At 38.9% G+C, this 142930-nt stretch overlaps 1 protein-coding gene across 1 annotated transcript; it reads left to right on the top strand.

The window, feature by feature from the left end:
- Positions 1-45050: 45050 nt before the first annotated feature.
- Positions 45051-116389, top strand: elfn1a (extracellular leucine-rich repeat and fibronectin type III domain containing 1a). The gene is made up of 3 exons (XM_020642525.2): positions 45051-45636; positions 91048-91149; positions 110470-116389. Exon 3 carries the CDS (start codon positions 110866-110868, stop codon positions 113212-113214), a length of 2349 nt encoding a protein of 782 aa, XP_020498181.1. The 5' UTR covers positions 45051-45636; positions 91048-91149; positions 110470-110865; the 3' UTR covers positions 113215-116389.
- Positions 116390-142930: the final 26541 nt, after the last annotated feature.

Below are 142930 nucleotides of genomic sequence, written 5' to 3'. Positions count from 1 at the left end.
TACGTTGAATCAGTCAATCATTTGACTTTTGAAGTGGTTATAAAATAGTTTAAATTTTAAACTGATGCCTAATTTTTCTCTTTTGGGGGTTGGCTTTATTTAGATGGGGCAGTGGATAGACCATGAAACCTGAGAGAGAGAGAGAGAGAGAGAGAGAGAGAGAGAGAGGGGAGTGATACTGTATGTGGGAAAGGAGCTGTAGGTTGGGCTCAAACCTGGGCCACCCGTTTCCAGGACCACAGCCTCCGTGGGACCTAACCACCCTCTTAATAGTTGCTTCAACTTAAGCGATGAGTGTTCATTTGTTTAAAAAAAAAGGAAAAAGAACGTTTTAGAAGCAACACTTTTTATTACTGCTCTCATTCTCTTCATGAAAAAAACAAATATCTCATTACAAAATAGAAAAATAGACAGTATTAAGTATTACAAACTATAAAACAAAAGCAGACAATTGTACAAGTATTTTGAACCGTGATGAAGCTTTAGAACTCTAAACTTACTCAGTACAGATTTTCATCGTAAGCAGTGACATTCAGAAAATTATTATTTTTTACTGCAAGATTTTTTTCTAGACATTCCTGCTCAATAAAAATAAAGCAATAAATTGAACTTTGAGTCATCTCCTCTGTCTTGGTTTATCAGACTTCTTTTAATATTTATAGAGGATAATTTAGTGAAGAGTTAATAAAGACTAACTGAAAGGACATTTGCCACTTCAACATTACTTTTCTATTTCTTCCTTTGTCTTCTTTATAATTGAGAAACTTAGTTATCATTTCCATTTGAATGGGCAGCCTCTGGGGTAGCTGTGACTAATACAGAAGCTAATTATGTTCTTTTAAAACCACAGATATACGTGTGACACTGGAGGTATCCAGAACGTCTGTGTCACCAAGTCGTCAGGCTTTAAGTCCCTTTTCTTCATGTCCTACCAGACTTGACAAGTTTTGATGACTTCTTTCATTTGTTTTATTGCATCTAAGGAGGAGTCCTTCAGTGCCAGTCCCAGTAAAACAGGCCTGTTACCGGCTGCTTGTGACACAAATGTTGCCAGGTTTTTGGCACAGACATGTGTCAGTGGCTGCAAATAGAAACACAAGTCAGATTATTACATTAAAAAAATCTGCAAGAAACATTCAACAAATCAACATAATCCACTTTTTATTCTTTTGGATAGAAATAAAATTAAGACCCTAGTAGTTAAAATCTAAAATTCAAAACTGTAGCAGGACCTTAGAAAGAAAGTTATTTAAGCAGCACTATGTAACATATCTACTGAATTAAATCATTAAAGGGACTTTCTATATCATCAGACGTTAAGGAAACATGCTTTGTTGAAGTGCTGGCTTTTCCGACAACAACACAGCAGCCAGTATCTATGTTTCGCACTTCTAAGTTTCGCTTCCAGTCCAGAATGGTCTGCGGTGTTTTCCCCGACCATTATATTAGGGGGCAGCAAAAATTAAAGATTAAAAACTTAAATTTTAAATATTTAAGTTCCAACTCATTTCAGGCCATTAGCAAAGTTTTCAGATAAGAATGTTCCACTTACAGTATTTAAGGTTATGTGGTACAGAGAAATAACTTCCCTTTTGCTGTTACAGAGCATTACTGATTTGCTCCACACAATAATGAAAATAGTTTTCATTATTGAGAAGTTCTGCCAGATTGAGCAGTATTTGATGGAGTAATTAATGACATGATTACATCTATATGAAAACCCTGATATGACTGTCGCAGGTGATTTGGCTGTCATTCAGTAAACTTGACGATAACAACCTGCTGTTGGCATAATACTTAATACTACTTCCTAATCACATTACATTAATGTAACCAATCATATTTTTATTCAGTCTGTTTGACCAAGTGAGTGATTGTTTTACTACTTCCCCACCCAAACATTAATCCACGAAAACTAAAAGTACTGTGGTTTAAAAAAGAGCCAAATAGTGAAAATTAAATAACTATAAAACTTGCCAACACTACAATAATACACAATAAAAACCCATTTTACGTTTGATTAATTTTGCATGGTATGCCGGTTCTAAATTACACATTCATTCAGAGCTGAAATAGGTTTGCCTTGTATTGACTTGACATTACTGAACTTTGTGCCGGCACAGATCTTTTTATTTTTATTTGCAACAGCAAATCAGAGCCGATCTCATCTGCCCTTTCACAGCGTGAAATTAGTTCCCCTGTGTCGTCGCCAGTCTGTCTGAAGTCCTGTGAGCAACTCCACACCACACTAATACAATATCTATCTGAGTAATTTCATCCAGTGTACCTCATCTTTGCCCAGCAGTACTTTGGTAGAGAACGATGGGGTGCTGATATCATTAGATCTGGAGTCAGGTGTGACCGATACCAATGTCCCAATTTTGCCATACTGAGTGACAACTATGAATATATAATTGCTGAACTCAGTGCAGACGACCTGTGTTGAAACTCCATTAACTTCTTTTTCTGTTCGTCTCGATCTGATAACAGGCTCAGGAGAAGACATTTTCTTATTCCTGGGGAAGAAAAAGAGACAGAAAATTACACTATTTAGTTCAAAGGCAAATCAGTATTGTTCATTCTGCTATTTTCATGATTTATCAATGATCTGATTATTAAGATAGTGATAAGGTGATATAATTCAGAAAGTAGTGAAAACACCTCAATATAATTTCTTAATTCTCAAAAGAAAATTTGTTCAGTTTTCATTATTCTGTTTACACAAAGTCTGTTATGTGAATGCACCCTTCACTATGTCACTTTGGGATTTTATTTACAATTCATCTTTCTCACTTTGCTATACATGCAGACATATTTCAAGTGTGTCCTACCATCGACAGACCGTTTTTCAGATAGATTACTTTATTAACTTTAACCAGAGAAGTGAAGTATCAGCTCGACACAGTGACCACAGCAACCTGCAGTAGCTACGAAGCTAACGCTACTGTTAGCTTCGGCTGTACTCTTCAATGTTGACATAACAATGCCATTTTTTTTTTACCAGCGTCTATTTAAAATGACAAAAAAGCCCTCACCCTGCTGCTTCGTCTGTGCAAAGTGTAAACCTTTTTGCCGCACTGAGACAATACTCTTGGAGCAACTTCAGAAGCGCTCTGTCATTTACCCTCCTACAACATTAAATGTGCTTTGTTTCCTTGAACGTCTATGCGTCATCGCTCTTTGCGTGATGACGTCGTAGTACTAACCCGAGTCTGACTTCCGGGTTATTTTGCATCTCAATCATGATCTCAATTCACAAAAAGAGAGGTTATGAAAATCATTCAGGATATTTAGTTTGAATTAGCTCATTCATGTTTTTGCAGTTTCCTTTCTTTCTATGTAAAGCACTTTGTGCTACATCATTGTATGAAAGTGGGATACAAATAAAATTTGATTGATTGATTGATACAGTACATGCAGTATATTTGTTACACATTACATGCATGCATTATTACATGTGTACTGCAGTTGTATAGAACTGTAGCAGTCAGTGTAAACAAAAGTGTTGAGAAAAAATAGAAAAAAACATTTTTCTAAGAAATCTTTTCCAGAGTTGACTGGTGTCACAAAAAATACCAAAACATTTTGACCAGTACAGCTCACACGATGACAAAACAACTTTTCATTTTGTTGGTATTGACCAACTTACTGACACAAAGACCAAACAAGAAAAAAATGTTTTGGGTGACATATGACCTTTGCATGCAACAGAGTGTTGATGTCCCTTTAAACAGTAGTGACAAACTTACAGTTTAGAGAATGTTAAGACTGTTTTTTTAAAAATGAGCTAAAAGAATTCAGAAGAACTGTAATAGTCTTTTTACCGTCTATGGTTCACAGCTATGGAGCAAGGGCTCATGGGATTGTTGATGTGCGGTTGGAGTGTGTTAATAGCAATGTAATCATTGTTTAGTTGTTGATTTTTGATAGTTGTGCATGTCTTCTGCCATTTTCACTGTGATGTGGGTTGTAAATCCAATTGAAGATCGTGAGAGTGGGAGCTGTTTCAGTAAGACACATCTGGGTTGTGTGTATGACAACAAACCTGTGCTTCTTTCATGGATACAGACAGACAGGCGGACAGACAGACACAGACAGAAATAATGGGTGGTAGAGTCCCTGTATTTACCTGGGTTAATTGTTTTTAAGAAATATAACATGTTCTAGAGGGTCAGTACTCAGAAGAGTTTGAGTTGAAAATTCATTCTAAACTATAATTAGTGGTTGAAGTGCACTTACTTTTTCAGAGCCTATACAATGGGCTTTATTTTACCCTTTTCTTTGTCACAAATGTACAGTACTTAAAAGATCTGTAGATCTGTATTTGAATAGCCAGTTTTTGCCTGAAGTTTGCCCACGACTAAAACACTTAGTTTCTGTCTTTGTATTTCTCATAATAATTATTCAAGGTTCCAGCATTGTTTATAATGAACGATTATACTTAATCTGCATAGTCGTTGCCCTAAAAATGACTGTGATGAAGTCAGGATGATTTGACTGAAAATTAATGAAAGTATTATCCAGGGTGAATTATTTTGAATTCAAAATGTAGTCAATCTTCTGCCCTGGTACATTTCAATCAATATGAAGTTACAGAAGCAGCTCTTCCAAAGCAAGAAACCTACAGGAGCAAGATGTTTTTAATTAACTGTAAATGGAGCTTAAACTTTAGGAGCGGATAAAGTCTTACTTGCATTTCATCTCGTGCTTTTTTCTCGCTTGAGGCAGTAAGTTTGAAGCAATGAATTAATTGTATTAATCCACAATTCATACCACCTTCTCAAAGAGAGATGTAAAAAAACATCATCATATAAATAACCTATCATGTTGATTGTTTAATTTTAACAACAGGTTTTTAACAATGTCCTGACATTGTGTGATAACCATGATAATAACCTGACATCTAAAAATGCATTCAAATACAATATGGAGGCTATAAGTAGGACTTTGTATATTGGGCAAATAATTGTCCAACAGCGTTCACACCTGCTTTACAGCTTCAGAGGAAGCAAGCAGTTAAGGAATTTTCACTGTCAGCAAAAATGCCTGCGTGACACTTTTTTTTTTTTTTCTTCAGGTGGATGTGAGGCTCTACTGAAGTCTGCGAGTGCTGCATCAGACAGATCCGAAAGGAGCCATCTCTGTGAACATGACACATTCACAATGTCAAATGGAGCCGGCGCAGCGTGATTGTTATGCACTCTGAGTAGGCAGCAGTATGTATGAAATTGGTTGGACCACTCCCTCTAAACTTTGGCTGACCCTCTGTGTCCTTGACTGATCATTTTGATCCAAACAAAGTTTTCATGCAAATAACACTACACAATGTTTAAGAGTTGCTTATAGCGCTGTCGAATGGAGTGTTGTACCATCACAAAGTCCGCGAGGAAATACGGGGAAGTCATCTTTACAACATTAAAAAAATACATTGCCACATGAATTGAATCAAACCGACTAAACAAAGCAGCCTTAAATTAACATATCATTATGCTTTCTTTCCCATCAAAGTCCATGCCTCCAACAGAGGTGTGTTTTTTTTTCCAGTGGAGAAGTGTATTTTTTTGTCACTTCATGATCCTCTCTTAATTTATCATCAAAAATATTTTCAAGGTGACACGTTTTTTTTTAATTTAATAGTAAGTCTGACAACATTCAATCTGAAGCAGCAGTGAACAAAACAGTTTGACTTAAGGTCACAGCGAGATAATGGAGATCTTTAATTAATAATTACATCAGCCTGCTGTGACATGCGGCATGTTATTTAGTCTTAGCAGAAGACATTTCTGATGACCCACTTGGCACCTTTATAAATCATAGCCACACCGAAACAGCTTCATAGAAGTGTTGATGTGTTCATGAAGATATAATCCAGATTTGTTTGGCTCAATGGCCTAGCGATGTAGGCTACAATGATTCCCTTGCAGTAATTTCTATTTCATTTGAGTTACTTTTATTGGCTGCTCATGACATGGAACTTTTTGAATGGCGAATTGTAAGAATTAGAATAGCATAACTTGGAATTGGTTGGTAGTCACTATATCAAATCATGCCAAACATTTGGGGGTGACTTTGGCTCAGTTGGTAGAGTCGTCGTCTCTCAACCAGAAGGTCGAGGGTTTGATCCCCAACTCAAGCAGCAACATGTCTGATGTGTCCTTGGGCAAGACAACTTAACCCCAAATTGCTCCAGCTGCTTTGTTGGCGGTGTATGAGTTACTTCTGATGGTCTCGCTACATTTCAACCTCTGCTATCATTGAGGTGTGACATGCAGTGTAAAAGCGCTTTGGGTGGACAAAAGAACCGAAAAAGCACTATACAAGCTCAAGTCCATTTACCATTTGTGTTCGCCTAGCACTCTACTGCTATGTATCACGGTTTGAGGACTTTTGTCTGCACCTACTGATACAGCTCCTCTGCAATTGAACATAAACTGAGAAGTTTTTGCACTTGTTCTCATTTGTTCTGGCAAAGCAATGAATTTGCTGTTCAGGATCTAACTATCTTCTTAAGAGCAGCTTTACAACACAGGTCGTGGGTTTTGTAAATAGAAAATACCAGTAAGACTTTGTAATTTATTCTTTTTTTTCACATTACTCATTCCATGGAATATTTCTTGGTGATCTATGAATGCCTTGCTTTGCATAATGCAATACTGTAGACACACACTAATAATTGCAGTGGCTGTTTAAAAGGTTTATAGGGTCCTTGAGGTGTTTCTGGGAAAAATTAGGAGAGGTTTGTTTATGTACATGTGATTCATCATGTGATGATAATGCAGGCTGAGGATATTTATATGACTGTCTTTTTATTTGTGTGGAAACTTTCTTTGTTCCAACCGTTTACCAAATCATCCACCCTGTTAACAATAGCTTTGCATCCACAGTAAAAAATGCTTTGGAGAGCTTTGATATTAGCATCTTGGGATTCTTTACTGAAAGATGAATTTTAGACATTGCGTGTGTGAATTAAAAAAAAAAAATAGTTCATGAACATGAACTTCGGGTGAAATGTCAAACTTCTGAACCAGGTATATGTTGAAGCGGTTTTGGAGGACACCCTGGAGAGAGGTTTGTTTTGTCGTATTTCTTTGGGCTATAAAAATGCTACACACTCCAACTGTATCCCAAAAGTTGAGCGTTGGTGTGATGCAGAGAAAAAAGAAAGTTTTAACTGTCACAGATTTCCAAAAGAGTTGCTGGTGCTTAAAGGTTCTCCATTTCACAAACACATCCCATCTCTGTCTGTATGACTAGTCAAGCATTTTCTCAGTCTCTGTCTGCAGACTCTGTGTCAAAGATGAAAATATCTTATTTGCTGGATGAAGCACTTCCAGCCCATCACCGTCCTGCTTTTTCATTTTCACATTCTGATTGCTGCATGTTTGTCTCATCAAGTCTCTTTGGTACTACAGCTGAATACATATCACAGAGGGTCATTTTTCTCTCTTTAAACTTTTGATCTGTTAGTCCATCTGTGATTGATATTTTCCCTCCACCCCGCCCTGTAACATCAGAGAAGCTTACAGCGGTTGAGAAGGTCATGAAGGCACCTTCATGCCTCAGTATATTTCACCTCACACTCACACACAAACACACACAATCATTACCCCTGTGGCCACTAGAGTGCTGTGCTGTATTACAGATACAGACTTTACCATGACATTTGAAAGTTGCAGACAAGCCGTGTGGGATTAACCACTGGGGCTAGTTTCTGGGAAGTGTTTCTTTTTTTTTTAATAGAAGCACAGACAAACCAAAGGGGGAAAAAAAACAACATGTTCAGGGCATTTGTTAGAAAGCCTTAACTGACTGTGATTTGTCTCTTCTGCCCTGCAGACCACCAGAGAGAAGTATGATTTTGTTTTTTAGTAATGATTTATGGAGTTAGATTAAATAAATGACAAGAGAACTTTCTGGTTTCAAAGTGAAGAGCAGATACATCTCTGCCCTTTAAAATCTCATGCTTCACCATTCTCCCTTTTACTTCTTTTCTATCCTCACAATAAGACATTAAAACAAGCAGCACAAGTCATGTCCACGCCCATAAAAAGCTGCTCTATTCTGCCATATTTCATTAAAGAGGTGATTATTCCTGTGTCACAAAAGCATCAGTTTGTCTGTTGGCTTGATTAAGTTGTGACTGACAGAAAGCTGATAAAAAAAATGTTCTGAAAAAATGTCGTCTTACACTCATTTCATTGCGTTTAAAAAATAGACACATTTATCAGTGCCTCAGGTTTGGTTTCATGTTTAGTTAAAGTATCACATGCTCGCTAAATCACATCAGAACAGAGGTTACACAAGACACTTGCTGTGTATTTCACAGAACTAGTGGAAAATGTTTTAAACTAAATAAAATGTGAGGTTGAGAATAATTAAGACGTTATCTTGAGGTGAACTCTCCTTTATTTATATCTCCATGTCTTTCAAGATAACGATCTGCTGCTCTACTTCGTTTATTATTGGTTCAGGGCGGTGGCCCTTCACTTATGAGTGTACAAATCAACAGCCAATTTGTTAAAGCTTCCCCAAAAGCTGTAGCAGACGCAGCCGATAACACTTGAAAGTTTATGAAGTTAATATTTTGGAAGAAACAAACGTAGCATGCTGAGGTAATCTTTTAATCCAACTATAATCCGATTAGGCTATCTGTCAAATAACATAACTTTCAACTGAAGGTCTCGCTTCCTTACTCACAAGCTACATCTGCACTCTGACATGTTGGAGGGTTTGTGACTTGTATTTAAGTACATGCATGACCCCTGATGCCCCCATGATCGGTATAAGATAGTGGAAAAGGTAAAGTATCAATTACAAGGACTGGGTAAAGAAACAAAGACTTTAAACCCAAATAAACTCAATTAATATCAAAAGAAAATTTGATTTGTTGAATTATGTGTTTACTATTTTTTGCATGTTCAGTTGGCCTGTGAAAAAGGCCTCTAAGATATATAACATGTCACAATAATACAAACCATATGAATTATTCCCAAATAGCAGGTAATTGTATATGAAAGCTACATATAAAATCATTTTTTAACCACTTATCAAACAAAATGAGTTTTATAGTAAAAGATACTTTAGTTAGTGGTTTTTGTTTGTTGCTAAATATTATTTAGTCAATGTAGTATACTATAGCTCAAGTGAATTTCAACCCAAATTTCCCTTTGCTTTTAACATTAACCTCGTAATAAACTTTTGCATGGTAGAATAAAAAAAGGTAAGCATCACAACTTCTGATGAAGTCAATGCGAGGTGCAAAGAACTGCAGTTCCTTGAGCGTCCACTTCAGGCTGTCACCAAAAGTCCTGGAAGTCATATACGCAGTCGTAGTATCCACAATGCCCTTTTTGACAGCAGAAATAAACATGTTCACAGCCTGGTACAACAAATGATTTTGGTCTGAATAGTTCAAGTCTTTAACAGCACACACTGTACGAGAAAAAAAACAAAAAAGTTTTGATTCTATGAAGGATAGGAGTTATGCATAATTAGGGGTATGACAATATGACTTTAAGACTTTCATTCTGCCTGTTTGCCTGTTACTGGGACGACCATACAGAGATTGCATTTTCAATGTGGAACCCCTGCAGTTGGGGCTTCAAAATTCCCCTACAGTAACCAATCAGTGATGTCACTGAGACTACGCCCATGTTTTATACCCTCTATGATTCAGAGTGATAACATAGGGAACACAAAAGGAACACTGCTGGGCTAAAATAAAAAGTTACAGATTTGCATGTTTCAGAACAATAATTCACACAAAACAATTACATGTTCAAATTTGTGTAAACTTTTTTCTTTCAAGATTTCATTTTCATTGCATTAAACATTCATTTATGGAACATTTATGCTCAAAGGAAGAGTAGAATATATCCATACAGCAGAGTGGAGGTGGGAGCTCTGTGCTCTATTAATATTTTCATCATGTTGAAAGTGAAACCTTGTCCTTTGGTTGCAAGTTGGAAGGTATTATATAACAGGTAACCCTTTAGCACCTTCAGATTTCTTTGTATTCAGGTCAGCGGTGGATGTATACTTTGCTTGTCCTTGTTTGTAGATTACACTTGCAGACATCCTTGCTTGTCTCCTCTGCAATGTTTTATATTAAGAGTAGAAGACATTCATGTTCACCTTTTGAGCAAGATAGATGAACAATTAGCTGCAAAGACGATTGCTCTCATCTCTGAGGTGCTTAAGATATGAAGCTTCCTTTGTTGTCACACATTAACAAACCGTATTTGGTGCTCAATCATGTATTTGTGCTCATTAATCATCACTAATGGCCTTTATTAGGCTTTCATTTTGTTTATCTATGCCCATGCATGTTTGCTGTTAGGAATATAATAGCTACAAGATGGAATTTATGTCATCAAAGAGAGATATTGATGGCTTTCACCCACACCGTCTTAAAGAGTTGAGCGTATGGGGTTGATGTCTTCATTAACAGTAATCAGTTTGAACAGCCAGCATGTGAATGAAACATAAGTTTGATCGCCTTTAGTGTTGTTTAAATTTTCCACCCCAATGTATTACCTGATTAATTCAAAGAACTTTGTTCATTTGTGCCACTGATTATCTGCCTGGTGTATGATGCAGCACCTCATTAGATCGAGACAGCCACGAGGCATTCCTAGCAGTCAAGCTGAAAAATTAAATATTCTAAACAATTAATGGAAACACTCAGCAGCATGATGTGCTGCAATAATTGAATTATTAAATATACACTGAAACATTATTCGAATCTTCAGTGAACTTCTTGAATGAGAATAGTGAAGGGAAAAAGTCCTGGTATTATTTTTAGGAAATAATAAAGTGAACTTTTCCCGCTCTGGAGGAACTACAGAAAGAGCTGAGGAGACACTATAAAAAGTACTTCTTAAGTATTTACACAGATGGTAATGTGAAGAGTCATTTTTCCCTGAAGCCTCAGGAACCAGACTCAAATGGCATCCATTAGTTTTCTACACTACTCTCTAAAGTCCTGTGGAGAATTCACCCCACACCTTTAAACTCCACGATCCTGAAACACTGGAGGCCTCCCGAAAGAAAAGGTATTTGCACACACCATGGTGGGCATCTTCCACCTTACCCGAGACTTTAAAAACAAACTGCTGCTGCCAACTCTTCAAAACTTGTTTCAGGGAAACAAGTAGAACAAACCTTTTATATAAAAGACAAAAGGTCAACGAATGAGTTTAAATAAGAATGAATAATAAGACACAGTGGTTCTAAAGTGTGTGTGCAGCACTAATATTATGTTATCTCAGTCATTAGTGATCAATTCATTAATATTCAGAATGGAATGACTGATGACTTGAACATGCGACAGGAAATTACACCCCCTATATTATTTTAGCCTTAGATAGTATCAAAGACCAGCTGAGGCTCCAATTTGAGGTAGGTGTTCATGAATATTTAGTTGGTCTGTCCACTAGTTTGTAAAGCTTGACACAAGTATGTGGCAGTCAGCTTCAGCTTAATTTAATGTGCTTGTTAAAAAAAAGCATTGCTCTGTCTCTGGCCCTGCATTACTTTTCTATTTGATGCCAAAACTCTTCAAAATGTAATGATTTCAGCCGGTGTTTTGTTCTGTACATCATGCCAGGAAATGTCTGAATATATAATTAAATCATGACTTTTCCAAATTATTTACCAGACAAGTAAGATATTTCAAAACATAATGTGCATAGCTGAAAGATATTCATTTCTGACACCTTTTATGTGTCCACGGTGGATATTATGTTGATTCTTTTATGATCGCTTGTTTGTTTTTAAGATTTATTTTGGGGCTTTTTATGCTTTTATTAGAGAGACAGGACCGCGGAAAGAGTTTGAAATCAAGAGGAAAGAGAGTGGGGAAAAATATGCAGCAAATGTAGCCACAGGTCAGATTCAAACCTGGGCTGCCCGCTTTGAGGAGTGTAGCCTCTGTACATGGGGCATGTGAACTATCCTCTAATCCACTAGATTTGCATCTTAATGGAGATCCAATTTGTGTAACGGATAACCCATAACATGAGAATAAATACAATAATGTACTGTAGTCAGTGTAAAGAGGAGCACACTTTGAAGAGAGAATAAATCTTGGTTTGTGTAAAACACCTCCCTTTAGACGGGGTAAGGAACATTTGAAAAACATTATTCAGTGTTTTACATTATATTTATATATTTACATTTTGTATGATTTCTTGATTAGTTAAGTGTTTTGTTAGATTATAATAGCCTGTAATTAGGTTTTATTTAGAGTGTGGACAAGCACAATTAAGCAAAAATAAGTGCTTTAAATTGATAGATGAAGAGTTTATGCTACTGATGCAAGCTATCAAGTTAAACTGTAGTAAACCGTGTATAAGATTTAAGACTTATTTATTTCCTAATTGTCCTACATTCTCTAAGCACAGACTCAAATATCAGAGGGCATATTTACTTGAAATTGTTTTTGAAAAATGTCAGCTTTAAGATTTAAAACAATATAATTAGCAGCAACATGCTTCATATTTGCTGAAACAAACACCAAAAGAGAGGAGAAATGTGGAGCTCTAAAAAACGGAGTTGCTCTCTTCTTTGTTCACTGACACTGGAAAGGGGTCATTTGCTGTGATTTATTCACTTAACACAATCTCAGAGACAAACAAACAAAACAAAATCCTAATTATGCAGGTTAATGGAGTACATAATAGTTTGTAAGATCTCACAAGCAGGCAGGGGGAAATGATGGGATCCCATAAAAAAAAACAAAAAAAAACATCCATGAAATGCTTCTTTTAATAAAACAACAGACATGCCTTCTATGATAATGGCAGATTGTAATTCATGCCTGGATCAGCCTCTGCACAGGTTTTAATTTTTCAGTAGTCTATCAGTATTTCTGTCTGAGGGGACGTTTGTCACAGAGACTTCTGTTGTCTGTTTCCTGTCTTGGATTTGTCAGCAGGCAGAAAAAAAAACCCTTTTAATCAGAGACGTGGCCTCAAAATGGAGCTGAAGCAGAAGGTTCATAAGATTTAGGTCGCTGCAGGTCCTCATGTAATATTCCTAAAGGTGGGGAAACATTGTGAACAGATTTCAGGCTGAGCAAGGGAAATTAAATCTCGAATCTACCAGCAGTCTCGAAGGCTTTCCTCATTCTAGCTCAGACTTTCTTTCATTTGGAGAGTTACATTTTCGTGTTTGTGGTGGGTGTTTCCGTGCGGCTGTGTGTCATTTTGCATGATTTATCACCAGTGTGATGACTGCTCACACGCAATGAGAACAGTTTCAGGAATTGATGTAAAAGGACAAATGAACAGAAATGGGCTTAGTCTTCAGTGTGTGACATTTAAGCTCATTTGAAATGAAGATACCAAGTTTAAAACACCAGCCAATATTTAGTCGTTTACATTTTGACCACCGTTGTAGATTTCAGTTTCGGAAAATGTCTCACACATCTGGCTGCTGTTCCGTTTGTTCTTTGATGAATGGATTGTTTTTCGAAATGGACATAATGGACACGATATTTTACCTCGACATGCATTGTCTTTGTAGGCGGACCACCCTTTAATTCATTCCTCACTGTGTGTTTGACGACTGGGTGGCATTTTGGAAAGACTGAGTGCTGGTTTGGTGGCAGGTCTGAGACTCTGTTTGGCATTATTCAGAACAACAGGAGGCACACAAATACGTCTCACACACCTGAGAAAAGGTCACAGAGAAAAATGGAGAACAGTGGCAAATTGCCTCTCCATCCCATTGCTGGTATTTGTAAGCACAATATGTTAGTCTGCCACACTGGAGGCTGTTGAAGCTATGTGGTCTGACTCAGGATCAGAACTTTAACTGTGTTTTATGAATCTGACTGATTCCGACCTAACCTGCATGCGGAAATATAGAGCAGTCATCCACTTTTAACATTAATTTGCAGGTTCTTCAAGGTTCTTTAATCATAATTGGGGGTTTATAGTGTTTGGAGGAAAATCCACGAATAAGGCAGAAAACACCTTAAAGCTGTTTGTGCTTCCAAGAAGAAGTAATTACATCTGGAGTTTATTGTTTCTGATTCAGAAGAATGAGTCCCTGATGAAAAATAAAACGAGATTTATAAGTGATTCACAGGATTTTGCAATCACAAAAATGATCTTAGCCCTTATTCTTGAGGTGTGTGAGGAGTGTGACTCACAGTCACTCATCTGGACAACAAATCGAGACAGCTATTGATGGCACTGTAATGCAAAAAGAGTACATTGAAGTATCATAAGATTTATATATATTTTTTGAACTCAAAAATACCATAAAGAACTTAAAAATATAGATAAGTTTTAAAAAGGAGGTATTTATATCCACATCACACAGGGCAGTGCAACATCGGCAGACTGAGGAAGAAAATAGGCCCGCACGCAATTGTTCAAATGCCCCAAAAAGTTTTACTTGGTCACAATGTTTCGACCAGAGGTCTTCTTCAGGTGAACATTTTTGAACAAAGGAGGGGGGGGCACACAGATATACACTGTATATACAGCACCAATAGGTTGATAGGCACTATGATGGCAGGTGTGGTCAAAAATGTAAAATGTCCCAAGATGAAACACATCTATAATGATCACCTTTCAAATATAACACCCAGGAGAAAAACACGGTAAACATACAAAGGCAAAATACACATTGATTGTCATAACCTTATTTATCATACTTATAGAAATGACACTGTATAAAAACATCAGTACATCTGTACAAATTAACCCAACGTGTTTTTTTTTTTCATTTGTTTGTTACTGGTTAGTATGAAATGACACATGAAACAAGAAAATAACAATTCAATCCCTCTGCTCTCCACTTTAAGATTTTTGACACTCACTATCACTTCAAGGTCAATGACTGCTCAATGATATTCTTAACATCTGAGATGTTTGAATGTTTCATGGGGAACTCTTCAGCAAACACGGTCACATATTACCTTCAATGGCCTTTTCCTTTCATTACTGTCTTGAGTTTTTAACAACCCACATTAAAGTTTTTTCTTCAGGATTCTGAGATTTTATGTTACTCAGCAAATCATATTTCCCACTAGCCATTTTCTTTCCACATTCTTCTTCAGCTCTCAACTAAATTAACGAGATGGCAGAAGTGGGAGTGCACTGCCTGTCATCATTCACAAAGGCACCAGAGCTCTGTGTGTGTGTGTGTGTGTGTGTGCATGTGTGTGTGTGTTCAGAGTGAGTGTATGGTTTGGAGATGTGCACAGTGTGTGGGCCGTTTTCTAAAGAGGTCACGGAGGTGTGTACCTCTGCAAGTCTCTGTGATGTTTGCTTTGCTTTACAATCCGTTTTGAACAAAGACTCCAAGCAAAGCCTCAAATGTTCAAGGCTGTGTTTCTGCGAGTGCCCCCGGGTGTCCAGGGCTAGTCAGGCACACACAGCAGAAATCTGACAGTGTGATGTGCTCACTGAAGAGGAACATTATGTTTGACTTGGACTCCTTATCTGGCCCTGGGTAGTATCCTTCACATATTCTCAATTAGTTTTCCACTGAAAAGCATTTTGTTATTAAGTTATTCATATCAAGACTGCCACAGTAGATACATACACTTAAAAATAAATTCTCCTTTAGGCAATAAGGATTTCCAGAAAGTTAAAACAATAGCCTTTAAACCATATATCCATCTATCCATCCATTATCTTTAGCACTTTTCCCGTTCGGGGTCCTGGGGGAGTCGATCCCAGCTGTCATTGGGCGAGAGGTGGAGTACACCCCGAACTGTTCACCAGTCAGTCAAAGGGCTGACATATATAGAGACAGACAACCAGCCCCACTCACATTCACAACTACAGGCAATTTAGAGTCAACAATTTACCTAACGAGCATGTCTTTGGACTGTGGGAGGAAGCCGGAGTACCTGGAGGAAACCCACGCATACACAGGGAGAACATGCAAACTCTACACAGAGAGTCCCTGTCCAACGGGGGATTCAAAACAGGAACCTCCTTGTTGTGAGGCAACAGCACTTACCACTTGGTTTTGCCTTATTTGTGCAACACCTTAAAAAAAGGTCAACAAGGGTAGCTGGTGACGCAGTGGTTGGTGCGCATGCCCCATGTGTGGAGGCTATGGTCCTCTGGAGAGCGGGTCCGGCCTTTGGCTCCGGCCTTTGGTTCCTTTCCCCGCATGTCGTTCCCGACTCTCTCTCTCCCTGATTTCCGACTTTATCCACTGTTCTGTCTCTTCATTAAAGGCACAAAAAGCCTCCCCCCCAAAAAAAAAGGTCAACAGAAATTTGGATTTAAAGTGCTTCAAGAAGTTTATATTCTGTTGTCATTATTATTTGTCACCAACTGTGAATTTCTGCCCTTTTGTTGAAAATTGCATAACAAGAACATCACATAATACGATGTGCCGATATCTCACGTCCAGTGTTTGAACAACCACCTGTTCCTGTTTGAATATTGAGAAGTTAGCCAGTGTAGTGAGCCAAAAACATAAAAGCACAACACCAAAGCTGACATTTTGACAGGTAGTTGCAGCATCTGTGCTGTGAAAAAAAAAAAGACAAAAAAGAATATTATAGTTGGCCTGACTAATTGAACAATCCTAATGAAGGAATTAAATATGCACTGTGAAAAAGTAAAACAGCTCAACCTTCAAACTTGGTGCAGGCTTGTATCCTGTTACTGACAAGCTTTTCTTGTTGGGACAATCTTTCCTGAGCTGAACAGACTTCAGTTCCTTAGCCTTACAACACACTGCCTATAGCTAGCTTACCAAAAACAGATACTGTACACATCATTTGTATCATAAAAGACAGAGTTAATACCAATATTTGCATAATTCACAGACGTTCTGATTGAAAAGAGGGTTTACATATCCCATCGCTCTGAAGCCAGTGTTCAGTGATACGTTATGCTACACATTGCTGGGCATACCAAATCAAATCTCAATAGAATGGAAAAAATCACTAAAGCGAAAATGCAAACAATTTCTGTAACTCATTTTTACAAGCCTTGATCCCTGAAAAGCTGCAGCAAATATTAACTTTGCCCCATGAGGGTTGAGCCCTGCATCTTTTCAGCAATCAATTACAGATTTCTAATGATGGAACTACTGTAATGAATAATCCCTGGCTACAACCACAGGAGTTTGCACAGCCGTGAGGGAAACCAACAGGCTAGCTTATTGCAAATATTATTATTTTATCCCATTTATTTATTTTGCAGCAAATAAGTATTGACAGTAGGGGAGGGAATTTATTAAAGAAGCCTTTTTGTTATGTTAGAATTTCTATTTACATCCCAACATTCTCACTATTTACAGCATATTCAATGTGCACAAAAAAAAGCCTATCTGTGGTTGTTACAGGTTTGTAATAAAGCCTACATGGCCAATCATTCCCACATGCACACGTGTACTTTACCGTGTTATCGGAACACCAAATATGTGTCCCTATAGTCTGTCTACAAACCCCAATTATAAGAAAAGTCCATCCTCTCTGTTTTTTGCCTGCACCACTTTCAGAAAATGTGTGCTTTAACAGGCAGTTTGTAGATTTTCCCTTTGTGATGTCACAACGGGTAGTAGCCCCTCCCCCAGATGGGTGACACATTCCCAGCTAGGCGTTTGCTCTGCCATATAAGTCTGCCTTCTCACCGTAAAATTTGGGCGGGGTGCAAGAAAACCTGAGCCACACAAACATTTTCAGAGGGGTGTGATCAAACACAACTCACTTGCATTTAAAGCTACAGAAACAGCCTGTTCTGATCAGGGCTGAAATAGAGAGGTTTATAGGCATGACCACATACAGGATCAGAGAGGATTTTGAGAAACTTCACAGACATGTTTTGGGGAGCTCTAAGACTTATTTAAACTGGTTGAGAAGGAGAAGAATATGTGACCTTTAAATCTACTCTAAAATTGGCATGTTCAAATCTTACAAAACTGTCTTGAGAAAAAAGTTTGGCTTAAATGCACGAAAAAGAATATCTTCCACATCCTGAGAGATTCCTGTCCATCTTGCAGGATGTGTGTTATTTCAGAGAGTGGTTTTTGATTGAGGCATGAAGGGAAAGGTTGGGATTCTTTTGTTGAATACTCTCAAAATAAAGCTTACTGCTTACTCCACTAACAACAGTGACTCTGGGACTTGTGCGTGGTTAAATGTTACAGCACCAATGTTACTGTATGCCCATGTCAAATAAACAAATAAACAAATGAAAAATGTTAATCTCTAGTGATCATCTTATCTTGATTATCCTAAAAACAGATTTCTTTAAAATGGATCTGTACAAAGGATTTGAGTCAATGGTTCTGGCATGTGACTGTCAGTTATGTAAAACATCAAACAAAATAACAAGAGAACAAAACTACCAGGAGCTACACCTTTTATACCCATCTTGTTACTCACATTAGGAGCTATTTGAACGTTGCAAAACTTCACAGAGTGTCTCCACATTAACGTTACAGGAGGGATTACTGGAGTGGATTAGAGGCACTGAGTCATGAGTGGGTAGCACAGGTAAACTGAAAGAGAAGTGTTGCTATGGTGTTGGACTTGAAAGTCCTCTTTATGTTTCAAGATATCAGACTTGCGTGGGCGAATTCTGTATTGTTGTCATCCATCCGACCTCAAAGTTCCAGTCACATTTCTCAGTTCGGGTTTTGATCTCGAGGGAAATCAGAGCAGTGTTTGCAATAACAAAGCTGTGAAAGTGAATCTAAATCAATGATTCTCTTCAACAGAAACTTAGCGACATCAACAGTTACTCTTGATCTGGTTTTATAAAAACCTTGATGACACGAATGGGGCTCTGAAGATCTTGCATTTATGTAGAAGAAGAAAGATACTTAAGGAACACGTTAAAGCAAAATTGACCACAAGTTACGATCCTTATAACACTCCAAAAATGAAAACCTCTATTTGAACCATTTCATATCTTTCATTGACATGTTAACATATCTAAGAAATGCTCTTTAATTGGCATGAAATAATTCACCTATTTGAAGATAGTGACCTCAAAAGGCAATGTACATTAAGATATGAGATCCTTGCTAGGTGTTTGGATATGTGTGTTGGGCTTAAATTTGAGTCTTTTATTTAAGTGCATATAACTATAAATTTCAACCAGTCTGAAAATATTGGCCCAGCCACATTATTTTTTTCAGAAAGAATGTGCAACGTGTTACACATAAATATAGCAGAAATCAATGAGTAAAAAGCACGAGGTCCGCTGGCTGTGTTGTTGTCGGAGCTGTGTTTACATCATGTTTACATGGACGGGATGGCTGACTCCCCCCATTGTGTATAAAAGCTGTGTAACTCAAGGACTAGAGAAAAAAAGAATAACGTACTCACTGCTAATTTGAATGTCATGTAAGCGTTTTTAGATCATTCCGTGTCAGTTTACATACAGTGTGAAGCTACAAGCTCACATCAGAGCGATCACATTAGCCTGCTAACATAACAATGCAGGCTACAGGCAATAGCAGCTCGAGTCAGGGACAAAATTGTCCACCACTTGCACTTAATGGTGCCTCCACTCCTTTGTGCATATGCAAGGGGAGATGTGTGTGTGTGTCAGATGTGTCACGACAGAGATTTAGGCTTTAGTATGGCGGAGGTGTGGCCAAACAGAAGTTTGTTTTGGTTTCCTGCTGGTGCTCAAGGGCGACATCTACTGGATCAAAAAGTCACACATTCTTCCTTTAAAGCAAATAAAGGGCATAAATGTTGCGTTTTAACATTATACAATTCAGATCTGAACTACAAACATATAAATGTTTGGGAGATCAAAACTTAGCACATAATTGATCCTTGGTAGGTTGTTTTTCTTAGATAATGGATTTCATACTATGCTACTTTCTGAATCATGCACTCATAACTAAAGTTAGCAATGAAATGTTAATAGCTTAGCTCTGACAAGCAAAAGCAATGGTTACAGAGGACAGACACACACGTATCCAAACAGCATGAATACACCTCACAAAAAAAGTTCAGCTTCCCTTGTTTTCTTCAGAAAGACAACCCAGTGGGTTGAATATCCAGGCTGTTATACAGCATGTGTACCAAAAGGTCCAGTCCAAACAACTTTCAAAGCAAAATGTGAAACACCTCAGTTCACAAATTATTTGCCCTCCTGCCTTGGAACTCGGTGTGCTGCAAAATCTTGTTTTTTTTAAGAGCCTGTACCTGAGACTGTTTCCAGCATATCTGCAGTCTGTCAACTCTTCTGGCTGGATTCAAAATTTGTGTATGCTGAGAAAGGACAAGATAAAAAACATGTAGGTGAGTAGTGAGTAAGAATAGATTTAAAATGTTTTTCTTTTGAAAATTGCAATGGAGTGCCTGCATTTTTTACAAATCTGCATCATCATGCTGTTTTTTCTGCAAACTTGAAACTCATTCAAATGTCACTTATCAAAACAAACCAGTTCTGTGAGCATGTATAAACATCTTGTTTAAATCATGCCTACATAAATACATCTATGTATGCTAACCCTGTGCAATAGTATGTGCATACACATGTCTGTAAACGCAAATTAGGCACAATAGGGCTATCTGTAATTACACCAGCTTTTGAAAGTTACATGTTCGAAGGCAAATGTGCAATTTACATCAGAACCTCATGTGCAATACTCCATCACTTTTGAACTTTAACTCTGAAGATCACTTTATCCTGCAGGTTGCTTTTGACCAACATTGCACAGCCACTTTTTATGCTTGTATAAATGTGGCTCTGTCAACTGAAAGACAGTTTATGTTGTTGTTTGGTCAATATTTGCTGTAATGGATGCTTGACATTGTGGTTATATGTTATTTTGTACATGTTTGTGTGTCACCAACTGGCCAAGGGACTACAGATGGAAATTAGCCTATACATTTATCCGGCATATGTTCATTAATGTGGACTGTCCCTATAAAAAAAAAAAAAAATAGTGGTCACAAGATAATAGTTTTCTTTTTCAGGCTCATCTCCCCTAATGAAACCAGAGTGAATCCTCTGTGCAACTTATTATTTTCAGATAAACTGAGACTCACTAAAAATAGATGAACGGCGCTCCTCTGTGGACTGTAATGTTCCACGAAATGACAGAGTTTATTCTGCATACATCTGAAGGGTTGAATCGGTCTTCACAGTTTACTACACCAGAACTATTGAGGAGTTGACCATTGTTCCCACAGGCTTACATCATCATTAGACATTAGTTGAAGGGATTCTGAAGATGGAATAAAATATAAAGAGTATATGGAGGACACTAATCTTAAGAGTGAAAATGTAGAATCTAAAGTGTAAGCTTTTACAAACATATGTAAGCACTTATATAAGTCTATAGGGTATAGAAGTGGGCTCTGTTGCAGGACTGTACTGTAGATTTCCTCTCACTTCATTCATATGCTGCTGCATACATAACTGTGGGGCCTTTAGAAGTCTGATAGGATCTTGGCATGGTACAAATTTAATGATTTTCACCTGTCTTCAAACTCTCCCACTATCCAGAGCCAGTAAGAATCATGTCAGTAAGAATCGTAGATTGATGAGTGAGCTGTTCCTCGGAATGTTTTCTCCCAAACTTTACAACATTATCAGACTTATCTCTGAATATAGCAGCCAAAAATGTTTTAGCTGGAGTATGTAAATGTTCAAACATCATGCATGTGTTGTTGCAGATATAATGTTAAGAGTTCACACACATTTCTCCAAACCAGCCTTGCACTCAAATGCGGCCCCTTTATGTTATTTTCAGTATAGAAGCATCCTAATAAACTCTTAAGCACTCAGAATGATTGGCTAGTGCATAACCTGAATCAGCGCCAAAGGGTTAAAGCCCAGTTTTAATGTAGTTCAGGCATTACTGGGCTTCCGTATTTGGCTGTATTCCAAAAAGACAATTTAAGAGAATTACTGAAGGCACATTAAGTTGTCAAGCTAGGCATTCCATCAATGAACCCCTAAGAATCATTGTGCTGTTTGGAGGGAAATGCCTCCCACACATGTGGGTTTTGTTAATTTGCCGCATGCATATCCTAAATTAACTGTCCTAATCTAAAGCAGGGCAGCTCAATTACTGTCACAGTAAATAGTCTTTTAAGGTAGACCACAGCGAGTGTTTGTGCTGTGTTTATGAACAGTGAACTGTTCTCCACGTGGGCAGATCAACTCCAATTGAATGAAGAGGCTGCTGTTATTATGTTAGCCCTGACTTCTGTACATTTATAAAGTGCACAGTCATTATTTTTTTGTTTTGAAGAGGTGCAGAGAATGTGTTAATTATTTCGGCTACAAGAACTGTAAATAAATATATTGGCATGTCAGTCTTCTCATAACCTGTAATATAACATTTGTAATATAACATTTGTGAGTAAAATTGAAAACCTGACAATAAAAGCAAGGGCCTTTTATGTTCACATTGTCTATTAGTGATTCTGTAATGTAAATAAATGTCTTCAATTGAATCTATGCATGCTGTCTATGATATATGTTCTTTTGAGGTTCTGTACATTTACTCTTATAAAATGTTTCTTTGAAGGAGTTAAAAACCCAGTCTAAGAAAATAGGACAATGTCGTTTTCACAAATATAATATTTTTCACCAAGAACACAGTTAGAGAAAGAGTTAATAGATTTTAATTTTTACCGTGATTGCTTCACACTTGCAGACTTAATTTACAAAGTCTCTGTCTTCGTTTGCAGCCCACAGTCTGCAGAACCAAAAATGTATATAAGTAACTTGTGCACTAAATATAAAAGGAGAGGTGATACATTGTTGTAAAAAAGCAGTCACACATACACATAAAATATTTTCAGTATATTCAGTTATCAAATTTGAACTCAATCTCAAAAACTAAATAGACTAAGAATAAGAGCCTTGATGATAATAAAACTAACAGCCAGATTAAAAAAAATAAAAAACCTTACTATTACCACCAAAAAAGTGTTAACTGATGTACGTGTCCACATAATCAACACAGTATAATAAAGTTGTTACTGTTAGGACTTAACATTTACCAAACCTGTATTAATCTTTTCATTTCATTTTTTTGTTCTGCACATGGCAATTGTCCCAGTCTTTCATAAAATAATGAAAACAATTCTGAATTTTCTCACATTCCATGTCCAGACAGGAGCAGACAGAAGAAAAAAAATCTCATTTGCCCACCCCTCACTTAAAAAACAAAAATAAAAAAAAACAAGTGGACAATAGATGGTCTGTCAAATTACAATCACCTAGCAACCAATACCACAGCAACATAAAAAAAAACTAATTCAGAGTCTTTGATTTCACTTCCCCATGAATAAAGAAAAATAAACTCCAAAAAAAACACACTAGATGCCAATTACAGAAAGTTGTACAAGGAGAATAATTCTCTCCTTTTACATTTATTAAACTGAAATACGCTGACAGCTCTTCAAATCCTTCTTTACAGAATTCCACAGTTTGATTCCAATAAAATTAAAACTGATGCTTAAAGTTACATTTCATATGTCCCTCAACTTCTGAACAAACAACTTCTGCAGGTTTTCTGGCCAACTCCTTTACTCATACATAACTATGAGTGTTTGAAATTCAACTTGGTCTTTGTTTCAATAATACTGACCTAAAAAACCAGCCTGTTTGTTTGCTCTCTGTAGTCTACTTTATTCATATTTTTGTTCTTCTCTTTTCTGTTATATAAATAATGGTTTTATGTTGGTAATGTACTTGCAGGAAGTCAGACAAAAAAATGTACAGAGTGCCCGGTCAATTTCAAAATAAAACACAATATACACCAAACGAACAAAAAAAGTAACTTCAGAAAGACAAAGCCACATGTTGTTTGCCTGTTGTTCTCCGTATTCCCGTGTGATCTTCTAGTTCTCCTGTGGTGTATGTACAGCTCCTCATGGCTGCACTCAAATTCTAGAAACGGACCCAGTGGAGCAGGACGCTTACGGCTTCTGACGGGGCGAAACCCTGGTGCTGATGGACTATGCGTAAGACCCGCCTCAGCTCTTTGTCTGGTGTAAGGTTTGTCTGAGAGTTAGGTAAAGACAGAATTTCCAATATGGCAACTGCCATCAACAGACTTAAATTTTCCCTTCAATAACCAACAGGTGACGTGACTGAGACTACGTCCATTTTTCTATAAAGTCTATATGGTAGCAAATAGTGACTAATAAAGGCACTAGGTTTTACAAAGAAGACGAACACATAAAAAAAATAGATATTTCTTTAAGTGTGGAAAAAACTTATATTATGAACACGTTGATATTCTGTGAGAGGAAGTTTTGGATTATTTCTTCATTAGCTCGCCTGAATCATCAAAGAATCCTCTTTTCTTGACATTGAACAACACTCTTAAAGCCTGGTTGAAAAGAAAGTTTTAGGTACGAGTCATTAATATGCACCAGGCAGTATGCCTGACCTATGTGCTGTTTTCAATATTATGTAACTGACAAACATGCTACCTTCAGATTTGACAGAACTCTGAATCATGCAGTCCTCACATTTTCTCTCTTTCCTCCAGGTCCATTGATACATGCAGACTTCATTTTTCATTCATTAAAAGCAATGAATGGCATGCTGTTCTTTCCTGCATTAGTATTGTCTTTGGGCGTCATTTAAAAAAAGTCAGACCTGCTCTGCTCGCTTTAATTCTGTTCCTGACTTGATGGACACTGAGAATAAATATTCAAGCTCTGTGGCACCATCTGTGCCTCCACATTAGAATCAGTATTATCATTTCACATAACAAAGCCTTTGTTCCACACTTGTACAGCTGTAATACTATTTTTTTTTTTTTTTCAGATTTAACAACAATGACATTTTAAAAGAGCGCTGTTATTCAAACACTACAAATCAAAAAGAGGATGATTAACAAAATGCAGGAAGGTACAGCAGAGAGTCTGTTTTCCATTAACTAGTTTAGTATTTGAAAAAGAGGACCCTAAAGGGGGATAATACACACATTAGCCTTGAATTTCAACAAAAGAAACAAAACATTGTCCAAAGCCAAACTAAGATACAAGGTTTTCATTCTATTTCAAATTGAATGAAAACAAATCTTTTGTACAATGTTCTTGTACATGTTCATTATTGAATATTGCTAAGAGGTTCAGTGTGGTTACAAAAGCAGACAGCTCCTGAATGTAATCATAAGGAGGAAAACAGCACGAGTGTTTTTTAATTAAAACCTCTTTCTTAGAAATACCTGAGGCAGCCTTTAAACTCGAAGCAGCATGCTGGTGACAATGGGGATATATTGTTTTCAGGTCAGAATTAAATGCTCTGAAAGGTTCCTATCGTGATCAAAGACTCTTTTTTCCCCCCGCCTTAGATGTAAGGAAATATGTTTGATGTCTGTTTGTCTGAGGGGAGGAACTTGTTGGAGCTTTTATGTTAGCTGCTGTCTAACTGCTTTCTTCAGGGCCTGCTTCACTTACTAAACAGAATTCCCCGTTCTTGCAACCTGTGAGAGTTTTATTGGAGCATTTAAATTTAACCGACTGCAACAGGCCTGAAAATGGTCTTGTGACGGAAAACACATGCAGTGAGAGAGACATCATCATCTACATTTAACAGTGAGTAAAACAAAATTAAAAAATGGGTTTGTCAAATTCTGCTTTTACTGTTATTAAATATTTAGTTTAGCAAAACCCTCCATTTAAAATTACGTTAAATATTTAGTTTGCTGAACTTTTTGTGTGGAATTTGATTAATTATTAATTCAGCAAAACTAAACATTTAACATGTTGTGAAATATTTAATTCAGGATCAACTTCTATCATGTCAGAAAAGCAAAATCACAGCATTCTCTCCTCTGCAGTGTGATTTCATCTTTGTTACAACAGAAACACAGTGATTTGGGAGCAACCTAAGGGAACTTACCTTTAAAACCAAGTAGTGCTGCAATGTAGCAGGGTTCCAGGTCCCTCTGTAGACTCGACTCGCCAGAAAGAATCTGCGAAATCAAGTCACAAAGGCGATGTGAAGATTTGCCCTCATCTAGAAAAAAATGTAGACTCAGACTTGACAAGGACAAGTCCCAAAAAACAACATTATAGCTGTTTTTCCACCAACAACAAAAAGGCTCATATATGAAGCTTGGACAGGAAAACAGAATAATGCAGGTCCCTTCTCTCCATACAAAAAAAAAACAACTAAAAAGTAAGTGAAAATATTGTCCAGCAGTTCCTGGAGCAGGATTCAATTACTCCCAGTCTGAAACCTTAAAAAGTCCTGTGACAGACTCAAAAGAAAAACGTTTCAAAGAGGAAGACATTGTGGGAGGAATGATGTGCAGGGTTGGACGAGGTCATTGAATCAGAGTAGAAGATGACCTGGAACACCTTGTGCCGTATGCCATGTTGGTGTGGGAGCCAATGTCAGAGCTGCTGTGTGTGAACGTGTGTTATTGAGTCAGAGCAAACGATGCATCTGAATCTCAGCGATATGGTTTGGCTGTCAGAAAGAGTGCAGTATAATCCATCACTATTCAAATGTGGATGCATAAGGGACAATTTTGGCAGTTCTCGGGACTTATCAGAGGGATGTCCGTTTTTTAACGGTCATTAAGTGTTAAGTGTTTTTCTTAAAATGTCAGACTTTTTCTCAACAGAGAATTTTGTAAGGCAGTGCCAGATCCAGTATTCAGTACAATAAGAATAGAGGGATAAAGAATCTGTAACTGTGAGAAAAAACACATAGCATAATACCAGATGCAGAAGGATTAACTTGAAATTCCCCCAAAAATGTATTATATATAAATCCTACAGGGCGGCATGAGGTTGCATTTTTGTCATTCAGTCATAGAAAGATTTATACTGCTCAGATTCAAGTTCATTGATTTCCCAAAGAGGTTAAGGAATGACAAAAGGAATCTATTGCATGTTTGTTTATGCAATTTATTCATCACCAAACGTCTTCAAAGGGTGAATGTTAATTTACAAAGTTTATCACATTGGTGAATCCAATTGACAACAACTTTTTTTTTCCAGAAGACAAAATTATCATTTTAAATGCCATCCTATTCTGTCGCTCCCCACCTTAATGAACTCCCCAAAAGAGCGAAAAACATCCTCTGAATTCTAAGCCATGCAGCAATATAAAGATACATGTTTTTTGAAAGGTCACAAGGTCCCGTTGTTCCCTTAGCCTTTGAGACTGTCGCTGACTGCCATGTTACATGTTACTAAAACCAATTTGAGGGTTTCGTACGAGTTCACTACAGAAGCAGAGACATGCATTTGAAGGCATCGAACTTCAGGTGTCACTCTTACTATTCAATGAAACATTCTGAGCTCATTTGAATTGAATGAAAATGCCATATGTGCAACAAAATGATCATGATTTATGTGAAAACACAGACTTGAGCCTTTGAAGAGGCCAACCCCTCCCATATTCCTTTACTCCATCTCCAATGTTGATCTGCCAGCTTTCATACACTTCACTATCTTTTTTTTATGAATACATGTTTTGTTTCTCCAAACTTATGCCAAAGTAATATCGTTCTGTTGTAGGGAGTGGACAAAGAAGCCTGTCTATCGAGAGCCAATTTTCTTTCAGAGCTGAAGCGCAAAAAGAAAATGTGAAATGTGCCAGCAGCACATTTCACTAATAATGTAAATTCAGGGCCTAATTGGCTGCACACCAGCTGTTCCTCATCAAAATAATGAGTCTGTTTTTCGTCTATGTGAATATTATCTATCTTCTATACACACTGAAAGCTCTGCTTCAATTTCTCGTTGTGTCTTTCTGATGGGGACGTGTGTCAGCCACCACTACAGCCTGATGTTTCCTGATAGAGATCCAGTCTCAACCTGCCTGATGTTGCCAGCAGGCAGAAAAAAAGCGGGAAGTTTTTACCACCAACAGGCAGCTCATTGACTGCTCAGAACTGACAGATTAGTTTCCTGTCTTTGTTGGTCGGGACGAAATAGACCCCTCCGTAAGCCTCCCATCTCGTCTTCTTCCTCCTTAATGGCTCACTCCACAGTTTGATTGTATGCAGATGAGGAACCTGATGAAGTCAGTTTTTGCCTGACTTGCATAACCACAGGGTCTCAGATCTGCCACTTGAGTGCGTCTCATTAATGATTACTGAGGAATCCAACTCTTACATATGCACTGAGCAATTTAAAAGGTTAATAGGTATTTTATTTTGTCAGTCTAAAGGAAGGCATGGCGCTAGTGGTCATATTGCAATACTTGCTGGGTATTAAATAAAAGAACCTTCTGGCATTGTTCTTTTGAGACTGAATGATAGCCACTCGGTAGCATTAATGAATTGCTGATGGCAGATTTAATGAGACCACTTCAACTCGTACTGTATTTGAGAATAAAGACATCGTGGTTCTAATTAAGTCATCTTTAATTTTAATGAGTAAAGAGCTGTGATTTTAGCTCAATGATAATTTGATTATGATAACATGCTCAAAACAACAAGGCCAACTTGTTGATTTCAAGTAGACAGAATTCCCCCATCGTACACCATCTGTTTTGAACATGTTAAAATGATAACAGTTTCCATAAGCACTTGACACAAATACAGCTGAGGGCGTTGTTATATTTGAAGAGCATCAATAAACTAAACTACTGGATTAGTTAAAGTTTTGAATGATGACTGTAGCCTCATTTTTCCAAAATCGATTTCCATCAACAGGTCAAATCAGAAATATGCAAAAAAGTAATTCAACTGATTTTATTTTTCATATAAAGATCATAAACCCATTGCTTTATTGGCTGTGTGTTGCCATGAAGAAGACATTGTAAATGGAGCAGATTCACATTAAAAACCTTCCAAACATTTTAGAGAGAACTCGTTGGTCAGCAGACGAGTGGGGAACTTGAACGCAATTTAGGTTTGTTCTCGTGAGATCAAATCCAGCTTCAATAATAATCCAAGTCTTCAAATAGTCAAACACTTTCAAACCAGTTTTGAGTATATTTTCAACAGTGGCCAAATGTTTTCTTTTAAAAAAAAAAAAAGAAAATTCATCAGAAAAATGCACTGGGAATAGAAACCTTACAAAGTTATGAAATCATGTCCTGAGGTCAATGGGTGAACCAAATTTCATAAAAATATCTCCAACAGTTCTTGAGATGTTACACTCAGGAGCAAAAAATGTCAGTGTCATGGTGGAGAAAGAGAAAGGTGAGAGAGATCACCAAGATCAGTAAAACTCATCCTCTATGGACAATAAATGACTGTGCAAGATGTCATATTGGTGTTGAGATACTTGACATGGGTTCAAAGTCATGAAATTTCAGACCAACTTTACCCTCCAGAGAGCAATGCCTTAGATAGTCTTAGAGTTCTTTATTAAGCACATGGCATCAACTCTGGCAAAGTCTTGAAATATCTAGATTCAGAATCTGATTGATACACACATGAGGATTAACACACTCACACATATGAATCATAGCATTATGTAAAACACTTTGACATTTTCCGTGTAGTGTAACTAGCATGTACACCGCTTGCTATCAGCCCCAGTGAGTTTTCATGCGAGATAAGATGACGACTTTCAAGACTATTATGGGCACTGCATAATTGTCTTCCATAGCATGAGAAATACTGAGATTGCATGCTATGTCTGTAATGATGTAGGCTGAGAAACGTGATGCGGAGGTAGCCGCAGCCTGTAGTGTTATTAAGTGTCTTAGTATATGTTCCATTTTTCCCTTTTTGCATCCATTTGGTTCTAAATAGAGTCGTTTGCACATATTGTGCATGTTACCACAACATTAGTTGGCATCAACATTTAATTTGTCTGAAGGCAAATCATTTCCTCTTATTGATGCTACAGTAGTTAATAAATAGGCTAACATGCTCCTGAATAACACATATATTGTTACTGCATAAATTGCGGTTTCTCCATCTACTTCTAATTATGATCTGTTTCATATTGTTATTGATTAGGGCAAAAAAAGCATATTGTAGAAAATGTTGTGGCTACACTCACTTAGTTCACTTATAAAACTATTCTCCAAAAAGGCTGATAATCCATCAGGATAAGAAGATTCAACTTTTAATGTGAAATATTTCTTTGCAAGCTGGTTGTCTGTCTCTATATGTTAGCTCTGTGATTGACAGGCGACCAGTCCAGGGTGAACCTCACCTCTCACCCAATGACAGCTTGGCTCGGCTCCAGCCCCAAACTGTAAAAAAGCATGATAGATAATGAATGGATTTATATTTCTTTCCAGGTATTTAATAATTCATTCTTTGAGGTTGTCGTCTGTTGTTGGGTTGAATTATTGTTCCTTCATTATCTTATGTGATTTGCACTGAAATATGCAAAAGTTCTTTGACATCCATGTTCATGCAAGTTTTAATAATATACTACATGCCCGAGATGTACAGTTGTTATATATGACATTTACAATTCATGACATGGATGGTCATTCAACATTAACATTGCAGTTTTCGCCCGCTATCAAGGTGTATTTCATTTACATAGTGAGAACTTCACTGTTGTATGTAGGCTGTGTAGAGCTGCATGATTTCTCCTAGCTTGGTTCTTCATATTATAGAGGGCCAGGCTGTGGGACTCATAAATCACTATATTGAATATTGAAGTGAAGCTGACCCTTGGCACACCTCGTCCTCATAACACATCTATCCCTCCAGTTTTAGACAAGAAGTGAAAGTTTATTGAACTGAATGCTACCTTACTCATTTATCAATTTTACATTGAATATGTTTTTTTTCCTCACATGGGACAAACAGAAAAAAGGCAGCCTCTGAAAACATACATCAGGGTTCTTTAATAAAAGTGCTTCTGTTTATATATATATACTTTATTAATCATTGAGGGAAATTTTGGTTTATACTCTGTTACTGAGAGACATGCTTTCACACACATAGGTCCGAATCACACACATGCACACACAGGACCTGTGGACCTGTGGACATGCATTAGTGGAGAGATGTCAGAGCAGGGCTGCTACACACTATGCAGGGAGCACACCAGAGCGATTGGGGGTTCGGTGCATTGCTCAAGGGCACCCCTGCAGTGCTTGCGAAGTGCCCTGGCACGTCTCCAGCCACCAGACCACCTTCCATATTATGGTCTGAATCCGGACTTGAGCTGGCGACCCTCCGGTTCGCAACCAAAGTCCCTACAGACTGGGCTACTGCCTCCCCGATTTTATGACGTATTTATTAATCCTGATGCAGTTTATTTTAATATTGCAGCTCTATGGGATGATTTTACAAGCCAAAGTGAAGTCAAAACTTAATTTTTTTCTCTTTTTTTGTGTGAAAGTAAATCACAGCATGCCTCAGTAGTTCGACACAGAGAGACGCGATAAATATTAATGAAAGCTGCAAACACATTTGCCAGCAGACTTTGCCAACAATCTGTTTTGAATAATTATCTTGGCACTTTTTGTATGGTCAGCTAACTAAATAGTTGTGTTTACCTCATATCAGTCCTCACTCACAGATAATGTCAGTGGTATTGACAGTCAGGCTTGGTTTGCATGACAGTAGCGTGTTGCCTCTGTGTGCTGCAGTGTGGACCAGTCAACAGCTGCAGGAGTAGTTTTAATGTTAATGCACTAAAGGGGAGATTTTTCTGGTATTTTGTTTAAACTGTTGTTATAGAAGTATTCTATTTCTGGGAAAGATAACATAGTAAAATGGACATGCCAAGCACATGCCTGTTTGTTAAGAAATATTTGAAGTTTAAATAAAATCCAAAGCACATTCACTTGAGTGAAGCAACCAGCTGTCCTCTGAAGACTTCCTCTGAAACTCCTATTACCACTGTAACAAATTTGATGTGTGAAAAACTACAAAGTGGGGAAAAACTTGAAAGGCGACAGAGAAATTGTATGATCGAAAATAAAACCATTGAGACCTCTGAAAAGAGCAAACATATTTGCATAATAATAATGCATGCTCATGCTTGTTGTGTAGCTGCATACATGCTCTTTAACTACGGCAAAGGCTTTGAAATGGTTTGTCTCTGGCCTTTGAGTCTCTTGCTGTATAGCTGATGACTCTGCACTGAGTGGAATGACAGGAAAATAATGAAAAACCATCTCTCTCACATCAGAGTTCTCTGAAAATTCATTTCGACACATCTGTTCCCCTCGAGTGTCAGCCAGTGATGCAGCTGGAAAATATGTGAGAGCGACAATCATTAAATGGGAAGATCTCAAATGGCTAACATTACCCATCAGCCACCATTTTTTTTAGAAATGAAATGGTCTTATTTGCACACTTAGTTGGGCTTCTCTGCTCAGGGGACAACCTAAATGATATCCTAGCAGTGGAACTAATTATTAAAAAATGCACCTAAATCTTTAGCTGAATAAAAACCACTCATGTAATTTATCGATCATAAATCGATCATAAATCATATCATAGAGTGTAAAAAAAAAACACTCTATGCTTGCACAAATGCCTGTCATTTGCAGGCCTGTAATTCATTTAGTTGGCTAGCAAGCCCTTGACCTGATCACATTGTGAGCTTTGGGTGAGTGGCAGGCAAATGTCTTTATCGTCCAGTGGTCAGAGTCATATGAGTAGACATTGTTCCACTTTGACCTACTCGAAGCAACAGAGACACCTTAATCATTTTAATGGTTTCATGGTACAGAGCGTGAGACATGGGAGAAAGGACGAATGTAATTGTATCTGTCATGCTTCTATGATATCAGTCTGTGTGGTGGGCTCAAACGGTCATGTCGTGATGGAATGGCCACTGAGGTTTTTAACACACCTACCAAACAATACTAAAGTCTGTGAAGGAAAAAGTCACTTTGGCATTCACAAAGTCATCCCAGGTTTTTATGTCTCCACTGATAATTGAAGCTGAAAAGCAATTTCATGTGGAGGCTTTGAGATAATATCTCACTTGAATCATATTTGGGCCAAAGACGATGTTGGGGGGGAAGAAAAAAAAATCTAAAACATCTAAGATTGAGTTTTATAGGAGCTGAGAATGTCAGAAGCTCGATACAGACCATAAGAAGACAAACCAGGTCTGTACTTTGATTAGAATAAAAATTGATTGTTTGACATTTTTGGATTTACCCTAATTTGCTTCCTTTGATTGATGAGGAAATTGAAAAGACTCATATCTCAGAGCTACCATCAGAGGTTTGTTAGCTAAACTTGGCACAAAAGATGGAAATGGGGCCAGAGAAGTCCCGTTGGTATTGCCATTTGTCCCAAGCAAAAATGTCCCAAAAATGATATTTCTGTAAAGGGTTGATTTTTCATCTTAAAGCATCTTTTTGAATGGTACAACAAGTGTAAGTTATGCATAGCCGCTCATCCCTCAGAGTTATAGGTTCCACTAGTCTGTTTGGTGTCACATCAGCTCCTTAACTTGACATCCTAACCACTTTTTCAGTCTTATGAATAAATATCTCAGACGGCTACCACCACAAAGGGACTAACACTGTTGCAAACTAGCTATTTAGCAGACTAACTAATTAGCCATTGGAATGGGCAGTTTAACTTGGCATATTCAAACCTTTCTCCTCTCAAGCGCCACCCTCTTGTCCAGATATTGTCTGGCTCAAAAAGAACAACATGGCGGCAGTTATATAGCCCAACTCAAAGCTTTCACATGGCAGCCCCGAAAACCAACTTCAGACCAACTTCATCCAGTTCTTAAACAAAGTCTACGATAGTCAACCGCGTTGGCTATCATTCAGGAAACTTTTATCGACAAAGATGTCAAGATGAAAAAACAGAAGTCTGTTGCACACTGAAAATAACTTCACTATATTTCATTGTGCGCGAACAACGCATTTCACCTGTAGCTTCTTCAGGTTCGCCTAGCACTGAAGCATTGCACTGAAGCAACCATTACAGCTTTAAAGTAGACAAACAAACAAATGAGAGTTGTATCAATCTCCTCATCCAACTCTTGCCAAAAAAAGACATTTGAAATCTCACCAACTTTCGTTTCAAATATCAGGATCCAAGTAGAAATGTAAAGTAACATACACGAAGAACAAAACAATGCTTTATTGTGATTTTCTGCAGGAGCCAGTGGGCTTTTCACATGAATACCTCCATATGCTGCATGCAGTATGAGATCTGAAGGCCGGAAACAAGACAGGAGCTGCTCTCAGCGGTCCCGTATACATGCTGCTTCTATCTCTGGGCACTTTGGTTTGCATGTGTGAGACCAGACTCATTCTGTATTAAAACCCTTCCTCTGTTTCACACTAATTCCCTCATGTATTCATGCTACCCGCTATGCCCAAACAGCAGCTGCCACATGAGTGGTTGTGTCTTAATTATTGTGAAATAACTAAAGACAAAAAGGGTGTGGGTAAAATATGTAACCATTTCAGCGTGATGTAACAAGCAAATAGCTTTTGTCAACAGCAGATTTTTCATTGGATCATTGTTGCAATGCCAGCTGCTGCCATAATACGTGCTGATTGGCTTGTTAGACACCTTTGAAAAAACATCTTTGGGAAGTATTTATTACTCTTCCTGGCAATCTTAATAAAACCGCAGAGATACAGCAATCTTTAAAATGTACGATAATTATTAAAAACACTTCTTTGCAATTCCACAGTAGCTCCTTTTTATTTCCTCCCGAAGAGACTTCCTGATCTTTTTTTTCTTCTTTGAACTCTAATTCAAGGGTCCCCCTGATTGTAAGCATTTTTCTCTCAGCTCTGTCAAAGGGAATATGTGATTTTACCAATTTGACAACCAATTTCTAGTATATATTAAGTTAAGTTGACCTTGATGACAGCATGTTTGTGATGTGCAAGAACTTTAAAATGTAATGTGTTGTGTCAGGCCAGAGTGTGTTTTATTTAGAAGTGTTGGAGAAACATAGGAGGTCCAGCTGTGTTTTCACACTGTTCACTTTTAGCTGCTTTTCTTATGTACAGATTGAATTTCAGTAACTGTGGCTGTCCGAGAGTACTTCATGATCAATAGTTAAACATGTGAGTTTATGGGGATTAATATTTCAACATACTGTCCACATGATGTTGACATAGTGAGGATACTGTACAAACAAACCATCTCCTGTGTGAACAGATGACTACAGTACAGAAGGTTAAGTCTTGTCACCCATATTGGAAATATTACAGGCCAGCCAATATGTATAGATTCATCAGGGTTCACGACCATGACCAAACACAGAGAGCAACACAGTCAGTTTAAATTCACAAGTATTTGACTCATATTTGGAAACATAATTGGACAGATTGGATTTAATTTTGCCAGCTCAGTATTTGTATTTATCATTGTTGTGACTAAGGCCATAGTGGCCAAATGGTTGGCAGTTTGTACAGTACAAGGCTTATGTATGACATCACTACTTCTACAACTGATAATAGGAGGAGAAAATAGCCTAGACTTTTGGTGCGGTAATATTTAACACCAACTATTATAATTTAGTCACACAATAGATCACTGATTTATAACACAGGCTTCCTTAATCCTGTACTGTAGTTTAATTAAGGAGCTTTGCAGGCCTTATGTTTTTTGATTTTATCAAATGAGTACCAAGAGATTTTTAAAGGGCTACACACAGAATCCTGAAAACTAATTTCTCCAAAAACCCTCTGGCATTAAGAGTTGGCAACCCAGGAGGAAGCCAGAGAAAATGGTTGTTTTCAATAATTTGGATGACTTGGCCGGTATGGGATTATTACACAGCAAAATGTTGCATGCAGATGAGGTTGGCTTGCTACAGTGTTTCTAAATACATGTTTACTTTTTAAACTTTCAATACAAAGCAGTTGTCCGTAAGTACGTTTGGTGTTGACCATTTATCAAATGATACCTGTGTGAATATGTCTATAGATATCTTTTTTTTTAAAGTAGTTTATCTAATGAACCCAATAATTGAAATGTATATATTATGAGTTCATACTGTTAATAAACGCTGGTATTAATGAGCAGTAATTAGCATGTCAAACTAATATGCTGATGAAGGATTTTAAGATGCATCCAAACCTTGGGGAAACTTTCTTCTTAGACAGAATGCGCACACAACTGTCAACTTAACAGCAATATGTGTGTATGTTTATATGTTCATGTGTGGCTGTGTGTGTTTGTGTGTGTCATGCTTTTATGCTTCATAGCTTCAATAACACCACCTGCAATAATAGCTGAACATGTGCTTGCTGGTTGCGAGTGCACTTCACTTGCTCTCTTCTCACCTTCACAGATGCAGCGGCGATCAAAAGAGTGAAGCACTTTTAGCCCGAGTTTTTCAAAACAATCCCTTTCTCTGCACCATCTGTCAGAAATCATAGACCGGCTTACGTCCTTTGACCCTTCGCTTTTTATTCGAGGAACTCTGCTGAGCACTAATGAAAAGTTTCACAGGAACTGAAGCAAGTTATTTCTCTAAACACTTTCCTTCTTTGATCATGTATTTCACAATCTGCTCGACTCTTTTCACCGTTATATGTGAGCTAGGGAATCATTTAGACAACACAGTGTAGGCGGATGTCCTTTTGTCGGTTTGCACAGCATCTGTGTGGGCTGCCTGCTGGGCTCAGCTCTCTTATGGATAGGGCACTGGAAGGCCCGGGCTCCCTTGCTGCAGACAGACAGATGCAGACTAGTGGGCGCCTCATTGCTAACTGCCTGCAGACAGAAACACAAGCAGAGGCTATTGTGTACCAAGATTCAGCTTGAAATGACCGTGAGAGTGATGTGAAAATACAGCACATGTGTGCCTGAGTCCACTTCCCTGGCCTCTGACCCGCCATCAGTCTGTTTACATCTTTAGTCATGACTCAGACATTTTGAATGAAAAAAACAACGTGTAGGATGAGAAATGTTTCAGTTGCATTACATTTCTAGTTCTGATGTTTAACAGTTGAGCTACACAGGTACTTGTAGGTTGATTATTGATTATTTTTAATTTTGGATAGAGCTGTTTTAGCTGTTTGCGCCATCTGTGGTCTTTATGCTAATCTTAACAAAATGCTTAAGTCTCTATAGCCAATGAGCTAACATACAGATGAATCCAAAGTGGTATTCAGAAACTTCAGCAAGGAAGTGAAATAAGCCAATCACAGAATGTGCAAAATTTCTTTTAATACACTTAAGCACCAGTCTCCAAGACCAAAACAGAAGTGTTCCCTGAGAGCACCAAAATGTAATGAAACATGTTTGAGCCTTGGAGTGACACATAAACAAGCTGAAGGAAGCGCAGTCCTGTAACTGTTAACACAGAGCTCAGGATAACAAACCAAGAGGGAGTTTGACTTCACTGTTGTTTATTAGAGAGTCATTACTCAATTGTATAGTTAGTTAGGATTTGATATATCTGCTATGCTAATGTTACATAGTATAGGTATTACCATTGTGTTCTATATAGGTGAAATTTAAATATGGAACTGAAATGTTATGCTTTTTTTATAAATGGAAACATGGTGTAATGAACAGAATGAAGATATGTTCAATAAGTGGAATGAATGGATGGATGGTGGATTGATGGATAAATGGATAGATGATAGATGGACGTATGGATGATAGAAGTTAACAGTGTACTAGTTGTAGCATTAATTAATATACTCTTTTTATGGCATAAACACAGGATGGCATTTATTGTTCACATATTTGTACTGCAAATATTATGAATGTGAAATGAATGTATTTCTAAACTCACAAAGTTAATGTGGACGTGACAGCAGTTTTCTTTTCTCTGTACATGGGCAGTATTTTCCTGGCAAGAATGGGGGTGACCTCGAGTATCATCTATTATTACCTGGGTTGTCTTTATATTTTCTACCATAATTATTACAGAAGACTACACAGAAGCTGAATGGGCAGCTCATTCTTCATATCTGAAAGGAGGCTTTTCCCTCTGCTACATCTCTAATGATATTATGTATGTATGTATGTGGTGTCTAGTTGAGATGTAACTCAAGACATTTCGCCTGATGAAAGACAGCATCAGTTCCCCATGATGAATAATTAACTGGTTTTTTTTTTTTTTTTTACCCCTTTGGGCAGGAAGCGTCTGCCAGTATAAGTGCAGACAGGTGAGATGATTACTGACTGAAAAAGCAATGGCACATAGTTGGAGGATGTCACACTTTCACAGGATGCAGCCAAGCCTGTTAATAAAAGGGTCTTGTAGGGGATTGCTCTGCATTCACAGTACTCTTGAATTTGAATAATTCAAAGACGGAGCTATTGTAAAGTTTATGCTACATCTTCCACTTCATTTCTAAGTTCTCCATTGTTGACTTCTTAATGTAGCAGATATTGTCATCATATTGATGGACAAGGACATGCAAAGCAAGCACTTTTCTTTGACTGCAATGCCAAATTGCTGTGATATTCAAATTAAATCAGTCTGTCACACAACCTCAAATCTGTGTCAAGTCATTGTACATGTTGACGATGAATAAATTGAGCAGACAAGGGTGAACAAGCCTCTGATTCATGCATGTAGTGCAGTTTTTCCTCAGCTATGTAAAATATAGACATGGTCGTTTTTTCCCTGGAGACTCTGAGCGAATGGATAGAGAAGTGAGCAAAAATGACCAAAGCATACACACATGCACTTAGCCTATTTCAATAATGCATGTCTCATCCCTGACAAAATAACCCCACAGTGTAAGCGTATCAACAGGAGCTGTATTTACACACACAGAGCTTCATGTCTTTGGCTGGGAGAAGAGATTCCAGCCCTCAACCTAAACCAGAGTGGCTCAGCTGGGAGAGCTAAAAGTACCAACATAAGGTATTTTCAGCTATTCTTCCATCTAAACCATAAATAAACCTTGTTCAATCCAGAGTCACAGGGTGCAGGCTGCATGTCACAGCTGTTTGGAATAGCTGTGTCTCTTTTGTAAGGCTTTTAGTGTAGGTGGTGTGTTTATTTCACCGGTCACGCTGAGGCAGCCACCATGGGGCCTCAGCCCTCCTCGCTGAGTGTTGGCTGAGTTTGCCCACGCTCGGCTCTCCAATGTGAGATAGCTGTCTCCCCCCTCGTACCCGAGCTGTCAAACATCTTCACAGGGAACATGCAGGAGGGGAAGGAGTGCAGAGAGTGGACATAATTTTCACTTAATTACAGTATGACCCTCCTATTTCAACCCGGTATTATTTTGGGGAAGCTATGAGGTAATTCTGACACCTCGACTTCTGGATGATAAGTGCAGATGCGGGCAGAGCAGAAAGAAATCCACTACACAAAGGCTACTACTTGGGCTTCATATACAGTTCAAATCACTGCAGAGTCACTTACAAAAAAATGAAATCACATATTGGTCTCATATCATGATTGATTATAAGCATGATTGTTGCTCACTATTTGGTGAGGACTGGGTCTTTCTTTTCCTTTGATAATCCCTTTTATGCCATTTTACTCTACCGCCCTCTGGCCCAAACAGCTCCTTTTTCATTATCATCTATTTTACAGCAATGTAGACTTTTGGTTCTTGGTGATTTTTAACATTCATATTGATGATGCCTCTGATAGGTTTGCTTCTGAATTTTTTGATAGAACTGAATGATTTTATCTCACTCAGCATGTTATGGGTCCTAAACACATCGGAGGGCGTCCTCTAAATCTTGATTTGATTTTTGGCTTAAATGTTGATTCTGTTGAATTACGCTTTTTTTTATTCATTTCTCTGCAGAAAGGTGTTCTGCTTCCTTTTATGACTACCCTGTTTTTAAAAATGGGGATGTTGATTTTTCAATTTTTCAAGTTCAGTCCTTTTATGAGCACTGGCTTTCAGTTTTGGTTGAAGTTGTTCTCATAAAATCCAGACTGGCACTTCTGAAAAAGTCCCCCTCTTTACAGCGAACATAGAGCGACTGGAAATCCACCCGTCTACATGTTTAACATCATCATCTCAAAGAGCTTCAAGCTGAGTTTAATACTATAGTTAAGAGGCCGGAGCTACTTATTTTTTAAATCTTGTTACACACAATCGACATAATCCCAGAATCCTATTTGAAACTGTAAATAACATTGTCTCTCTCGCATCACCTGCCCTCACAATTTCTTCAGATAATGAGTGCAACACATTTCTTTCCTTCTTAGTTGACAAGATTATTGACATTCAAGCAACAGTTACTCCGTTCTGTTGCTGCCCTGTACCCTTCTCTACTCAGCCAACAATCCTGGAAAGGTTTACTTTCATTTCTATAGAATAACTCACAAACCTGTTTAGCCTTTCAAAACGTTGTTTGACATTTTACTCACCCGTCTGTTAAAAAATGTTTTGATTCCATAGGGCCATGCATTTGTTCTATAATAAATAACTCACCAACATCTGGTTATGTCCCAGTACCACTTCTCAAAAAAGAAAATGTTGACCCATTCCAAAACTACAGGCCTATTTCAAAATCAAACTTCATTTCCAGAGCTTCAGAAAAGTGGTTGCCAACAACTCACAGCTGCCTCAGACACACACAACATCCTTCATTAAGTTTCATGCTGGTTTTTGGCACGCTTGGAGGTGTGTGTGCTTCTTAATCTTAATCTATTGTGTATATTGTTGATGTTTTATTTTGCCTGTGTTTCGTTTATCTTCTTTGTAAAGCACTTTGTTGCTTAATGTTCTTGACATGCTATTGGCTATATTATTATAATAATTGTTATTATAATCACATAGCTCTGAAGCCATGTGAAACAAACAAAAAGAAACAACCTGTGAGTCCCTCCTAGATGTTTTTCAAAAGTCAGAAACATAGCCGGAAATATGAGATCAAATATGAGCTCAAACAGTTTATCTGAGCTGACTTAATATTTAAATTAATGCAAATGGACTTCCCACAAAGGCTGATGGCTTGGGATGTGTGTCATAACCTAGTCCCACTCAGTGCTGTACCTAGTGTTTATGCAAATCTCTCTTCGCAGTTAGTTTGCTCATTGCTATTCTTTTGGTTTGATCAGGTTAAAATGTTACCTGCGTTCATATCTGCTTCCTCAAATCATTCTGAGTTTTCCTTTCAATCACTTCTTGATGTGGTTTTTCATTCTAGTGGGAACTATTTAAGAGCACATTTTCACTGATTGTTCTAATTATAACAATGGCAGAATCTAACTGCTTATTTTTTTTTTTTATCAAGTGCTGAACTAGAGTACAAATGTAAGGGATTTCAATGAAGTATTTCTATTAAATCACAATATTTCAATTGAGCATTATTATGTATTTATTGCAATTTTGACTCCATTAAATGTATTTGACGAAAAGCAACAAGGGATAACAATTTTTTTTTTTTTTTCTAAAACATTTAAGTCCTCTGAAGTAGGATGCATTGCAAATTAAATTAAAGTTCTCAACAGTATAAAGAACCATTTAAAAAAATGTTATCTAATAAAGAAGATGTTTCAATTTGAGTTTTGGTTGTTACTAATCTTTTCCCATGCAGAGGCAGTAGTGTATTTTGATACTTTATTTAACAGAGTGGTAATACAAAATTAAAGGCTCTGTTTACTTCCTCTACCCCTGCAAAACTTGTATCCCTATGTATTACTTTTTAGTGAATAATAGTTACTTAATAATAAGTGGAATACCTAGTAACCAGTTTTGTGACCTGATCAGTGATAGTTTAACATGATCAGCCTATAGTTCTGTATGTTGACATTTATATTTCCCTTTCTTTCATCATGTTCATGAGTTTTCACAGAAACCACAGAAAAAAATAAATAAAAGTACATTAATGCCATGACATGCAACTACCTCATACTGCTTTCCTTTTCAAGGTGCAGCACTCAATCTGTTTGCTGTGTTTGTGTGTAGCTATGAGGACAATGAAAATGTATGTTCCGTAACTACCGCTGTTAAGCATCAACATGCACATTGCAGAGCATCTTCCTATACATCCCACTGAACATTATCGTTGGTGAAACAGCTGTAGATGTTGCTCCCTCTGCCATGCCTGTGAGATGGATCCCCTGCACTCCACTGACAGCACACATTCCATTATATCAACCAGCAGTCTCCGTCTCCTCCTCTGAATTATTGCCGCCCATGTTTCTTGCCTCAGCACCAAATTGGCTTAGCCACTAAATGAAGGATTTGAATAATACATTCCACCTATCTCCCTCTTTCTGCTCTCTACCCAGACTGCCTGGACTTCATTTGGTGACATTATAATCCTTTCAGTTGTAGTTCATGATTTACATGAAGCATTACTACTGCTAGCATTACAAAAATAACTCTAATCTGCGTATTACTGAAAGCAGTATAGCAGTCATTTTTAACTTTTATAAGCCTATATTAGATGTAAATATAATAATATTTGAATTATACATTCAGAATTATAATACAACCAGAAAATACAGGAAATATATACACAAAATTAGAATGAAAATTCACCTTAAAATGGCTTCTTGTCAGTATTTGGTGTGACCTCCTTTGCACTTAAAACATCTTGAACACATTTGGCTGTCTTCAAGTTTTCTTAAGTAATATTCTGGTACATTGCAACAGGCTTCATCTGCCTGTATAACTGTCTATTTCCACATGATCCCATACTGCCTCTATTATATTGAGCTCTTTTTTAAGGCGAGTCGATGACTGTCAATGTTTTATCAGCTGGTTTTCTCTCCATACATATGCTTAGGATCGCTGTGATGCTGAATATAAAAACTATTTCCAATTAGGCACTTTCCAGGAAGAATGGCATACATTACTTTGCTATTAATTATTTATATTCTAAAGATTGCCCAAGATTCTTGCACGGTTCTTTTTGTCAACAGGTTTGGGCACTAGCAACAGAATACTAAGTTGAACTTGTTTATTTACGATAGATTGAATGTATGTTCAATATTAACATCCATTGAACATACATTCAACCTTTAATTAACTGTGGAACAAATCTCTTTCTAGGCTTTTAGAGCCATGTTCAGACTTTGCTTAGTCATTTTTAATAAAGGAATTAAAAAGATGAATAATAGAGACCACATTAACATTTGCCAGCAAAAGTAAAAAAAATAAATAAATAGCTGAAAGCATGTTGAGGTTTTTGTGAAGGTACAAATGCACTAATGTGCTGACCTGTTTCAAAGGACAATCACAGCAAACATAAATTGCAGCTTTAAAAACTAAACCTGAAAACATCAGTTTGACTCATAATGTAGCTGATCCATGCAAAGTGACAGAATAACAAGAGGGTTAAATACTTCAAAGTAAACAAGCCTGTTGCCCCATTGAGTCTAATGTGAAACCTGTTTGTTACTCCAGGAACCCTTTAAAACAGAAGGTACATGTCTAGATTCAGTGACACATTCAATTTGTCAATCAAGTAGGAGGTTGCATTAGACATCTGGATTTATTTAAACATACCCTCCAGTGTACATTTTACATTATTAATAGGCTGATCAGGAAAAAAAAGGTCCTAGCCATTGGGATTCAGAGCATGTACCTGGACGACATTAAATGTATTATACCCTAAGAGCGAATTCAGATAGGAAGGTTCATTATGAGAATCCATCAAGCCCAACCTCTCTGCTGCACTCTGATTGGTGCAGAGTCTTTATGTGTGTATGTGCGTGAATGGAAAATAGACAAACAAACATATCCTAAGAAATATAGATCATGTTTTTCTACAGTTAAACACGGGCAATGTCAGTGTTCATGTAGTTTTGTTTGCTCAATCAAAGCTTGAGAGCTCAGACTGTGACCTGTTCGGCTTTATTTTGCCAGCTGAGGCTCCTGATATCTTTAAACCTTCATTTTCTGAATTCGGGGTGGCGCACAGGCTACAGTGTCTGTATGAGGTCATGTATCATGCTCGGCCTGGGGTTTGTGAAGATATTAGGCAGCATTTAACAGTGTGTGTGTGTGTGTGTGTGTGTGTGTCATTCTCAGTGCTGCAGCTGCACCGCTGTGACTTCCTGTGCTGGGCTGTCCAGATCCACATTTCACAGCTCCAACGTGACTGCTGCAATGAGACAAGACATTGCAGCATCGGTGCCAAGTCCTCACACGGGCACTTGCTCCCTCTCTGAGAAGAGCATCTGCAGCCTGGCTGTCGCTTCCCGACTTGCTCGGGTCATCCCCTAGACTACGTCATTACAGAGGACATCAGGCTGCACTCTCCATAAATTAAATCTGGGAATGCGTTTACACAGGGACAGACAACGTGGGTTTAACCCTTGAGGCACAGACCTGATTCTATTTCAGCTATTAGCAGAGATATGTTCATTTTTCTTCCGCTGTCTTCGTTTTCTTTTTCAGCCACCTTTGCACTGAAAATTAGCTATAAGGTGTTAAATCCACCTTGCCATAACTTATATGTCGTGGTTAGTTTGTTTAAACCTAAAGGGGAGGTAATTGATCTCTTGGATATTAAAAATACAAACATACATGCATTTAAGAATGTTAGTATCCTCTCCTACTCCTTGTAAACACCTTCCTGTGTGGCACTGTGTGGATGGAATTCTGCATGAGTGGGAATTTGTATGCTGCTGCTTTTTGTATTCAATAATTTATCATTGATATGTATTGATTTACTTTCACTGAGACCACGGCTTGACCTCCTCGGTGAAGTATGGTCTACTTCAATAAATACCCTGCCTCCTCACTTTCTCTGCTCCCCCCCTCCATTTAACCCTGAAATTTACAGACCTCTGCCATCACTATGTGGCAGTTTATACTTGTCCAAAGGGAGCCCTTAATGGTCTCCATTTACATTGCTGCGCCTGTGAACTGCTTTGATACAAACAAGATGCACTCACAGAAATTCAGAAGATTCACACCATTAGCTCTACATGTGAATATGAGAAGAAGAAAAAAAAAATCTAGTATTCCTCGTATTATAGTGTTTTTTAGACTCCCAAAATCACCAAATAGCATTAGAGACACATTCAAGCCTCTTTGATTATTACGGAGCCCCCTGCTGGTAGGACCAATGGACTTTTGTCCAAAAAAGTATCTCCTTTCATTCAATACCAAATTAAACATACCCCCAACTAAGCTGTGAAATTGAGCAATTCAAAAGCATTCCCAGGGCAGATCAGAGGGGGGGAAGGGGATGGGTAGGTGGGGGGGGGGGGGGGGGGGGGGGTCCTCATAGGCTGCTCGAGCCTTAAAGCTCTTGTGACGTCGCTGCTACTTTTCACTCTGTGACTGTTTTAATCAACTGGAAACTACTCAAGGTTTTTTTTTTTTTTTTTTTTTCAGAACACCGGCTATCATGCGTTTGTTTGCGCCTCAGCCGGAGGTGTTGCCATAACCCTCACGGCATCCGTGATGATCCGCCACCATTTATAGCCTCGCAGTGACAAACAATCTTATTATGAGATTTAAACTTTGCCTCGGCTAGACTGGAGGATCAACATGCGCTCCTCTAGCATTTCTTCCCCGCAGTTCTCCAAGTGATACATTACCTGCCTACAGCTTCCTACTTTATACCCGCCTCCTCTGATAGTGGTTAAACGCCGGTTTAGCTCTCAGTGTAATAGAAAGCCCAAGCAGGGCTCTGGGTCTGTTCAGCATACATAAAGGCGAGCTCAGTGCTGAATTTAATCACTCAGCTCTTAATGGATCTTTGAGACTCTCCAACGTCGCAGGCTGCTGCCCGTGTGCGTCTTCAGAACGAAAGCAGAAAACTGGATTCTTTTTCATTTGTTTTTGATTTTTTTTTAAGTAGCTTAGCTGACAGTTATATGAAATGTGTCTGTGAAGACGTCTCGTGTTCGTGGTGACATACAGTAAAGCTGCCAGCTTTGTGTCGGGAAGAGGCTCGCGCTCCGAGATCATCTAGCAGGTAAGCTGTTACTGTGTTGAACACATTTTACAGAGTTTACGCACAACATACTGTACTCCATGTCTCCTGCATTCAGTGCTAGATTTAGAGTCGATATTGAGTGCTTAAGGAACTAAGTGGTTGTATTTAAATAGTATTGCAGGGCTCTTTTGTGCACCATAAGAACAGCAAGGCTTCTATTATTGAATATATATTAAAACCTTGCAGCTGAACTTGTGCACCATCACGTTGAAGTCGGTCATGCTCCTTTTCTGCCGTATCTTTGGATGCATGTGCTTGTTAGCGGGACATGAGGGACACTTTTGTAGCTTACACTGCGATCCGCGTACAGCACATAGACTGTTAACTTTCTTTTTTTTCCATTTTTTTTTTTAAGTTTGAACAGTCTGTGTATCCACCTACACAGTGTCGCATTTAATGAGACAGTGCATTTGATACAGTTCCAGTGGAAGTAGTGGTTACTTGGCAAACCTCCGGTAACAGCGCCCGCTTGAGTTGTCACTTCAGCACCAGGGACAGCTCCGCTTTACCAGCAAAGATTCAACGTCAATTCCGACTCTCAGATAAAAAGTGTCTATTCACATTTATGTGAGAACTCGTGCTTTGATATAACACCCCGTGTTGCAATAAATCTTGACAAATAGAATAGTTTTGATGGTTTAAAACACAAATAAAAAGTGCAGTGTGTGTGCTGTACGTATCCTGTTGTCATTATACAGTCTTGTGCTTAGTACAGGAGTCCTGTTTGCAGTCTCACCCAGATTATCTGAGGATTTTGCTGCGCCTGTGCCATCTGTCTAGGAAATACGTACTAGATACTGCACGCCTGAACGTGCTGATTTGTTTGATTGCAAAAGCCTTCAAATGGGTTTGATTTATTTCATTTACTTTGCAAAAGGCCTTGCTTCAAAAGATTAAACCTGATCCTCGGCCGCAGAAGGAGAAGGATGTGATGATGCTAATAATGGTGTGGGTATTTAAAGTCTAAAAATGCCAAAACAATAACAGGCTTTAAAAACAAAGCAACACATGTGGTAAGATGCAGCCAAAGGAATGACATGCCTATTGGAACAATCGTCTTGCGTTCCACACAGATGCACTGTGGATGAAGGCGTAGGGCTGCCGTATCATCTCTGTTCATTCTTAATACTGTGTTACTGTCTCAGTGACACTCAAAGCATGGAAAGCATTTAAGATAAAGCCCAAATAATCTATTTAATGCCTCTGCACTGCAGGAGTAGGACTAATTATGAGTGGCAACCCTTGATCCAGTCATACAGAACATCAGCCTCAGCTTAGCCTCGACCACCAGTCTTACTTCCTCCAACTTTAATGTCAAGTTACAACTGTTTCACAACATCTTAGTTTTGCTGCTGTTGCTAAAGCGCTCTCACTTTAGCCTTCACATCTTTTTTCCCCTCTTCCTGTCCCCGTCTCCCTTATCTTGATTATGCAGCTGGATGATTGAGTCAGCTATTTTGTATGCAAGTTGCCTTAGCCTGGTTCTTTGTGGAGGAGAGAGAAAGAGAGGAAGATCGTGCCAAGGATACTGAGAGAGAATTACAGCTTCTCATGACGTGGAGGGGCTGGAAAAGACGAGGCTGCCCCGTTCAATAAATTGCTGGATGAGAGACAGAGAGAGAGCCTGTAGGGGACAGCGGTTTTTAAAAAATGTGTTCAAGTTTAATAAATGGAAATGGCAAAGCACAATTGAGTCTTCCACAGCAGCTGACATGAACTAAAGCATTGAAACAGTCTCTTATCAATTTCATGTGATATAAAAATATTTATCTGATTTGAGAATGGTACTCAGACGATCAGTGTAAAAAAAAATGCTATTTAAGATGTTTTCAAAATGGAAGGTTAACAAACCCCTATCTCTGTTTTTAAAAATGTTTACCTTCTTCTCACTGATGTCATGTTGTTGGGAAGTCACAGCGTCTTGGCTGACTGCATGTGCAACCAACTGCTGTGGTTATACGGTTAACAATGTGTAAAGTGTAATCAAAGGGACGCGTCAGGGTGTGCTGCTGAGCTGTGAAACATATGGTACAACAGCACGCCAAGTTTCACTTCCACGGGTCTCCACACCCGTAAAATTCAAACAATAACTTCCTGTACAGTTGTCTGTTTGCCATTTTATGGGAGCTGTTGCACCACCTCAGTCTCAAGTGTACCGTGTGACACTCAACATATTTATAAAAAGAACACTGAGCTCATTGTGAAAAAATGTATAGACCGGTAAATAAGTTCCAGGGGGGCATATTAAAAAAGAGAGAAACATGTCATATATTCTACAGTAGCCATCATTGTTGTCAAGTCAAATCCAGTTAAGGATTTAAAATTTCCAATCATACTGAACAGTTTAAAATCAAAAGGTGGACTGTTCCACAGATGTGGAGCAGACACCTCAAATGCTCTGTCATGTCTGTTTTTTAGCCGGCATCTAGAAACATCCAAAGACCATCAGGTGTGTCGTCTACTGTGCTCTGAATGGAACATGCTCGGACAAGTATTGTGTTGCCAGCCCATTTAAATTTTAAAACAAGTAATAAAATCTTGAACTAGATCCTGAAAGTGACAGGAGGCCAGTGGAGAGAAACCGGCACAGGAGTGATATGATCACGTCGTCTTTTTTCTAAATGGGAAGAGACGACGCAGCCACATCCATAACCAAGTGATGAAGAGACGACTGATCAACAATTAAAGACAGAGAGTTACAATAGTCCAAGCAAATAGTGATAAACATGTGGACGGCTCTCTCAGATTAATTTGGAGGAAGCCAGGCCTTTACCTTTTCCAGAAGTCTCAACTGAGCCAATCTGTTTGTTCAGATTTAAAAGAGACGTCAACAGTGATTTTGACTGTAGGAGACTAACGTGCCAAGAAAACTATCAATGCAATATAGGAGTAATATCAGATTTTCTAAATTCTGATTTCCAATGGATAGATTCTGAGACGTAGTTATGTTTGATGAAGTTATAACACATACGATTGAATTCCTCAGATGAAAATCTTAATGATATGTGTTATTTGATTAAAATTGCACTGTTTATGTTCGGTCTCAAATCATACGAGTTGAAGGAAAGTGAGGACCACTTAGTTAGCACAGCATAGGCATTCGACATGTACAATACAGGAAATCATTTCAGGGAACCCAGACTTGCAGTATTTTTGCTCTTATTACAATGAACCTCTTGTTAAAACAAAATGCCGCAGCTTGGTTTCTTTATCTAAGCATTGAAAAGACTTACTGTAAGTGTTGTTAAAGACACGGCCACCACTTAGTGTCAGAGTTGTGCTTCAGGTACATGGTCAAGTGATGAAAATGTTATTGACAGTAACTTAATCTTCAATAATGAAAGGCGGTTGATTGAAGATGTTCAATACTTTATGAAGACTTTAATTAGCAGGTAGGAAATACAAACAAACCGGCTGTCCCTTAAATGCAGCTGTACTTGCAAAACTCTTACCTGAGTTGATATTTGTTGAATTCTTCAAATCATTTTCAAACCTCACCATGTATCATCAGCTCAGACTCGTTTACTTCACAACATGTCTTTTACAAGATATGCATTGATTGGGTGGGTTTCTTGAAAGTTTCAGCAGTGGCTCTTTGGATCCTCTCCCACTCTCGGGAAATGACATGACATTTATGATGAATTTTTCATATTCCCTGACAAGTGATTAGCTCACCGAGATATGAAGTGCATACTGTGTGTACTTGAGAAGAAAGCAGGACACAGTCAAGTTGGAACGAGCGACAGTGCCATTGACAGCTTGTGGGGATCAAGCCGGAGATGTAGGGATTCACTTGAGGGTGTGAATCAGTCATAATTAATTTAGGAGTGCACAAAAATTAATCCACCCAAGATTGCCAGAAACGTTTCTCTGTAGTTTCCCCCAGCCACCTGCTGGCCGCCTTATGACAGATGAAACCCCTTTAGTAAACAAGCCACACAAAATGGCAGAGTATGAACATTGCTCAGTCTCTTCCTTGCCATCTTCAATGTAATTAGATGCCGGGATGCAAAACAGCATGACCGTGTATCTGCAGGCACCTGCTCAGCTGCGTGAATATCCTGAACACCGGAGCCCATTAAAGCCGCACATACATAACGGCTCTGTCACAGTCCAGAATCAGGATTTATGTATGACATTATAAAAAAAATAAAAAAAAACATGCTTCTTGTGACATCAGATTATGCACAAGATGACAAAGCAGCATTTTGCTGTGTGGAGCCGTGTCATTAGAGACAAAGAGCAGAAGGCCTAAACAGAGCTGGTTTGTAGATACACTGCTCTCAAACACAGATTCACATATGGAGGTCTGAATGAGCGCTCCAAAGCCAGCATGCAACATATTTCCTCTGTGCATTGCGCTTTGTAAACAGTCACATCCTTTATACTCTGTGTAACAACACACACAAAACACTGGCTCAAAGAAAAACAACAACAACCTCTCGCCTTCCCACCCATGTTATTATATGAAACTCAACAATTTCATTTGTGGTATTAAAAGAATGTACTATTCTTTATAAGAGTTATCAGCAGTGTGGGTCTATGCCAAAGCTATACGCCAACAGATAAGGATTACATAGGGGTCATGATTCAATACCACGGCCAGTTCTTCATTTAATTCCTTGCCTTACATTCCACAGAAGAGAAGCATATATGTTATGGTCGATTACATTTGACTCATACTTAGATACTTAAATCAGTGGAGTCTTATTATGTTGACATTAATTCTTTAATACACAGCTATACTGTACTACAAAATGATCTGGTTCATAACAGAAGGATGGTTTTAGACATTGTCTCGTCTGCTTTATTTTCTACATAATATATTTGTTTTTCTAACTGTCTTATACTACTTACTTATGTATTTGGCTTCCAAAAGAAAACAGCATTTTGATTGCATTGTGCCCTGAAAATGAAGAAATAGGACAAGAGGATTTGCATTTGAGCACTCCGTTTAAATCAGACTAAAAAAGTTGAATTCTTCTCCTTGGTCCAAGTGTGATCTGGCGAAAGTGCTTAAAGGCTTCCTCTTCTCTTGAATGAATAGCTGGATACGACAATATCCTTCTTAACAAAGTTTCACCTACATAGGAGATCTGAGGCTGACTTTTTTTCCATTCCTTGGCATGGTGTACACCTGAGAATGAATTTCACTGATGTCCCCTTTTAATGAAACCAAACTCAAGAATAAAATGCCGTAGGATCTTCATGAATTAAATGTAGCAGACTCTTTGTGTGAATGGGCTGTGTCATGTGAATGAGCATTAATGACATTTAGCCGTCATATGTATTCACATCTCTTCTGTTTATTGAATGTAGCTATTTTCATATTTTAGGGTATAACACTGCTAAGTTACATCTCCGGGATCATGAAAACAACTCTATTCAAGAACTTTCTATCATTTTAATTACGTACAACTTCTTTAAGGAAGTCCTCTCTAGCTCTGAGAAGCCACACAAAGCGGCATACATGTTCTTGCAGAGGGTGCACACACACACACCCACACACCCACACACACCCACACACACACACACACACTCCCTCTCTTTCACTGAAAAGACAGGACACCAATCACATTAATTGGTTCCTCTGGGAAATAAAACACCCAAGGAGTAGGTTTGCAAAGTCTGCAGCACTCGAGTCCACCAATAAGAAATATATTTATAAATGCGAGCAGTCAGTCGATCAAATTAAAGACATTTTATACTGCAGACTTTTGATTTTGTGTTTCTCCACATGCGTCACATCTCTGCTTTAGATAATTATTAGATTTCCGCACGCTTTTAAAAAGTGTTAAACTCTTGCTGATTAGATCCCTGATTGGTAATGCAGCATGATTAGCAAGATTGCAGTTTAACTAAAAATTATACAATTTAAAACCAACAGCCTTTTTTAACGATGACAGATGCTCTGTTGTGAATAAAGCCCCTCCCACAAGCCGCTTTCAAAGCAAACGCTTCTCATCAGACGGTGACAATTTCTATGAGGTCAATATGTGCCAAAAGTGTTATTACGATAATCAATATCTTGTGCTTTTCCTGATGAATGCTAAGTAATGCCCCTCTGTGCTTGTTAAAAAACACAGCTCATATACTAATGGTGCATTCATGGAATTAACCTGTTCAATGACTTCAGCAACTATGAAGCTATAAATGTGCTCTCCTTTAAATCAACATTTTGGTACCCTCAGCAAATCTCCGGAAGCATGTCTCATAATATAAGCATTTTGCTTTTCGTCATTTAAATGTTAATTTGTAGTTTTTCCTTGAATAAACAACAATCATTTATTTTGAAATTGTTTTCCGCAGCCACTCAGAGTTTTTCATTTAACTCCTAATGTGAAGAAAACAAGTCTGGAGACTTTTAATTCACTTTGTAATCGTAGCTCATGTCTAAGTGTGATTCATTCCCACACAGTGTGAGCGTTTTCTGTTGTCAACAGTCACGCTGCTTTCAGGTACGTGTCCCGTCTGTGTCTTCGTCCCAAATCAGTCAACTAACAGCTTATGTTGAGTGTGATTATGTCAGAAAAAACTCCTGTTAATCACAGTTGCTTCAAGCCAACCGCTATAAACTAATGCATTGGTTTTATAATTATTGTACCTAAACATAGCTCTTAATTAATTCAGACGTAAAATGGCTGAGTGTTAAGACTCAAATTAAAATTATCACGCTTCTCACACATTGTAGACAGTCATAACTCAGAGACATTTACACAGGATATACTGGATTTCTGCTATATATATGTCAAATGTTGCACAATCTTCCTTTGATGGCTATTTTTGTAGTTCAAAAAGCCTACAGCCATAACCAGCTATAGAGACAATGAGCTCCTGAAACACACAAAAAATAAAATACCTGCACCATCTACACAGATATAGGACCTCCAAACTGGGGGAAAAAAGTTTTGAAAGACATTGTTGTCATTTTTTATTATTTGTGGTAGTTTTATTGCCTCTTTGTAGCTGTTGTTTGTTGTTGTAAAATGGTTGATCTATGTTTCTCATTGGTCGGTCTGGGTCTCTTTGCAGTTGTTTGATTGAGTTTGACGCTGACAAAAACCCTTATCTGGACACTTCTCATTCAACCTGAAAAGAACTGTGATTTAGGGGACAAGGCAAGTGTTTCATAATGCGATCTAGACTGGGATAAATAATAAAAAACAAGAACATGTCAGAATTGTCATTTCACCGTTCCAAAACAATCTCAAAGAACTTCGCCACCTTCAGTCACCTCACATTTGCAGGATAATCTCTCTGTTTTTTTAACCCCGGGGAATTGATTGTAAAGTTTGTGCACCCAGTTGAACCTGAGTGAACAAACATTCCTTAAAGTGTACAATCATGTGAAGTGAACGCCAAGAAGACAAGGGGCAATCAGGTGATCAGTCAATAAGGACTCATCCACACGTTGATCTTGTGTGAAGGTCATCCCTTCATCTCCCCTCACACCGCAGACAACTACACTGTGGTACAAACGTCTGATGGCTGATGGATTGTGCAAACCAATTGCTTCCTGTTGAGCCAACTATAGGAGCCATACAGGGGACAAACTGCATTCTCTGAGTGCTCTGAGACTGTTGATAGGCGACCCCTCCAAACACCCTGCTGCCCCATGGAGCAAGGTTATCATAGCTGATGTCAAACAGCGATCACTCTAATCAGAGAAATGCAGTGACCTCGGTGACAGAATTATTCTTAAAACTCCACTAAAATCGGTTAGTTGGTTATCATTGCCACTTTTCTGAGAAAGCAAGCTGAGATTGAAGCTTGTTTGTTTACGTCAAGATGGCGATGTGATGGAAAAAAGATAAACAAAGATTAATTCACTCATGGCAACACACAACAAAGATAAATGTATGAACGTAATGCATTCAACCCAAACGTCAACCTCAGTGAGGGAGTTCTAAAACCTTCAGTTCCTCAAATGTCCTCTTGAGGCTTGCACCAAAAACCAATGAATCTCCATTAGAGCCCATATTTATAAATGGCCATTTTTACAACATAAATACATTTGTTTACAGTCTGGTGCAAACCTCCCCACAACAAACATGTTTTTTTTTAGTTTTAATAGCTCATTTCTTATTGATGAAAACCATAAGGAGGATGTCATAAAATACATTTTGAAATAATGATTTTTCAGGCTAAACGTTAGGCATGCATTTGCATGATTGGGGGCGTGGTTGAGTTGATGAACAGGTGGCCGCGTTGTAGTTATTAGCCAGGAGGCTTAAGGCCTTCTTCAGCTCCACCACCTTCCTGTGTTTCTTGATTGACAGAAGGTTAGGTTGAGATGGCGCTACCAGTTGGGAGACAGCCATCCATGGCCTTCAAAACGCCTCTTCAGAAACCAATGTGATGCCATTAAGATGTTCATATTTAATACTGTCTGCAGTCCAAGTGTGGCTAAACACCTATTTAGCTTAAGGAGCTCAATATTTTCTGCAGCTTTGAATGATAATGGAATGTTTTCATTTAGTGATGAACATAAAAGGCTTTTAAATACATTTTCATTCATGAGAAGAAGATTTTTGTTTTTCATAAGGAAGTATATCAATGACAACACCGATTCCTACATCAACTGTCTTTTTCTTTGTGGTTCATCAGAGATGCTGAATGCTTGTCATGTTGACAACCACAGAATAATGTCATCCAAGTGATTGTAGGTGATTGTCTGCACATCCTGTGACTACCCCCTGACGCAGAGTGCAGATTATTTTGCAACACAAGGCTTAAATCTTTCAACCATTCCCAAATCTGTTCTACTATATCAGTTCTTGTCTGAATGAAAGCAGTCCAACGAAACTATAATTCCCCTATTCTTGTTTTGGGGACTTTAAATGGATCTGTTGTTACAGAAAATAGGAGCTTCTAGCAGGGACAAGTAGCTTACATCATACTGTACTAGGATCGACAAAGTCAAGCTTCATTCAGTGAGTTTGCTCCTTTAAAGACCAGCTGAGAAGGGCAGCGTGTAAATAATAGGGTGCCTGACTCATCAATAATTTCATCACTTTGTCTAGCCTTTGCAACCTGCGGGCGACCTTGTTTGTTGCTTTGCCGCGGTCAAAGGTCAATTTTGTGGGAAAAATAATTAAGTAAAACGTCTTTTGATATAGCTATTGACTTAAAGAGTGCGTATGCTGCCAGAATAACCCCTGATGCTTCTTTACGTATCAACTTAAAAGCCTGTAAGCGCTTCAGTCATGATGGCTACAGCTTTTAAGTTTTGGCACACAAACAGCTCTGCTTACCTCAGCACATGTGTCTTGTCATGATTAAAGAGTGCGATGTTTCAAAGCGTCCATTCAAGGACTAGCTGCCAGGCGTGAATAGAGTGTGATTTTTTTTTTTCATCACTAATGCTGGCTAAATCTACAGATTGTCAGTGAGCAAGATAGGACATTGTTACCATAGAAACTGCTTCCAAACTTGGAGCAAACATACTCGCATCTACTTATAAAAATGTGCCAGTGCTCACACCATTAGCAGGCCACAGTGTACCATAACACTCACACTGGAGAGCGTCGCTGAATACTTGACTTACTGCTCATTGACACTACCCGAAGCTTTAATAGGATGCAGATTATTCAAAGGGCCTGATTTCTACACAGTCATTGAAATAACGTCCTGAAAAGGCTGCGGGGTAGATGCTGTACACATTGACTAGCTTTAAGGGCCTTGAAACAGCTAATAAATTAATTAAGACTCGAAGTGTTTGTTTTTTTTTGTCTGTAAGAAAGATACAAACACAAGTAAGTGACTTAGTGGGTTTCTTTATTGTCCCGTTGTTGGGTGGGGGAGGGGGGTGGTCCTTTACAGAGAAGATTGATTGCAGAGTAACAATGCAAGGCAGGACACTGGACTTTCAGAGCAATAACTAAACCCAGCCACATCAACTGCATGAAAATCACTATATTTGGTGCACCCAGTGCAATGAAGTCAGTCTTTCAGTGTGCCAAGTTTTAGAGTGCTGATACCAAATACTACAGATCATGATTCAGATCGGATGCGGGACCTTTCTTGGCAGCTTTCTTGCTTTGCTTACAGCAGCGAATCGGAAACATATCAATATTTAGCTGGATAAGTGCCATGCTCAGAGCTGATGTCTTTGAACCACAGCCAGATGAAAAACATCTTGTGCGCAGAGCTTACAGTGGCATGATCACTTTTGCAGACATACTTTAAAATTTATGATTATCTCAGATGGCAGCTGGCAAGGAAAGTGGTCCATCGGCGGCTGCAGAGCATTAATCTGACGCTCCACCTGTTGTCTCCAAACCCTCCGCTGCTCATTAAACAGCACTGCCTTTCAGGCCGAATCAGCTCAGCCTGGTGATCACCCACTGTGAGACCAGAGCACAGAGGGAGACAGGTTCTGGGTGCCAGATTGTCAGGCCTGTGAGGTGTTATTCCTCAAATAAATACAGCCGTGTGCCAATTATGCGCTCCCACTTCTTCACTAGAACCACTCAGAATCTGTGTGAAGCTATGCACAATGAAGGAAAACGTACTGTATAGTGTCTTGTGATTTGACGAGTGTTTGCCAGATAACATGAACAGAAGTGGAAAAAAAGTGTGCGATCATTTTTTTTAATGGCTTCTTGTCAGTACAAAACAAGAAGTAGATTATGCTTCCACAGAGAGACTTAACATTCAAACTGGTGAGACAAACATAAAGTGTTCTGTATGTGAAGGCGGACTCTGTTCTACCCCCTGGGCCTACATAATGCCCATGCACCCATGCATTCTTATACTTAATGTGTGCTGTGCTTCAACTTCAAGGTGGCTGTGAGATAAAATGAAACATTTTATCCCCAGGTTGTTGCTAAGAAGTGGCTTTATGTCAGTCAATGTTTATAGAAGGAGGAACTGGCGAGTCATTCTCATTGATGCAGTAAAACCTTCTCCTGCGTGCTACAACACTGAATATTCAAAGGATTTACAACACATTGGCTTACTGCATATTCAAGAGAGTCTTTTTTTGTCATTGTGGATCATACACAAGCTCTCTGGTTTGAACATTGGGATATTCCTGTTTTAATATAGCACACTGTGATTGTCTGAGGAAACACCTATAAACATCCATTGATAACATGTTAGGGAATCAGTTATTTAAAAAGTCCTTGTTCACGCCATAGACTGTTTAAAACATGCGCGTAGTCTCAGTGATGTCACTCATTGGTTTTCTGAAGAGGCATTATGAAGCCCAACGATGGTGGCCACTATAAATGACATGCTGACTCCAACTAACTCATCTAGAAGCTGGCAAAGAGGTGGACTTTAGGCCGGCCAAATTAACAACCTGGTTGCCCATTCAGCTTGTCTAGCTCATCATATAGCCAGCCTATTCTAAAAAAATTGAGAAGAAACAATGGAGACAGTTTCAGGTTGTAAGAAGAAAAATCACAAAATCTTATAAACAACAACATAGCGCCTGCCTGTCAATCAAATCCACCATGCCTTTTGTCACATTTAATTATGAATTACTCTTTGCCTTAATAATTGAAAAACAGATGAGTTATAAAAACAAATCCACCCCTCGCCCCTCACCCCAATTTGAACCATAATGCAACACTTGTATTTCATAGGCATTTAGATATGGTCTGCAATGGGGATTTCTTGGTTTTAAGAACTCATGTGGACACATACAGTACTGCAGTTTCTTTTGCACTACCACACTGCCTTCATTTTGTGTCTGTTGCACTTCTTTAGTCTGACCTTTGACCTCTCCAGCATCACTACAATCATGTTCAAGACTGTGCTCTGTTGCAAAAGTGGGTGATTGTTAGTTATCCTCAGAAATAAATTCTCTTATTAAGAAGCTGTGTCAAGATTAGAGCCAGCCTCATTGTCCACTTTGTAAAGACCTTACAGTCACTTTGCTAAGTCTTCCCACACAAGGTCTGTTTCAACAGTTTTAGCCAGTAAAATTCAGTAACACAACATTTCAAATACTAACAAGGACATCTGGAACCAATCTGTTATTATCAGAAATCTTTTTCCTTGAAACAAAAAAAAAGATTTTTTTGCTCACCAAAGATGAGTTAATTCTGCTATTAAAAAACAAAGACAGTTTCATGCTTTAACCCTTCATTTAACAGTATACTGTGCTCCTGTGCATGAAAAGTCCAGTAAAACGTAACCTGTAATAAAGACAGAATCATTTTAAAGAATATAAAAGTAATAATAGTTGGCTGAAACAAAACTGTTTTTGTTTTTTTTTACAAATAAGAATCTTAACAAACAGCTTAACCTTCATTTTGATTAGGATGGTTTGCTGGTTGAGCTCTGGTGAGATCTCAGAAACAACATTTAAAAGGAAAAAAAATTTTTTTTTGGCATGTCATCGCTATGGAGAGCACCAAATACGTCAAGACATTACAATCACAAATACCACCATTTTCTGTTTCTACCATTCAGCTTTAGCTGGTTTGTGTGTTTGTATGTGAGTGTGATTTCCATGTCCCGTGTCCATGGTTGCATATGACTATGAGGTCTAAATGATGGGTTTTTCCCCTCTATAACGTGTGCTATAAATAGGCTACATGTACAAACTATGTCATCGGTTAGAAATCAATACAGGTCCTCACCTTTTTATTCTGCTTGTTGAATGTTAGACGTGGACAATGCTGATGAATATAGAGGTTGACAGACTGTTCAAAACAATTCAAATAGTATTTCACAGTTTGAGAAGTCTAGCATGTGAGTGAGAAACAGAAGAAATAGATCAGTTGTCTTTAGTGACTAAAGGCTAATAAGGAACGTATGATCACTTACAATTTACATGCGCAGTCTTTTGAGTGTTACAGTTGTTTGTTACAGGTGTTACAGCAAGAAAGAGAGGCTGCTCTCATGTGGTCAGAGTACTCTTTGGGTGATTTTTATTGAAGCATCATGGTGTCCGGATAGAAAATGAAAACTGTCTTTGAATCTATGCTAACTGGCACCGGCTGTAGAAGATATTTGTCAGGGATACAAACCCAACAAACTACAGTTAGCGCTGTTCTGATATCTATACCAGAATCACAAATGTCAGCAGCAGTGATTTGTTCACCTTGTCGCCTAAAACTGGCAAAATTGAACCAATAAGTAAAGCAGCTTCATTCATGGTAAAAAATCAGTGTTTCTCAAATGCTCTCTTGCGTGGACATAAGCAAGACAAACGTGCCAAACAAGCTTTCTCAAAACACAATTATTTATTCCAAGATTTATGTTTTTACATTAGGTCACGAGTAAAACTGTCAAAGTAGATCAGAAAAAAACATTGTCATCCACTCTCTGAGCCAGAAGATATAACAACTGAAAGCATTCAGAGGACTTCCATACAAGGTTTGTACACAGCAGTTACCTTTTAAGTCTTATCCTTTGGATCTGCACTCAGTATTAGCTATAGTATCAAACAGTATCAAAACATGTCTAGGTATAGTATTCTGTGACCCTCATCGTCCTTTCTTGGACCAGAAATAAGAAGAGTGCACATGAATGATACAGAAGAGAACACTGTTTTCTCTTTTTTTCTCAGCTTTTATCTCGAGCTTTTATCTTTTATATCTTTATCGAACTGAGAGACAAAGCACCTTATGACCTGGGGAGGGATGAACACCAGGGCAGGGGTCCTCTCTCTAAGGAACACTTCACTGTGGGGAAAGACGACAAGATGTTCTCAGAAAGAAGAACATTTTCTAAAAACAGACATGCAGCACAATGCAGCACAGTCATGTAGATCAGCACAGCTCCAGGGAAAATGAAGAGTGTTTAAGGCACATATTGTATAAGTTAGAGATGTACTGCAGTCTGCACATATCCCTGTGCCATTAGAATAGAAGAACACCACTCACGTCCTTTAACATCCTCAGAGTGCTCTGTGGAATAAGGCCTGAGCTGTGAATATGACTACAGTAGAGAATGTATGTTTTATTCGAGGACAGGGCCTCCCTCGAGGGCCCGGGTGCCTATTAGCCCTGCGGGTGAGCCTGCTCAGACTTCACTCCCATCTGCCGCAGGCTCAGTCCCTCTGTCAATTCCTCTGTGCTGTGCCTCCAGTCCCTCCTCCAGGGGAGTTTTCAAAGAAGTACATCTGTTATGATACGGTCAAGCCAGTTATAACATGATGAGAAACTTGTTCTGAGGGTTTTTTTTTTTAACTGTAAATGATCACAAGCTTATTGTTTAACTGGCAGTCTCTTGTAAATTGAACTAAACCACTACTTTGTTCATCTTTTTCACTCTAATAGGACTGTATATGGATCTCAATCAAAGTCAGACACAGGATACATTTGAGAAACTATTCTTATTCACGTGGGATCCAAAAAATAATTAATAATTATCTTTGATTTTATGAAAAATAAAATCATGACATAAAATGTTTCCTGGACAGCATGTGAGACAAGCTTTCAATATAGTATTTAATGCACAGATTAGATTTATTAATGTAGCATTAATCACAGCATAAAAGCGTGTGAAAACTTGATTAATTTCCCCCCCCCCCGATGGTCTCCTAAGATGTGCGCCTGATTAAAACGTTTAATCCACTTTGACCAGCGTGTAAATCCACATCAGAAGAAACAGATCCATCCTTGAGGAGCAGTGCACGGTTTGGTGAGCGTTGGGCTCGGCACGCTGTTATTAGAGGTTCAGGCTTGACTAACTGTATCCTTTTATGTCTGATCTGATTTGCACAGTTAAATGCATATGCCTAGTGCTTACGTGCCTGTGTCACTGTACTTTTAATTGAAAATGTTAGCTCTTTCACTTTTCATTATTCTTGCTGTTTAAGCTTGATCCGATCCGATTTTAAAGACGTACAGCGTCCGCTGTTTGTGGACCAGAAGATTTTGAGTTCTGCCTCAAACTATCCAACAGGAAAACAGACTGCCCGAGTCCAAACACTGCACTTAATCCTCCTATCTTGTATCCAACACTTTCCTCAGCTCTAATGCAAGACTACTTTGCTTTTTGCGCATATTAAAGTGGGCTAACTTATGGGACAGAATACATATAGTTCAAAGCATTCTTATCTTTTCCACATTAATTGCCAACCTGCATGAAAGCTGCTTGATGAAAATTAGAAGAAAAAAAAAGAGCGTCCTAATGCATGAATGTTTTATATGGACAGTGTTCAAAGAGACGACACTCTGCAGCTTCTATCATACACAGAGCACAGGATGTTTCTTTGGTTGAAAAAAAAAAAAAAGGAAGTATGGGCATAGTATGTCATTCACTGGTGGCCGAGATGTACATCAAAGCTTTTAGTTTTATAGTTTTTTATGAATTCATGAGTGAATAAAAGCTTAAAGATTAGAGCTGGGTTCTATAGTGCTGTTGGCTGCCGTTCCTGCTGCTGCTCGGACTGCAGCCAGGGTGAGGTTTCAAAAGTTTAAAGTGACCTCCACTAAAGGAGGGAAACGTTTGAACTTTGGTCCCTATTCTCTGTTACTGAGTAAGACATTAGTTTTCTGTGAAATAATCACCCAACAAAGTCTTAGCATCCCTAAGTGTGCAAACCTGCATAAGTTTTCAAAATGAATACATTAAGAGAGGAGGATGTGAATGCCTCATTAGGCTAGATTATGAAAATGGCACCATGAATATCTTCAACCATGAAATGTAACAAAATCTATCAAGGATAAACGTATTAAGTTTTAAATTCATGATACATTCATAAAGATCTATGAAATGTCTCAATTAATTAAAAGCAGAAAAATAGACGTTTTTTCTTGAATGCACACAAGCACAAAGTGCAACATTTATTATCAAACAGGCTACCACTAAAATATGTCCATCATGATGACTCTGTATTTGTTTGATTTGATGTTTCATTCTTTTTTTCCACAATCCCTGAAATATTAACTGTCAAAAGGCCGTCCAATTCTAATAAGTCATCTTTCAAAACAGAATGTCAGCCTCTCTCCTTCCATGTACTTTTCTATATAAAGCCTGATGTCTGCATCTGCTGTAACCTGAGCAGCCTGCAATGATTCATTTGCATTTTCATGCATCACAAACCATGCAAGCCCTGACCACATGGGGCTTCTTGGTCAGCCTATGCTGTAAGACGTGTTCGATGTAACCATGATGTCATCATCTGCATGAGGGGTTTGTCACTTTTGATTGTAAAATGTCGAACCTGCCCCTCCTACAAAAAAAAAAAAAAAAAAAAAAGACATGCATGTGAGAGGAGCATCCCTGGCCTCCAGTGTACCTGCTAATCACACTGGATCCAGTGATTACTCTGTGTCAGTTTGGAGCTTTGCATTTTGCAAATGCTGCATATAATGAGATCAACCACTTAGAGTCTGATACACAGCCAGCGGTGGATGCTGCTGTATTAAAGTCAGTGATGACAGGGTATATTAATGTCTTTGTTTTGCTGCAGAAACAGACAATACTGTTCACAACAAATTGACTTGTTCTATTTTTGCTCTCTCAGATCTGTAAAACTGTTAGCATAAAGAACGAAAAACATGTGAAAGGATTCCAGTTTTTCTGCAAGGGGATGATGATGGTTGTGCACAAACACATTATACTGAGCTGCATTTTTTTTTTTTCACAATTCTTGTAATATATGCTTTAAGTGAAATATTTTATGCATGGCTCCCATTCTCCGCTCAGCTGTTTTCTTACTATGAGTGTTTGGCCCACATTGGAAACAACGCACTCATGTTTGTTTCAAATGATTCAATGTGTGCATGTAGCTGTTTGTGTTTGCAGAGGAGGAGCAGAAGATGTATGCAGATTTACATCTCAGTTAACAAGTTCACATTCACAAGTTGTTGTTGTTTTTTTGTTGTTGTTTCATTTCCTTCATTCAGAGCGTTTTCTGAACTATGTTGGTTTTTGTGAGTGTCTCGTGTGAGAGAAAAAAAAAACAGGCTTTTGTGGAATTACATAACAAGTCCTTTCACAAAACTGGAGTAATGCCAATGGCAGCTTTGAGAGACCAGCTAGTCAGGGCTTCTCCTCTCTTTTTAATGTGCTCTGCATACACAGCCATAAGCCATCGTACTTCCCCTGGTAGCCTACATTCAATAGCCGATGAATGTTTGTCCTCTGGGTTTGGCCTCTTTATCCAGCAGACTCTGACTTCGCCCCAAACCACCAGCACTGGTTTTAAACGGACAGGTGGGAGGAACACATGCATGCTTTTATTGTTTTTATTGACTCAGACAGCTGAGAAGAAACAGACACTGAGGTTTGAGATTTAGTGCTGTGAGTTATTTTGTCACAATATCTATTGTTTTTGTAAGGTGATGCTTTAAAAAGCTGGGGATTTAAATACAAACAATATTATAATCAAATATTTTTTTCTTAATTTTACATCTATATGACAATTTCAATTTGCAATATCCCATTAAAGTAAAGACAGTAAAGGAAAACACAGTTGAATGTTGCACTTTTTTATGCAGTAAAACATTTAAGCATTTATTTTTTTACGTCAAAACTTTTGCAGAAATATTTCTTGACAAATCTTTCAGTGTCATGCATTTTCCCCAAACATTATTCTCCCCCCAAAAACAGACATCTAATTATTTAAAAAGATGATTGATGGCACTTGATGAACATGATCATATATGACAAAAATGTAGTTAATCTGCTGAAAATCATTTCAATAAAATACAAATGTACAAGCCAAAGAGCCATGGTTCTGCATAAAAAAACCATCTATTTTTTTTTCTATTTTAATAGACTGATAGTTAACAATCTAAACATTTAACATGTATAAATGAATTGCGCTTATATTCCCATCATTTTGACTGAATAGGAAAATCAGAGGAATAATAATGATGAATGGAAAAAATGTTTTCTTGTGACTTTCAGGATTTACATTCCCGTCTCGCCCGCCGTCGTTACGGCTCTGCTGAATTGGTTCTTAGCTCTTATAAAATACGTGTTTATGTGGACATGTATTGGAACTGCCAGCCACTTTGATTGCATAGAGTGTAGCAAACCAAGGCCACACAAATGCCCTGCCACTCCGGCAAGCTGTAAGCTCTCCCATGCACCGCTCTGAATTACCTGTCAGCATCGATTACACAGAGTCACCGTGGATAGGATCTTGGATTTTCTCTCTCTCAGAATTAAGATAAGCTCCTGCCTGCCCGTTTGAGATGCCCCTTGTTGACCCACCTGTTGAGTGCGATGCGAGATGTGTGTTCCGCTACCCTGGTCATATTATCCCCACAGCCACACACGCATGCACTTAGCTTGGCAGCGCTCACTGTCCTCGTCTGTTCATTTCTCCCCGTTGACTCGGCTCTCACCTTTGTTCTCACTCCTTGTTTTTCTCCTCTCTTCTCTAACCCCTCTTTCTAAGATATCTGTCTCTCCTCTCTCTCTTCACCGCGTTGACAGCAAATTCCAACGAGAATGTCCCATTTCCGCTGTTATCCAAGCAGAAACAAAACACTCTGCTCATTTGGGTTTGGGAAATTGCAACCGTACCAATTTAACTAAGCCATTCCTCAAATAGTGGGCTTGCACAGAGCGATCTACTTAAGAGTAACAATACAATGTCTACTTGTTTGTAGAAATATCATTTTACATGTATGTTTGTATCTACAGTAGATAGCTACTGTGATAAGTTCTCTCAGCTGACTAGCATATCAACATGTCCACAGATGAGAAGCAAGGTTGACGAATTCTATATCAAAATAACAACTACACACTGAACAGATTTAGTAATAACTCCAAAGAAAGTTTAAGTGCAGCCACCATGTTATAGCCTATCGATTTTTTTGCACTCTCCATCTGAAGCCTACAGATCATTTTGCTGTAATGTCTCTGTCCTGGTTGAGAAGACACAATGGTAAGGACTCATCTATCACAGGAGGCCACACCCGGAAGCCATCCCCGTTTTGTCCTCTTTTTTTTTTATCTCTGAATGGAATAATTGTATACAAAATGCTCAACATGCTGTATTAAAGAAGACTCAAAAATGGTCACTGAAATCACAAATATGTTTTTAAGATAATAAATCAATTGAGAGATAGGTTCATTTTCTTAACTGGTTTCATAATCAGACTTAGTTCTGCAACAAGTCACCGTGCTGGCTGTTAGGGAGAGTGCAGGTACTTCCTCATCAGCTAGAATTCAACTCCTTTTACTCAGCACTGTGAAGCACTGTAACAGAGCTTCACCATTACTCCAAACAGTAAAAAGAGATTAGCATTGATTAAAGCGTCATTAGCTTTACATCCACAACCACAGCACCGTCCTGGCCTGTCGGCGCCATAGTTTACACGGACGCTCCGTCACCTCTGTTAATACCTCAGCTGCTTTATGGCAGAAAACCTCCAACACACCAATTCTGCCTCCTACCTCTTACACAAAGGCCAAGGCAGAATGACAACATAACAGTCCTGTCTGTGCTGTGCAAAAAGAAGCTTTGAATACCAAGAGTCTATTCTGTCTGCAGTCTGTAATAAGTCTCTAACCTCTGTGTCAGCACCACAGCAAATCATGCTTAAGTCATTACTTCTGGAAAAATAGAACTCTGTGCTTCAGGCGTATAGACTGTCTACAATTAACATTCACAAGCTGGACAGAGTTTCTAATAGTCTGCCAGAGGTCAGAGTGCAGCTTTCAAACATTATTCCTCTTTTAGAAGACTTTGACCTGCTGACATTTTCATTATTAATACCATCCAGACATAAACAATGACCTCTTTGTCTTATCTATAATGCACATTATGTTACGCTAATATAGACTAGGTATTGATTAAAAGGTGGAGAAAGAGATTGTTACAGAAAATACTATTTTTAGGATTCTGATGCATTTTCTCTTTTCTTACTGTAAAGCTCTTTCATTATTACAGACAAACTATTTACGAGTCATCCTTGTCTCGTTCATTGTCAATGCAGGAGCTCTGGGCTGTGCATCAATATGACAGTTTTTGAGTATTGGTTATCTGGCTTTGAAAGGGAGTTTTTTCATCTTTATGGATTCTGATTGGACTTTTTAATGCCCAAAGAAAATAATGTGCGACTTTGCGGCGCTCTAAATCGTAAAAGGTTTCATCAGCAGAGAGAGGCCGGACCCTTAAAAGATCGCTTTCCATAATTTCTCAGCTTCCAGCCTAATGTTACGTTGATGAGAGTCTCATGGAGGGGAGTGTGGAATCTAATATAATTTCAGCTGAAGGCTGATTACACTCTAAATTGCGTGCAGACTTTTCAATGTGTTGGGTTAAGTAGATACGGGGGAATATATTGTTAGGTTTTCTTCTGAGGGATTTCAATTTTATAAACACTGATAAGAGTTTTCAATGCTGCGGAAATAAGATTTGACTTTGTGGTGTTGTTCACTACTCTTAAAACAACTTCCTCAAAATGAAGCTGTTTTATGTCAAATGAATGTGAACTTTACAAAATATATCAAATATTAGACAGTTAAAAAAGGACCAAAATGAGTCAAAGTTTTCTCGTCTTCCACTCAGAGCGCACTTACACTACGTGTCACATTAACCCTTTCACACCACATTCATACACTGATGGTAGACGATGCTACATAAAGTGCCATTAATACACATTCACATGCCGCTGGCTATGCAGTGGGGTTCAGTGTCCTCCCCAAGGACACATCGACATGTGACTGCAGGAGCTGGAGATCAAACCCTCAAACTTATAATTTAGAGATGACCAGCTCCTCCAAAGCCGCCCACTTGTGTATAGACAGGTTTTCTAACCGCTAATAGACAACAATCAAAGAAGAAGGCAGACACAACAAAACACGAGAAGAAGAGTAGCAAGATGACACGGTGGAGCTACAAAACCAGCCTGCTTCTTTAAATCAGATGTGTGGGTACCTTTCAGATTCACATAGTGATCTGTTGGAAACATAGTGTGCTGAACACGCTCTGAGTATTTGATGTCACCACCTCGATGTGCCAATCACTGGAGCTACAGGCACAAGAAAACAGTAGTTATAGGAGGAAAATCTTGGGTTTGAGCCACTCCACAGAGGGAGGTCGGTGCTCTAAGGACCGAAGACGTCAAAAATAATTCAAAGGACTCCTTCACACAGGCAGAATCCAAAGAAAGTACAGGAGCACACGAATCACTTACGGCAAAATGATTAAGGTGCAAAGGACTTACAATTCCAAAGCACTCCGTGTTCCTCAGAGTCAAAAACGAAGAACATTAAGAACGAACGACAAGAAAACAGGACTCCAATAACTTCTCCCTGCTGTTTTGAAAAAAAAAAGAAGCCTCTGGGTATGAAAGCAGCAAGGGTCAAAAACATCATACAGTTAGTAATACATTTTTAAGGCTATATGCGCATATATGGAATAGTAGAAGACCCTGGCTTCAAGTGTGTATTAAAAGTGCTCAAGCCCTGTTACAATGTCCAATCATGTGCGCACAAATACCAGTCCATCGTCTTCTACTGCACTGGCAAACATGAGTCGTGATTGAGTATTGAGTTCACAAAAAAACAGACGACCTCCCATGCCACTTTAAGCTACGTGACTGCACACTTCATCAATCATAAATATGATATATTGCTCCTAAAGGCAGGTATTTAAATGAGTAGATGCTATTTATTTTGCATCATTTTGTTTTTCCTATAAGGTTTTGATATAATGTTTGATACCCTACAGACTGTATCAAAAATCACAGGTAGACTTCTAAGCAAGATAAAACAAGCTGTAACTTTCACTACTATTAGTTCAAAATAAATTAGAGAAACCTAGAAATATGCATCCAGGAGTTTTGTTGCTTTTTACCTGTTGAACAGAACCAAAACGGTGACTCTAAATCTGAGGTGCGCGCCGAGCGGTGACCTCTCTGAACTGTTGCACCCCTATAGTGTCTGAATAATCCTGTTGGGTTAATTCTCAATTAAACATATAATCTATTGCAACTATAGTTGCAAATAGAGTCAAAGTTAGCTATGTCATAATTTGGGTACAACAAACAACAAATCAGTAATATATATTAAAACAATAATGAGAATAGTGCTGACCCAGTGATTGTTTAGAGGGTCCTGTTATTTGATATTGGTTCAAATCACATCTTAGTTCAGGTGAAGCCCATTTTTCCACTGTGACAGTGACTCAGCCCTCATCTTAAAGATAAAGATAAAGATAAACTTTATTGATCCCCCGTGGGGGAAATTTGTGCATTACAGCAGCTCCAGAAAACGGGACGGGAATATACTTATTAAAAATAAAAATAGAAGTTAAAATCAAATCACACATATTTACATCATTTAAATAAAAAAAAATATAAAAAAATACAATAATGTAAAATTACACAGTAACTAAGGGATTGTTCTTAAAAAAACACACACACAGTGTGTAGCATGATGTGGCGATGTTGTTAAAGAGTCCGATTGAACGACCTGCGGTAGCGCTGTGTCTTGCAGGGTGGGTGTCTGAGTCTGCTGCTGAAGGATCTTGCGTGCCTTATCAGCTTGTCCGCAACATGGCAGAGTAATTGTGTCCTCGTCAAGCCTTTTTGTTATTGTATTTACAGTTCCTAATCCCCCCCAGGTAATCCCATCGACTGCACAACAGCAACAACCTCCAGGGTTGAGCTTTCCTGGACAGCTGTCATCCGTTTCCATTGAACTGTCACACTGTTTGGGTAGATAGGAGTTTATTAGCCAGGTGTGATGTGGTCAACAACTTTTTATTGGCCTTCGAGAGGGAGAATAATTGTGCCCACATGGACGCATGTGAGGTGTGAGAATATAACAGCTCCGTAATTGGATTCATTTGGAGATGATCACTGTCCCCCATTAGTGCCATTTGTGGACGCTGATATGGACTCCATCTTTCATTGCCTTTCATTGCCTCCTCCTCTCCCCTCGGCGATGAACAATTATCTTCTGTAAATTGATTTCTGCCGCACACGGAGTTACACATCAAACACATGCGCCTAAAACCAGTTAGATCTGTCACCCTTTGTCTCTCACACATGCCAACACACTGCATGGGCTTTATCTCTGCTTTTGTGTGAGCATACATCCAGGCACAATGAGAATTCAAAACATGTGATACTTTTCATGTTTGCTTGCCTTTAATCCCTCTAATCCACTATTTGTCATGCTCAGAATACACCCGCTGTATTTGAACTTTCAGCAGGATCAAATGATTCTGGTGGAGGAAAGGACTCAGTTGTTATCAGATGAGCTGGTCGACAACACGGCTCTGAGGGCGACGCCATTTCCTTAGTGCCATCACTGATTTAATATTTCCAGGATCACTCTGAGGGCCTCTATATGAGCAGACCGGCAGACAGAAAACACAAAGATGATTTGATTTTACTGGTTCATATCACCTTAGTATCAAACAGTCAGCTCTACCCTCAGACAAGGTAGCGAAGAGTACTAGTTTTTATTTTTCACAGGACTTCAGCTTTAACTTTAGCTGTCAGTTTCTATTGTTGTTGTGGATAAGATAAGAATACCACGCAGACTTTGGTTATTTATCACTGAACTGCAAAATGGACATGGCCTCTTGATTTCATAGTGAGGATAACAACCTGTCCTAGCAGCACAAGACACAAGCAAGGGTCAGCAACAAAATCAGCATGTTTCTGTTGTTGAGCGTTTGAGTGTCCTCTCTTCCCAATGGCGTCTACGCGCAAAGCAGCGTGACACGGCGTGCGGTTTTCACCCAAACACCCGTTTCTGTTTTCCTCTCTGTCGCTTGCGTAAACGGACAAGAAACGAAGAAGGAGGAGGCTGTACACAACATCGACGCTCGCTTTTGTCACTCAGCAGAAGCTTGTTAGCTTGTTTTGCAAAGTGGAAATAGTAGTGTATTAGTAATATCCACATCTGTGATTGAATAGTTGAGCTTTAACTTGTGTCAACACCAGAGAAAAACGTTGTTTTCCGCTCACAGCGAGCTGTTTATTGACGAGTCTCTGAGTATTGTGATTTGAGTCGATAGCGACTCATTACAAAGCACCACAGACACGTTTCTCCACCTTCAGTACAAAAGAACTTGATATCATACTGATTACAAAGGGGAAACAGAAATTCACAGAGCAGAGAATAATATATGTAACAGATGCAATGTAGACAGTAATCATGCGATCATGTGATGTGACGCGATATCTAATGCTCTGAGCCTGGTACCTGAATTCTTTCTAATAGCCAGAATGGGGCAACTAGCATCACGATTCCAATTGAATGGAACCAGAAGGGTCAATGACCAACAATCTCCTTCTTAGTTTTTTAACCACCTCAGTTCAAATTTTCAAAAAGTGAATGAGTTAATGGTCAAATCCATAGTCCAAAGTCTTCTTCAATGCATCATGAAGATCATTTTGTGAATCATGCTCACATTTTAAGTAGAACTGATGAAACAGGGTTTGCTTCCTGTGTCTAGTTGCGCTGTATCATCTCTTTCCTGGTTGAGAGGTCACCATGGTTGCGAGTTTACACTGTGGACCAAATATGGTCTGACTCCTAAAAATAAAAAAGATGGAAAAATCCCAAACATAAGGCTTCAAAACAGTCCTAAATGGGGCAGCGGATAGCCTAGCTGTCTCCTCCCAACATTTCCTGTCTCCCTTTAGCTGTGCGGGCAGTCGTATTGTAAATTATACAATTGGTTTGTATACAACTCTTATGGTGGCTAAGGGAATTGGTCTTTTCTCCACCTTTCCAAACTGAACCGTATAAGAGAACAATTTAGGACCATACAGGAAAACTGTATTTTGGGCTCCAGAAGAGCAAGTGAATTTCTATAGTCTTAGAACAACCTAAAACTCTGCTGTAAATCTATTTGACTGAGTCTCACAGCCTTGTGCAGAGGATTAGAGAGAAAATCCACAACAAAGTCAGAGCTCAATCTGTGCATTGTGCCTTCATGATCTTGAACAGCTTTCTTTACGTTCAGAACTTTCACCCAAAGTTAAATAAAGAGCAAGGTATAAAAATAAAACACTACTGAAAGACTGGAGAGCTCCTTATGGCAGCTTGAGATGCTCTGTAGCTGCATAAGCTCACCAGGTGTTGTCTAAGATGCAGTTTAGACCTTGTTCTGCTCTCTGCTGCTGCCTTCAGGCCGCCCGGCTTGGCCCTACAACATAGACACTCTTACTCACTGTTTGTTTATCCTGACAGCCTCCACAGGTTCACCGCACAAAGAGGCGAGCACTGACCACTGCTTACTGAGAGAATACTTAATGGTCTGTTACTTAGATTCACCTTAGCCTCTAGTCAATCTCTTCAAACACTTGCATCCCCACGTTGTCTCTCCTGGCAGCCAGGTCATTGTTTTATAGGTGTTTCATACATTTAGAATTTGTGCTTAAAATGTTTAAAACACAATATTTGCAGCTGTTATAAGGTATCTTATGTAACATTTTAAAAGGTCTAAAAGCAGTTCTGCAACATTCTGTTCCTCTTAGAACAACATAGTTAAGTGTTTTCTAATCTGATGCTACAACTGAAAAGACAAACTACAATGCGTTGTGCTCTGGCATCACTAAGGTGAACACTATATGATGGTAAAAGCATCATCAACTCCAAAGCTTTAATCTCCCGAGTGTCCCACACTATTTGAGTCATCAAAGAATTTGTAGAAGTAGCCTGAGCGAGGCTGGCGTCAGAGATGTTCAGTAAGTGACAAAAAAGGTGACAGCGTTGTCCCCTTAGGGTGCTTGAGGTTCTCAGCAGCTCGATCAACCTGCTGCTCTGCAGGTGGACAAACTCTAATCTGTCCGTGAGGTGGCAAACACCCTAGAAACTTGGATATGGTGACGCAGTACTTCAAATGTGTTGAAGGTAATGGGCAAAAAAAGTACATGACTCTCATGAGCTTCCTCTTGCAAGAATAGAATACGAGTTTTATGTAACAGTAAACCTCGACCTTCATCTAATTAGTCTAACAACAAAGGACATGTGACAGTTGACATATATTGCTATCCAATTTGAACACAGGAAGTGATGTTAGGAAACTATCAACATAATGCTACAGATGGTCTCTATGTATTTTAACAGACATGCAGGTTTTTCTGTTTACTCTTCTCTGGTTATTTAAAGCTCTTGAAGAGTTTATAACTGGTTATGAAACAAACTGAAAATGATACTAATGCCTCTATATGACCTACAAAAGCCAACCAGAACATCAGAAATAACATAGATTACTTTCCTATTGTTAAATGTAATGGCATTTAACCATTGGCAATGGCTCAGTGTCAGATCAAATGTTTTACAGCAAGAATATCAGAAGTGCCATTATTTTCATTTTCCATAGATGCAGTGACACATACATTAGATAATACAACAGAATTAGACTTCTCTTCAGAAAACACAGGCAAGAAATACAACTTTGTCATCGTGTAAATTTCTTTTTGGGCCTCAGACCAGTGACTGTAAATAAGGATGACAAGTCTCCACCTCCTCCAATTGTAAAGAAATGAAGCCAAATTACCCCCCCATGACAGGCACTGACACATCGCATGGAGCAAGAGATAGTCCAGGATTGAGGTGGCCACCCCAAAATCCTGAACTATATTGGCTATTTGCCTTGTCAGAGGCAGGACTTATCTTTAAATCAACTATTTGGTCTGCAAGTGGTTTCCTTTGCAATTTAGTGCAGCACATTTCCTTTAGGACTTTAAATTTTGACTTTGGACATTTTTTTTTATTTTCCGACTCCTTTCAGAATTTAGACAAGTAGGTTTAAAATGTGGCATTCTGTTACGTTACTTTTTAAAGTTAAAAAATTATACACAAGAAAAAAGACTGGGAGGAATCCTTTATGACCTATACCGAGGCCAGTCAGTAGGGGGAACTATTAATTTATTGGCTTTTTGAGGAGATGTCATGTCGTCCATCTTTTTATACGGTCTATACTTCAACTAAGAACATTTTATTGGTAATGGTAAGTGCAAATTAAATGAGCCTTACATCCAGCAGCCAACTGAATCTGAGTGAACCTTATTGCTCTAATTTGTTGGAGTATAATTTAACAAGATCTCTTTCTCCTACATGTTAAGATTGACCTCTATGCAGACATAATGTACATGTCCTCTGATGCTTGTTCAGGACCACAACTACAGAGAGTTGATAGAAATGAGTGAAGTGGAGAGGAGAGTGTAGCAAACTGTCACCCAAAGGCGGCAGACAGATGAGCCGTGTACCTCCCTGAGCACTGATTCATGAGTCCTTCATACATTACAGTGATGGACGTGTGTCAGGTGATGAGAACAAGTCAAGCGACTTACACCAATCATTTGCTGCCTTACATCTTGGCAGCTTAACAGGCTCATGTAAAAGGAAAGATAGACAGTCGCTCAGCTCTCTTGGAGAAGACAGACCTCTTCCTACATATCAGCTGTTCCCCTCACTGAACTGACAGTCGAGAAAACTGTCGTCTGTGTCGGCATGGTGTGAAATTGTTCCATTTTTAAAACGCTTTTTCTTGTGAAATATTCCTCTGAGTCCATTTCCTGTTTGGTCCGGGGGATGTTTTTGTCTTCCATTGGTTTTGTAGTGAAAGCTCTTTTGTTTTTCAAACCAGCACAAAGAAACAAGTGTTCTGACAATCTGTGCCATCAGTCAGTAAAATCTCTCAATGCACCATCGCTTTCTGTTTTGTATATGGCTGTTTGCTATAAGGGAGGCGCAAAGAAACACAAGCTTTAAGAGCCATGTTACACAAGTGACATGATTGAGTATAGTGAGGTTTATAGATTGTCCTACTTTGCATTGAAATTTCCTGATTTTTTTCTGATTACTTTCAGTCCGAGCAATATTGCTATCTGTCATAGCCTCAGTGGCAAAGAAAGGACGGCTATGTTAGTACGGTGGAATCATTGGATGAATACCGCAAAACAAATATTGCTCAAGTCCGTCTTCTCCCCTTTTCAGTCAGTGTGTTTGCTACTGTTTGTAGTTACTTATGTCAAATGTGTGAATTTATTCACCATGTGGAGTAAATACAATTGTAACACTTCACAAAATGTAGCCATGCCTATAAAGTAACACCTGAATGTGCTGATTGCACTTCAGCTGACAAAAGCTGAAGAATTGGGCACAGTGTTTGTAAGTGTGATAAAGATGAGAAGTATTTCAAATTCAATCAAGGCTTGAGCCAAAAAGGCAACCAGACTGGACCAGCTCCTTTTGGATCAAGCCTCGGATTACTATGACCTGGGTGTCTGAGAACCTACACAGACATTTCAAATCTATGTGCTGACATTTTGTCTTCCTTCATCTTTTATTGTTTAAGCTTGCACTCAAGTTTGAACACAAACACCAATAGATGGAAATGTTCAATGCAATTGTTAGTGCTCATTTGTCAAGTTTCTGTCTTATTTACTGATTGCACTTGTGAGACATCTTGAATTGAAAGCCACTAAACTGTAGTTCATTAGTGAAGCAGACCTAGGGTAGAAGCTTGCACTCCCCTGCCTTTGACAGCACCTTGTTCTACAGCATCCATCAAGTACAACTCTAAAGACTAACCAGATTTATTTCACATCCCCATGGTGACTGACTACAGTCAGGAATCGTAACTCCACGAAAACAATCACACACAGAGCCCTTTGATGGGCTCTTTGCCACTTATCTTTGAATCTGTGCTCAGGCAGATTTGCATATGCACCACCATTCAAGATAATCTAAACAGTCCCATGGGTGCTGCCTCCCATGAGCTGCAACACCACTTCTCTTATAGGACTGCAATTACTGCGCCCTCCACACTGACACAGCAGCGTAATTAACCCTGAAGTTGGCCCAATGCAACTTTCATAGTTTAACCCTTTGTGTAACAGGTCAGCAGGGACCGCTGCTACCCGGCTATGCTGAGAGCAGAGCAAGGTCTGCATTAAATCTGACAAAAACAGCCACTCAGGAAGAATCCAACACATGCCCCCTTCGTTAGGAAATTGATGGGTTGACTGACGTAAGGCCCCACTGTGCCGAAAACACTCAAACACACACCCACACCCACACGTAACATCATAAAGGAAATCAGAGAACAGGCCAAGTCATTGGATTTGATCTCCATTTATACAAGATATTATCCACCCCTGCTTTTAGTTTTTCACATATTTTGGTGAGTCAAGTACCTTGCTTTTAAATGTCACCAATTGCACCCGGCAACACCTGCTGGAGATGTTGGACAGATGAGTCAATGATTGTCAAAATAATAATCCCACTTACATAACTACTTCCATGACCATGATGTGATGTTTATGAGTTACATTGTTGACTCATTTCACAAGACATACAGATATAATTTTAAAAATGTTAATTCTTTCCAAAAGAGCTACTGGAAAGAATCTTATGACTCTATCTTCTTGTGGCATGATGATTGATAACAGGTATACCATACCTTTAATAGGTCTTATCTGTGTTGTGATTAAAGAGAAAACATAGAGTGACAAACATTATGTGAAAACGAAATAATCGTATCTTGAATAGTTGCCTGTCCCCCTATGAAAAAAAAGGAAACTCACAAGATGCTCATTCAGAATTTGTTTGTATTTACATTGTAAACCAAACCCCTATCCTTGTAATCAATGCAATATTTGACTCAAGAGTATGATAACTTGTAGCGAGGTTTCTAAGACATTTAAAGACCACCCATTTTGTGATTACTCTCTCATGGAACATTGCTAAAAATGAGGTTGTACAGTATCGTACTACAAATTGAAGAGTGGATTCTTTACAGCCCCCAAAGCGAGGAGAGGAAGTCCATTACATCATGTTTTTATTGCTTCAGTGATCTTGCATGTGTCGTCATAAGACTCTCATCCAACCACTGATACACTAACAGCTCTGATTGCAAAATGGAGACCTGGGAAAAGGAACATTTTGCCAAACATCTCTCTTCAAAGTAGAACGGTGATGTAAGCACACAGGCTTTTAGGTGGCTGGTGTGCAGCCAGGTAGAATGACATATGGCAAGAAGGCATGAGCAATGTGCTGCAAATCACACTTAGGTGAGCACAATCTCTGCCTTGACTTTCAGGTTTCATAAATAATGCAGCGCGGGCAAGGGGAAACATTTGGATTTCCCAAGAGCAAAGACAAATACCTTTTAGATTTTAAAGTGCACTGGCTTCAAAAAAAGGAAAAAACATTTTTTTGGCGAGAGTAGACTGAAAATACCACTTGACGGTTCAACTTTGACCTGGAAAAAACACAATCTTTAAAACACTTATAAATCCAAGCCAAGCAGGTCAGAGCCACGTCCAGACAAAGCTGTGTTAGGCTCTGTCTCGTCTCTAACTCTCTAGTGTTCAATTGAGTACAATAAGAAGTCACACATACTTTAAACGGTCTTTAGTGATATTCTTACTACTGCATTATGAGAAGTATACAGAGTTTAAGGGGAAACGATAGAGTGAAAATCAGTGTGAGAAGTGTGCAGAAATAGTGTCTAATAGTGTAACCTATTTGTTACTGCAGGGGGCTTTGGAGTTCCATCGATGGTGGTCCCCATGATGGAAATGCTGTCTCACCCTAACTGTCAATCAACCTAATGACAGACTGAGGGCTGCAGCTGAGGCGGAGGTTTAAGCCTCTTGTCAAACTGTAACACCACACCCACCTGTCATTCAAATCAGCTATGCGCCTTATTGTGAAAAACTCTTATCCTTCATAACAACATCAAAACGGATGAGTTATCAAACCCCCCTCAGTGTGTGCCAATAGAGACAAGAGCTTTATTGAACCAGGCCATGTACATGTTAATTTCTGCTGTAAAAACAGGCTTTTTTTTAAATGGGTCTTGATGTGACTTCTGATGCTTCTGCAGAGAGCCTCTAGCAGACACTTGACATATTGTTGAATATTGCACCTCTGCATCAGCTTCATTTTTCAACAGCGGAGGTAAAAGCTTGGCCTCACTGTAGAAACGGTTACAAAGTGAGTATGAAATTGTGTCAGATTTTAAGTTTTTAAATGGTCATCTACCATAATGTAATGCCAGTCATGTATAATCATGCCAGCTTTGTTTGAAGTAAAATGTGGTTTTCTGTGTCTAAATATGGCCAGTAGAGAGACCCTTTTGTGAGGGTGAAGATGATTCCAATACCTTCCAGTCTTATTCTTCCTCCAGCGTGACTTCAGGGAAAGGAGAACAGACTTTCAAGGGCAGTGACATCAAAAGAACCCTAATAAGGCGTGAGTAGGTCACAGAATTAGAAAGCCCACTGGCATAAAATACACATTACTGTCCAGGAAATGAAAGCAGCACAAACAAGAAGCGATAAGAACATGAGGATCCTGAAAAATCCATCTTCATGTCACTTGTATATATTTCCTCACAGCATTCTACAGCAGATGTGTTGAGTTTCTATAGTATGGTACCATATAAAGTCAAAGTATAGCATGTGAAAAAGGTCAATGACTAAGAAGTGAAGTGGATAGGGAAGGGTTGGAGAGAGACAGAGAGAAGCTAGTGGGCTTTTGTGTGCACGCTGGTGGCTGGAGGAAGCTGTGAAAAAGATAAGGTTTACTAATGGGCTGCTCACAAGAATGTTCAATTTGTTATCATATTCTAATAATGCGACCGTGAGGTAATATAAAGCGTCAGTGCTATTCATGCAGGCTTGGAAAGGTTTACATTGTAGGAAGGTAAGTGATTATTCCAAAAGCATTAATCCTGTCAGAGGTGGCTCCAGAAGCAAGGAGCAGTAATGACGTTTGGCTTAAGAAAGGCCATTGGCAACGTTACGTCTTGCAGCTCTTTGCACTTTTGAAATGGTGAATGCGAACCAGGTAATTTCCAATGTTATAGGCAACACATTATTGCAGCATTTCTTAATAGACTATTCCACAGATTTTTGATTGTAACTGGTTTTGGTATAAATTCAAATTTTTCATACTCAACATATCCTTGTACCTTTTGTTGAAACCTGTAAACTCCATTACCCACAATGCAGCATATAAACTGCTGAAGATCAAGATGTGTTATGCAAGAGAAAATGTAAAGTTGGATACAGAGGTCCGGCGAATGTGTACAGCCTGGTTCAAAAAAACAAAATAGGTCGGATTAGCTAATAGCTCATGACACAACACATTTTATGACCTGTGCTGATTTCATGAAGGGTAAGAGTTATTCACAATACTGACTTGATTGACAGACGGGCACGCTGTAGCAGTTTGTCAAGAGGCCCCCTGCCATATCAGAAGGGTGATGTCACTCAGGGTTTGTCCATTCATATTTACAGTTGGTTGTAACATTATCTAATCATTTACTTTGCTCATGTGTCTTCTTTTTTTATGCTGTTTCTCTACATTAATCATTTTTAAACTTTATTTTCTTCTTATCATCTCTGGTAAACAAATCTTTCTTCTTTTTATCTTCAGCTGAAAAGCGAATGAGAAAGCAGTGGAGCTCCTGCAGTTTTTAGCACTGTGATATAAGACTCCAGGAGTCAACGCTTGTGCTTGGTCCTCTCTGTATTGAGATAGGTTAATCTATCATTGTTTATGACTTTATTATTCTATCTAGCTGACTGCACATTTGCAGGAGGCTTAAGCACCACCAGCAGGATAGTTTATCACTTTAAACCTTTACACCAGGTATTAGAAAGGGTCTTATCCTTATAAACAGAGCAAACAAGAGTTATAGTGAGGATTACAGCCAGTAATGTTGCACTAAATTACAAGTAGTGCTTTTGTCTCACTCACCTTTCCCTATATGTACTTTCAATGAAGTTATACAGTGTGGAATGACACCTAATCAGCATAAAAGAAACGGTAAAAGCTTTTAAGAAACAGTGGTAAAAATAACACAGCAAATAAAAGAAACCACCCAGCAGATAGTCAACAGGACAAGACATGTAAATCTATTTGGCAGCAAATGTCTTGTAGTTCACCAGAAAAGAAAAGTCAAGGAACGCAGCCAGCAAAAACAGATGCTAGAAAATGTACCAAAAATCCAGTTTCAAGCCAGGTGCTGGAATGTAGAATCAACGAGCAAGCATGACATGTGGACAAAAGATGACTGAGAAAAAATGTTTCCACTTGACAGTAGACCATTACGTGTAGTGAAAGAGAAGTGGAAATCATCTTAAGAGAGAGAACAAAATGTGAAAAATGAATAAGATGCTAATTCCATTTGAAAAATAAAAAAAAAACCAGACACTTCATGCAACTGACATAAGGGGTGTGTTTAAAGAGGGTGGCCTGTGGTGGCATGGGCAACTCCTGAAATATGATTGGCTACCCAAGGCACCACCCCAATTTCTTAATAAAGATTAGCTTCTTGACTGGTCAAGGATGGGAGTCAAGCGCTAACCAACTTAAGGGCTGTGTGCTCGAGGCTGAAAGTAGTTTTTTTGTGGTATTTTACTGTTGCCTTTTCCTTTTGTCGGTTTCTTTACACATTGAAATGTAGAGGTAAATCTTTTAGAAACCACAGAAAAAATAAGTATAGGATTAGTACAGCTGTATAACTGTTTTATCACGAGTTAAAAGTTATACACATGACTTTAACATTATGTTAGATATTGAAATTGGAAATGTAAATGTGGTAATGGGTAGTGGAGACAGAACTGGTGAATTGGAGTTCAATGATTTGATCAAACTTCTACCTCAGAATGTTAGGATTAGCTTTTATTTTTTCCTGAATATAAATGTTTTGTGTATTCCTGGACAACAAAAGTACTAACAGAAAGCAGTCTAGAAAGATGAAATAACTACTAATCGCTACTAAAGCCCCAAATGAAGCAGCAAAGCCGTTGATTAACTGCTGTGCACAGATGTTTCATGTGATTAAATGACAGAAAACTAAAAACTAAAACGGAAAATACAAGTCCATGATGTTTCACACTTTGACATCAGCCCAGCTATATGCAGTAGTTACCTCTTCCCTTGATGCACCTTGTGGGTTTTTGGCAAATCCCACTGCATTAAAGCATTCCAGAGTGCAGGCTGCTCAATGATTCTGCATGACAGGTGGTATTTTTATCACTGCCATGTGAACTTGTGCGATTATCACTCAGACAAGGAGTTGATATCACAGGAGTAGATCAGAATGCAGGTAAACAAAAAGCCTGACACCCTGGTGGATGTCATTGGGTTGATTTCCAAAATAGTTGCTTATTCAGAAGTTTGACACACGCAGGTCTCTTTAACAATGTCGCCTGCTACTGCAAGGCCACCTAAGATGCTGCGATAAATCTGCTCTAATAAATCCACCATCCAGGATTATGAGCAATCAGCTCTGACAGAACTTTGTACGGTGTCCAAGGTCAAGGTATGCCACAAAATATCACTCTCCCGTTTCCTGGTTCTCACAAACACTCAGGCTGTGTTAGACAGAGAACCCTGTGGAGGGAAAACAAGACCTGGAAGAAATGAGAAGGAGGAAAACAGGGAAATTTGGGTGTGCTGTCTTGCCTAACCATTAGAGATGAGACATTAGCCTTAATGTGTTTGATGCCCTCAGATAACCCAAGACAGGGAGGAGGAGATTAATTATAGATATCTTACATAATAATATTTTCAAAGGATAGTTATTGCTCTGACATTGCTCGTATTTTATGGTGGTGGGAAAACAAAGGCAATGTATTTATTGTATGTTGCCTTATTATACAGGTGAATCAGGTGTATATTGATTTTCTTAAAACAGATATTGAACTTTTGCATTTTAAGCAATGTGACATGTTGCTTGATTTTATTTCATCTTTCACACTTCAGTGCCTTGATGAATTAAACCAAAGAAAGTGAATACAAAACATGTGACAAGCTCTACATTACGGTTGCCCCGACACACATATGTGTACAACTTTGGATCTTGAGGCAGGAATTGTATGTTTTAGTCCCGCCCCCTTTGAATTCATTAATTTTAATCAATCATGAGCCCCCGGGTGAATTTGCTTCTGTTGTGTTCATGTTATTTACGATAGGTAATCCATCACAAGGATGAGCATGTAATCCTCCTTTTATTTCACATTAATTACCTGTGATTGTTGCATACCAATGACAGCCACACATTAGCAGAATAAACTCATACATGGGGATTGAGCAGACTTGTTCCAATTTAAAGTGTTCTCTTAGGGCTGTTCCTCAAGTCTAATCCAAGTTATTACCTTGCTAACTTATTTAAACATAATGTAACAAGGGGAATTATACAATACCATTGCAAAAAACACAAGAAATCAGAACAGTCACTGGATGTTTGAAAAAACTTTTTGAAAGTGTCAAAATGTGCTGGCCCAGAAAAAAGGGTGCTTGTGTAAACCTCTGTGTTGTTAAAGAAAGTAATGACTTATACTGAGTCCTAAAATATTAAATGAGGCCTTGTTTTTAAAGCAAAAACTCAACTGCAGATTTTTTATGAGCTCCTTAATATGCAGCTCAAAAGACAAAGCCGTTGAACGTACTGCGTTTATTCTTATATACTCATATACATTGCCATATGGGTAAAGGAATTAATAACTTATTTCCAGAATGACAAAACACAAAAAGCTTTAACCGAGAAACTACATTAACTAGTATCTGCTGAGCCGTATAAAAGCTGAATTGTAACGCAGCTTGAATTCTTTTGTACAAAAATAAATTAGAGCATCATCAGCATAACAAAGTAGCTGGGCGCTCTGTTTATTTTTGTTCCATATCATAAATTGAGGGTCTAGGCGTTGTAAATACTTTCTATTGTTAATTATTTGCATTTACATCGAGCCAATACTCAGTATTTGAATTACTGTAGCTCAACTAAAATGAATGTCGTTGTGGTTTTACCTTGGGCTTGGAAAGATTTAATTTCATGCTCACAGTTAACAAGTTAGGCTGAAGAGAAAAAAAAGCAATTAAATATTAATAGGCACTCTATGACTGTTCCAAAAAATAGTGTATGAACATAACGTGCTGTAATAAGCACTTACAAAACAGTCTAAGCAGTCAAATAAATTCAGCTTGAATAACTGACAGAATTACTCTGGCCAATGAGTTGGCTGACGCTCAGGTTTTAACAACTTTAAACCTTGGATGACTCAGATACTGTGATAATTTTATCAACAATATTAATATATATATATATATATATATATATATATATATATATATATATATATATAATATAATATTAGTTTCATTACTGTACACTTTGCAATGTATGCACTGTTTTTGCTAAATTAAATACCAGCATGATTTAACCTAACATTTCTATTAAAATACAACATACTCTGCAAATGAATTTTTAAAAACTACCATTCCCTGACCAATTCTGTAGATGTTCTCCATTGCACTGCAGAATACACAGTGCATAGACTTGAACTGACTGCTTGGCTTCACTGTAGCTTCATCAGACCCCAGAGTGCATTACCGGCTCCACTCAAACCCTTTAATGAATCAACTCTGGCAAGAGCCATCAATATGAGGACACTGAATAATGCCTTTAGTGCAGACACTATGCTTGTTACCCTATCCATTCTATAAGTGCTGATGGAGGGAGCAGGGGAAAAGAGCTGCAGTGCACAGGTTGCTCTCGTTATGGTGTCAACCTCAAGGCATTTATGTTTGATAGAATTAGCTTGATCAATGTCACATCTGTTGATTTATATACAGTATAAGTATGGAAAAAAAGTCTGCATAAAACACTCTGCAACACTCAAACTCAATCACACTGTAAATCAAACCATGAAATGTTAGACCAGTTATTTGAAGAGGTTTCTAATCAACAACCTGTACATGCGAGTGTCTAGAGTTACTTTCTACTCTTTGTATTATAGATGATGTCTGCTGTTCATTTTCCCTTTTTAATTATTCAATTCATTTGAGGGAGCCAATTACATTGATCACCTCTAGTTTTGCAGGAATTGGCAGTCATAACGTCCACTTGTGGTACTTTTTCTAAACTGAATTTGACTTTTCACATATTGGTATTAGAGTTCTTGAAATAGAAAGCAAAAGCAGACCTCTTTCAGGCGAGAGATTGCTGAGTCATTACAATTTATCCTCACAGACACTGACTTTGGCGTGTTAGCGACTGCAGAGGTAAGGCGGAGCGCTGAGCTTAGATTTATTGAGTGGGCCTACTGCGGAGGGAAGCCGGGAGAGTAAAGTGCTCTCACCTGGAAAGTGAGGCTCACTCCGAGAGTCAGGAGAGATTTTTTTTCAGAGGCTTTCGCTTCTTGCATAACTGTAAAAAGAGCTAATGAGGTCTGAATGACTCCAAAATTCAAAGTAGATTAATGAACAGTCACAGGAATGTATTTCTCAGAGCCAAATTGATTCTTAACATTTCTCAGTGTTGGACATCTGAATGGACAAGACAGAGTAAGCAGAAGGTTTGACCACTTCGCTGAATAATAAACGCACAGACTGCAGTGTTTAGTATATCTCTCCTGCACACTCAGTTGAAGGGCTGGGGCAAACCCCTGTAAACTGCTTGAACACACCCTCAGCGTGAGGGAACTCTGTGTGACGCGTCTTCCTTGGTTTTCTTTGCTTGTAGGTTTCCATGTTAACATATGTACAGTTCAGCCTCTGAGGCCCTGCATGCCCTCTCCGCTGTGCACCCCGAGCTTCGTGAGCTGAACAGGAGGAGATAACTTGTCATTTTTCATGTCAGATCATGTCCCAAATATACATCACCTACCAGTGAATTTAGTTTGCTCAGGAACTCCGTTTTACACCGCGAGAATTTCAATCTGAAGTGCTCCAGGCATTATAATAAACTTTAATGCAAGGATTTTGCAGCACTCAGTCATGATGACAACCTCTGCAAAATACTTTAGGGCCTTAAGGTGCTCACCGGGGATGCAGCAATTCCAGGCTTTTACATCTCACAGTCCTCTAAGTCTCCTCTGATCCTATCAATTAAACTGCAAGCTCCTCTTTATAGTAGGCTTATACCTTGTGTCCTTTACAAAGTGAAGCCTGCTTTAGAGCTAGACACTCAACTTTATAGTAGCTTTGTCAATCCCTGCAAAGTTACATTGTATTATGCATTTGATGCAAAGGATGCCAACTAAAAACAAATGCATTATGGGCAAACAGTGCACACTATAAAAAAATGTATTTTAGTTTTTTATAATTCAGGGTGAAATGTTGATTTTCTGATGATGCTGATGTCGATTACAAGACTCGGTATGAACCGCTGGATGTTCACGGACTTCCATTGCAAGCCTCTGAATCACAGTTTAAATTTAGGTCTAAAGATGGCACTGATGACAGGCAAGATTTTAAATGGATGCAAGAGCTGTTGGTAATATTTTGCTCAGATGTGCCTCTACTAAATCACCGCAGCTGCTCCGGAGACGTTCTGCAGATGGGTCCTGATAAGATCCCGATTTGAAACACAGAAAAAGCTGTTCGACAGGAGCATCACTGCAGAATCAGTGCCTCTTTGCATCGTATGTCTTGACCAGATTAATGTCTCATTTAGCTCATGGGAATAACAGAATTATTTTTGACATGAAGTAGCCGTTGAAATTTACACAGTACACTTTGGGTGTGAACTTATTCAACTTCAAACTCAAATAGAAATTATTTGGTTAGAAAGGGTCCACAAGTTTCATACAGAACACTAGTATTACTAAAAATAAATACAGGAGGTGCTTTACATGGGCTTGATGCATCCCAGTTCTGAAAGTGCACAATGTGGCATGAATCCTTTCTCTTCCTGAAAAGAGCCCATGTGCATTAGTCTGTTCTCCAGAGTGCACATGCTCCTAACTGGTCTATACCCAGAATATCCCAGAATACCACACCACACAAAGCCCTCTTTAACTGGTCCTGCCTTGAAGAAAATCTGCTACAACCATGTAGAGCCCCTGTTATACTTGTCATCCTTATCATTCTACCCCACTTATTCCAGATAATAACAAATTACTGCCTGTGTCACTCAAGAGATGTGACTGCGAGCGAGAATAAAAAGTCATTATGGTGCTTCACAAGATGTTCCTGATGAATAATCCTTGAGAGCAGAAACAGACCTGGGAGTACATTAATGTCTTTGTCACCCGCTTGTGTGTAAGGCCACTCTTGGGCACGGATTCTGTAACCATTCATCACTATTCACAGCTGGCCTGGAAGCGGAGAAGAAGAAACTTTTAAAGCAAAGATGAGACATTAAATGAATGATTCCCCAGACTAAACAAAACAGCCCCGGAGTTTGTGCTGTTTAATAGCTTCCCTGCTTCCATGCCCCTCGGTGTGTGTTCAGAGAGTGCGGAAAAAGACTCGAACAAAAGATTGTGAAAGCACCTCAGAAATGAAATGTTGAAAGGTTAAGTGCACAGCTTTCACATGTTCAAACAACGAAAGAGGTTCCACACTTGCGTGACACATGCTCACAAAATAATATATGTTAAAATACTTGAATACAATACATTCAAAAAGATGGTAAACACTCCATCTGGAAATGTATATATCTACTGATTCAATATCCTGTAACTGTAAATGAGTGGTCATGAAAGAATATTTATTGTTTCTTAGTTGTGTTGGCCCAGAGGTCAGGGTCTACTTGTTACTGCTGTGAACCTGAAAGGATGACGTTTTTATCTACACAAACTGCACTTCACTGTTATTGAATGTACAGCAGGACATATCTATTCAGTTCAAAATGAAGCTGTGATTTATGAAATATTAGCTGCTCTGTTTGATTGTGTAGAAACTGAATTAAAACCAACGGAGCGATTGAATAAGAGAAAGACTGTTTGTTTTTACAAGGACAAAGAGACAAAGACCTCTCTGTACTGTCAATGTACAGATTCAACTGAGGGACTGAAGGAAAGTCTATATGTGTGTAAGCCTTTTGCCAAAGGATATAAGTGCAGTGAAAATAGATGTGAAAAAGATATAACTGAGACAATATAGAACTATACTAACCCCTCCCCCTCCACCACTCCCAAAATGCTAGTGCCAGATTGCTCCAGAATTATATTAAACAAATACGATTTACACATCAGATCATCCAATATGGAAAAAATAAAATATGAAATGTACAGTTTAATGAAAAGTTACATTGCCTCATTAAGAATCAAGGCAAAAGCTAAGCAGAAAAAATAGTACTATCAATTACATTGACAGTAGTTAATATGTTATAAATGTAAATAAATGTAAATGTCATAATGGTGTATAGTAATAATGCAAAGTAATATTGCAGATTTAGTAGTATTGATCGATAGCGAAAGTTCAAGTGATATTGCTATGTGATGGATTTGAAAGTCAAATTATTCAAGTTTTCTAAGAAAAAAAGAGCTCAACTTATTAAGCTAAGTAGTTTAACAGCATATGGTTTTGCTGTATATTCATACAGCTCGTAATAATCAGGTGACCCAATGGCAGCTTCGTAAAAAAAAATGCCCATTAACTTTTGTGACATCTTGTCACATGGCTGAAACACTGTCACATGTCTTTGATGTGAATTCTTCTTTGACTATAGCCTCTGTACATGGGGCACGTGGTATAACCGCTAGGCTATTGAGTGCTCTGAATTCTTCATCTTTTGGGTAAATTTTAGATGAGGTAGCATGTACAGTAAGAATGTATGAGAATTTTAACCTTAACATACATGACTAAGAGTCAGTTTCTCGCATGCCATGCATTGAAATTTAGATGTGGATCACAGTAGGACGAAAATGCCTTGTGATGTTTGATCTTTCAGAGTTTATCTCGCCCAGAAACCTTCCACACACGATCACTTTGTACTGTCCAAACAAGCATCCATGTTCTATTTCTCCTGTCGAGTCGTTACAACATCATTATGTGTGCTCTAGAAAGCAAGCAGTGCCACTTTAATATTGAATGAGCGGAGGAATAGCAACACCAGTATCTTGCCTTCCGTAAAGCTATCAGCACACCCATTCTGTGTGGAATGTGCTTTTTGCTGTAGATAGCGTTTGCCATGGCTGACGGTAATGTAAGTATTACCACATGTCTATTTTTAGAAAGGCAATTTCAAAGTTTACTGTGCGCATATAAATGCACATGGGTAAGTGTTTAAATGGCAGAAGGCATGTGTGTTCCATTGTGTGTGTGTGTGTGTGTGTGTGTGTGTGTGTGTTGCCTACAGTAGCTACAGGCTTGTTGTTTGAGGGTTCAACAGGCAGCACATCTTCTTTTATTCTCCAGAGGGGGAAGCCGGCTGTTTTGCTCTCCACTTTCTTTACCTTCAGGCTTGACTGAGACTGAATCACTCAGATGTTAAATCAAGAACTTCACATCTTGAACATTAGAAAATATGTAAATCTAATAACTTCACCCCTCCGGGTTCGTTCATACATGGACAGTTGGAAGCTGGCTGCATATAAATCGTATCCCAATAAAGCCTCAGGTAGTGTTTTTTTTTTTTTCAGTACTGTTGGGTGGTTTTAAAAGACAAATGCAGATTTAAAGCAGCAGAGTTAAAATTGAACAACAACCCTCTTATCACACACTCTCTCTCACATGAGAGTGCACCCATTAAGAGCAGCGATACTTTTAGCCGGTCTGCTTCTCACTGTGTGCAGACTGTTGCTTGTGCCTGTGCAGCATGCCTCAAAGATTTGCTAAATTTTCATCCACACTCCTCCACTCCAGCTGCCACACTTTTTTTTTTTTGATTCTTTTTAAAGAGATGTCCTCTGTGATTGGCACCTCGGGATCAGTGAGGTACATATTCAATATAATATATTCAACACCTAAACTGTGCCATCCAGGAAAAACAACCAAGATTCTTTGAGTTATTATAAGTTACTCTGACAGAAGTGTGCCAGGCAAGGAGCAAATCATGTGTTCATTTAATTCGTAGTTTACAATGACATTCTGGCATTCTGCTACTAAAAGGAGACAACTATTAAAACATAATTAACTAGTGCTCATTGTTTGCTTTTGCAATCTGATTTATTAAAAATAAATCTGTTTCATTTGTATGATGTCGACATTGATCTACCATGAGCCAGCACCTATAGCAATAGCTGCAAAGGAAAACTTCCTTTGAAAGACAGAAACCTTGAGCAGAATCAGACTCATTGATAGAGAGTCAATCGTTTCAAAAATAATGAACAGAGACAAAAGTAGACTGCATGTTCAGAGTTTGACCTACATCGATGTCAAAAACACATAATTCAAACAGGTTACCACAATCAGAAGAACTTGTGATTGTTTTTTTTTTGTTTATTTAGAAAAAATGCGGTATATATAGTGTTTAATGGATCTGTATTATAAAATTGGACGGAACAGTATGTTGTCTGCATTTTAATACAGCATGGTGTCAGGGTCAACAAGTTTTGAAGGACTCTTTCTCTAAATTAGTTATGGTTGTTGGTAGCACCTGATGCCCACAGGGTTCACGCAGAAGTACAACACTTGAGATGAGTTTTGTTAGTGTAGAGGGAGAGAGCAGAAATCTTTATGTGAGAAATTTGCATATTGCTGCCGAGGCTGTTCAATTTAAATCAATTGAAAAATGTTGTATTGAACTTTTTATTCACCGGCGTCTGAAAAAATGTATGAGTGCATGGCCGCTTCCTTTTCAACAAGATCATTCAAATGTGCAAGTTTGTATGAGATGATCTATTACACATAACCAGGGCTTATAGGGGTAAAAAACAATCATACCAAGTGTGATACAGCAACAGAAAATCAATCAGGAGATGGTTCAAATAGTTATCATCAATTAATTGACCTAATTGTGGCTATAAAAAGTGATGTACAATATGTATACTGCTGTTAATAATCAATAAATCAAGTTAAGTAAGCACACATGCAGAGGCGCTGTTTGTAAACAGGCATGGCAGGCAACTGCTTGGGGCCCCAGACCAATAGGGGGCCCCTGAGGGCTCACAAATACAACCAAAGCAGTGGCCCAAAATGTGCAAATTTTGCAAGGACAGTAGGAAACCTCCCTAACGGGGCAACAATCTGACAACACTCACTCTCATTGCCCTGATAAGTGTGGCATGCATTATTGCTGTGAAAACCAAAGTTTGTCAATCAAAGTCAACAAAGAGGAATTATCCGTCTATAGGAGAGAAAAAAGAAAAAGGAGAAAATAAGGAAGTGGAGTGAGCGTCGGGACACTAGCAGACATGGCGGTTATGAACGCTGGTCGGAGGGGCCACTAATTGATTTCTTGCCGAGGACACCGGAATCACCACTGCACACATGTCGGGGTTCCCTTTGCTGCACTGACACTGCAAAAACAGAAAGTGTGTCATATTGAATGAAGAAATCAGTTACCGGTTGATTTTTCTCAAAACTTAAATTTAATATTAACTTTCCCTTTCTCCTGTCTTTATCTCTAACGTGGAGGCCTTCCCTCTGCAAACCACTTAAGCGCACTAATCTCTTCAATTAATGAATGGGCACAACAAGATAGACAGTTTGCCTGTTCATGCACAAAGATGAGGAGGGCACACATAATTTGACTCAGGGTCATGTATTTCTTGAATATTTTAACAGCTTGCTTTATTCAAATAGATTTAACACAACTTGTCTTGAATAGCAAATCTATAATCCCTTCCTAATGTGTTACAAATTTGATTTTTTTAGCGTCCACTTAAAGTAGTAATAGCTTAATTTAAAATACATTACCTCAAATATCCTTTACGCACTATAACTGGCGTAAAAAGTAAACAAATAGCCATTGATTTCATCTTGCGTCAAGCTGTTGACCACAGCGAGCTATTTTTACCCTCATATCCGTGCTCGCTCCTCTGCACATCAGATCGGTGCCAGCGCTCAACCTTTCAGTGCTCTGGGTCAGCATCCTGGAAGTTTGCCAGACACTCCAGCTCCTCGAGACCATATGGGGTCTATGTCTCCTCTCCGACCTCACTCCGCCCCTTCTGCACCTTTTGCTTCGAGGCTGCAACCTTAACCCATCCTCACCTAAATCACATCTCATGATTAAACAACACTAAAGCCGGAGCTGTTAGGACTGAAGAGACAATGCTTCATTTCTCCAAATAGAAAAGTCACTCATTTTCTGAAAATGTCTCCTTAGATTGTGGCAAAATAAGGTGTTTTGTAGTTCTTCTACTTTTTTGTAGACACTTATTTTCATAATGTTAGTTCAGATGTACATATGCCCAGAAGCCCCTTTGTGCCCTCTTTATGGTGCGTGCCAACATGAAAAACCTGTCTTTGTCTAATGCACGGCAGCACTCATTAAGAATAATTGCTTTCCTCCATATAATGAACCCTTTTTGACTTGAGTTCCCTTATGGATTGATGGTGAGTCCATGCTTCATTTGTGTTTCGAGGGAAGAAAATCTTGGGAAGCCGTTCTGTCAAAGCCCAGTGGGTGGGAAGAAAAAGTAGAAGAAGAAAAAAATGTCCTCTTGGTTGGAGCATGGCAGGGCCGGGGGCAGCTGCAGGACTGACCCTGCCAAGGACAGAGAGCTTCCCATGCCTGTTCAATGCCATAAAACGGGTCATTGAACAGCTAAATGGAGTCATTATGATGAGTAATTAAAAGAATACTGCTGAAGACTCCTAAAGTCCCCTTTTCTTTTGGTTCCGCTTTTTTTTTTTTGTGTCGTCATGGCCTTTTTGCTGAAAGGCAGCTGCCTGGGGCCACTTAAACTATCACCCCTTTCACTGGAATGCAAATAGCGGCCTTAGCAGCTAATTGAATCGCATTATCTATTGTCCTCTCATTTACGGGAAATCTAGCCATTTTGCAGATTTCCATTACTGATTGTTGGCGATTGAATTTTGCCCGAGCTTCATATCTGATACAGCATGTCATACACTCTGAATCACAAGGGATGAGAAAGGTGAATTGTTTCATTAGAGCAGGAGGAGTAATATGAATTTGGATTGTGCCGTTATCTAGAGCTATGCAGATATTAATATGTATGTAGGCAGGAAAAAAAAGGCTGTAGAATTTGTGTGTAAACAGAACCATAAAGCAAGCATGAGCAGTGCACAAAAGATGAGGAAATCATATTTCATTCATATATTATTGCGAATACAAAACATGTCCCTGCAATACAAGGCTTCTCTTCCCTTTATTCTAACTTACAATAAAAATGCATGATGTGCCCATGCGGCCTCCTTCCCTCCAGGGCGATGTGAGCAGCACATTTTTCCTCACTTTTACCGAGAGTCATTAAGATGATAGGGGGGTGGGGGGGGAAGGGCCTGATGTTTGATTAATTAGTAAAACTAACTTTGGAAAGAGCGGAAACTGAAACAGAGGATTTCATTAGCTCGTGCTCACTAGATAAGGTTAATGAGGTGGTTCAGAATCTTCAAATGAAAAAAGGAAGAAGAAAAAAGAATTCATACTCGCTGAATTCATTTAGGAGACTGCATTGCCAAAGAGGGTTATCCTCTGAACGAGCAGGTTTCATAACACTGATTTAACATGTTGACTTTATACGTGTATGTGTGAAAATGTTAAGTACTTGTTGTAGTGGTTGACATGCTAAATCCATTCTCTTGCACTCAGTTGTTCTCAAACAAAACTCTCAAACTGAAATATTAATAAGTATCTCTCCTGTTTCCCCCCCCCCCCCCCCCCTTCAGAGTAAACAAAAGAGGAATCGGTGAACATTTGCCCTGCAGAAGGACACCAGGGATGGTCCCTCGCTGCGAGGACTTCGGCCTAGATTACAGACATAAGCGCAGGTATTTGGTACACTTGCTTGTTGCAGCTCTGCATGAGCAAACGCCTCCTAAGAGGATCACACAGAATCCATCGCTAAGCTTCTAGTCAATACTCATGACAGGGACAGTGCCAAAGACATGTCGCTCAAAGGACATGTTGCACAGTTTGCATATCACTCTATGGACTGTTGTTGTGTTCAAGTGTCCGTCGCTCAACTTCTGCTCTTTCATCCAGAGAAGCATTTTTGCACTGATAAACTAAATGTTTACGAAAGGGCTTACAAGGCAATGTACACACTTACAATAGGCTCGGGTTTGTATTTTTTTCTGGCAACAAACACATACCTGTAGAGATGATTAATTTACTTTTTCTTCTAGTTCTATTTTTGTAACCATCTCAAACTACTTCATCACTTGTCATTTTACTCTGCTCTATTCTTTACTATTTTTTCTAATCTCTATTTGAAATTATTCTTTTTAAATGCAAAAAAAAAAAAGCTACACAAGAAAAGCAATCAGACAGGGTAACTTATTTTGAGCAATAAGATATGTTTATCCAGAGTGCATCAGTATTTTACGAATATGCAAACTGGGATTTCAAATAAACAGTTGTTCTTTACCAGATATGGTTGTATGGTTACTCGGCTGAGACCGTTTTTTATTTGTTTAAATTCTCCTTCTTCTCCTCCTCCTGATCCTTTGCTTAGTTCAGTTGTTCTTGTTTTGGACATTTTAAACATGTTCACCTGAAGGAGCATGCTTTTTAAAGGTGCACTATGTAGTTTTGGTAGAGAAAGTTGAAAGTTGGAGAAGTGTACAGCTTCTGTGGTATATGTCCATAACTCTATACACAAACTGTCCTCAGAGGAAAATTTGGACCCTGTAACCCTGTTTGAAGATAAAATGATACGCGATAAGTTATGGTGGGGGGCCCGCAACAGTGAAACCGTAACTCTTCGGGTAGCTTTTCTAGCTCCAGGGACCCAATTTTCCTCTGAGGACAGTTTGTGTATTGAGTTCAGAAACTATAGCATAGAATTGTTTCACTTCTCCAACTTTGAAATTTCACTACCAAATCTACATAGTGCACCTTTATCTATAGCATTAAGCTAAAGTGCCATGCTTTGCAAGTTATTTTGAAATAAAGTTATTTCCCTCTAATATGTGCACACTGATATGAAACATATGCATATGCATCAAACAACGAGCTCTGCATGTACGGTAATTATGCGCATATTAACAAAAGTGACATGATCTCAAGTTTTTAATCATCATTGACTCTTTTTCCTTGAAACACATTTTCATAAACTTGCACAGCCTCTCTGTTTAACTGACTCACTCGTTAATGGGCTAAAGTCATGTAAATCAGAGCAGATGGGGGAGTCCCCTTTGGCTTTATTAAGGCTCATGTCAGCAGCAGTACAGTTTGTTCCTACTGTACGTTCCTCTTGCTGTTGACTTAATTGTAGCCAAAGGTGGACACATTATTACACAAGAATAAAGAGAGGTGGCAAACAGCCTGAAAGCTGCAATTACAGCTGTTGGTATAATGGAGCATCACCATTATATATAGATTACATTTAAATTATCTTGATCACAAGAAGTAAATTATAATTTTTGAAAATCCAGTGCCACAGCCCCCCATGTTCTAGATGTATTTGAATAGAATTCTTAGTCAGTACAAAATGTCAATGCACTAAGTTGGTTAATAACAATTAGCATGTAAGATGTTATTAGCAAGTAAAAACATCACATTTCCACCTCATGTACGTCAATATCTAACAAAACAAGCTTGTAATTTTATTCCTTCTCTGCCATGCAATTTTATTTTCTCTTGTGTAAAAAAACTGTTCCTCAGTTGTAAATACTTGACTCCAAAATGGGATTGCATAAAAACGTCCTAATGCCTATTTAACAACAAAGAAGTTCACACCAAACAGAGAGAACTAATCTGAACATGAGAGGGCTCTGGAGAGACATGATAATAATGACCCTGCTCCAGAAACAAAGCAGATACAAATAATTTACATGTGTTTGAAAAGCATTTCTCACACTGTAGATAATATATTCTGGGAGTTATGTGTTATCATGTAGCCTAAATCATTGCAACAATACATTCAGTGTGCAAGATCTGCCCGACACCCTTAAACATGGAGAATAAGTCAGCTCTTTCAGTGTCATTAACCAAAGTATATTTTGATGTTTTTCTTTAAAGGTTTGTTTTCTTTGACTTTCATGTTCACTTCGGCAGCTGTTTGAGTCACATTTAATTAAGACTAGAAGTTTAAAGAAAAAAGCCTTTATGATATATGGGAGTGTATGTTCTCATAGACTCTGAACATTAAGTCCCCATTGGAAACATCAAACGTGGGGTTTTAGTGTTGGATCAATTTATTGACTTTGACTTCATTCTCGCTGCCTTTCAAGTGAAGCCAAAGGGGATTTTACTTAATTTGAACTGTCCATAAATATTTCTACACCAATTTTTAAAGATTTAATTTTAAAACATGATTGTAAATGCAGTGCATGAACAAGCTAAATAAACCTACTACTTATCCTAAAGTAGGTTTGAAAGGCCATGGGAATTGTTTTTCAGTGATGTTTTTAAAGAAGAAGATGTGCCTGCATACTTTCTCCAATGCTACAAAAAGCCTTTATTCATGTACACCTTTTCGACCAGAGGTCTTCCTCAGGTGATAATTTTTAAAACCTGGAGATATAGGGCTGCTGCTGCTGGAGAGGGTAAAGCGACAAGTTTGTGTGTCCAGGAGGGATCACAAAAGTCCCAGTTTAATTATTTCATTTAAAAAAAAAAAAAGAGTGTCCAGAGCTATTTTTTGATTTTCTTTTAGGGGACCCTAAAAAAATATTTCACAGTTTCTCTGTCGAGATATATGCTTTAATTTAACTGGTTTGTAAAGAAACAAGAAGAAGAAATGAAATAATGGTGGAAGAAGAATTTATTGTACATTTTGTTTTAAACACTACTCCTCGTCCTTAGAGGTATTATTGAGAGTCACAGCTCCGGCAACTTTACTTTTGTACATTTGTTTCCATTTTAATTCATCACTCAATTACGAGATTTGACTGTGAAATAAGTATAAAAGTTGGCATTGGATTCAGAGTAAGGTCACTAATCCCTTTGATTGCCATCCTCCATCCAGGTCACAACAGCTTAAGGCTTTAGCCCTATCAAGCTGTAGTGCCAGCTCCCACGCTAACCTGGATTCCTAATTGATGGCACTCAAGAAGAGTTATTTGAATGGATTACCTTAAAGAGCATCATGGATTAGCCTGTGAGAGACATGGATCCAGAGGAAGCCTTCATTTAGCCACATAAAGTGGTTATAAAACATCTGTATGGATGGCAATTATTGAGCTTGCAACTCATCAAAGGAATGTAACCCTTCCTCCTCGATCGCTCGATGTATCAACCTCACTCTGGTCTGTTATCTAACTTTGGCATGTTGGCTGCTGTAGTGTTTGTTGGCACCAAAACAGTGCATACTATTAACTGATCAATGCAGTCAAAAACACAACTGGTGGTATCTATGGCATCTATATTTGTGTCTTTTTTTCTGATAGGCAGAATAACGCCATTTCAAGGCAGCACGATCCATAATACAAGGCTAGATGTTGCACTTTATGATTAGCATTGCATTTGATCAATCACAAAATACCAAAATGACAAAACGCCTCCTCACTGGTTCTGTATGGTTCTATATTAGTTCATTTCACACATTGATCATCCAATTGTTGTGACAGAGCTGTCATGACTTCTAATATAGTTTTTTTTTTTAAATCACTTGTGACTCCTCTTGTGACAGTGACTCCTCACCCTAAATTTCATCAAAGCACCCCTGAAATAATAGTAACAGGGGCACATACCTCACTACAGCTGGTTTGATCCAAAAGTCACAATCGAACTAGCAGGTATCTACTGACAGACACAGCAAGTGAGTTTCAGAATTACTCGGCATGACGATATGGAGTTTTAGGCTTTGTGCCTAACACAAATGTCATCATGGTTGGTATAGGACCAAGATAATTTACTTCAGATATCGTGTAAGAGATGCAGTGTTACATGTAAATGTCATGCATTCAAAACTTTCAAGATAGTAAAGTATAATAGTATTGGCATTAAAATGTGGCTCAATAAGCTGGATTGCTCCTACAGAGTTCCGTTGTATTATGGTAATTTGCAATGACAATAAAGATCTATCTATCTATCAACGAGTAACATTTCCTATTATACTAAAAGGCTTTGAAATATTGCACATATTGCAATATTAAAATTAAAAATACATGTAGGAAAATATTTCTTGTTGAGTGAAATTAGTTGTTTAGCAGAAGGATTAAACTATATATGTCACAATTACTTTAGGAGCTGGGCACCCCTAAAAGTCTGATCCTAAAATCGCCCGTGACCCAACAAAAACATGTGAAATGTTGTTCTTATATTGTTCGGTTCTTATAATGTCTTCCCCCATCATAATCAAGTGTTGTATTTTGTAAATTAATGCTTGTACAGGCCAACACCCAGTCTTAGCAATGAATAAGGTTATCATAATGCATGAAAGTTACATAGCTTTCAGACAGTTGTCAGGCTTTTATTACAGACTCTCTAATTATTTTTTTCACATGAGCTGTGGCAACTTTCTCAGCACGACAGCAGACATGTCTTGATTCATGACACCTTCATTCTTCCCTCTTATTACATCTTTATTACACATCATTCAGGCATTCTGCCAGGGGACAAAAAAAAACAAAGCCTATTGTCTCTGTTAGAATTATACATTTTAAATGAAATCCATAAAAACAAACACTGATCATGTGCATGTTATTTTCAAACACTGACTCGGTGAAACTCCTGAGTGAGAAAAGAAGCGATAATTGAGGCTTTGGTTTAGGAGAAGGATTAAAAACTTGAGGCCACTCACCTTTAAAGTAGGATCTCCGCCCATCTGCTTTTATGTTCCCACTCGTCTGTCTCCCTTTTCGTTGTCCTCTGACTTGGGGTGACCCTGACTAAGGATTTAAATAGGTGAACTGGATTTGTTCATTGTCTACTGATCAGCAATGTATATGTTTTTTGGGCTCATTCCATATTCTCATTTGCAACATAAGCGATGAACCACATACTTAAATTTACAGACAGCCCTCCTGTGGCCATCAGTGAGTGTGGATTCAACCACCACAGCAGCATCAATCTACACATCTGTCAAACCATCGAAAAGGAAGCAATGATTTTTTCTGACCTATCATTTAAAAATGTTCTGTACTCTCCCAATTTAAGTAGAAAGGTCCTGATGCATCAGCAACGATCCTCATGATCCAAATCCAATGATCATTTAACACATTACATCCATAAATTCCACAGATTGCTTCAAATTTGCCACCGCTGTATTTTTGGTAATGATATGTTTTTATGATTTTCAACTGCTAAAGATCAAAATACTGGCCTTTCACTGACCTTCTGACGAACACCTGATGAAGCCAATTAGGACCTTCAATTTACTGTTCCCAGCCCATGATAGCCAATGAGAGCCTGAGTTGAAAGGTGGTGTCTGCTCCGGTGCTGTTCTGGCAAATTGTATGCAACTGTGTCGAAGAGTGACGTTTCTTGTAGCCAATACAATTCTGTGGATATGCTGCTTGGAGTGATTTCTTCATGCAAACAATAGAAGATTGATTAAAAATACAATGCTATTCAATTGTTTCAGAATAGCATTAAATGCATTAGCAAGTTAATATTTATAACAATATAGGCTATAGTCATAATTTATTGACAGAAAACAGACAAATCCCTGTCAAATTAGACATTATTAAATAGAAAATGATCTCACCATTTCAGGTTTGATTTATGTTTGATGATGTATTTATATATTTCCAACTTATCTCTTTAGAAAGATTGCACTAAAGCTGTAAATTGCATTTCAAATGGATTATAGATTATTATCAGTGTCTGACTGTCCAACTTGGGCGGTGATGTGTCATGATTGTGCCACAGTCCCGACAAAGAATCACTCACCAAGAATAAATTGATAACTTATTTGGAGGTGTAATAAATCACTTGTCTCCAACTTTGTGTGATGAAGATTTATGCAGAGCTGGCTTTTCGGTACACAGCTGCATTGAGTAACACATGCAAAGGTACTCTGAACATCAAATAAACTTAAATTGAGCCCAATCTGATTTTCATCAAATCAAATTCATCATTTATTGTAAATTATTTACAATTTTCTCCCATCATATTGGTGTATTAAAACAAGCAGCATACTATCTGCCAGAACACAATGCTTGCAAATGGTAGGATCCACCTCTTCCTTTCTGGAGGTCTCAAAGGGCATGCCCCAAGGTTCAGTTTTAGGACCTTCTTATTTTCTATTTGCATGATAATCCGTGTGAGATGTGTTTAACGCCATGTATTGTTTTAATTCCAATGACAGCATCATCAACTGCTGTTCGCCATCTGTCACACAGCTTTTGAGTTTTTTCAGTCAGAGTTCAATGTTGTCTAGTCTCGTCTGCAGAAACTAAAAATTGCCTTAAACACAGATAACGCATGTTCATATTGTTTTTTCTTTAATTTTAATGAGTCACCACTTAATGTCCCACAGATTGTAGTTTCCCAAGAAAATCAAATCGAGCTAGTCAAAATGTACAAGCACTTGCGTTTCCTTATTGATTGAGAATTCTTTCAAAGCACATATTGCCAATTTGGTCTCCAAACGTAAGGTGAAGTTAGACGGCTACTTTAGAAATAAATCCTGCTTTTCCCGTTGAGCTACAAAACTTCTTGTGTCATAAACCTTTTTGCCTTTGTTGGATTATGGAGATCTGCTGTACACAGGTGCTTCAGCTAAATGTTTACAGTCTTGGACACTGTGTATCACTGTGCTTTGAGATTTGTTACTGGTTGTAGGGGCCTTACTCATCACTGTGACTTGTATACTAAATCTGATTGGCCATTCTTTAAGGTACGCAGGTATATACACACAAGTCTTATTTATACCACTCTTCTTGGTATAGTTCCTTCTTATTTGTGTACATACCTCCAAAAAAAGCCACTATGATGTTTTGAAACTGTCTGTTCCTTGTCTCTGCACTGAGCTCAGGAAAAAGCGTTTAGTTTTGCTGTCCCCTCTGCATGAAACATTCTCCAGAATGACTCGACACTGGCAGATTTAATTTTGCTTGAAGCCTTTGGCTCCATCTTAAATGTCAAGAAAGCAAGACCATTGGACAGTGCCTGTGTTTTTAAATTGTTATCCTGTGAACCAATTTGCACATTTTAATTGTTGTTTACTCTTAACTCATTGTTTGTTAACCGTTTCTTAATCATGTAACATCTATCAATGACATGTGCTGCTGCCTTCTTGGCCAGGTCACACTTGTGAAAGCGATCTTGATCTTAATTGGTAAATTACCTGGTTAGATAACGGCTAAATAAAGAAAAATGTATTACAAGTTCACCTCACTTATATTCAAAACCAATGGACTGAAAGTGAGGCTATATGAGAATTGGGTTTTCAATTTCGATTAAGGGAGGCAGTATTACATCACGTTGATTAAAAATATATCTCAAATATATATTGAAAATATGTAAAGCTTACAGTAATGAATGACATTTTGTAATGTATATTTGATTCGTCTTAAATTTGATACAGTCACTTTAAAGTAAAACCTTGTTTTACTTGACTACTTGAATATCTCCCACAGTTACCTTGTGATGTTTTACTTTATTGTTAAATGATGACTCCTTTCTTGAGTAAAGCTATGAAACAGATGACATCTTTTGGCAAGACAAACATAGTTAACAAGAAGCAGTGAGGAGCCCTGTGAAAGACAGGAAGTTGTTTTTGAATGAAGGACTTGTAATATGCATGAAAGTAATAGAGCCTGGTGTTAACAAACACTGACACGGCTTCATTTCGCCTGCTTCAACTTTTGCACTTTGAAGCTATACTCAAGCAGAAGGTGACTCTGCTAGCCCAGTTGCACTTAACTATCTGTCCTCAGCGATAAAACAGTTACCTTTTTTTAAACCAAAGAAGCGAAAGGTCTTTTTTGCTCCGTCTGCCTTTGTGAAAGTGAATTCAAACAGACAACAACAATAAAAATGCAAATTCTGACTCAAAGTTATCAGAGCAATTCATGCCTGTTTATCTCCACAAATGTCCATTAGCATTTAAAGCATTTATTTGTTGCATCCTCTAGCCTATCTGGGATGATAGTCCTCCCAGTGGTGTACCTGTCATCTCCTGTTGAGATCTCCTTCAAGTCTACACTTTGCTTGCTGTGGTGCACCAAAAAAAACCCTTTCACTCAATTTGAGTGTCAAGAATGACGTCTGCCCCTTATGGAGCCTGAAATAATCTGCCCTGTCAGAGACAATAACTTTCCTTTCAAGAGAGAGAGAGACAGATTTATTTCGAACAACGGCATCACACAGGGTGGTTGTTTCCATTTGCCTCCCCCGTGTTTCCTTCCATCCCTGCATTCATCATAGACGAATCAAATTGCGACACCAGGAAAAATCTGGCTTTTCTCACTTCCTTGCTAGCACATTTTTGTTTTTTTCCTGTCATATGGTCCGACTGTAATGTTCCTTTCTGTGTTCTGAAACAAGGCTTCATACTGTAGGTGCAGAGAATCAGTAAGTTAGTATTCTCCCTAAATCTAATGATCATCAGCTGAAACCTCTAAGCTCTGACTGCATACCTACACAAACAGTCATAACAAACTCCTGTATTTAAACTCCATGCACTATCATCAGCTACGGCTGACCACAAGAAGCTTGAAAGCATCCTTACTACTGGATGTGAAACGTATCTTGCCATTTAGGCCAGAGCCTCTGTTAGATAGATAATATTGCCAAATAGATCTCAAACTCACACAAAGAGGCAAAAAAGTTCAAAAGACTTCAAAGAGACACAAACAACTAAAAATGGATGTAGAAAAAACAGACAGAAGCAAAAGGTTCACGAAGCTATGTCTAAATTCCAACAAAGACATCTGAAATAAGCACAAAGACATGCTAACATTTTCAACAACAAAAATAAGCAACTTAAAGCGACGCAAAATGGACACAAAGAGATAGGTAATGACAACATAATGACTAAGAGAAGACAAAACCACCATGAAAGAATGAGAAACAGCTACAAACAACATGCACAAATGACCATAAATAAATGCAAACCAAGTACAGACAGAAACTGAATCACTACAAATAGATTCAGACTGACCTGAAAGAACCAAGAGCCAAATAAATGAAAGCAATTGAAGACAATTGAACTTTAATAAAAGGGCTTTGGTTGTCTTGCTCCTATAAAGGAGATAGGGGGTCTTCATCTGTGCCCAAGGTCTAACCATCTTTGGCACCATCTGCCACTAAAAGCTGACAGCCAAATTTCCAATCAAAGCTGCTTTGAACTGTGATGACAGTCTCTGATTGGCAAAACCCTGCATGCATTGAATTTGTAGTAAAATTTGAAAACATGCAGTATCTTTACATTATGTTAGAGAGAGAGGTTAAGCAAGCAGGCAAATAGTGATATTTTCTCATAGTTTGTTATCAAAACGATTATAAGAAACTACCATCATTTGTTAAGGAAAATTTGAGGCATTAAAATCATCAAGTAAAACAGGAGCAGGGGTTTCACTGTTAGGTTCACAATAACGCTGAGCTGAAACGATTTCCTTGTGCAGAGAATGTTATCGTAGGGTTAGCATAACTGTTAATTCAACATGTGCACAAACAGAAAGAGAACTACAACAATCATCTTTGTTATACTATTGAAGAAAAAAAGAAACAAACAGCAATATAAAATATAATGCAACATTTTGAATGGTTAATGGCTGTATATTTAAATAGTTGTCTAATATGAACAAGAAACACTTTCCTGGCACTCATTTCATACTGCTCCTTGAAACAGGTTCAGTCATGTATTTGTGTGTGGATGTATCTCGAACATAAGTTTATAATAAAGAACTAGATACACAGGGGAGCTGCTTTTTAAAAACATACAGAGAAATGTAAACCAAAAGTAAGCCAATCAAAGGTCATCGCTGAAGTGGGAGCTTATAGTAGCTCACATTTTCGAGCATATGTTCCCCTACATTCTGTAACCCGGCAGTATATCTCACCAAACATCCTCCAAACATCAGTCTGCCTAGCAGCAGCTGAGCTCTACCTCTTTCTACACTGCTGCCTGCCACCAAAAGCATACCTCCCTCCACCTCCTCAGTCTATTCCAATTAGTATTCAGCGTGGGAATGTTGAATGTTTTAATATCTGCTCATGTTCAGTTAATGTGAAATGTGAAACTAATGCTCCGCCAGTAAGATTTTGAGCGTTGGGATTGTCTCTGTCCAACTTGATAAGGTTTGATATTTTTTTTAAACCGTCAAATAAAAACTGAAAGATAGAAATAAAAATGTTGTAATAAATCATCTGCCTTTACACTGATGTCCTATTTACATTAAGTAAATCGGTTTAAAAGGATCAGATTCCACAATTAGCTCCAAACACTCTGAGATGATGTTGTCTTACTGAAAGTGCCAAAGAGTCTACCAGTGAAAGGCGGCTCAGCTTTTCACAGCTTGTCAATCAGAAGTGTTTAGGTCGTTCTGTCAGTCAGAGGCGTAATTGAATCAGCTCGTCGCTTTCTGAAGGTTAATTGGTGAGAAAAGCCTTGGCTGCAGCTTGGTTGAGGTAATTGACCAAGATAAGGACAGCTGTCTTTTTTTTTACAAAGTCAGCATAACTGAACTTTCAGCAGTGCGCTTAATGCAAGAATTTAATAAAACTATATAAAAAAAAAATTAAAAAAAAGATGTTGAAACCCAGTTTCCCGGTTGAATCCCTTTCTGTCACACTTAAGATGCCCAGTAGCTCTTACTTAAGTCTGACTTGTCATGAGTCAGCAGCCAGAGACATTCCTGGCAGACTCTGTGGCTCGGAGGGCCAAAATAACGTGCAGAGTTGATGGTCAGTTGATGGCCTGGAAAATTGCATTTAAACCTTCAGGTGTTATTCCGAGTAGTATCTTACTCTCAAACGTACAGAATTAAATTAAACTCTACTTTGCTCCTGTCCCTTTGATAAATGCTCTCTATAGCCGAGTGGCTTTTCCCCTGCTCAGTATGCATGCTGCAGAGCTGAACCGTTATGGTTTTGTTACAGAAAGCAGCACAGTACAGAGATCACGGCATTAATGTTAAAGAAAACTGTGCAAGGTTGAGCCGGACACACATCTTTGCTATTTTGTTTACTGCAAAAACCCTACGCTTGCTTTAATTCCCCAACAGGGTGTCATTGATGCATCTGTCTCTGTGAGTGAGGTGTGATTCCATGCCATTCTCCATGGCTTATCATCTTTATAAGAGGTGTCACCCAAAGTAGAGCTTTTAGTTTGTAATGAGATTTTTTGTTCTCCCTAAGCTTGAATCATGCTAGGTCACGAGCCTGCTGAAGGACTCTTGATACACTGAAGAACAATAGAGAGAGATATTGGGAATTTACAAGAGATGGCGGGGCAGTAAGTCATTTAAAGTTTTACAAAGTATGACACCTGCGTTGAATACTAAGCAGTGAGAGGGCTGAATGTAACTTTTCAAAGGAACAAGAGGCTGTTTCACATTCAGGATGCCTGTGCACGTCTCTATCTATCCAACCTTTCACTCAGGGCCTTAATTATCCCCAAAAAATGATCTATCGTTTGACATTTAGCACTAATGTATCATCAGCATTAATTGAGATCAACTCACACTTCAGCCACACTTATTATCTTGATGCTAATTTAGCAGCTAATTGGGAGGGACCAATGCTAATTGGCAGAAAGAGGATTTCATTTGTCCTGTATTGATCTCTGCTAAATGATGGCTGTGATTACTGAGGGAAAGAGATACAAACAAAGGTCTATGTATTTTTAGATATGTTTTCCCCCTTATTATTTCTAATAGTATTATAGACATTATGCATTAGTTACCTGTGAACACATGATACGTGTTTGCAGACTATTAACAAAATGAACTTTTTTCTTGTTAACATTATTGTTTCTGTATTACAACACATTTCACAAATACCATTTCAACACATGAGGTGTTTGATTTTGACCCTTGTATTCTTACACAAGCCTTCAGTTTAGTGAAACATAAAGTTATTGTACTAATAAGTACATTAAACTCAACCAGGCAAGGCAATACTTGCTCTAACACAGGGGCGGGCAAGTGCGGGCGGGGGCCACAAACGGCCCCCCTTCACACTCAAAGCGGCCCGCCAGTCAACTTCTAATATCAATAAACTATAAAGATGAAGAAACATCACATCATCTGCAGATTTCAGTCTTGGTTGCCAATAAGACACCATGCACATAGATCAAATGCATTAGAACATGAAACAGAGACATATTTCTTGAATTATTTTCAATACTGTTTTTTGCAAAAATATAGCCTACTTAAATAACCATTAAAAAGTCAGGTCATAGCACTTAAAAGTAGTTATGGTTGGCTTTTATACTGGCTCGTTAAATTGCGCTCTACTATGTGCATTTGAGTATAAATGTTGGTCTCATACTTTCCGATGGCGGCTAAATATTTGTTTCTTACGTTAAATAATAAGTCACACTTATTATCTAACTGAGAGTATCCCATAATTTCTCACTATTTGGCCCTCTTTCAGTGGAATCCAGTTAATGTTGTTATAAAAGTTGTCAATCCCTGCTCTAACACAAGCTTTATACTGCTGATCAGTCAGCTGACAACCGTTAAACAGTTTGACTAAGACAACACACACATTTACAAACTATTTACAACAATATATACAGTTTTTAGATCAGCTTTGGTCAATTAATATCGGCCAAATATGTTGTTGTTGCAATCTATTTCACAACATGACTTTAGCAAAGAGCATAAAACTAACCAGATCACTCACTTACTAAAATAACGTGCAGATACTGAGGCTAAAGAGTTGTTCTTTTACACTCCAAAAACAGTTTTGTACTTAGTTGGGTTAGTTTAATTCACATAGCAGAACACAAAGATGTTGCTCCCTACACATGATAACTATTTCCTTAATCTTCTGTTCTCATCGGCTTTAAAGAGGTTTAGAAAAAGTCCCAGCTCATTGTCAACCTGTGTAACCGCCATGTTACTGTTTGGGTTCACTTTTACTATTCTTCTGATGTCATTTGAGGCTGCAATGGTCAGCTGTTTCCATGAAAAAAAAAAACAGCTCTTAAAATCAACTTTAAGTTACATGCTCAGCACCAAACAACAACAAAACGGACATTTGGCATCAAGCAACCAAAACAAGAAGAGAGAGAATTTCCGATCTTAAGAGAATCTAGCAACTGAAGAGCTAATGACGGAGCTAAAGAGAAAATGATATGGCAGATGGCCACAGAGACAACCTGAGCTAAACGCTACATAATACTGTTGTAACATAAGCACTGGATGAAACAACGATTAACCACATCAACTTAAAATGCTGATGACACGTGAATGTTACACTCACAGCTCGTTTACGCTGCCCACGAGAGGCCTAAAATACAAATGTACTTAAAGCTTCTCATTTCATTGTTGGTATTCAGGCCAAAGTTGTTTCATCAATCCTTTCAAAAGAAACGTGTGTTTTCAAGTGATCTCAAATCCCCCTGTACAATGAAACACCAAATACAGTTTCATATCAGCACATTTATCCCGTTATTTCAGCCTCAGGAGGTCAGACTGTGATAAATACTCTGCAGGATGTTTCCTCTGGCTCGGTTTTTATATGAGGAAGCAACTCCAATTGTCATGTGGGAATAAAGGGCTTTGTCTGGAAAACAAATGAATGCAGTGCATCGAGGTGGCACACAATATTCCACACTTAGAAGAGAAGTCGGGTTACAGTAAGTAGAAACTCCATCTGCTGACTTCATGTCTGCTGCAAACGACAAACCAAGTTTTTTTTATTGAAGCAATAAGAAGTGCAGAACTTTAAGCAAACAGTATTCAAAGAAGACGGGACCATCATTTCTTTCCAATATTCAATATTCCCGGAGTAATTAATGTATGAGTTTAATATCATCTATCAAAAGCCGAGCATATGCCCTCTCTCGCCTTCTCTTTGAAGTAATTCAGTACCTCGGTGAGCACAATGTTTCCCCTCCCCTAGAGAAGTAGTTCCATTTCAACTCAATTGATTCCCCACTTCTGGTTTCCCATCTTTTACTCTTTTCATTCTTCCCAGCATGCATTTTCAATGACATCAAATAAAGGGCAGTCATTGGTATGGATGAGGAGGGTCCTCAGAGATGGAGGCACCTTCACCGCCACAAAGCACAAAGATAGGAAGCGCAGGGGGGGGAAACAAGAAAAATGCAGGGGCCTCAGACTGTTAAAGCTGATCCTTTGATATCACACGTGTGTTGGAGATAGAACAGAGAAATACCGGTTTAGTATGCAGGGCGAAATTGCTGGACACACAGGTAAAAAGAAACAGAATGGGACTGAGAGGCAGAGATAGCCACAGAGGGTGTCGAGGTGCAGTCTGGTGTGTAGACGATTGTTTGCAGGGAGGCAGACACATTGGTTTAAGATCTTTTTTCTTATTGTGGCTTTCTGGAGCTTGTGTCAAAGTTTGCCTTGAAGCGTTGGCTCTTGTGGCAGCCAGAGCAGCACTCCTAAGGCTCTGTGTGAGAGAGAGAGAGAATGACTCTACTGCTTCACACTTAAAGACTCAAACCAGAACGTATTTTGCGGCTAAAAGATCTCATACTTCTTCAACGGGGTTTTACCCCTTGTGTGAATTTTCATAGAAGACGCCAAAGTATTAGATACTTTTCACAAATGTGGTCACTTTATTTGTTGTAATAAAAAAAAAAAAAAAAAATAGACCTCTCTGTTTCTGCACATTTTACAGAGTTTTGTACAATGATATACCGAGCAGAAGTGAAGTATGAAGAGGCCCCCGAGCGAACTGAAATTTACAAGGTTGTGTTTGAATCATTCTTCAACAGCGGGGGTTTCAATAGGTTATCCACAGAAGAGAAGAAAAAGAAAATGCCTTCATTACCCAGTGTATAAAGTCTAAATGGAAAAAGAGACTGTGCAATGGCTGCCTGTGTGTGATAGGGGAGTAAATTCGGCTCTGATGCCTCGGGTGTTCTGGAAGGCTGCACTCTGGGCTCGCACTGGACCACACAGATTGCTGTCATTATGGAAAGAGGGTCTGTGGTGGCAAATACACATAAGCTCTCATCAGGAAACATACCCTGCTCAATGCCTTGGGCTTATTTGGAGATCTGAATATACAGTGTGCGATTTGCATGAAAACAAAGCACTGAAAATTAATTTTGATGTAGTTGCTTGCTTTGTTTGTCCCCTAACGGCTCACCACTACAGGCGTTGTTTTTTGTTGTCATGTGCTGTGGATTTATCAGGACATGTTTGCAGGAGTAGAGACCGTGTTTGAATGCGAAATCTGAATTTTTGTCATGCAAAAGCTGCAGCAACACCTATCCGTGTGTGCATGCCTGTGTGTGTTTGTGTTTCTCTCTAACAAGGGTGAACAAGCCCAGCTCTAATCTATGCATGGTTTCAGTGGCGAGGAAGTGAATCAGTAGAGAGTGAGTCACTGTGGACAAACAAAACACAGCCGACGCATTCTAATAAGACAAGACTTCTCAGGTTCAACTTAAACTTCCTTTAAGCCTCCTAAAGCGTCTCACACCAGTGCCACACTGTGAGCGAGTTTAGGGTCAGGTCAGAGCTCAGTCACTGCCGTGCGCTATCTGTGATAAAAGGTCAGAGGCTTGAGAGTAACAAACGTCATTTCTTTCTTTAAGAGGTCCTTTTGCCTCAACAGAGTATTTTCATACTCATTTCATGCAACATTTGATTTGGAACCTCTTTCCTCCCAGCTGCTGTGAGAGTGTTCTTTTCTTCAATGCTCCTCTGCCACTGCTCTTTTGTCATAATGAAGGTGCTTTTTGTAATGGCAGCCTTTGGCATTATGCTGCTGTGTCCTCCACCACAGGATGCTCTTTATCTGTACTTGAAAAGCTGACCACTGCTATTACTTGGTCACAGTCAGCGAGATCACATCTAATTTCTCAGAGCTGTGTAGACGGGGGAGGAATGCAATTTAAATCTGTTTCTAAACACCCAAAATTGCCCTTCATTTGTGTTATAAAATGTCACTCTAATGCATCTTTGAATAAAATCTGGCCTGTGCACTGTTAAGTGCTCAGAGACAGAGTCCTGCAGAAAGCTGGATTTGCAGGACTTAAATTCAGTGAAATGGTCTGCCCTCAGTCCTGGAACTCTATCGCACTCGAAATGGCAATAAAATGTTCATGCTGACAGCAACTAAACCGGTTATTGGTTATTATTGAAAGTGGCTTTTGCATAGACCACATAGCAATACAGCTTACTGTATTATACATTATATTTACAATACGGGGTAAAGAATGAAAATCGGTTAGTAGAAATTGTGAAATGCCAATGAAGACCTACCACATTGCATTTCTGCAGTAAGTCTATTGAAAGTGGGCAAAAGTGTACCTAATCTAAACTGTGAGTTTTACATTAACATATAATCACACCCTGCAGGGGAGCCGAAATCTATGTGAAACATACAAAGCCTCAGATTACAGAACCCGTCTGTACCAGCTGATATGATATTCATCAGTGCACAGTAAAGTGTGTACCGCTGGACATGATTCAGAGCTCATATGATTTTCTTTCTCCAATAATATGATGTCCAATCATTCTTGTATTACTTATTATTTATTAATTTTAGGTTTGTATGTAATTTTAATGTAACATTAAGCATGCAGTAACATACTGTAGGTGAAAACGCAGGGGATGTTTTATTGTCTGTTAGATTTGCTCAGGGATAAGACATGTTGAAGATCCTCAGAATAAACTTCAATAAGACGAACAGAGAAAAAACAAGAAGAGAAAGAACAGCCATATGCCCAAGCTCTGTAACCTTTAGAATCATATACATTCATATTAATTTATACAAAGTCATTCCCTTTTACCTGCCTAACCAGAACTGCCCCTCATTTACATTATTTTCAAGTTATTTTGTTTTTAATCAAAAAGGCATTTGCAAAACAAGATAACTGTAATAATAACAAAACAGATGCTAATGAATAAGGATACAATCCTAAATATTAGATTTTCATTAGTGATTAACAATTACTCTGGTTTCTACCCCCAAACTGAGACTCATTTTATTAAGTGTCAAACCAAGGGAACAAAGGGGACAAATGAACATTATGTTCTTTGATGTATGATGAGAAGAACCACAGCACTCCAGGTTAAATGAGACTCAGACAAAGGTCAAATGTCAGCAGGAATAATCTTTAAGTCCAGGGTGGCAGGTAGGGTTACAGTTTCAAGTACACTCTCTGTAGTAAACTGTCACTTTCATTTAATTCTAACTATGATTATCCCTGTTGTCACCTATGTCCTCTACCACCACCACCACCACCACCACCACCACCCCCCAGACACACACACACACACACACACACACGTACACACACACGTACACACACGTACACACTCAAACACTTAAAGGAAAACCCAAGGCAGCTCAGCACATTCTGATTCAAAATCTTAAACATATGAGTTTGTCCTGTATTTTAAAAAGTTAATCATGATTAATCACATTTTTAATTGCATGTTTGAAATTCCATGAGTTTGCATTTCCAATTAGTTTTTATGCATGTATTTTGTAGTTTGTACTTTATCCATTAAGGGTACTTTATCAATCATTTACTCTATCTTTAATTTATAAAGTATTCATTACATTATTTTTTACAAATGTTTACGGGTATGAATGTGTATGTGGGTATGGGTGAGATGTGCTTGGATTGTGTTTGTGTGTGTGTGTGTGTGTGTGTGTGTGTGTGTGCTGGTGTATGTGTACTTATCTTGTATTTTATATGCTGCAAACAGGATTGCTTCAACTGAGTTTCGTTGTATATCATGCAATGATAATAAAGATAAATCTAACAAATCTAATCTAATTTGTATGACATCAATTCATAACAAATGTTATCTCAAGACACTTTACAAAAAGAGAATGTCTAGACCGTACACGTTATCTTATTCATAAAGATGTTACATTGATCCACCATGAGCACAGCATTAAGCCACATTTAGCAAAAGAATAAAGTGGCATGGAAAATTTGCTTTGAATTAACACAATGTATATGTTTATAATTTCTGACCTTAATCACATCTTGGTTAATGTGTTAACATTAGTCAGTGTAATTAGGTCAACAAGAAGTGTTCTCTTTGAGACTTTATAAATAAAAATGTTAATACTACACTAGATGTGAAAATATGGAGAAAATGACTTGAAAAAGCCAATGCAATTTATTATTAGTATTATAATTATTATTATTCTATGATTGTGTTCTTAAAGTCAAAAATAAAGAAATAGTTGGATGTAGTCGGATTTATAGACCAGAGTTTCTAAAAATCATGCTAGTTACCAAAATCAATTCTTAGAAAAAGAAGAGATAATGGATTTTGGAAATTAAGAATTTATTTACTTTTTACTACAACGTGGCTTAACTGGTATTATGTATAAACTCTACAACAACAAAACCAAATGGAGTAATCAACTGGAGTATTCAATCCAAGTCAGAATCAGGAATACTTTATTAATTCCAGCTGGGGGATATTCTGGCACTTGTTGGACACTGTATTTTTCACATGAGAACCAAGTTTTACAGCAACATAAGGATGTTTCTCAACTGCATTGGCCTATAGAGCAGATTTAAAAGACAGAATCATTGCTCCCATTTTTGCAACCACTGCTTGTCTGCCTTTGATAAATATCTTAATTTAATGCAGAGGTCAATCTAGTAACCACAGCTCATCGTTGTCTTTTCTCTTTTAGAATCAGTGTTCAAAAGATATGAATCTATTCATGAAGGTCTTCTGAGGAAAATCCTACTTGCATTGATCCAGAGTGTCATTTCACGTGTTGTTGTATAATTGATTCAATGCAGCGTCTTAACAGTGGCCTCTCTTGATCGGGCCTGACAGTCCTCAGGTTAATGGTGTGAAAACAGGGACCCTGCTTTCCCCAACCTGTCAGGTGGTAATTGGCCCATGGTTCCCTTAAATTGCAGTCCGCCACAGGGACTGCACACACTTTTCTAAATTGTGTACAAAACAATTAGTGTGGCATGAACATGGAGAGAATGCAGAAAACATGGATCCTTTGCTTTGTGTGCAACAGTTCAGCAATATCATGTGCAATAGAAGTACAATAATCTTTCTGATAAAATGTAATTAATGTCAACTATGTGTTTGTCTCTCTCACAGGTTATTCCTCCATGCCAGGAAAGAGATGCATTAAGGAAGAGAGTGGCAGAAATAATAAGATGAGACCATTTAATGATGGTAACCTTTAAAGAAGAAAGCACAAGCCAAACTGGGGCGTTGAAATCTCTTCTAAACTTCACCACCAGTAAACTGAAGGCAAACCTCAATGAAAGAAACTGAGTGGAAGGTCAGATACCCAACATTTCTCTGATTGGTATGTGAGGACAATAGCATCCATCAATGAAGAGGAGACAAATAAAAGGATTGTTTCTGGCCTGGAGAACAGTCGAACATCAAGCTGATTTCCCAGAAGGGTCGTCTCAGTTGTTCTGAAACCACAGCAGAGTCCCTCTCCACTCATTTTATTTTTTGGCCCTTTCTCTCAGAGAAGCACCAATGGCCTGCAGCTCAGGCATGGTGATGAGTGCCTTGTTTTGGTCTGTAGCCATTGTATATTTGACTCATATTGGCAGAGTCAGTGGAGACTGCTGGCTAATCGAGGGTGAAAAGGGCTTTGTTTGGCTTGCGATTTGTAGCCAAAACCAACCACCATATGAGGCCATCCCACAGCATATCAACAGCACCATTGTTGACCTTCGTCTAAATGAAAACAAGATCAAAAGTATACATTATTCCGCCCTAAGTCGCTTTGCCAACTTGACTTACCTGAACCTGACCAAGAATGAAATCTCCTACATAGAGGATGGGGCCTTTTCTGCTCAATTTAATCTACAAGTCCTTCAAATGGGCTTCAACAAGTTGCGGAACCTGACAGAGGGGATCCTCAGGGGTTTAGGAAAGCTGCAGTACCTCTACCTCCAGGCAAACCTTATTGAGACTGTGACACCCAATGCCTTTTGGGAATGCCCAAACATTGAGAACATTGATCTCTCCATGAACCGAATACAACAGTTAGATGGGTCCACATTTACCAGTTTGACCAAACTGACCACCTGTGAGTTATACACAAACCCGTTCAACTGCTCATGTGAGTTACTTGGTTTTGTCAAATGGCTCTCAGTTTTCCCCAACAGGACCAATGAGCGGATGGTGTGTGACTCTCCGCCTGGTGTTTCTGGTTATAGTTTACTCAGCCAGAATCCTAACAATCCGACATACCGAAATGCACTCCACATGCTCACCACTGTGTGTACTGATGACTACGTGACACCATTTATTCCCCTACCCCCAGAGCCCACGACACCCCCACCAGACTCAACACTTTGTGGGTTGGAAGACTGTCCCTCAGGTACAGAACCAGAAGACCTTACCATCAGTACAACCTACAATGATGTGGAAGTATCCCCTATGATGAAAATGAAGCAAGTATCAAATACAGGTGCCACCATCACAGTTCAGATTCCTTATCCTTTCAAGAAGATGTATATCCTGGTTTTGTATAACAATAGCTTTTTCACATTTATTAAAAACCTGAAAGACATAAAAGAGGACGTCGAACTCAAAAACCTTAAACCCCAAACTGATTACACATACTGTGTCGCTTCCGTGCGTAATTCTCTTAGACACAACCACACTTGTCTGACAATCACTACTGGACCTCGGAATGGAAAAGAAAATGCTGTGAACAACGCAACCGCTACTCACTACATCATGACCATTTTGGGCTGCCTCTTTAGCATGGTCATTTTCCTTGGTGTGGTCTACTACTGCTTGCGAAGGAAGCGTCAGCAAGATGAAAAGCACAAAAAATCGAGTAGCCTGAAAAAAAATATAATGGAACTTAAATATGGTCAAGAGCTGGAAGGTGGGACTATTTCTAGAATGTCTCAGAAGCAGCTGCTGGCCGGGGAGAGCATGGCTCGTATGCCATACTTACCAACTGCTTCTGAGATGGAGCAGTACAAATTTCAAGAGATAAATGATACACCTCAAATGATGAAAGGAAATTATATGGAGGTGAGAAGTATGGACCACCATGAACGCAGGGAGTGTGACATGGGTATGCCTGGGAATAGCCAAGGGTCGGTGGCAGAGATCTCCACCATTGCAAAAGAGGTCGATAAAGTCAATCAAATCATCAATAACTGTATAGATGCTCTTAAGTCAGAATCCACATCTTTTCAGGGGGTCAAATCTGGAGCAGTTTCCAACGCAGAGCCTCAGCTCGTTCTTATATCAGAACACCCACAGAGTAAATCTGGCCTTCTATCCCCAGGTTATAAGGACAGCTACCATCACTCCCTGCAGAGGCATCGGACCTCTGACGCCTCCCCAAAGAGACCCAGCACTGCCACAGGAGGACCACGAAGCCCCAGGCCTTATCGCTCTGAGTCCAAGTACATAGAGAAAACCTCCCCGACAGGAGAGACCATCCTCACTGTAACACCTGCCGCCGCCATCCTGAGGGCAGAGGCAGACAAGATTCGCCAGTACAGTGACCACCGGCACTCGTATCCCGACGCTCAAATAGAGGAACTTGAAGGACCTGACGGCCACAAGTCCTCCATGCTGGAGCCTCTAACTCACTCCCGCTCCAGAGACTTAGCATATGCCCATATGTCTTCTCATTACCATAATCTAAGCTACTCCTCCAGTCCTGAATATTACTGCAAACCTTCACACAGCATTTGGGAGAAATTCAAACTCCACCGTAAACGACACAAAGATGACGAGTACATGGCGGCGGGACATGCACTGCGTAAGAAAGTCCAGTTTGCAAAGGATGAGGACCTCCATGATATTCTAGACTACTGGAAAGGTGTCTCTGCCCAACATAAATCATAACCTCTTTAGGTGTTTTTAAAATGGACCACGCATTGCAGAAATTACACAAAAACCTCATCTGACATTTTCATCAATGGATACTTCCACGTTATAATTAACAACTCACTAGAAGTGACTCACATTCTCTTTTGACTTTGAGCAACATGGGGTAAAGATTCTTTAAATTTGTCATTTTATGTAAAGCATTCATCTGGAAACTTTTATCTATTAAAAAGAAAATATATTGCAAATTAATAATATATATGTTACAATGGATTATAGGTTTTTGGGTATCGCATGGCCAAGTCCTGTGACAGTGGATTTGCTGTTGTGTAATATGAAACTACAATATGAAGATGTGTCTACTGAAACCTCACTCTTTTTTTCTGAGGAACTACCTGGACCCTTCATTGAAAGAGAACTTTCGTTTCTATCCTTCCTGCTTATATTTAATTCAACTAAACTATGTACAGATATGGGTTTCTATATTTGCAATGTTTGCTGTGTAAATGGAAATGTATTAGTAAGTGAATCAGGTTTCAATCAAGCAGAGCACTGTTCATTTAAGATAACTTGGTCCAACGTTTCAGATTGTTTGTCATTTTTACCTTCACTGCCTGTTTTTTTAATTCTCTTTCTTTTGAAAGCTTTTACACGCATTGACAGAGTACTACAGACAGATTCTGTTTTAATGTTCTCTTAATTACACAACGCGGTATTCAGTGGATGGAATCTCATTGACTTTATGCAGGTAGAATGCAGTATGACATGCTGTAATGAGGGTCTCAGTGAAGCATACTTTTATTTTTAGTACCAAAGTAGAAAATGGTAAAATGTTTACAAAAATTCTGCAATGTCTGAGATTCATCCAAACATACAGCAGTAGGTCCTGGTCGACTAATTTTCCTTTTTTTTTTACTGTATCGGTTACTCCTTCGAAAGTAAAAACATGAAGGAAATACAGCATCCATATACCGGACATGGTATTGTAACCCTACAATGAATCACTTACATTTAAAGGTGAAGTCAGCTGAACTTTGTCGCCTGTTGTTAAGGTAAAGACAGCTGTTCTTCCCTACAGGAGGGCCCGATGGATGAATGTAACAGATACATATTCTGATCTGTCTATGGCAGCTTTCACGTAAGGAACTATTTATTTAATGCTATTAACGACTGTGTCTTTTCCTTCGCTTCAATATATTTGCTCCCAGTGTATTATATTGCATACTGTCTGATCCGATAAATGCAGGAAAGTAGTTTGATATTTGGATGGGCCTTGTTGCTTGCTGAGAGGTTTCATTTGGTTTGTAACTGCAAGGCTGTTCAATTCTTTTTGTATATTATGAAAGCTACGTACCATGACGAATATCAACATGCTAGAGTAACATTTGAGAATGTGAAACTGAATCCTCCGACTTACTGGCTGTGAATTTGTATATCATGAATTTTTGGAGTAAATATAAAAACTTAACGCTTTTTCTTTAAAGGGTGTTCACATAACTTATTACAAAACAGGCTCATGATGATTCATTTCCTATCGATGAATGAGCAATAAAAATGTATTTATACTCTCCTTCCAAGCTGAAGAGTTATGCTGTTGTTACTGTGTATGAATTTAAAGCTTTTTGCAAAATTTGTTATTATAACGAGATATCATTTTCAGTTCCAAATAAGGTAACAAGGAAGTATTTCCAGGTCATCTTTACATTCCTGATCTCATAATAAAGTTCAATTGAGATTTATTGTAACATTTCATTTAAGAAAAAGCTGAGACTTGTATGTACTGGTATTAATCCACCACTGTTACTAGAATAATAAGTGAAATGCTGACTGCTTTAATCCTCCAGACAGGTGCCATGGAACCATTGCAAAAGAAGAGAAAGACATACACTGGATGAAAACAATGTTGAAACCTGTGGGAATATGACATTTAGGTTTGGTTCATGTATTCATTTGAAGTAACATCAGGTCCACATGGCATGGATCAAAAGTTTGTTCACTGGTCATTTTTCATCTCTTTAGTGGAAAAAAAGCTCAAAGTTAAATGTGTCATGTAGCCGTAAATCATGATTATTTGCTAAGTCATTTTCTCCTGCACTTGTTGGCCCTTTTATTAAAATCACGTTTCCCACCTCTGAAGTTTTAAATGTTGAAGATTTTTTTTGAGGGTGGGGGTGGGGGGGGGGGTTGTTTTTTATTGAATTTAACTTTATAACAGGTGAACAAAACACTTATTGTAGTCCTTGACAGTGAATTTCAAACTAAGCTTATCAGCACTTTTTATGTTGCATCAAGTTTGAATTCTAACATGTCTTTTTTGTGGGTTCCATTGTGCTTTAAACAAACCACAAGTATCAGACAGATTAAATTATCTATTTATTGGAGGTCAAAAACAAAAACCCTATTTTCTCTTGCTGAATTTTGTCCATCTTTATTTGGAAATATTTGGCATTCTCAAAAAGGTGCATATGAAACCTTCCAATATTGATCAAACAAAACTAAATTCAGGGCATATAGATTAGTTGGATTTGCCTGGAGTCTGTAACCTGATAGCAGAGCTTACCCGAGGGATTCAAAGTATTAAGTGACGTAGTTATTCATTGAATCTTTTTGTTCCATTAGACTTGGAGTATGGAGATAACTGCGGGCATTAGTTAGCCCATTTGTATTTTTTCTGTGTCATAACTCTGCTTCCATTTCATGCAAGTGTTTCATGATGCCGCTATTATTCATTAATGTGAAATGAAGCATTCATGAGCCTGATGTGAATGTGTTATGTAAGCATTTACAAAGTGTTAACTTGGTTGTCTGACTTAATATATCAACCGCCTTAAGATTTTGGGATACATGTACAAGTGTAAATTTTCTTTTTGGTTTATTTCCATGTTGATACTGTTGACGAGTCTCCATTTGTTGTTCTTTTTATAAAAAGCGTTTCAGAATCTTCTGAGAGCTGTCAGGTTTCTAGTTCATTTAGCTATTTAGCAACATGTTTTTTATACTGCATATTGTAGCACTTCTGTGTCTAATAAGAGTTTAAAGTGTTGATAAAAACCTTTAGAAAGATCAACAGTTGTTGTTCAAGTGCATCAAAACAAACAAGAGCACAAAAATGTGTTTTTTATTTTATTTCTTAATACTATGTTATCTGCTTTCAGACAAAGTACTGTGAAATAAAGTCAAGGGTGCACATACAGTTTACACTCGGCATCTTTATTATGACTTTAAGTCTGCTCTTACACTGCATGTATGCTAATGACTTTTGTTGTTGACATTGGATTTCTTACTTACTTTGTCCCAACACATACAAAGCTAAAGCTAGCTTTTCAACTTTGTGTAGTGAGCTAAAGGAGGAGAGATACCAGAGATACAAGGATATCCATCTCAAGGTCTTTTCTTCATAATGAGAAAGATGGACCCAGATGACATGGAGCGTAAAATGGCATAACAAGGCAAGGCAAGTTCATTATTCTTGTATATTTCAGCAACAAGGAAATTGAAAATTCTTCACACAACAACACAAGTATAATGACAAAAGGAAAAAGAACATTGAAATAGAAAATGTAAAAATCACTTCAACAAACCATTAACAATAATCACAGAGAAGATAAAATATGAAAACATGTTAAAATATTAGAATAATATAAAAAAATAAGATACAAAAGAAATACAGAAATATGACCTTAAGCGTTTAAAAGACATCAAAACCAATAATTTGAAACCCAATTTGAGATGGACAATTGTGTTGGGTCTGTCGATAATAGTGAAAGATTACCACAAGTAATCACTGATACTTAGGGTAAAAGATTAAGTGGGTATTAGAGCTAATATTATTGTAAGCAAACACATACATGCACAATTAGAATGGTCAAGAACATATATTTATTTTTTTGCCAAATATGTAAACCTTCTTTACAGCCGATACTTCAGGAGAATTGGCCCTTTGACACAGTGAAGGAACATGTGTGGAGAACTGACCTGACATCACTGTTACTTTGCAAGTGTGCAAGTGTATTTTATTTCACACCACTCATTACTGGATTTGTGTCTCACTATGACATTATGTGCTGTAACTACTTGTGCACAACTACTATGGTGCCCGAATGAATACCATAATTTCCTTTCATACTGTGCGCCTGCTCGAGACCATTTCTACACCAGCAGACATGTTTCTCTGCACAGCTAATGGCAGTACAGTAAGTGCTCAGAAATTGGATTAAAAGCTTATTCCTACATAATCACCTTGTATTTTTCTGAACATGTGTTGTTGTATGTAAACATACAGCAGACACATTGTTGTGCAGTATGGAGGTATGTTTCTGGTTCTAAGCTTTTCAACAGTATTAAAATGTGTAAAGGGCTGGCTGTCATCCTCTCAGAATCAAAGCGCTGCCATGTCTGGCCTGGCCAGGTCACACCCACAGCAAAGGGAGAAAAAAAAGAGTAGAAATGCTCTTTTTCTCCTTTCAAAGTAGCCTCAATAGACCGTGACACGATTTGGCCCCGTGTTGTCGGGAGCTCTGCCATTGTCGAAGCTGCACAGCAGCCACAACTATGACAGGAGGTAAAACGGATTTCGTCTGAAAGCTTTTCTTTACATTCCTATTCCCACTTTTGACTCGAAGCAAAAGTTCAACCATTCAAAATCGCAATTGAAGATTCTGTGCTTCCTCTTCTTAGTTTTGCTCTCCGGTAGCTTAAAATGAGAAGTAAATAGCTACAGGGCTTGCTGATTAGTCTGGGCAAGTAAACAAGGTGAGGTACAAGTCCAGACTGCATTCAGAGCAGGCCAATGCTGTTTTCAGCTTGTTTCAAGGTCCAACATACATTTTCTGCCTTAAATGAACCACTACCAATTACGGTGTATGAAATCTAGTAATACTACAACAGTCAATCAACATGCTATTTACCTCGTGGACTGAACACTGCCTGGGAACTGCTTAAACTTCATGCCAAACAATTAATTTCACTTAAATAATGATGCAACCACCATATTCCCTTACTGTTGCCAATAATAGCTTGTTTACAGCTCTTTCTGTCTCTTCATAGCAATTTGCTTGGTTGGTTTGCCCAGAGGGAAATGAAGGGTAGACACAGTGGAGGGCGTCCACTCTGATTTGTTGTTGCTGCTCACATCACTGAACAACAGGGGTTAGCATCAAAGCAGAAATCACACACAACCTCAACCTGTATCTCCTCACTTAATCTACGCACTCCCTTAGGTAAGTCTCCTGCCATACCAAAGTCAACATTTTCCATTTTGATCATTTTAAAAGCCAGCGACCTTTTTCCAATCCTGCACATGACATCAAAGGAAAATGGCCACCGTGGCAACATGTTGAATTACAACTAATCTGGATGACAGTATGCACTACATCCTGTTGTATATTACATTTCAGTATTGTCATTTCATTTCCAAGAGTTCCTATTAAAACCACTACTTACCCCCCAAAAAATTCCAGGATGTTGGAAAACAACAGTTGGTCCCATTCACTCATGTTTTACAATCCCAATGCAATGCAACATTGGGCTATCGGTGATGATCATTAAGTGTCCAAAATCTGAATTACCGTCCCTGCTGCTGCTAGGGAGTAGTGAATGATCAAACAGGGGAATGATTTGGGACAATGCCACATCCTTCAATTCAACAAGACAAGAGAAGTGGCTCTGTGAGGCCGCGCTGAGGACACAGAGGTACTGTGAGCTAAATGCCAACATCAGCATGCCAACATAGATCTTAGTGTAGCCTATAACATTTGCTAATCAGCAGTAAACACAAAGTACAGAACAGGGCTGCTGGGAACTTGATTACTTTTCCAAGTGGTCATAAAACAAAGTATTGAAGAGATAGCATTTTTTGACACGCAGAATGTATTATATGGGAATCCGGGGGATTATCAAAGTCATTAGGATACATCATACGGGAGCTGTGAATATCCGCAAGAAATGATGTGTCTGAATACACCACAGGAAAGTGCAAACCTGGACTGTGATTAATGTCTGTACAAAATGTAAAGCACTCCACCTCCTTCATGGGAGTCAGCCTCTGGGAACCATCAACATACACAGATTATCACGCCCATTCACTCAGTAGCTGTTGAGATATTTCAGTAAAAGCCTGAAATTACAACCTGCTTGCAGCACTTAAGCTATACAAAGTAGTTTGACCATCAAAGCAACTGTGATTCATCCTCTGGGGATCATCAACATTTCCGGACAATTTACTCGGTTGTTGTGAAGATATTAAGGTAAACTGAATGAACAACCTGCTTTCGGTTATACAGCAGAGTTATATGATCGCCCTAGTTAACAAGATTCATCCAATGGGGAACATCAACATATGGAATTTAATAATGACATTTCATTCTGTTACAAAGTTTCAAAGAAATATAAAAGTCTGATATTACAGTCTGCTCACAGTGGTTCAACTAAAGATCCTGGATCTCAAAAGTCATGATTCATCCTTTGGAGACAAGAGGATGAATCAGTAGTTGTTGAGATATTTCAGTCGGGAGACTTAAGGATTATTCAAGCAAATGAAATGTATTGGCACAATCTACCAACCAACGTGGCAGAATACTTACATAGTGTACTTTGGAGCAGAAACAATAAGACAAAGAAATGTACTGTCATAAGTTTTGACGGCACACCCTGCACTTATATAAGATTTGTTATGTTCTAAATTTTGTTAAAGGGTATTTCCTAGTGCCTATCTCTAAGATCACATACGGAGTGTTTGTTGTGTAGGAAATGATGAATGAGGGAAGCAATGAGTGATTTCAGACACAGCACAGAGTGAACTCTGAGCTGCAGACTCCATCATGTCACAGTTGAGGAAACACGGCGCAGTACACTGATCACAGCACCAGGGCTTTCCCCCGGGCTTTATGCTGATCCTGAACAAACAAATAGGCATCCTAACAGCAAGATAAAATAAGAAAAAAAAAAAGGTCAACTTAATCCCTGAAGATATCTTGTTTGTATTGTTTGTGGCATTTTTTTCTCCTAGGAGAGAAACAATGTAAAACTAAAGAACAATTTCTGAGGCGGAATATAAGCCCCGAAGCTTACTTTTCTTTGTTTTTGTATCAAAGATTACTTTTGGACAACACCCTGCATGTCATCCTTTTGGGCAGCGATGGAAAGCCTGGATCCTTGGACATGGCACACAGAGTGCGTTAATCAGCCGTCAGCAGAGCATGACTAAGGCTCCGACTTTTAAGTATCTAAGGACTGAAACAAGCCAAAGTTCTTCAGCTCTTTTCAGATCCGTTGTCTAATTGGATATGGGTGGTAAACTATAAAAAACAAAACACCCATAGTGGACTCTGAAATGAGATCTGCACCAAGGTCAAAGGTCAAATAGCCTCTGCAATTTCCAGATTGAGCTCTTATGAAGCTGATTTGAAGGATGATCAAATGAGTCAAAAAGCACATGAGCATGGCCGTTGACCAGCTTGCTTTCTGGGCCAAATCCTCATCCAAATTGAATTTTCAAAATGTATTCAAGGGATGAAATATGACTGTTAATGGAATCATAGAGGTTTGATTTTTCAGTAGCAAATGTGTGAAGTGCATACTGCAATGTTTTATACTTCCAAGAAAGAGCATTATGAATGAATCTTTCATGTTTGTACCAAGGGGTGTTGAAGCGTGTGATCTATGAGCACCTTCATGTTGCAGAAACTCTTCACTCTTGTTAGAGGAGATTTATGCTGATGGATGATTCCAGCGAGCTGAAAAGGCCCAGGACCGGCTCATTAATACTCGCCGCAGCAGCAGCAGCAGCAGCAGCCGCAGCGATCGCCGAGCAGAACGAGTGAATGATCCTTCAAATGAGCGCTGTGCAGAGGCAGGTCACGGGGACCACCAGTCAACACCGTACAGGCAGGGAAGAGACGAGGATAAGCCGAGCGCACTTTATGTCGGAGCAGGAGCTACCGCACTGCTCATTATGATATGAAAGCGTGAGCAAATCAAAGAGTCTTTGCACACTAGAAAATATAAGACGAGTACCCACACGGGTCACATGACTTTTGTTCCAAGGAACTTTTTGCTTCTGGCGATAATGAGCCTGCCTGTCTCTTTCCCACATCTTTGGTCCTGTCTTCTTTTCTTTTTTTCTGCCAAACAAAGACTCCTCTGATCATAGCGGAGCACAAACGAGAAGAAGCTGAGTTTAAAAAAAAAAGAGGAAAAAATCAATGGTTCCATTCTTGAGGAAGATAAAAAGCTTTTAGGCTTTAATTATTTCCCTCTTGTAGCTTTATGAATTTGCTTACCACTCAATTCAGAGATAAGGACTCCCTTGAACACACTCACAATAGGCTGAATCAGTTCATTTCCTTTCACCACGGTTTAAAAGTAGCATGTTAATTACATGCCTGAATTAAAGGGATGGTTCTCATTTTTTCAGGATGTTTTATTTGAGGTACTTATGCAGTGTCAGAGTATTACTTAGACTACTTACTGTAGAAGTCAGCACAGCCTCTGTAGAGAAGGAGAAGCATACCAGAATACTGAAATGGAAACTTAGCTATACAGTTATAAAAGTACACTTGGAAGCTCAGAAAAATGAAACTCTTCACACTTTTCAAAAGATTTCAAACCTGCTTGAGAGACTCTTCAGTTGACCATAAATATCTTATTGTCTCCTGCAGATGTTAAACAGCCTCAGACATCTGTCTCTAGCCAATCCTAGAACTTACGGCTATTGTAGGACAACAATTTTATCCTCAAGGAGCTAAACAGCCAAGTTTCAGGGCTTCCAGTGAAGCCAGCCGATAGCAACACGAGGATGAAGTTGAGAGACAACAACCAAGAGCAGAGTGTTAGCTGCACTTGCATGTTTGTTTATAGAAATTATAGATAGCAGGTGGACAATATTATTGGAATATAAACCAAAATACCACCTGCACATTCTGCACTTTTAAAAAAAACAGTTCTTATAAAAGTGTTTTATTTGATGCAACTTTATTCAACTTCAGCTCAGCGCCATTAGCTATCCAAAGCATGAACAAGCATATCGGTGGTGAGATACATTTAAAAAGTACAGAAAAGAAAACTGCTTAAAAAAAGGATATTCATCAAAACAAAACAGGATTTAACATACGTTGAATAAAATGATTAAATCAATTACTTTATGAAGGAGGGAAAAATGCATTCTATGCTTTTGTAAGGCTGAAAATAAATGAAGGTGAACAACACTGATTGTAAGGTATTGACTTTCTATGTACCAGGAAAGTTTACATTCCAACAGGGTGCCACAGGGTGCAGAGGGAAGCTACGTGCTGTTTGCATACCTGTGTTTGTTGTAGATAACATGATGAAAGTGTGAAAGGTAAAGAAACTTCACAAACATTTGAGAAAATGGGTAAATTATGCATCAGTGTTTTCAACCTAACCCAACTTGGGAGAAATTCAGATTCAACAGAGGGACTCTATTTCATTTTATTTCGGCAGTGCATGCAGAGCACAGCTTCTGTGGTGTTTCCATTCAGAACAGGAAGTCTCTGTGTTGAGCGGACTGAAGTCATGCTGCTGAGCTTTGTTTTTTTGTATCTGTCACTACAAGATCCTGAGCAACAATGTCACGGAATGAGATTTCCTTCCTTTACACTTTGTTGGAGCTTCTGTACCAGCTGGGAATTCACCACGGCGATGTCCCCAGAGCGATGTCGTTTAATCTCAAAATGTTGCAATCACAGGGCCTTTTTATTTTGTACTTCCTTTCCTGCATGGGAGACATGTTTCTGATTGCTGAGGTACTTGTTATTTCTTGGAGGAGGCTCTGATGCAAACGAGAGTTCTCTAATCTGTCCAGCAATCGTTAAGTCTCTGGAAGCTGGTGCAGATTGCCGATAGTGGGATGGTTTTTCTTGGTAGTTTTAACACGTCTTTAAAACAAACAGCAAGTCAGCCTTCATCTGTGGGATTTTTAAGCTTTCCCACATTTTTATTTTAAGAATTACCAACTCGAAAATGTACATCCTTTTACTTTGGAATGACTTTTTGGTGTGGAAAAGAATGCAATTAGTCACAGCCTTCATGATTAAAGTAGTGTCAATTGCAATCTAACAAAAAGTGTCATTCCCCATTAAAGCATTACAAGAATTATCTGAATAGTTGACACTTTGTTTAGTCATTTTCTGTCCTCAGTGAAAAAACAATTCTGCATTCCACCAAATCTATTGAATGTTTAATCAGGGAAAAGGAAGGAAGTGCTATGATTTTCATTAGCAGGAGGTTTCTCACTCTGCTACACATTCTGCACAAACACTAACTATTCCTGTTTATCCCGCTCTCTATTTTAACGCATGAATCCGAGCGTTAATCAGAGCACGATGTCAAGAAGTACGGAGACGTAAAGGGAAGTGAAGAAGCTGATCAGGATGAATGGAACATCTGCACATAATAAAAATCAAAAGAGACTGACTCCTCTCTTCAGATAAAATGCAAATGTTTGCGACTTGATTTCAAAGCAACTAATTGTCATTCACTAGTTCATTTTGTCATGTTAAAAGGTGAAATTGCGGATAAAGTCAATCCCGGCATACTCAACAACAACCACAGGACACTTAGCGTTAGACAAGCAAAGTGACAGTCACATTTAAGGGTGGATTTAGAAACCTTTATTGTGACGGGCAGATTGGGGAAACGTTTCAAGGGAGGGTGGCACCCTGAAAAAAATATTTCAAACATATATTCACTCAAATACAGCCCTTGATATTCATATTTATTCAGGGTGATAAAAAAGGCCATTAATTAAATTAAAGCCAAAAAAAGTCAATAACTCCAAATAGCCAACAGCCATAAATGTATGATGAGACAATGAGCTCTGTCATAGGCCCCTAACATCGCTGCACCAGGAATAAGAAACACAAACTTTAAAGGACACCTATTATGAAAAATCCACTTTTACAGTGTGTTTGAACATATATTTGGGTAACCTGAGTGTCTACCGACCCACAAAATGTAAAATAAACCCATCCAGTCCTTTGTTTGTGGTCTGCATACCTCTTACAACACAGAGAAAAATGCTTCGTTTCAAATTTGCTCTCCTTGTGACATCACAGTGGGGTTCTAGTAAAAAAAAAAAAAAAAGAAAACCCTCCCCCCCCTGGTATCTGCATCCATGGACTCCACCCACCCTCACCCCCATTTTAACAAAATATATCTCTTGAATTCATAACCTTTAGAGTAAACAACCTGCAATCATAATGACCCTAAAGTATTTGGCCTTTATGATAACAATATATGTTAATTTATGCAAACACTGAAATCATCCTGAAGTTGTAACATTTAAAAAATTGCACTTTGTTTATTGCGGACTAAAGAATGAGCTTCTTTACTGCAGCAGAAACTACTTTTGAAGCATAAAAAACAACAAGTGATCATTTGGACTGAATCTCCTCTGCACTCGACTAAACAACAGCACTCGTGCTGATGAATAGAGAATGAGGAGCATCAGACCAGGGAATGGTGTGTTAGTATGCATTGTGACTCAAATTAAGCTTTTGTTCTTCGTTTTTACATCCCTGGCATGCAGAGAAATTAGAATTCCACGGAAATAGCTCCCATAGGTGTCCCTGCATGAATTCAATACTTCAAATAAAAGCGTTTACACAAGTGTTTGCTCATCTTTGTTAAGATAGAAAAGAAAATAATGCTGATGTGTAATCAGAGCAAAGAAGACTTCCATGTTTTACCCTTTTAATTGACAGCGGAACAGAAGTCAAGTTTCACTGATTGAGAATTTGTTGTCTCTTTTGATTTGAGAGTTGGTACCTGATCTCCCTCTGGGTGCTCCTGTTTCCTCCCACAGCCCAAAGATATGCAGGTCAGGTGGAAGGAACTGCCTATAGGTGTGAATGCGAGTGTGAATGTGTTTTTTTGTCTGTATGTATTAGCCCTGCGATAGACTTACCACCTCTCCAGCAGTGTGCCCAGCCTCTAACAAAAGGCATGCTGGGATTGTCTCTGCCCCCCCACCGCGACCCAGTGTAAAATGTGTGAGTACGGACAGATGGAGGCTGATAGCAGTTGAAAATACCCTTAAATGATTTCTTTTGAGTCAGTGCATTGTGAAGATCTCTCACGAATAGATTTATCTTCTTGGAGTCACTTGGTTTTTCAAAATAAAAGTCCCAGACAAAAGAAGAACACACTGTTCCCCTCTCAATATTGATATTTGTAAAGGTTCAAAATGGGAAAAAGTCATTGCAATTATTTCTGATTTTAAGACTTAAAAAAGAATAAAGTGACAAAAAAATACCATTCCATTAGTTGGAATAGGAAAGCGAAATCAGATTGAAAAGGCAAAGGGGGCAAATTACTAGTAAATTATTCATTTGATGTGTGATGTATACTTTTAAATTGCACACTATCCATTTTTTATGAGAGAGAAAAGCAACTCTTTCCATTCATTCATAAATCTACTTTAGTTTGCCTTTCAGCCCCTTTTCGGATCGTTAAAATGAAGATGACAGTTTGTAACATTTTAGGTGGTTAATGTTTTGGTTACGGTTTTGATACGAGTTGTGTTTCACATTTATTTGTATTTTATGAGATTTTATGAGAACTCTTAAAATATTGACACATTTTATTAATTTATTCTTTTCATTTTTAAAATGTCACAGTGGAACAAGCATATAATAAAATTAGTTAGGCCTGAATTCCATTAAGTCACTCTGGGCTTTATGGTCCTGATAATATGCCTTATGGCTCAGGATGGTCAGTTATTAAGATTATCTACAATGTGAAAAAAAAAATGTCACTCTTTGATATCAACAGCAACAGTACCATCGATGTACAAAATAAATGTTCATGTAAATATTTGTTGAGCATTTATAAAAATTCCCTGAGTGCATTTCAGGAGAAATCACAACCAGAAAAAGAATGTCAGATAAAGGAGTTTGACTTAACATGTATACAGTTTTACTTATTTTTTGTGACCAAATTTTTACATTGTCAACATTGTAACTTATACATTGATAAAAACTGCTGTCCCTTGTTGCTGTGGATAGTTCTAGTTACACATTGTCCAAAGAAGTACTTGGAAAAAAAAGCAAATGTAGGAGCTTCCAGCATGATGCAACCAGCTTGCTCGCTGCTGTAAGACCAGCTAGTAATGCCTTTTTTTGTGTTCACTGTCAAGCCTTTGAAATAAGTGTAACGGAGTGAACGGATCTCAAATATCTCTAAATTAGAGGACTCATTCCACAAAATCTGGCCTGCGGCGAGCTTTCCCAGAACATGTGTGGAAAAAGTACCAGTAGCCTTCTCAGAGTACAAACTACATGTAGGATCAGCAACCATTTTCATTAATTAAAACGTCCATAACATCAAGTAGACTCAGGTAGTCTTAATGATTATGCTTGTGATGAGGGTTTCTGGATGTGAACATTATATCAGCCCAGGCTTCATCTGGGTGAATAGCTGGGTCCAGATCATGGATATCAGCCCTCCATAGACCATCTAAAGCCAGGGCTCTATATGACCCACAGACCTGCGTTTACAATTGTAATTACTGAAGTCATTTTTGTGAAATATTTTGTTTTGCACCTAAGGGCGGCCGTATAGCACAAACAAGCTACAGTGGAAGTATTGCAGATTTGACAGTTATCTAGATAGCAACTAATAACATTAATTACGGCTCGATTCAATTTCTCAAGTCCTAATTCCCTGCTAATGAGCATGCAGGTCGACTGTCATAGAATACTCAGAAACCTAAATGTAACAAAGCCATGAATAATATTGTAAGTTTGAGGTTTGCAATTATAATTATCCAAAAGTCGATTTTGTGAGAAACAGCCCTCCTTTCAGCAGTTATTTCATAGAGAAAAGAGAATAACAGCATAAACACGAACACTAGTCAGCGTCATTGATGCGGGGGCAGCGCAGGATGTGATTAAGACAATTAGATCCACCTGTTCTCTAATGGCCTCTGTGTCGCTGATGATCCCCATCACGTCAACACTCAGTGATCAGAGGCTGCAGACAAATCAATCTCTCAGTGGCTTCTGTTTGAAACGTTTATCCCCTCCAGATCCTATTTATATCATCAATAATAACCTTCTTTGTTTGTTTAAGGTTTTTCAAGCCTATGTGCTGTGGAGAGGCCAGCTGAGTAAGTCAGTCAGTGATCCAGCTGTTAGCAGGATGTATGCACTGAAGACAATACCAACATGAATTAAGTGGGAAGCAGTTCAGATGAAGTAGTGATGTGATATACTGATAATCAATCAATCAATCAATCACATGTATTTATAAAGCACATTTTAAAACAGCAACAGCTGACCAAAGTGCTGTACATGAAACAAGAGAGCAATACAGATTAAAAAACAAAAACAAAAATGACAAGGCAAAACTCACACATACAGGTTTGCCTACACACATGCACACAGAATACTCACAATATAATTAGACAATAATATTATAAGGCATTTGATAGAAGTACATTGGAAAGAAGTACAAGCAACCTATCTAGGACTCAAAAGCCAACGTATAAAAGTATGTTTTGAGGCGGGACTTAAAAGATTCCACAGGGGGGGGCAAACCTGACTGAGGGAGGAAGGCTGTTCCACAAGCGAGGGGCCAGGCTTCGGTCACCTCAAAGTTTATAGCGAGAGTGAGGTACAGCTGGGAGGACCATGTTAGAGGATCTGAGGGGCCTGGCCGTTGTGTAGGGGCTGAGGAGATGAGTAATATAAGAGGGTGCCAGGCCATTTATAGACCCTGATTGGCCTTCTGCTCACAAACAGCTGGACAGTTAAGAGTAGACCTGCAGAAAGGATGAGCAAGCCAAACACAAATATCTACTTTAATCATCTAAAATGCTTTCCATACTGGATCATGTTACATTAAAAACATTTCTGTTCTATGCTTTTGTTTGCCATAGGGAATCAGAACCTGTCCCTTTGGACTCTGTGGTTTTGTCTTTTTTTTTTAATATAATCTTTCTTTGATGAGGACATTTATTTTAAACAAATGATTAATATTTAATAAATGAGGAAAAATATTGCTATCCATCTTTATTCAACAGTCATATATTTCACTCATTGTTCATCTTGCTGTGTTAGATGTAAAAAAAAAAATTGACAGCAACTGTGTCTGACACCTACCCTCCAACAGTGGTTACTAACACGGTCCATTTCTATGTAGAAATAATCGTTCCTGCAAGTGGTAGTAATACAAATCCTCATAACTTTAAGTAGATCAATGTGGGTTTAGCAGTCATCAATCTTAAACCGAGTAAACCGAGTTACAGCTGTCTTAATCCCAGCTTCATGATGCTTTTTAATAGTTTAAAGCAATGTAACAATTAATGAAGCAATCTAAAAGTTTTTATTTTCTATAAACATGGGTGTCAAGGATGTGTGTTCATGGGTATAGAAGTGAAAACCAATGCGTAAACACTGAGCCAGAGCAGGTCAAAGAAAAAAGAATTGAAGAGATCAATGTTCAAATGAACAGGCTTAAAGACCAAACAAGCAGAGAGATCCAGAGGGGCGAGGTGGGCAGGAGGTTCAAACACAGAGAGGCATGGTTTAGAAAGCTCGGGGAGTCAGGGATGGGGACAGGGATAAAGAATTAAAACGACGCAGGAAGCTGTTAGGATTGAGCCCTCATCCCCAGCTCCCTTTACTCTTACCAGTGTTTGTGGCCAATTCTGTTCCCTGCTTTTGTTACGACTCTGTCAGACTCTTTCACAGTCGCTGCACTGAGGACAGCCGGCTGTAAGTGTCAGGTTACAAGTTTTTCAATGAGCTGCTTTGGCTAGAAGCTGTTGCACTTCAGAGGCCAAATTTTCTTGTTCAGAAAAGTCGTTTACTTACAATCTAACAATTAAACATTAAGTAATTACTGAGTCAAAACATATCAAGACTCTTGGGGTGCATTCACACCTTGGCTGGTCCGTTTGAAATGAACTTTGGTCCGCCTTTGTTGGACGGTTTGTTTGGTTTTAGGGTGATGTGCATGCTGAAATGAACTCTGGTGCAAACCAAAGAACCAAACTCTGGTCCGTACCAGAGTTAGTTTAGCTGTAAGTGAGAACGCAATCCCCACATAACATAGGAAGTTAACTGAAGTGCGGTTCATTGTTGGTTGAATTTGGGCGTCTGTTAAAAACGTCAAATGGGTTTGCAGAGCACGGCTAAGGTTAACATTGCTAACAACACCAGCCTTCAGTCCTCCTTGCAGGTTAAAGTCTGCATGCCTGCGCTAAGGGTGGTTACACATTGCTCTGGTCGATACGGCAGTTTAACCTGACTCAGCCGACATCGAACTTTATAGATTTTTATAGATCAAAATGCTAAAAAGTGTAGCCACGCTACAGGATGCCATTCGTCCACTGTCCTTTTTTGTACTTCCTGGTCATAGTGCAGCATTAGCCGCTGTCCGGAGGTACAGCCCTAACTAGTGGCGGGTGGCTAGGGTACACAACACTTGACATGCTTTGGTGCGCTTTACAAAATGCAGTGTAAAAGCAAACTGAACCAAATGAAAAATGCAACAATGTCACAACTTCACCCCTGAAGCACACCAAGTCCACCGAACTTTATATGTAAAAGCGACCTTAGAATTATTTACTAGTTTTTAAGCTTGAAATAAGTATAAACCCACTCATACATGTACAATATTTGTCACAGTCAGAGGCATTTTTCAGATCTTCTGCAGGTTTACTTCACCTCCAGTTGCAAGAGAAGGATACAAATATGAATGCCACACAGTCCCTGGTGAACAAGAGAGTGTGACATTCTTCTCTCCTCTTCTGACGTGATAACTGTCACAGCGCCCTTGAGCAAAGAATCCACATCCATAACTGCTCCCATTGTTTTCATGTATTCATTAAAACTCTCAGTCGCCTTGATGAGCATAATCCATCATTTTAGAGAAGTTGTCAAGTGTTTGTATCAAAATCAGGTCATTGGTCTTGAATTGTATTATTAAGTAGCTTTCCCTTTTTTTTTTAGACTTGAGGCAGAAGAGAAAGATCTAAAAGATGTGGAAAAGCAGCCCAAAAAATGTAACACGGTTAGTAAGATGAAGTTTTAACAGATCTGTATGTCTGTTACAGCTAAGAGTTTGATTTTTAAAAAGCAGTGACATCAGATAAATACTAACACTTGATTATGTATTTTAAATTAATTGATAAGGTGCGAACAAACATTGCCCTTGCCTGTTTTCTTTCTTCACTCACTATATGAGCCTCACAAACAGCTGACATAAGCTTATTAGTAAAGTAAATGAAGAGCAGTGGAGAAGCTGTCAGGAGTCATTAGAGTCACTCTGTTCTCCCACGAGAGAAGGTGCTAAAAGATGGAACATCATGAAAGATACTTACTCTACCTCTTGTACACTGCTAAATAAACAGAAGTGACACTTAATGAGAGCTTTTGGGGAAATGTGTACAATGTTTTAACCTTCACTTTAGTACAGAGGATCCTCTTTAATGCGGATCTTTTTTTGTCATTAATTAATTTGACGAGTAAACTTTAGTTGAAGTGAGTCATATAGAGGGTAGAAAAAGGACAATTCACTGTGTGATCATCTTGTTTCAATAAACTCTAGAGGTAATATTGACTAGGGCCTGACTGATATGAGATTCTTGAGGCCGATAGTCATATTAGGAAGACAAAAAATCTGATACAGATAAATGGCCGATATCTTTCTTTAATCGATGTTCATTCTTTAGAGATAGATAGATAGAGATATACACATTTATTGCGTTCATCCCTCAAATGCAGGTAACACACACTAGTGCAAACGATAAAATGAAGACATGATGGTCACTCAACTGGAAAATAACTTCACATGTACGTGCATCACCGCTTGACACTCTGGAGAGTGATGAAGCTAGTTGTAATCCAACTAGCGCCCTCTGCTGGTGAAAGAGAACTGCTAGTGTAATACAATGAAACTCAAATTAAATGCTAATTGGCTGGTGAATAAATTTAGTAATATCTGCGATAAAATTAGCCAATACGATAGTCACTTGATAGGCTAATATCGGCCGATATTATCGGCTGGCCGATTAATCGGTCGGGATCAATTATTGACAGATAGTTACCGTATTTTCCGCACTATAAGGCGCACTTAAAAGCCTTTAATTTTCTCAAAAAACGACAGTGCGCCTTATAATCCGGAGCGCCTTATATATGGATCAATTGGTTAATTGGTTGATCCATACTGGTTGTACACGGCGCTCAGCGACACTGACTCGGATAATGACGAGAGGGAGCCGTACTCGCCCAACTGTTCAATTCGGACACTGAAGAAGAAGAATTCGAGGGATTCGTGGACGGGGAATGAACTGAAAAAGTGAGCTTTACGTGTTATACGTAACTGAACAATGTTGAGTTATGCACTAACGCAGGGGTGCCCAACCTTTTTGAACCAAGATCTACTTTTAAAGTTACCAGTCTGCCGAGATCTACCAGTCCACATAGTGAGCCATAGCCTTTACCAACAGCCTACAAACGCATTTAATACTCACATAACAAACAGAAAATAATAAATGAGAGTTCTGTAAAAAAATAATGCAGGCTACAGACTACAGCAGGCTGCTGTGAGATGATTTTGCTTTTGTTAAATTAGCTGCAGACACGGTGAGAGTGAACGGAGTAAAGTCTAACCGACTGTTTGACCGGGTCACGTGTGTTCCCACCTCGGTCCGTACGGATCACGGATCAACTGTGTGCTGTAGCACTAAAAGTAAAAAGTAAAAAGGTTTGCGTGTTGGCTGGCGCTCCAGTGCAAGTGTGTGCGTCTGCGTGTGCGTGTGCGTTTGCGCTGTATGTTGGTGTGTCTCGTCCCCCGCGATGCTCACAGTCATGACAGCAGAGAGGAGCAGAGAAAAGTAGCTGCAGCTTCATCAAATGCGCTTAATACTCGTAGCATAGTTTCTATATATGACTTTTTGGTAAAACATTTACCCCCCCGGTTTTACCTGCACATCATTGCGCATGCTTGCACTCTCTCTCTTGCGCGCTCTCTCTCTCTCTCTCTATCTCCGCCGCTCGCTCTCTCATGCACGCAGCAATTTCATGAATAAATGAAAAATTAAATACACACAGGTCGGAAGTATACTTGGGCTCCCAACACAGGTATCGTGTGTGGGAAACAGTGCAATGAGATGAAATTGAAATCACTTTTCTATTTTACAATTGTATTTTATATTGACAGAACATCTCGCGATCGACTGAGAATCAGTCAGCGATCTACCTGTCGATCGCGATCGACTGTTTGGGCACCCCTGCACTAACGTTTGAATTAGCGGTATCAGACTGTGTTTCTTTTACGTGTTTACAACTGAACAAGGCTCGGAGATATTGTGAATATGCACATTAACGTTTGAACAACGTTGAGTTATTGACGGTAATGTAAGTCCTGTTGTGTTTATCGCCTTTATCCATCACTTTCATTCATCGTTAAATATCACACTATATCTCATGTATCTCTCAAATATTGACAACATGTTCTTAATAACATTCCCTACAATTACATAAAAAAGGAACAACTCTATAAATGGAAATGAGGTTATTTTTTCTTTTATTATTTTTTCAAGTGCAAATTGGAGGGCAATTAAGAGTAGCCAATTAACCTATGGTGACTGTTTTTGGATGTTTGGCAGGAAACCGGAGCGTCCCGGAGAAAAACCTACAAAGGTTTGGGGAGAACAGACAAACTCCACACAGGAAGTTCCCCGCTGGTCAGCAGGTTCTTCCTGTGAGGCCACAGTGCTAATCACTGTAACCACCATGCCCCCATAAGATGACGTGAAGTTTTCATATGTCACCTTTTTGAATAAGCCTTATTACAAAACATGTTTTACATGTGAAAAAGGTTTATCAGTTAGGGGGTTTTAAGGTTGGGGAGGAGGTGGGAGGGTCGAGGAAGAAGGTTCTTTTTTTTTCTTCCAGCTTTGAGGTTTTACGAGCCCCAGTGAGTGTCTGAATTGTTTCAGCTTGGACATCTGCTTCACTGGCTCTTGAGGCTTGTCTTCAGATGCTGCTGCACCCTCCTCCACAGGTTCCAGCTGCAATGTTTCTTCAGCTGGAGATCCCTCAGGTCCTGAAGTTACATCAGGGACGGTCACCTCCATGCACAGCTCATCTTGAGTCTCCTCGCGGCTGGCTCTCTTTCTTCTTGGGAGCATGTACTCCTCCCTATTGGCCTTCAGTTCACTGGAAAGCTCCATGTTTTGTGAGGTGAGAAGAGTGATCTGTGTTTTGAGCCCCTCCACCTCTTGACATTGGATGCTCTCCTTCTCCATGAATAGCTGCTGCAGTCCACTGATCTCCTGCTCCATCTTGTGCTGGAGGACAGCATTTTTAGTGTTCAAATTCCAGATTAAAACCTGGCTCTCTGCAATTGTGTTGTAGAGAGACTTGTTTTCCGTCTCAAGCTCTCGATGGCGGTTTTCAGTCTGCTCTTTCAGAGCGAGAACATCTGTTTGGTCTCTCTGGCTGAGCTCGTCCGTGGACACTCTTAACTTCTCCTGTTCTTGTTGGAGAAGCGTTGTCTTGTCCTTCTCTTGCTGGAGCTCAGCTGTGAACTTCTCTTGGCTGGCTTTATAAGCCACTTGCAGCTTCTTATACTCCTCCTCCATGCTCTTCTGATTGCTGAGCTGACGTCTGAGGTTTTCCAGCTCAGACTGGAACTTGATGTCCTTCTCAAAAGCAGCCTGCTGCAGGACAGCAATCTCCTCGGTGGCCTTCTGACAGAGGGCTTCCTGCTCAGCTCTCAAGGTCCAAATCAGCTGCTGGTCTTGGGACACTCTTTCTGCGTGAGCCTGGCTTTGCTGTTCCTTCTCACGCAGAAGGGATTCCACCAGCTGATTGGCGGCGAGCTTGTCAGCTTCATACTTGAGCTTGAGCTCATGGTGTGAGACTTTGAGGTTGTCTACTTCACCTTGAAGGACATTGTTTTTCTCCTTCTCACCCTGGAGGTCAGCACTGAACTTCTCAGTACTAACTAGGTGTGCCACCTTCAGCTCCTCATAGTCAGCATGAAGATCTTTCTTCTTCTTCTGCCTGGTGGTGTCATTCACCTTCTGGGCCATCTTAAATGCGGAGAGGGTCTCTTCGTTGCAGTACTTTTCCAGCCTCTCTAGCTCTCTTCTGGTGTCCTTTCCCCTGTTGATGTACATTTCTTTGAGGGATTTCTGCTTTGCAAGATTTTCCTTTGTCTCCTGCAGCTCTTGGACCATCAGGATTCTTTCGTTCTTCTCCTTGCAGCAGTGTTGCCTCTCTCTCTCCAACAGTTCAGTGAGCTGCCCCACATCCCGGCGGAGTCTTTCAAGCTCCATCTCTTTACCGTTGCCCTGCTGTCTGAAGGAAACAGTTCTGTTGTTCCCTCTTGCTTCGGTTGGTTGCTGCATTTTCTTTGGCTGGTTGTCGTAGACACAAAGAATTGCTGCTGTTAGAGTTTGAAGATTGTCTCTGATGAACAGAAATATCTAGACAAAGTCTTGCTTAGTGATCGTTGAGTAGTCTCTCTCGAAGTGCTGACACTTGTTGAAAGGAACAAAACGATATGACTGTCTGGACAGCAGCTGTCTTATTTGAAGACCTGATGATGTCATCAAAGACAAATAGAATGCAATCTGTCCTTTGAAAACTCAGAATGATTCCACTCTTTGTGGCTTTGAAGAGTTCCGAAGTTCCATTTCTTCATCTACTCTCTTTTCCCAGTGTGTTTACATTTAAAATCACAAAATGTGATCTAAATGTAAAAACAAGGGCAGCCCCACTAACACTATATGTGTGTTATAAAAAAAAACCTATTACTGATCCCAGATTGACTGAAAACTATATTTTAATTTGATAAATCTTTCCTGTATCTCATGTCAAACATGCTGTATAATGGCAACACGTGGTAAAAGAATGCTTTTGTTTTTTGTAATACCCCAATATGGGTGTAATTCACACCAATGTGCATAAAACATCTGTAGAAGTAACACAACAGTTTTCATGTAGCTGTAAGTGTGCAACCCCGTCTTAATCATAAAAAGTACCACATAATGTGTGCTTCATATTGCAGACAAACATTGAAGTATTCCACATGAAGCAAAGAAAGGATTTATTTCAAAGTGAATTAGTCAGTATACAGTTTCATTTTTTTGACGCAAAGACTACAGAAGCCTAAATGACGCTTTCTATTGACATAACCTGTTCACCTGATGAGAACAAATGTCAATATTGTCACAAACACAGCAACGGGAAGGCCTTAAACTACTCTGATTCTGAGATCAAATGAGTGTATTGTTAAAGATACTTTAAATAAATATTTCAACCCCTTTTGAGATGTCTGAAGTTTGATTCTATCTTTTGCCTTTTTCTTTTTTTTTCAACACTGTGGCTTTTTTTCCACGTTAACCGTTATGACTGATATGTTCCCGTTAAACAGTAATGTAAGTCCTGTTGTGTTTATCACCTTTATCCATCACTTTCATTCATCGTTAAATATCACACTATATCTCATGTATCTCTCAAATATTGACAACATGTTCTTAATAACATTCCCTACAATTACATAAAAAAGGAACAACTCTATAAATGGAAATGAGGTTATTTTTTCTTTTATTATTTTTTCAAGTGCAAATTGGAGGGCAATTAAGAGTAGCCAATTAACCTATGGTGACTGTTTTTGGATGTTTGGCAGGAAACCGGAGCGTCCCGGAGAAAAACCTACAAAGGTTTGGGGAGAACAGACAAACTCCACACAGGAAGTTCCCCGCTGGTCAGCAGGTTCTTCCTGTGAGGCCACAGTGCTAATCACTGTAACCACCATGCCCCCATAAGATGACGTGAAGTTTTCATATGTCACCTTTTTGAATAAGCCTTATTACAAAACATGTTTTACATGTGAAAAAGGTTTATCAGTTAGGGGGTTTTAAGGTTGGGGAGGAGGTGGGAGGGTCGAGGAAGAAGGTTCTTTTTTTTTCTTCCAGCTTTGAGGTTTTACGAGCCCCAGTGAGTGTCTGAATTGTTTCAGCTTGGACATCTGCTTCACTGGCTCTTGAGGCTTGTCTTCAGATGCTGCTGCACCCTCCTCCACAGGTTCCAGCTGCAATGTTTCTTCAGCTGGAGATCCCTCAGGTCCTGAAGTTACATCAGGGACGGTCACCTCCATGCACAGCTCATCTTGAGTCTCCTCGCGGCTGGCTCTCTTTCTTCTTGGGAGCATGTACTCCTCCCTATTGGCCTTCAGTTCACTGGAAAGCTCCATGTTTTGTGAGGTGAGAAGAGTGATCTGTGTTTTGAGCCCCTCCACCTCTTGACATTGGATGCTCTCCTTCTCCATGAATAGCTGCTGCAGTCCACTGATCTCCTGCTCCATCTTGTGCTGGAGGACAGCATTTTTAGTGTTCAAATTCCAGATTAAAACCTGGCTCTCTGCAATTGTGTTGTAGAGAGACTTGTTTTCCGTCTCAAGCTCTCGATGGCGGTTTTCAGTCTGCTCTTTCAGAGCGAGAACATCTGTTTGGTCTCTCTGGCTGAGCTCGTCCGTGGACACTCTTAACTTCTCCTGTTCTTGTTGGAGAAGCGTTGTCTTGTCCTTCTCTTGCTGGAGCTCAGCTGTGAACTTCTCTTGGCTGGCTTTATAAGCCACTTGCAGCTTCTTATACTCCTCCTCCATGCTCTTCTGATTGCTGAGCTGACGTCTGAGGTTTTCCAGCTCAGACTGGAACTTGATGTCCTTCTCAAAAGCAGCCTGCTGCAGGACAGCAATCTCCTCGGTGGCCTTCTGACAGAGGGCTTCCTGCTCAGCTCTCAAGGTCCAAATCAGCTGCTGGTCTTGGGACACTCTTTCTGCGTGAGCCTGGCTTTGCTGTTCCTTCTCACGCAGAAGGGATTCCACCAGCTGATTGGCGGCGAGCTTGTCAGCTTCATACTTGAGCTTGAGCTCATGGTGTGAGACTTTGAGGTTGTCTACTTCACCTTGAAGGACATTGTTTTTCTCCTTCTCACCCTGGAGGTCAGCACTGAACTTCTCAGTACTAACTAGGTGTGCCACCTTCAGCTCCTCATAGTCAGCATGAAGATCTTTCTTCTTCTTCTGCCTGGTGGTGTCATTCACCTTCTGGGCCATCTTAAATGCGGAGAGGGTCTCTTCGTTGCAGTACTTTTCCAGCCTCTCTAGCTCTCTTCTGGTGTCCTTTCCCCTGTTGATGTACATTTCTTTGAGGGATTTCTGCTTTGCAAGATTTTCCTTTGTCTCCTGCAGCTCTTGGACCATCAGGATTCTTTCGTTCTTCTCCTTGCAGCAGTGTTGCCTCTCTCTCTCCAACAGTTCAGTGAGCTGCCCCACATCCCGGCGGAGTCTTTCAAGCTCCATCTCTTTACCGTTGCCCTGCTGTCTGAAGTAAACAGTTCTGTTGTTCCCTCTTGCTTCGGTTGGTTGCTGCATTTTCTTTGGCTGGTTGTCGTAGACACAAAGAATTGCTGCTGTTAGAGTTTGAAGATTGTCTCTGATGAACAGAAATATCTAGACAAAGTCTTGCTTAGTGATCGTTGAGTAGTCTCTCTCTAAGTGCTGACACTTGTTGAAAGGAACAAAACGATATGACTGTCTGGACAGCAGCTGTCTTATTTGAAGACCTGATGATGTCATCAAAGACAAATAGAATGCAATCTGTCCTTTGAAAACTCAGAATGATTCCACTCTTTGTGGCTTTGAAGAGTTCCGAAGTTCAATTTCTTCATCTACTCTCTTTTCCCAGCGTGTTTACATTTAAAATCACAAAATGTGATCTAAATGTAAAAACAAGGGCAGCCCCACTAACACTATATGTGTGTTATAAAAAAAAACCTATTACTGATCCCAGATTGACTGAAAACTATATTTTAATTTGATAAATCTTTCCTGTATCTCATGTCAAACATGCTGTATAATGGCAACACGTGGTAAAAGAATGCTTTTGTTTTTTGTAATACCCCAATATGGGTGTAATTCACACCCATGTGCATAAAACATCTGTAGAAGTAACACAACAGTTTTCATGTAGCTGTAAGTGTGCAACCCCGTCTTAATCATAAAAAGTACCACATAATGTGTGCTTCATATTGCAGACAAACATTGAAGTATTCCACATGAAGCAAAGAAAGGATTTATTTCAAAGTGAATTAGTCAGTATACAGTTTCATTTTTTTGACGCAAAGACTACAGAAGCCTAAATGACGCTTTCTATTGACATAACCTGTTCACCTGATGAGAACAAATGTCAATATTGTCACAAACACAGCAACGGGAAGGCCTTAAACTACTCTGATTCTGAGATCAAATGAGTGTATTGTTAAAGATACTTTAAATAAATATTTCAACCCCTTTTGAGATGTCTGAAGTTTGATTCTATCTTTTGCCTTTTTCTTCTTTTTTCAACACTGTGGCTTTTTTTACACGTTAACCATTATGACTGATATGTTCCCGTTAAACAGTAATGTAAGTCCTGTTGTGTTTATCACCTTTATCCATCACTTTCATTCATCGTTAAATATCACACTATATCTCATGTATCTCTCAAATATTGACAACATGTTCTTAATAACATTCCCTACAATTACATAAAAAAGGAACAACTCTATAAATGGAAATGAGGTTATTTTTTCTTTTATTATTTTTTCAAGTGCAAATTGGAGGGCAATTAAGAGTAGCCAATTAACCTATGGTGACTGTTTTTGGATGTTTGGCAGGAAACCGGAGCGTCCCGGAGAAAAACCTACAAAGGTTTGGGGAGAACAGACAAACTCCACACAGGAAGTTCCCCGCTGGTCAGCAGGTTCTTCCTGTGAGGCCACAGTGCTAATCACTGTAACCACCATGCCCCCATAAGATGACGTGAAGTTTTCATATGTCACCTTTTTGAATAAGCCTTATTACAAAACATGTTTTACATGTGAAAAAGGTTTATCAGTTAGGGGGTTTTAAGGTTGGGGAGGAGGTGGGAGGGTCGAGGAAGAAGGTTCTTTTTTTTTCTTCCAGCTTTGAGGTTTTACGAGCCCCAGTGAGTGTCTGAATTGTTTCAGCTTGGACATCTGCTTCACTGGCTCTTGAGGCTTGTCTTCAGATGCTGCTGCACCCTCCTCCACAGGTTCCAGCTGCAATGTTTCTTCAGCTGGAGATCCCTCAGGTCCTGAAGTTACATCAGGGACGGTCACCTCCATGCACAGCTCATCTTGAGTCTCCTCGCGGCTGGCTCTCTTTCTTCTTGGGAGCATGTACTCCTCCCTATTGGCCTTCAGTTCACTGGAAAGCTCCATGTTTTGTGAGGTGAGAAGAGTGATCTGTGTTTTGAGCCCCTCCACCTCTTGACATTGGATGCTCTCCTTCTCCATGAATAGCTGCTGCAGTCCACTGATCTCCTGCTCCATCTTGTGCTGGAGGACAGCATTTTTAGTGTTCAAATTCCAGATTAAAACCTGGCTCTCTGCAATTGTGTTGTAGAGAGACTTGTTTTCCGTCTCAAGCTCTCGATGGCGGTTTTCAGTCTGCTCTTTCAGAGCGAGAACATCTGTTTGGTCTCTCTGGCTGAGCTCGTCCGTGGACACTCTTAACTTCTCCTGTTCTTGTTGGAGAAGCGTTGTCTTGTCCTTCTCTTGCTGGAGCTCAGCTGTGAACTTCTCTTGGCTGGCTTTATAAGCCACTTGCAGCTTCTTATACTCCTCCTCCATGCTCTTCTGATTGCTGAGCTGACGTCTGAGGTTTTCCAGCTCAGACTGGAACTTGATGTCCTTCTCAAAAGCAGCCTGCTGCAGGACAGCAATCTCCTCGGTGGCCTTCTGACAGAGGGCTTCCTGCTCAGCTCTCAAGGTCCAAATCAGCTGCTGGTCTTGGGACACTCTTTCTGCGTGAGCCTGGCTTTGCTGTTCCTTCTCACGCAGAAGGGATTCCACCAGCTGATTGGCGGCGAGCTTGTCAGCTTCATACTTGAGCTTGAGCTCATGGTGTGAGACTTTGAGGTTGTCTACTTCACCTTGAAGGACATTGTTTTTCTCCTTCTCACCCTGGAGGTCAGCACTGAACTTCTCAGTACTAACTAGGTGTGCCACCTTCAGCTCCTCATAGTCAGCATGAAGATCTTTCTTCTTCTTCTGCCTGGTGGTGTCATTCACCTTCTGGGCCATCTTAAATGCGGAGAGGGTCTCTTCGTTGCAGTACTTTTCCAGCCTCTCTAGCTCTCTTCTGGTGTCCTTTCCCCTGTTGATGTACATTTCTTTGAGGGATTTCTGCTTTGCAAGATTTTCCTTTGTCTCCTGCAGCTCTTGGACCATCAGGATTCTTTCGTTCTTCTCCTTGCAGCAGTGTTGCCTCTCTCTCTCCAACAGTTCAGTGAGCTGCCCCACATCCCGGCGGAGTCTTTCAAGCTCCATCTCTTTACCGTTGCCCTGCTGTCTGAAGGAAACAGTTCTGTTGTTCCCTCTTGCTTCGGTTGGTTGCTGCATTTTCTTTGGCTGGTTGTCGTAGACACAAAGAATTGCTGCTGTTAGAGTTTGAAGATTGTCTCTGATGAACAGAAATATCTAGACAAAGTCTTGCTTAGTGATCGTTGAGTAGTCTCTCTCGAAGTGCTGACACTTGTTGAAAGGAACAAAACGATATGACTGTCTGGACAGCAGCTGTCTTATTTGAAGACCTGATGATGTCATCAAAGACAAATAGAATGCAATCTGTCCTTTGAAAACTCAGAATGATTCCACTCTTTGTGGCTTTGAAGAGTTCCGAAGTTCCATTTCTTCATCTACTCTCTTTTCCCAGCGTGTTTACATTTAAAATCACAAAATGTGATCTAAATGTAAAAACAAGGGCAGCCCCACTAACACTATATGTGTGTTATAAAAAAAAACCTATTACTGATCCCAGATTGACTGAAAACTATATTTTAATTTGATAAATCTTTCCTGTATCTCATGTCAAACATGCTGTATAATGGCAACACGTGGTAAAAGAATGCTTTTGTTTTTTGTAATACCCCAATATGGGTGTAATTCACACCCATGTGCATAAAACATCTGTAGAAGTAACACAACAGTTTTCATGTAGCTGTAAGTGTGCAACCCCGTCTTAATCATAAAAAGTACCACATAATGTGTGCTTCATATTGCAGACAAACATTGAAGTATTCCACATGAAGCAAAGAAAGGATTTATTTCAAAGTGAATTAGTCAGTATACAGTTTCATTTTTTTGACGCAAAGACTACAGAAGCCTAAATGACGCTTTCTATTGACATAACCTGTTCACCTGATGAGAACAAATGTCAATATTGTCACAAACACAGCAACGGGAAGGCCTTAAACTACTCTGATTCTGAGATCAAATGAGTGTATTGTTAAAGATACTTTAAATAAATATTTCAACCCCTTTTGAGATGTCTGAAGTTTGATTCTATCTTTTTCCTTTTTCTTCTTTTTTCAACACTGTGGCTTTTTTTACACGTTAACCATTATGACTGATATGTTCCCGTTAAACAGTACCGTATTTTCCGCACTATAAGGCGCACTTAAAAGCCTTTAATTTTCTCAAAAAACGACAGTGCGCCTTATAATCCGGAGCGCCTTATATATGGATCAATTGGTTAATTGGTTGATCCATACTGGTTGTACACGGCGCTCAGCGACACTGACTCGGATAATGACGAGAGGGAGCCGGGCATGTTGGATGCCGTACTCGCCCAACTGTTCAATTCGGACACTGAAGAAGAAGAATTCGAGGGATTCGTGGACACGGAATGAACTGAAAAAGTGAGCTTTACGTGTTATACGTAACTGAACAATGTTGAGTTATGCACTAACGTTTGAATTAGCGGTATCAGACTGTGTTTCTTTTACGTGTTTACAACTGAACAAGGCTGGGAGATATTGTGAATATGCACATTAACGTTTGAACAACGTTGAGTCATTGTGAATGCACTACGTATAAAACTACGTTTTGAGAGTTAAGAGAAACGTCAAAGAAATAATTTATTATTTGGGGAAATCGTCTTATGTACTTTTGTTTTTGTAGTTTTATACGTTACGTTTTATACGTATTTATATTTATATATTCACAATATCTCCCAGCCTTGTTCAGTTGTAAACACGTTCTATTCTATGCGCCTTATAATCCGGTGCTCCCTATATATGAAAACAGTTCTAAAATAGGCCATTCATTGAAGGTGCGCCTTATAATCCGGTGCGCCTTATAGTGCGGAAAATACGGTAACTTTTATAAGTTTTATATCTTGAAGGAGTGAAACTTTTTCTAATAGTAATAGAATTACTTTTTTGTTTACAAAATAAAGTAGAATGCAGAAACACGAATTGAATCAAACTTTTAAAAGGCAAAACAATAATTCACCATAATCCTGCCCTCCTGTTTGTCAGGTTGACAGAAGTCTATACCTACTTGTGCTCCAAAGTGGGCTGAGGGATGGAAACCCTTCTCACACGTTGCTGCTCTGTGACAGAGCTAACAAAGACAAATACTTTCCCTTCACGTCTGTGAGCAGGAAGATGGATTAGAGTCTAAACTCTGACTCTCAGGTGAACCGAGAGGAAAGCACAACTTGCAAAGCTCACACTCGGGAACTTTGCTGGACTTCTTTGAGTTGGACATAATTTAAAACCAAATAAATAACACTTCCAGACTGTTTACAGTAATTACTGGGCAGAACTTTGGGAACTTTGTATGCGTGGAATAGTATCTGAAATATAAAAAAAAAAAAAAACATTAAGCAAAGTCACAGATCCAAC

The sequence above is a fragment of the Labrus bergylta genome, chromosome 16 (assembly GCF_963930695.1).
Source record: "Labrus bergylta chromosome 16, fLabBer1.1, whole genome shotgun sequence".
NCBI lineage: Eukaryota > Metazoa > Chordata > Actinopteri > Labriformes > Labridae > Labrus > Labrus bergylta.
Note: the sequence above shows the minus strand (reverse complement) of the source record. Positions and strands in the feature narration are given on the sequence as shown.

Excerpts from the sequence above, each read along its gene's own strand:
- elfn1a (XM_020642525.2), top strand. The coding sequence starts at position 110,866 with ATGGCCTGCAGCTCAGGCATGGTGATGAGTGCCTTGTTTTGGTCTGTA.